Source organism: Pogoniulus pusillus, chromosome 2, assembly GCF_015220805.1.
Source record: "Pogoniulus pusillus isolate bPogPus1 chromosome 2, bPogPus1.pri, whole genome shotgun sequence".
NCBI classification, from domain to species: domain Eukaryota; kingdom Metazoa; phylum Chordata; class Aves; order Piciformes; family Lybiidae; genus Pogoniulus; species Pogoniulus pusillus.
The window spans coordinates 3,687,444-3,831,622 of record NC_087265.1 but is presented as its reverse complement, the minus strand read 5'-3'; the positions used below and the strand labels follow the sequence as shown (position 1 = coordinate 3,831,622).

General features: G+C 42.9%; 1 long non-coding RNA gene across 1 annotated transcript; it reads left to right on the top strand.

Annotated features, from left to right (window-relative positions):
• The first annotated feature begins 28,214 nt into the window (after positions 1-28,214).
• LOC135187517 (uncharacterized) lies at positions 28,215-141,847 on the top strand. Its single transcript, XR_010307356.1, has 4 exons — positions 28,215-28,373; positions 64,949-65,065; positions 96,924-97,010; positions 141,545-141,847. It is a non-coding gene; the product is annotated as an uncharacterized LOC135187517 (long non-coding RNA).
• Positions 141,848-144,179: the final 2,332 nt, after the last annotated feature.

The window sequence follows — 144,179 nt, the reverse complement described above, 5'->3', positions numbered from 1 at the left end:
CCTGTGTGTTTTTAGGTTTTAACTGTTGCTGTTTTATGGGCAGCATCCATAAAGGTGAAAATTGGTTGAAAACTGGGACAAGAGGAATCTCTGGGGTCGGAGGGTGCCTGGAGATAGGGCAGGTCAGAGGATGCACATGAGGACTAAAGGAGAGGCTCTAACACCAGGCTTAAATGCTTGATCTATAGCACATCCATGCAGCATTTGATTAAACCAGGCCTGAATTGCCATTTGAATTAATCCCATTACCAGCTTGTCTGTCCAGAGAAGTTATTTCAGTACCAATATCCATTATAGTCTTCTGGAAACTCAGGAGCATCTGTCACCTGTCAGGCATTTGGGGCTGCTGTCATAGATCAGATGTAAAAAGGCACACAAAGTCTTCAGGCAGGTAGGCACTGTGTGTATCAGACAGAAACCACTGACCCTGCTGAACCTGGCAGCTGGATGGTAGAAATAAGGGTAGGCTGCAGGGTGAGACATGGGAAATCTCAGTTACTTTTCCACTGGAAGACATCAAATTCAGCCTGGATGAAGGAGGAAGTTGTTCAGCATGAGAGTGGTGAGAGCCTGGAATGGGTTGCCCAGGGAGGTGGTTGAGACTCCATCCCTGGAGGTGATTAAGGCCAGGCTGGATGAGGCTGTGGCAAACCTGCTCTAGGGTAGGGTGTCCCTGCTCATGGCAGGGGAGTTGGAAGTAGCTGATCCTTGTGGTCCCTTCCAACTCTGCCTGATTCTATGAAATATTCTCTCTCCAGAAATCAAGCACCATCTATGATGTGTCTCCTTACAGCCTGATTCATTTGTGTCCTGCACCCATTATGCGTTGTTTGCCGCTCTGACATCTATTTGTAATACTCTCAAATGCTGTGTTCTGCTGGCACTGCACAGATGTTCTGAATCCCATTGGACAAGGCTCGTTGCAAACACAGTAATGGGGAAAAAAAAAGCCATCCCTCCTTCAAAGCTCTGTCACCTTGACATTTATTCCTCTTACATGGATCATCATGTAGCAGTTTATCAGAGTCTGTAGAGAGAGAGACGCTTCTGTCTGCATCACAGAAAGAAGCATTTCAGTTTGAGGTAGCAATGCTGTATACTATCTTATACAGACCAAGTGGATTTTATACAAGGAACATAAAACCTGTTAAAATGGAATATACAAATATATATTAAGGCATCCCATAAGTTTCTGTATATGATTTTGTGAGCTAAGCTCTAGTGGATAGCTGGGGAGGGGCCTGGAGCACAGCCCTATGAGGAGAGGCTGGGGGAGCTGGGGGTGTGCAGCCTGCAGAAGAGGAGGCTCAGGGCGAAGCTCATTGCTCTCTGCAAGTATCTGAAGGGAGGTTGTAGCCATGTGAGGTTGGTCTCTTCTGCCAGGCAAGCAGCAACAGAACGAGGGGACACAGTCTTAAGTTGTGGCAGGGGAAGTCTAGGCTGGATGTTAGGAGGGAATTCTTGCCAGAGAGAGTGATTGGCATTGGAATGAGATGCCCAAGGAGGTGGTGGAGTTGCAGTCCCTGGAAGTGTTTAAAGGGAGAGTGGAAGAGGCACTTAGTGCTATGGTTTAGCCAATTAGAAGGTATTAGGTGATAGATGGACTCAATGATCTCTAAGGTCTTTTCCAACCTGGTTGACTCTGTGCAAGGGTATTAGAAAAATAGGAAGGAATTATTCCATGTCTTCTTTGCTTTTTCACTTCAACTTCCTTCTAGAAAGGCAAGTTGGTTAATAGCAGAGGTCTGTAGCACTGAAGTACTTCTAAGTGAGCAGAGGGAAAATAATCAAAGGGCGAGGGCTGTCTTCTTCAGTTTGCATGATAAGGCTGCAGCCTGGCCCTGGGACTGGACCAAGGTAAACTGAAATAAGGATTAACTTGCAATAGCAAAGGCAAATTTACAGAAACCACATGAGGAGTTCCTGAGCACAGCCCCGATAACAAAAATATTATCAAGGTTGTTTACAAGGAAGTCAGTCAGTTTATTAGTTAGAGTGCTTCATTATGTAGGAAAGATGCCAGTGATAGTCTCCTAGTCAAAATAAACAGGCATAAAGTGTTCCACATCCACAGTTTGGAAAGAGCAGTTGCTTTGCTATTTATTTAATAATTGACCATAAATGGAGTCAAAGTGCAAAGGGAAAAAAAAAAATAAGAGAGAGAGGGAGGGAGAGGAAAAAAAAAAAGGCAGGGAAGAAGGAGAAAAAAAAAAAAGCAGCACACTAAGGGCTTTTTGAAAGATTGATAAATAATGTGGAATCTCAATTAGGCTTTAGAAGGAATGCAGATATTAAAAATTTGGTCAAGAATCTAATTAGCTGGAGGTAATTAAACAGTCTCACACGGGGTCATTAATCTTTTCCGCAGACCTTTGATGTTTTGCACACTGTCTTCTAGTCATTAATAAAATTCATAACACTCCTCTTTGTGGTGTTTTATCATCGTGGGTTTTTTTTTCCCCCCTCTCTGTAAGAGCACAGAGCAAGTGTCATTGTATCACAAGGGCCTTACTTTGGTTAATTTCTTTCTTTCTGCTTGTTAGACTTAACTCTTTCCTGCGCCAAACCGCGCCAGAAGTTTTAAGACAGGTTTTAAATCCTCTCCCCCCACCTCAACCCTGGCTTTAAAGTATCCCCAGTGGGTTTCAAAAATCTATTCATTAAGAAATAAGCCAAATGTTTCTGACTGAACTCTTTCTTGAGCAAAACGATGCCAGTTGAGGTCAGAGGTTTTAAGACTGGTTTTAAATCCATCCATAAACTATCCCTGGTAAGTATCAGAACCCATTCGTCAAGGAATAAACCAAATCTTTCCTGGCACTTGTAGTGAAATAAACTTTTTCTTTCTGTTGGGTGCTTTTTTTTTGTTGGTGTTCATATCTAGTTCATATGTCCAGCACTTAATTTTGCATCTTAGTTGATATGTAGCCCATTTCTTACATACAGTTTATGTATATATAGTTTCTTAAATCTATATACCTATATATATATATAAACCAATTTGATTTCATATATAGTTTACAATTCATTTCATATGTAGTTTACTACAGGAAAAGAAATAGTGGTTTAGTTTGCTTTCTTCCTTTGTCTTGAAGGTATCTTCCAACCTGGTTGATTCTATGATTCTTTAAAAAAATATATTAAAAAAATATATATTAAAAATATATATACATAAAAAAAAATCATTTCACTAATTCTATAAATTTCATTTTACTAATATAGTTTTTCAGGGAAAAAAAAATGGAGTTTAATTTGCTTTCTTTCTTTACCTTGGGTTTCTCTTGGTATATGTATATATATAAATATAGATAGATAGATTTTAATGTATATAAATATATATATATACATTTCATTTCACTAATGTAGTTTTTCAGGGAAAAAAAGGAGTTTAGTTTGCTTTCTTTCTTAACCTTGAGTTTCTCTTGAGATATATATTATTTTTTATCTATCTATCTATCTATCTATCTATCTATCTATCTATCTATCTATTTATCTATCTAATTAATTCATTAATGCTATAAATTTCATTTCACTAATACAGGTTTTCAGGAAAAAAAATGGAGTTTAGTTTGCTTTCTGTCTTTACTTTGAGTTTCTCTTGATATATAAATATATTAATATATATAAAATTCAATTCATTAATGCTATGAATTTCATTTCACTAAGAGTTTTTCAGGGGGAAAAATGGAGTTTAGTTTGTTTCTGTCTTTACTTTGAGTTTCTCTTGATATATAAATATATTAATATATATAAAATTCAATTCATTAATGCTATGAATTTCATTTCACTAACAGTTTTTCAGGAAAAAAATGGAGTTTAGTTTGCTTTCTGTCTTTACTTTGAGTTTCTTTTGATATATAAATATATTAATATATATAAAATTCAATTCATTAATGCTATGAATTTCATTTCACTAACAGTTTTTCAGGAAAAAAATGGAGTTTAGTTTGCTTTCTGTCTTTACTTTGAGTTTTTCTTGAGATATATATATTAATATATATAAATTTCATTTCATTAATGCTATGAATTTCATTTCATTAACATAGTTTTTCAGAAAAAAATAGAGTTTAGTTTACTTTCTTTCTTTACCTTGGGTTTCTCTTGATATATATATATATGTATAAATATATATAGGTTTTAATATATATGAATATATACTTATAAATTTCATTTCACTAATATAGTTTTTCAGGGGGAAAAATGGAGTTTAGTTTGCTTGCTTTCTTTACCTTGGGATTCTCTCAATATATGTGTTGTGTATATATATAAAAATATATATAGTTTTTAATATATATAAATATATATATAAAAATCTTTTCACTAATATAATTTTTCAGTGGGGAAAAAAAGTTTAGTTTGCTTGCTTTCTTTACCTTGGGATTCTTATTATATATCAATATATATAGTTTTTAATATATATAAATATAGCATTAATGAAATGAAATTTCTATATATGAATTCATTTCACTAATATAGTTTTTCAGGGGAACAAAAAGGAGGTTAGTTTGCTTTCTTTCTTTACCTTGAGTTTCTCTTGATATATGTATATATATATAAATATATATAGCTTTTAATATCTATAAATATATAAATAAATTTCATTTCACTAATATAGTTTTTCAGGGGGAAAGAAAAGTAGTTTAGTTTGTTTGCTTTTTTACCTTGGGATTCTTTATATATATATATATATATATATATATATATATATATATGTAGTTTTTAATATTTATATGCATTTAATTTCATTAATGCTATAAACTTCATTTCACTAATATAGTTTTTCAGGGAAAAAAGAAAGTAGTTTAGTTTTCTTTCTTTCCTTACCTTGGGTTTCTTATGATATATATAGTAAACTATATATAGTTTACTATATAGATTAGTTTTTATTCATATATAAATTTTCATTTCACTAATATTATAAATTTCATTTCACTAACAATACAAATTACATTTCACCAATGCTATACATTTCAGTATATATAGTTGATTTCAGTAAAAAAAGGAGTTTACTTTCTTTACCTTGGGTTTCTTATGATGTATATGTTTGTATATGGGTTAGATATGTAATTTTTTTAGATATAAATTTTCATTTCATCAATATAATAAATTTCTTTTCACCACTATCATAAATTTCATTTCACCACTATCACAAATTCCACTTCACCACTATCACAAGTTCCACTTCACCACTATCATAAATTCCACTTCACCAATATCATAAATTCCACTTCACCAATATCATAAATTCCATTTCACTATATATAGTTTATTTCAGGAAAATAAAGTTTTTTAGATGCCTGATTTCTTTACCTTGGGTTTCTCTTGATATATATATATATATGTATAGTTTCTATACATAGTTCTTTTTTATCTATATAAATTTTTATTTCACTAATGCTATAAATTTCATTTCACTAATATTGCCTATTTCAGGAAAAATGGGTTTTAGTTTTCTAGCTTTCTTTAGTTTGGGTTTCTCTTGATATATATGTTATAGATATATACATTTTCATTTCACTAATATTACATGTTTAATTTAACTAATAATACAAACTTCATTTCAATATATGTAGTTTATTTCAGGGAAAAATAAGGTTTTCAGTTTGCTTTCTTTACCTTGGCTTTCTGTCTCTCTCTCTCTCTATATATAGTTTTTAATATCTAGGTGTTTATATATACACATTTTCATTTCACTGTGATATAAATTTCATTTCACTAATATAGTATTTTTCAGGAAAATAATAGGTTTTTAGTTTGCTGTCTCCACTTTGGGTTTCTCTTTTTATATATATATATATATATATATATATATATATATATTTAATATATATAAATTTTCATTTCACTACTAACATAAATTTCATTAATACCATAAATTTCATTCCAGTAATGAATTCCATTTCACTAATGCTGTAAATTCCATTTCACTAAAATTCTAAATTCCATTTAACTAATATAGTTTATTTCAGGAAAACAAAAGAGGTTTATAGTTTACTGTCTTTCTTTATCTTGGGGTTCTATTGATATATATATATATAGCCTGTGTCTGTGTATATATATAGAGAGAGTATATATATATATATATATATATATATATATATATATATATATAGGGTGTGTATATATATATATATAGCATGTATATATATATAAATTTATTTATTTAATACATATAAATTTTCATTCCACTAATACCATAAATTTCATTCCAGTAGTCAATTCCATTTCACTAATGCTATAAAGTCCATTTCACTAGTGCTGCAAGTTCTATTTCACTAGTGCTATAAATTCCATTTCAGTAAAGCTGTAAATTCCATTTCACTAATATATGGTGTATCTGAGGAAAAAAAAAGAGGTTTTTAGTTTGTTGTCTTTCTTTACCCTGGGTTTCTATTTATATATATGTATATATATATAGTGTGTGTATATATATATATATATTTAATATATATAAATTTTCATTCCACTAACAACATAGATTTTCTTCCACTAATACCATATATTTCATTCCAGTAATCATTTCCATTTCACTAATGCTACAACATTAGTGTTATATTATATATATTATTATAGTTAATTTCATTTCACTAGTGCTGCAAGTTCCATTTCACTTGTGCTATAAATTCCTTTTCACTAATATAGTTTATTTCAGGGAAAAAAGAGTTTTTTAGTTTGCTTTCTTTCTTTACCTTGGGTTTCCTTTGATATATATATGTGTGTGTTTATATATAGTTTATAATATATACACTTAATATATATAAAAATATTCATCTCACTAATACCATAAATTTCATTCTAGTAATCAATTCAATTTCACTAATGCTGTAAGTTCTGTTTCACTAGTGCTGCAAGTTCCATTTCACCAGTGATATAAATTCCATTTCACTAATATAACTTATTTCAGGGGAAAAAAGAGGTTTTTAGTTTGCTTTCCTTCTTTACCTTGGGTTTCTCTCTCTATATATATCTATATATATGTATAGTTTGTCTACATATCTTTTATATATATAATTTTTCATTTAATTAATATTATAAAATTGATTTCACAAATATCATAAATTTCATTTCACATATTGTGATTTTCATTTCACTCACAATGTGATTTTCATTTCACTCATATTGTGAATTTCATTTCACTCATATTGTGATTTTCATTTCACTCATTGTGAATTTCATTTCACTCATTGTGAATTTCATTTCACTCATATTGTGATTTTATTTCACTCATATTGTGATTTTCATTTCACTCATGAATTTCATTTCACTAATATTGTGAATTTCATTTCACTCATAATGTGATTTTCATTTCACTCATATTGTGAATTTCATTTCACTCATATTGTGATTTTCATTTCACACATTGTGAATTTCATTTCACTAATATTGTGATTTTCATTTCACTCATGAATTTCATTTCACTAATATTGTGAATTTCATTTCACTCATTTTGAATTTCATTTCACTCATATTGTGATTTTCATTACATTCATACTCTAAATTTCATTTCACTCATATTGTGATTTTCATTTCACACATTGTGAATTTCATTTCACACACTGTGATTTTCATTTCACTCATATTGTGATTTTCATTTCACTCATATTGTGAATTTCATTTCACTCATTGTGAATTTCATTTCACTCATATTGTGATTTTCATTTCACTCATGTTGTGATTTTCATTTCACTCATGTTGTGATTTTCATTTCACACATTGTGAATTTCATTTCACTTATATTGTGGTTTTCATTTCACTCATAATGTGATTTCATTTCACTCGTGAATTTCATTTCACTCATATTGTGATTTTCATTTCACTCATATTGTGAATTTCATTTCACTCATATTGTGATTTTCATTTCACTCATTGTGAATTTCATTTCACTAACATAGCTTATTTCAGTGGAAAAATAATAATAAATAGGTTTTTATGTTGCTTTCTTCCTTTGCTTTGGGTTCCTCTTGCTGGCAAGTCCCTTGGAGGCACAACCTGTAGCATGTGGCTAATTTTAGTGGTGTAACCAGGGAGCTCTTGAGGACAGGGCTGTGATAGAAGTGAGGAATAATTATGGAACAAGGGAAAAAAAGAAGAACTAAGTAAAATGGAAATATGTTGAACGTGACTGATTTTATGTACGACCTCAAAAAAGGAAGCAGTACAGTACTTCAATAATGCATTATCCTGACATATTTCAAAGGCAAACTCTGTTCAAGAATAGCTGAATTTAAAAGGCAAGAAAGCTACAAAGGGAGGCCTTTGGAAGATGTAAAGATCTGATTTCTATTACAAATATTAATATACATACATACACAGTGTGTGTGTGTGTTGTATATTTATGGATGTTTGTATGACAAGGCTTGCTTTTATGAGCTGTTAGGTGGAGTTGTATGGGTAAATATAAACAGAGAGATGTATAAATGGTTTGTTAATGAAATGTTTCTGTGCCTCCGATGACATTTAGGAGCAATACATTTCTGAAACAGGCATATTCGTTGTTTCAGAGAAGTATTTGGAGATTTCAGAGCTTGGCCTGAAGTATTTCAGGTTTTGGCTTGTCTGTGGCATGAATGTGTTGAGTTGTTGTGAGACACAGAAACTGAGATTTTGGACGTTGGAAGCCCTCAGGTAGAAAAGCGCAATGCAAAGCTCTGTTGCATGATCTTCTGTGAGATGCACCCAGATACAGAATCAGAGAATGGTTTAGGTTGGAAGAGACTTTGAAGATCATCCAGTTCTAACCCCTCCCACTAGAACAGCCTCATCCAACCTGGCCTTGAACACCTCCAGAGAGGGAACATCCACAATCTCCCTGGATACCCTGTTCCAGTGTCTCACCATGCTCACTGTAAAGAACTTCTTCCTAATGTCTAGTTTAAATCTCCCCTCTGCCAGTTTTAAGCCATTACTCCTCATCATAGAATCATACAGTCAACCAGGTTGGAAGAGACCTCCAAGATAATCCAGGCCAAACTAGCACCCAGCCTTATCCAATCAACTAGAGCCTTCCCTTTCTTTACGAGTGAGGAAATGGCTTCAAGCTAGAACGAAGGAGATTTGGATTGGATGTTAGGAACAAGTTCTGCTCCATGAGAGTGGTGGAACACTGGAACAGGTTGCCCAGGGAGGTGGTTGAGCCTCCATCCCTGGAGATATTGAAGATGAGGCAGCCTCATCTAGTAGAGGATGTCTGTGCTGAATGCAGGGTGGGGACTGGACCAGATGACCTTTGGAAGTCCTTTCCGGCCCATTCTGTGAATTATAAAATGCAAAATGTGCTTTAAATGCTGTTATAAATGGCAAGGAAGGAAAATGTTGGTAGGGATCGTTTTTGTGTTTATAGGATTGATTCACAGAGCTGAATCACAGCACATTTGTGCCTAAGAAGCTGTATCATCTTAGCTGCTCTTTCGGGGGGAATCACACTTGATGCCATTTCAGGAATAAATTACTGTGAGGCAGGAATGAAGATACTTAAGAGTATATATTTATGTTAGGAGGGAGTTCTTGACAGAGAGAGTGATTGGCATTGGAATGGGCTGCCCAGGGAGGTGGTGGAGTCGCTGTCCCTGGAGGTGTTGAAGAAGAGCCTGGCTGAGGCATTTAGTGCCATGGTCCGGATGGTTGGACAGGGCTGGGTGATAGGTTGGACTGGATGAGCTTGGAGGTCTCTTCCAACCTGCCTGATTCTATATTCTGAACCTGTGGAGTGTCCTGTTCATCCTGTACATTCTGCCCTTGCATATATGTCCAATAAGTCTCTGTCACTGCTTTTTTTTCTTTCAGTATCTTCTGTGAAATTCATATCCAAAAAGCAACATGAGGCTATAGATAGCAGGGGGGAAAAATAATGAAATAAATAGAATCATAGAATGTCAGGGGCTGGAAGGGACCTCAAAAGATTGTCTGGTCCAGCCTCCCCCCACCCCCCCCACCCCCCCACCCCCCCCGCCAGTGCAGGATCACCTAGAGCAGATCACATAGGGACACATACAATCAACCAGGCTGGAAGAGACCTCCAAGCTCATCCAGTCCAACCTAGCACCCAGCCCTGTCCAGTCATCTAGACCATGGCACTAAGTGCCTCATCCAGGCTTTGCTTGAAGACCTCCAGGGACGGTGACTCCACCACCTCCCTGGGCAGCCCATTCCAATGCCAATCACTCTCTCTGCCAACAACTTCCTCCTAACATCCAGCCTAGACCTCCCCTGGCACAACTTGAGACTGGTTTCCCCTTCTTGAATATTTCCAGAGAGGGAAACTCCACAACCTCCCTGGGCAGCCTGTTCCAGTGCTCTGTCACCCTCACACTGAAAAAATTCCTCCTCAGCTTCACATGGAAAACCTCCTAAGCCTCAACTTCCACCCATTGCCCCTTGTCCTGTCACTGGGCATCACTGAGAAGAGGCTGGCTCCATAGGTGCATAGTTACATGTCTTTGGGTAATAAACCCTACAGTTTCTTTCTCAGTTGAATTTTAAATCTAAAACCTAATGTGTTGCTTTCTCAGGGGGAGGAAGCCACAGCAATTATTTTATTCCCTTTTTACACAGCAAAACTCTTTCCCTCTAAAAACAGGAAGCCAACTGCATGTTATTTTGCAGGGAGATCCACTTAAAAGTGAGTGGGAGAGGGGTGGCAAAGATTGTTCTCTTTTGTGTTTATCCATATTTTATAAACAAGCTCTGTGTATTTTTTTTCCCCTTCCAAAAAAGAGTAAGAAAGGGAAATTTTAGACTTTCAAATTCAGATGGAAAATTATTTCTTACCTACTTAAGGCCATTATTATGGCTGGAAAATTGATCGCAGGATGAAATGATGGAATCTGAGCAGCTGCTGAGAAGAAAGTCCTGCTAAAACTGTCCTTTATTTTACCTTTCCCCCCCCCTTACTGCTCCTGCATTTTCAGTGACTAATTAACTTTTCAATAAGGACTTAATCTTCGGTGATTCGACCTAGCTTCCTTTTCCAACGTGACCCATCTAAGCATAGAATAGAATCATAGAATCAGTCAGGGTTGGAAGAGACCACAAGGATCATCTAGTTATAAGCCCCCTGCCAGATCAGGCTGGCCAGAGCCTCATCCAGCCTGGCCTCAAAGACCTCCAGGAATGGGACGTCAACCACCTACCTGGGCAGCCCATTCCAGGCTCTCACCACTCTCACGGTGAAGAACTTCCTCCTCACATCCAGTCTGAGTCCACTTATCTCCAGCTTTGCTCCATTGCCCATAGAATCAATCAGGTTATAGGAGACCTCCAACCTAGCACCCAGCCCTAGCCAGTCAACCAGACCATGGCACTAAGTGTCCCATCCAGGCTATTCTTGAATGCCTCCAGGTACAGTGACTCCATCACCTCCCTGGGCAGCCCATTCCATGCCAATCACTCTCTCTGACAACAACTTCCTTCTAACATCCAGCCTAGACCTCCCCTGGCACAGCTTGAGACTCTGTCCCCTTGTTTTGTTGCTGGTTGCCTGGCAGAAGAGCCCAACCCCACCTGGCTACAGCCTCCCTTCTGGAAGTTGTAGGCAGCAATAAAGTCTGCCCTGAGCCTCCTCTTCCAATCCAAGCTATGGAAAAGGAACTTTAATGCAGAATTCAAACTATGGAAAGGAAGTTCCACCAGGGAAACAAAGGACAGAAGTGTGATGTCCCAATTACTTCCAAAATGAAGCATAAAAAACCCAAATCACCCCAAAAAGGACTAAAGAAAACCCCACAGACATTCCCTTACAGCTGTGTTAACATCAGAAATAACACCAAAGCAGCCTAAATAGCTTTCAAAAGGGTTATGTTTAATGATGATTTTTAAGCAAATTGCAGATGCCACCTTGTGCCCTTTTTTCAAAGTGATGCTAATGAGATCCATAGGTGATTTAGGCTACTTAATAATAATGAGGATTGATAGAAGGAAGGAACAATTTGATAATTGTCTGAGCAGGAAGAACTAGCCCTCCCTGGTGGTTTGAAAACAGAGCTGAGATTTGAGAAAACTGTAGAGAGAGCTCTTATTTAATCTGAGCCTTTCTGTAATGATGTGAAAAAGGTAAGTGTTTTTGATTGTAGTGATGTCTATATTTCAAGAGACAAGATGTTGATGCTGACAGGAGAAAAAGGCAGGAAAGATGAATGCCTGCTTTCTGGAGACATCTCTCTTTTTTTTTTGGCTTAATATCTAACACCATGTATGTCTGTGTGCATTTCTCTCTGTTTTTCCCACTAGTAAAATAGAATGCTAATTAGATTTTGATTACAGCCAGTTTTAAAGTGTGGGAAGCACACATTCAGCTCTTGCAAACTAATGCAAGAGCTGGACATGAGCCTTTGAATCTGATGTGCTATCAGGGCTGATCAGCTGGGAAGAAGTCACCTGCATGGCACTTAAAAATGTTGTCCTCTCCTCTCCTCTCCTCTCCTCTCCTCTCCTCTCCTCTCCTCTCCTCTCCTCTCCTCTCCTCTCCTCTCCTCTCCTCTCCTCTCCTCTCCTCTCCTCTCCTCTCCTCTCCTCTCCTCTCCTCTCCTCTCCTCTCCTCTCCTCTCCTCTCCTCTCCTCTCCGAATTCCCTAGGATCTTCCTGGTGGCTAAGAATGAATCTAAGTGAAGTACTTCTTTTTATCTGCACAAGACAACTGTCATTTTTTTCACACTTTTATAGCCTAAAAGTTCCAAGTTAAAGATAAAATTCTTTGCCACAAGTAATTTGAATTCTGCATTAAAGTTCCCTTTCCACAGTTTGAATTCTTCTCGAAGGTTCTCTTTCCATAGTTTGGATTCTGCACTAAAGTTCCCTTTGCATAGTTTGGATTCTGTACTGAAGTTCCCTTTCCATAGTTTGAATTCTGCATGGAAGTTCCCTTTGCATAGTTTGGATTCTGCACTAAAGTTCCCTTTGCATACTTTGGATTCTTGGTTAAAGTTCCCTTTGCATAGTTTTAATTCTGCACTGAAGTTCCCTTTCCATAGTTTGGATTTTGCATTAAAGCTCCCTTTGCATAGTTTTGATCCTGTATTAAAGCTCCCTTTCTGTAGTTTGGATCCTGTACTAAAGTTATGTTTCCATAGATTGAGTTCTGTACTGAAGTTCCCTTTGCATAGTTTGGAGTCTGCATTAAAGTTGCCTTTGCATAGATTGGATTCTGCATTAAAGTTCCTCTTGCATAGTTTAGATTCAGTGTTAAATTTCCCTTTCCATAGGTAAAGATCTAGAAAGATCAGTGTTAAAATAAAACATGCAACTTAGAAGTGGTGGACTTCAACTTAGTTTCAGTGACTTAAAATTCAGTACAGAGGTGAATATGCTGCAGGTTACCTTCCTCACTCACCTCTTTGCAGTCTGCCCTGGTGGGGATTTAGTGAAGACAGAGAACCCTGCACAAGTGATAGAATCACACAATCAACCAGGTTGGAAGAGACTTCCAAACTCATCCAATCCAACCTATCACCCAGCCCTGTCCAGTCAACTAGACCATGGCACTAAGTGCCTCATCCAGGCTTTATTTAAATGCATTTTAGCTGTGGTGATTCAACTTTAAACTAGTTTTGGGGTGGGAAAAGAAAAAGAAATAATGCTTGAAATGTGTTTTAGCTGTCATGATTCAACTTCAAACTAGTTTTGGGGTGGAATAGAAAAGAAGTAGTAATGCTTAAAATGCATTTTATCTGTCGTGATTCAGCTTCAAACTAGTTTTGGGGTGGAATAGCAAAGAAGTAGTAAGGCTTAAAATTACCTTTAAATTAGTTTTGGGGTGGGAAAAGAAAAAGAAGCAATGCTAGAAGTGCATTTTAGTTGTGGTGGTTCAACTTTAAACTAGTTTTGAGGTGGAATAAAAAAGAAGTAGTAATGCTTAAAATGCATTTTAGCTGTTGTGATTCATCTTTAAACTAGTTTTGGGGTGGAAGTCAAAAAGGAGTAATGCTTCAAATGCATTTTAGCTGTCATGATTCAACTTTAAACTAGTTTTGGGGTGGGAAAAGAAAAAGAAGTAATGCTTAAAATGCATTTTAACTGTCATGATTCAACTTTAAACTAGTTTTGGGGTAGAAAGGAAAAGAAGTAGTAAGGCTTAAAACGCATTTTAGCTGTGGTGATTCAACTTTAAATTAGTTTTGGGGTGGGAAAAGAAAAAGAAGCAATGCTAAAAATGCATTTTAGCTGTGGTAGTTCAACTTTAAACTAGTTTTGGGGTGGGGAAAAAAGGAAGAAGTGATCTTGAGAGAGGTGCTTTTGGGTTTATGACTGTGAAATCTGTCAGTTTAGGAAGCAGTCGGACATGCTGGGATCATTTCTATACATGGACTCTTGTGAGACATCCCTTAAATCTAGGGAGAAATGTTGAAAAAGAGACTAGTTAAGAAACTTTTCATGTAGGCATGAGATCTTTATAGATGTGGTCGATTTTGTGATGCTGGCATCAAGCTGCCAGAAAATTTGTGCTGTGGCTGAAAAACAAAATGAAAGAGAACCACCAAATGAATGAAATAAAAGGAATCATAGAGGCATAGAATTGTTTTGGTTAGTGGAGACCTTTAGGGGCAAGTCCAGCCATCGAGTCCCATGTAGCTGTGAATTTTAAAGACATTTGTTGTCTAATAATGCTCTGTTTTAGATCTGGATGAGATCTCAGAGTTAAAAATGAAGCAGTTACTCCTTGAGAGTTAAAAACTTCCAGTCACAACTTTCTCACATGAAGCCTATAAATATCTATTAAGATGTCCATTAGGTAGATATTTCCTTACTCTCATTTTAAACCTTCCCTGGGCTGAGTCCTGGGAAGTTTGATGTATTCCTGCGTGGAAGCTTTGGTCTGAAAATTGAGAAGACAAAGGTGTAAATCTTCTGAGGTTCAATGCCACCTTGCTGCTTCCCAGTTAACCGTTAAGGTCATGCCACAAACAGCTGGGCAGAGAGGGAACGCTGGGTCCTGGAGCCATTATATCATTTCCTCTCCTGTTTCCTCCCAGCTCCTTCTGCCAGAAATTGCCCACTAATGACCTATTTGCACAGGGCAAGGGGAGAAAGCAGAGCAAAGCTTGGGTTGGATGCCGAATTTCCTCTGTGAATGTAGTTATAAAAAGTGGACTAAAGAGGGCAGGAGATACTCTATTTAAAAGAGGAAGAAATGCAAGCAACTGGGTAGTAAAAGTCTATGGGGAAACAATAATATATATTTCAGGGTATAATAAAGTGATTTACTTTCAATAAAATCTGTAAAACTGCTTTAGTTACTTTGACACCTTGATTAACTGGAGTTTCAAAGATATTTGTGTGTGTGTGTGAACCTTCTTCTTACCCACAGTGCCAAATGCTTTATTGCATCTGCTGTTGAATATGTATGTTTTAAAAGCATTTGCTCCACTGTAGTTTTACTGGGTGTCAGGGCCAAAATAGATTAATATTAGACCTCAGCCAGAAAGCATTTCTGTGGCAGCTACATGAAATGTAGCACTCTTCACTGCTGACAGGCTTCCTGACTTATTTCTTGGGATGTTTCGTCCCAAGGCTGTGGGCTACAGGGGAGATTTACGTCCTCTAAAATCACTGATTGCCATTATAAAACCCACCCCTGATTGCCATTACAAAATCCACCCCTGAAAGGTTGGAAGCCATTGAGGGAGTTTCAGATCTGAATAAAAAAGATTAGAGGAGTCAGAAGGTGTTGTATGTGCACAGTTGTAGGAGTCCTCCCCATGGGCTGTATGTTGGAGAATGCTGAATTCTATTTCATAGAATCTTAGCATCACAGACTGCTTTCTGACCTTTAAAAGTTCATTAAGTCCAACTCCCCTGCAGTCAGCAGGAGCATCCTTATCTAGTTCAGGTTGCTTAAAAGCCCCGAACAACCTGACCTGCAATCATGATAGAGATGAGACATCTACCATCTGTACTCAACACTGGTCAGGCCACACCTTGAGTGCTGTGTCCAATTCTGGGCTCCTCAATTCAAGAGAACTGTTGAAGTATAGGAATGTGTCCAGAGAAGGGTAACAAAGCTGGTGAGGGGCCTGGAGCACAGCCCTGAGAGGAGAGGCTGAGGGAGCTGGAGGTGTGCAGCCTGCAGAAGAGGAGGCTCAGGGCAGAGCTCATTGCTGTCTGCAGCTACCTGAAAGGAGGCTGTAGCCAGGTGGGGTTGGTCTCTTCTGCCAGGCAAGCAGCAACAGAAGAAGGGGACAGAGTCTGAAGTTGTGCCAGGGCAGGTCTAGGCTGGATGTTAGGAGGAAGTTGTTGTCAGAGAGAGTGATTGGCATTGGAATGGGCTGCCCAGAGAGGTGGTGGAGTTGCCATCCCTGGAGATGTTTAAGAAAAGCCTGGCTGGGGCACTTAGTGCCATGGTCTGGTTGATTGTCTAGAACTGGGTACTAATTTGGACTGAATGAACTTGGAGGTCTCTTCCAACCTGGCTGATTCTATGATTCTATACCAGTTTTCTGGGCAAATTAGTCTCAATGTAAAACCTTTCTTCTCTACAGTCTAAATCTCCCTTTTGTTGTTTAAACCATCACTCCTGTACTGTCTGTTAAAAAAATCTGGCCCCAGTCTTTTTATAGGTTCCCTTTAAGTACTGAATTGCCACAGGAATGGATGTTGGGAGGAAGTTCTTCACAGAGAGAGTGATTGGCATTGGAATGGGCTGCCCAGGGAGGTGCTGGAGTCGCCTTCCCTGGAGGTGTTCAATAAAAAACTGAATAAGGCACTTAGTGTCATGGTCTAGTTGACTGGCTAGGGCTGGGTGCTAGGTTGGACTGGATGAGTTTGGAGGTCTCTTCCAATCTGGATGATTCTGTGATTACCTTGGGAAAACTGTGGAGTTACATGTCACAGAATCACAAAAACATGAAGCTTGGCAAAGGCTCTCAGGATCACTAAGTGCAACCTAGAACCTTAAACCACAGCCCTAAGCACCACATCCAAACCACTCTTAAACACACCCAGGGTTGACGACTCCACCACCTCCCTGGGCAGCTCATTCTGGCACCTGACTACTTCCTCCATGAAAAATTTTGTCTTAATATCCAATCTAAATCTCCCCAGTTTCATCTTAGTCATGTGTTAAATGTTCTTATCAAACTGCCAAAGTTGATCCTCATTTGAATTTCACCTGCTCTACGACGCTCTTGCTAATATACCACTACGTATCGCTGAGAGGAAAGAGACACCAAAACTCTGCAGACAGCTCTGCCTAAAAGGAGCATTAATAACTTCCAGGGCTTTTTAATTTTGTTCTTTCCAAGGTTGATGCTGATTTTTGTTTTCTCCCCAAGATGTCAGAATGCTAAAATGAAAAGGATGCAAAATTATTCCACTTTGAGATGTAAATGATGGTGCCAGCAAGATGGCTGAGATGTGTAATGGAAGAATCTGGTCTCTTAGACTAAAAGCAGATTCATAAAACATAAATCATGAAAGATATAAGGTGTCTATGGCCAATCCTGGGTTTGCTAAAGTCACTGTAAATGTGATGAACATCTTCTGGCATGATAACTTCTGCCCTTTAAAAGGTGTGAATTTCCAGCTACAGACAATTCACAGCAACATTGAGATGCTTGTGCTTTGAGTTAAGCACCAGTCTGGAAGCAAGCACCACGTTCACTTCTGAAAGTGCTGGGTTACTTGGACTGGAGATCATGATGATCTTCTTTCTTCTCCCTTTGTTGTAATACTTGGACTGGAGAGCATGATGATCTTTCTTCTCCTTTTGCTGGGTTACTTGGACTGGAGATCATGATGATCTTTCTTCTTTTGCTGGATTACTTGGACTGGAGATCATGATGATCTTCATTCTTCTCCCTTTGTTGTAACACTTGGACTGGAGATCATGATGGTCTTCTTTCTTCTCTTTTTGCTGGATTAGTTGGACTGGAAAGCATGATGATCTTCTTTCTTCTCTTTTTGCTGTATTACTTGGACTGGATACTGTGATGATCTTCTTTCTTCTCCCTTTTCCCGCTGCAATGACTGAGGCTCTAACACATCTGTTGAGGAGCTCAGGTGTTAAAATTGAGCTGGGGATCAGTAGGGTATTTAGACTGTAGGTGGAGGCATATATTTATAGCTATGACCTGGTTTAGCATTCCTTTACACCACTGTTCTGTTAGATTTCAGGGCTTTTGGAAGCTGTCTGTGAAGGCTTCTGTAATGCTGTCCTGTCCTCTCTATCTGTGACAAGCATGCCTCCCAAATCTCTGTAGCATAAGGCAATGTGTCACAGTATCACCAAGGTTGGAAGAGACCTCACAGATCATCAAGTCCAACCCTTTACCACAGAGCTCAAGGCCAGACCATGGCACCAAGTGCCACGTCCAATCCTGCCTTGAACAGCTCCAGGGACGGCGACTCCACCACCTCCCTGGGCAGCCCATTCCAGTGTCCAATGACTCTCTCAGTAAAGAACTTTCTCCTCACCTCCAGCCTAAATCTCCCCTGGTGCAGCCTGAGGCTGTGTCCTCTTGTTCTGGTGCTGGCCACCTGAGAGAAGAGAGCAACCTCCTCCTGGCCACAACCACCCCTCAGGTAGCTGTAGACAGCAATAAGGTCTCCCCTGAGCCTCCTCTTCTCCAGGCTAACCAATCCCAGCTCCCTCAGCCTCTCCAACGTGTCACATTTCTGTGTCACATCCTGGGTCTTGTGCTCTGTGTCACCGTAGAGGAACATCTCTTTTGCTGGTTTGTTTTGTGTGCCTAATGTTATAGAATCATAGAATGGATTGGGTTGGAAGGGACCTCAAAGCTCACCTAGTTCCAGCTCCCCGCCTTAGGCAGGGATAGCTCCCACTAGAGCAGTGTCCTGCAGTCCTGGACACCCCAAAGTCACAGTATCACAGTATCACAGTATCATCAGGGTTGGAAGAGACCTCACAGATCATCAAGTCCAACCCTTTACCGCAGAGCTCAAGGCCAGACCATGGCACCAAGTGCCACGTCCCTCTCCCTCGGAGGTTTGCATGGGAGAGGAGAGGCGCAGAGGGCACCCTGCAGGCATGAGGCGGCAGCAAAGGGTCCTTCTGGCACGGGGGTGCCCCCGCAGATGCCTGCGCTGGGCCTTGGCTGTGCTCTTCATGCCTAGCACTGGCAGCTCGGCTCTTTGGCTAGGAAAGGGATAAATATTGGGGTGCTTCCCTCCTTGGGGTGCCTGCCTTAGAGCTCTCCCCAGCCTGGGTAGCTCCTGCAGAGAGCCCCTGGCGCTGCGAAGGACAGACTCCTGAGGGACAGGACCCTCAGGACGGCTCTCCGCCATCAGCACCCTTTGTGCAAGGTGAGTAGGCCTGAGGAGCCTCGGATGGCTGCTGAAACAGAGAGAGCTGACAAGCACCTGGGCTGCCCTGTCCCTCACCAGCCCTGGCTTACCTGTGAGTAAGCTTTCTGCTCAGCCTGGTTGGCCCTGGGAAAGCTGTGCTGATTAGCTTCTGAAATGGCCGCGTTTAGCTGTGCTGTCCTGCTGAGGTCTTCTCCATCAAACTGAGTCTGCTGAGTCAGCTCAGTTAATTTCTCTGTATAGGGTTGGGGGCAGGGGTTAGAGGAAAAGAAAGTAACTCTATTTTTATACGTGTTCCTGACTAGGCCACTTTAATTCCCTGCCTCCACAACAAACAGGTCGCTCAAGGGCTTGTCCAGCCTGGCCTTGAACACCTCCAGGGAGGTTGTGGAGGACAGAAGCACCCAATGTGATCAAAGATCACATTGGGTGCTTCTGTCCTCCACAACCTCCCTGGGCAACCTGTGCCAGTGTCTCACCACCCTCAACCTGTGCCAATGTCTCACCACTCTCAACCTGTGCCAATGTCTCACCACCCTCAACCTCTGCCAGTGTCTCACCACCCTCAACCTCTGCCAGTGTCTCACCACCCTCAACCTCTGCCAGTGTCTCACCACCCTCACTTCAAGGAACCCTTTCCCAATATCCACTTTCAATCTCCCCTCCTCCAGTTTAAACCCATTCCTCCTCCTCCTATCGTGACAAGACCTTTTAAATAATCCCTTCCCAGTCCTGCTCTAGCCCACTTCTAGGCCACTCTAAGCTCTCCTCTAAGCCTTCTCTTCTCCAGGGTGAAGAGCCCCAGCTCTTGTAGCCTGTCCTCATGGCAGAGTTTCTTAAACTAAAGCATCAAGGATGCAAAGTCAGATACTTCCAAGCTAATGCAGTTAAAGCAGCCTTTGCATCTCCTGCTTCTGCATTATATCACAAGATGCAACCACACAGCCTTGTAACATCTTCTCTTCCATCAGTGCACAGGATGGGAGCTCGTCAGCCAATCTGTTATCCTTATAGCTTGGCATATATCTGAGTGCATTGTGCATTGCCTGCTCTTCAAACCTGGCTCTGAAGATGTCATTGCTAATTTGTTTGATCTGCTGCTCAGTAGAGTGTGTCTGTAAAATATCTGAGTGCTTTAGAAATGTTAGTTAATTGTCACAACTCCCTTGTGGGGCCAGTGATTTCTCTGCTAATAGATTGGGAGCTATGGCATAGGAACGTTATCAAAGCCTGGCTCCCAGGTAAAGTGCAGATCATAGCACTGCAGTTGCTGAGTTTGGAGTGTGCTTCCATTGATCTGCAGCTGGGAAGGAGGGATAGGGTCAAGGGGCTGGGGCCAAGCTCTTTTGAGTGGTCAGCAGCAATAAGCCAAGGAGCAACAGCTACAAACTGGAACAGAGAAGGTTTGAGCTCAACCTGAAGAGAAATTTCTTTGTAATGAGGCTGACAGAGCCCTGGAACAGACTGCCCAGAGAGGCTGTGGAGTCTCCTTCTCTGGAGACTTTCCAAACCCACCTGTTTATTTGTGATATAATCCCACAAGGGCTGGACTTGATGATCTTTTGAGGTCCCTTCCAAGCCCTAACCTTTTGATGTTTTGTTATTGTAAATGAAATTATTTCATGCCAGAAAACATTTATGGATCCTAATTACAACATTTCTTATTGTTGGCAGCTCACAGTGTCTGATGATCAAATGACCCCCAGGACCCTGCTCAGAAAGTGTGAGGAAAAAACTGGTGAGTAGGCAAAGGTTGTGCATGGAACATGTGAAATGGTAACCATAAGATTACAGAAAGAATTTATACTTGCAAGGATAAACTCAAAAGAATGAACACTTCTTATCATTGGGTGATCAAATGGCTCCCAGGACCCTGCTCAAAAAGTGAGAGGTAAAAATAGTGAATAGGCAAGGGTTGTGCATGTAAGATGTGAAATGATAACCATAACAATACAGAAAGGATTTATACTTGAAAGGATGAAGTGGATCATGCAGGTCTGTCTTCCTTAGGTACATCTGGCTATACAAAGCCAGCAAACATGACTCCAGACTTAGCTTCTTTCATTATTTTTACTGAAATGTGGTTCATTTTCTTTCCTGTCAGTCCAATGCCACGAAAACCCACCAGGCATCAAGGCTGATCTGTTGAATACTTTATGGTTTGTTTTGGTCTTGAAATTAACATTAGAGACACATGTAAATGAATTGTGTGTAAGAATTTATGCATCTGTATCTGTATCTGTCTGCTATGATTTGTTTTATTATTTTGGGGAATCATAGAAAGGTTCAGGTTGGAAGGGATCTCCCTCTATGGAGACTTTCAAGGCCTGTCTGGGTATGTTCCTCTGTGATCTGTGTTAGATACTGTTGTCCTGCTCTGGCAGGGGGGTTGGACTCAATGATCTCCTTGGGTCTCTTCCAACCCCTAACATCCTGTGAGCCTGTGTGTGACCTCAAAGCTGATCCAGTTCCAATCCTTCGCCATAGGCAGGGACACCTCCCACTAGAACAGGTCGCTCAAGGCCTCGTCTAACCCAGTCTAGTTTTAACTTCTTCCTGTGTCTCTGAAACTAAAAGAAGCAAAAATTCATTACTGAATTAGAGGATTTTACTTTGGTAGGGGAGTTGGACTGGATGATCTCTTGGAGGTCCCTTCCAACCTCTAAAGTTCAGTGATTCTTGAGGTCTGAACACTTGATTTTTCAGCGCCGACATTCTTTCAGCAGCGCACAGCTCAGAGAAAGGCAGAGACAGGCAGAAAGAGAAATGAGATGGGCTCTTATTGCTGCAGTTCTTCTTGAGTTCAAGCTCATTGTAATTGAGTGTTAATTTTTCCTAAATTAGAAATGATTAAAGAAACTGTGGCCGGGGTTGTAATGTGAGATGATCCGAAAAGGAGGGTTCGCTTTGGAACCGCCGCTGAATGAATTGCAGTCTTAACAAAGTAAATGGCTTGTAAATATATCTAGTAATTGTGTATTAATGGGAGCTGTTGTGCTCACACACTGCACATGCCTCTTGGGGGCTGCCAGATTTGACTGTCAGTCAGAGATTTGATTATAAGAATCAGCAGTTTGGTTGTCTCGTTTGGATTTTAACTTTGGGGGTTTTGTTTTTACTCAAAAGGTCTGGAACGAATGGTAAAAAGCCCTCATGGTTCAGAGCAAAAGCCAGAAGAGAGTCAGGTCAAGAATCTATGTGTTTTATTTCTCTAGGCAAAGTATTTTAGAATAGCTCATTTCAAGGAGTTTTTGTTCTCTCTGGGAAGCACCCAGCAATGGCCATTTTCAGAGAGAGGTCCTGGTTACCACAGAATCATAGAATGGGTTTAGGTTGGAAGGGACCTCAAAGACCATCCAGTTCCAACCCCCTGTCATAGGCAGGGACACCTCCCACTAGAACAGGTTGCTCAAGGCCTCATCCAACCTGGCCTTTAACACCTTCAGGAAGGTTGTGGAGCACAGAATCACCCAATGTGATCAAAGATCACATTCTGTGCTCCACAACCTCCCTGAGCAACCTGTGCCTGTGTCTCACCACCCTCATTGCAAAGAACCCTTTCCTAACAGCCAGTTTAAATCTCCCCCCTGCCATTTTAAACCCATCACCCCTTGTCCTGTCCTTGCAAGACCTTGTCCTTAGCCCCTCCCCAGCCCTCACGTAGCCCCCTTCAGATACTGGAAGGCCACTCCAAAGTCTCCTTGAAGCCTTCTTCAGGCTGCAGAGTCACAACTCTCTCAGCCTGTCCTCAGAGCAGAGCTGCTGCAGCCCTCTGAGCATCTTGGTGGCCTCCCCTGGACTGGCTCCAAGAGTTCCATGTCCTCCTTGTGCTAGGGGCTCCATAACTGCCCCCAGGACTGCAGGTGAGGTCTGAGGAGAGCAGAGCCAAGGGGCAGAATCCCCTCCCTTGCCCTGCTGCCCACACTGCTCTTGCTGCAGCCCAGGACAGGGTTGCTGTCTGGGCTGCACTCACACTGCAGGCTCCTGTTGAGCTTTTCATCATTTTCTGACCTGGTGCTGTTACACCTTTAGATTTTTGTGATATGGCTTTGTAAGGCTTCCTCATTTTGAAGAAGAAATTGCTAAATAGATTTTAAGTTAAAGCAGACAAATACCTAGACAGCCTACAACTTAACAGGGTAAAGATCAAATTCTACCCTTGCTTAAATTCAGCCTTCTCGTTAACATTACTAGGGCTGCATGTGTAACTGATAGCAAAATTTGGTTAGTAAGCCTTAGAGGGCTTCAGCTTAAAAAAAGAGAGATTTTTACTTCCAAGCCAGGAGAAAAAACAGCTGAAACTGATAAAATGCAATTTATATCACCATAACTACAGTGCCTAGTAGTAAGATGTTAGGCTTTTTTTTTTTCCTCTTCAAGTGGGTAAAGATTGTTCCCAGACTGAAGCCTTCATCATGAGCCAACTTTTAACTGCAAGCTGATGAGTAAAGCCTTGCAGATCTTTTGGGTTGGGTTTTGATGCTGTGAATGTTAGTGGACAGTCACACGGTGGAAAAGCCACTGCAACGAGTAGGGACTTTGTCAGTGTGGAGTCTTTGCAGTATCAGGAAACAGTATCCCCATTCCTGGAGACATTCAAGGTCAGGCTTGGTGAGGTTCTAAGCAACCTACTCTAGTTGCAAATGTCACATAATCATAGGAGCATTCCAGCTGGAAAAGACCTCCAGGATCACTAAGTCAATTCCGTATCCCTACTCTACAAGGTGTACCCTAAACCATGTCCCCAAGCACCGCATCCAAACAGCCTTTAAAAACATCCAAGATGGGCAACTCCACCACCTCCCTGGGCAGCTCATTCCAGTGCCTGACCACTTTCCTATTGCTAGGAAATATTCCTACTGCCCAGTGTAAACCTACTCAGTGGCAGCTTGAGGCCATCCCCTCTTGTTCTGTCACTAATTACCTGTGAGAAGAGACCAGCAGCAGCCTCTCCACAACCTCCTTTTGGGTAGCTGTAGACAGCAATGAGGTCTCACCTGAGCCTCCTCCTTTTCATACCAATCAGCCCCAGCTCCATCAGTCACTCCTCATAAGATTAATTCCCTAGGCCTTTCTCCAGCTTCCTTGCCCTCCTCTGCATTGGCTCCAGCACCTCCACATCCCTCTTGTAATGAGTTGCCCAAAACTCAGTGTGGCCTCACCAGAGCAGAATCCCTTCTTACTGCAGGAGGTCTGGGCTAGATGAACTCTAACTGTACCTTCCAATCAAAACCTTTGATGATTCTATGATTGTCTCTCTCTTGGAGCTTAACTTTCCTCCTAAATATATCTTGGGGCATTAGGATCTTCTTTGCAGAAAGGTGTCATGCCTTCCATGGTACCTCCATAAATCTCATTTTTACCTAAGACTGCAGTCTTAGGTATATACTCAGCACTGGTCAGGCCACACCTTGAGTGCTGTGTCCAGTTCTGGGCTCCTCAAGTCAAGAGAGCAGTTGAAGTACAGGAATGTGTCCAGAAGAGGGCGACAAAGCTGGGGAGGGGCCTGGAGCACAGCCCTGTGAGGAGAGGCTGAGGGAGCTGGAGGTGTGCAGCCTGCAGAAGAGGAGGCTCAGGGCAGAGCTCATTGCTGTCTGCAACTACCTGAAGGGAGGCTGTAGCCAGGTGGGGTTGGTTCTCTTCTCCCAGGCAACCAGCAACAGAACAAGGGGACACAGTCTCAAGTCATGCCAGGGGAGGTCTAGGGTGGATGTTAGGAGGAAGTTGTTGGCAGAGAGAGTGATTGGCATTGGAATGGGCTGCCCAGAGAGGTGGTGGAGTCGCCGTCCCTGGAGGTGTTGAAGCTAAGCCCAGATGAGGCACTTAGTGCCACGGTCTGGTTGACTGGCCAGGGCTGGGTGCTAGGTTGGCCTGGCTGAGCTTGGAGGTCTCTTCCGACCTGGTTGATTCTACTCTGTTCTGTTCGATTCTGGTTTATTCTGTTTCTATTCTATCCCTATTCTACTCTGATGTTCCTGATGAAAACCTCAACATCTCCAGGCTTTGAAGAAATGTTGGAGTTGGCCTTTGTTCTTCCACTGCTACCATGAATAAATGCATGTGTGCCAGTTTCACATTAGTTATTCTCAAGGAAGAACAGTGATGTAGAAGATGACAGTTGTGGTCAGAAACATTTCCATTCACAGCTGGGGAGGCCACTTTTTATTCTGTTTCTCCAAGATGTGGGATATCAGAAGTAGTGTATGAACATGGAATAGGAAAAAAAAACCAGAAAGTAATAAAACCCTGCAGTCCAAAAATACACATTTATTGCAGAGAGTGAGGCTCACAAAACCTGTGAAGTTTTGCCATTGCCCAGATTTCTGCACTGACAAACCCAATGGTCCTGCTCTTTTCAGCACTGCTTCTGCTGGTTGGCTGTGCCTAGAGGAAATATTGCAGTCATGAGCTATAAAAAACCAGCCAGAATTTCCTTTGTAGTATAACACACATGGAGCTCAGGGTGCTCTAAGCTACACTTTCACATCAAGGAGCTGTGTTGATCTGAAGCTTCTAATTATTGTTCCTCTGGTAGCAGTTTATAGAATCACAGAATAGACTGGGTTGGAAGGCACCTCCAAAGGTCATCTAGTCTAATCCCCTCTGCATTCAGCAGGAACATCCTCAACTAGATCAGGTTGCTCAGAGCCCTGTTTGGCTTCACCTTGAATATATCCCAGCATAGATCCTCAATCCCCTCTCTGAGCAACCTCTTCCAGTATTCCACTACCCTCATGGTGCAGAACTTATTCCTAACATCCAGTCTAAATCTGCCTGTTCTCTAGTTTGAAGCCATTGCCACTTGTCCTGTCACTACAGACCTTTGTCAACAGTCTCTCTCCACTCTTCTTGTAGTCCCCTTCAGGTTCTGAAAGCTGCCCTTAGGTCTTCCTGTAGCTTTCTCTTCTCCAGGCTGAATAAACCCTAGGTCAATCAGCCTGTTTGCACAGCAGAGGTGTTTCAGCCCCCTGACCACTTTTGTGGCCCTCCTCTGGGCTCTCCCCATGAGGTCCTTCCTGTGGAAGAGATGTATCATAGAGTCATAGAACTGTAGACTAGTTTTCATGGGAAGAGACCCTTAGGATCATGAAGTTCAACTGCTAACCCAGCACTGCTGGGTCTCCACAACCTACATCTCTCTGAGGTGAGGACTCCATCACTACTTTGGGCAGCCTGTTCCAGGGCTTGACATCCATTTTGAGGTAGAAATTGTTTCTCATGTCCAACTTAAACTTTCTCTGGCACAGCTTGAGGCTTTTTACTCTTTTTCCTATTTCTTCTTATTTGAGAGAAGAGACCAACTCCTACCTGGCTCCCATCTCCCTTCAGAGAGTTGTAGGGAGCAAGAAGGTCTCCTCCCAGCCTCTGCTTCTCAACACTAAACAATTATCTGAGCTGCTCCTTATAAGACCTGTTGTCCTGGCCCTTCACCAGCTTTGTTGCTGTTCTTTAGACACCTCAATTTACTCCTTGTAGTGAGTAGCCCAGAACTGAACCTAGTATCCCTCACATGCCCAACTATCACAGCCAGCAGAGACAATAAATTCCCTATATGACACTAAGTATGGACTGTGGCCCTGGGAAAGGACTTCAAGTGTCCCCCACTGGCCCCTAGAAGTTGAGAATTTGAGGCTTAAGTGCAGAACCTGATAGGATGTGGATTCCTTTTAGTACCTACCTGCAGAGGTGCTGGAACTTGCATTCACACACCTGGCAATAGACATTCAGAGTTATCAATGCTACACAACCTGCTGCTTTCAGGAGTCACAACATCTCAATTAAAACAAAGAAAATGCCTCTGATTGTTTTTGGTTCTCTGAGCAATGGAAAACAGGTACTTTGGCAAAGCAGGATAACTCAAGAGGTGATGAATAAATAATGCCAGGGGATGAATAATTTAAGTGTAGTGTCAGATGCTTTGAACAATCTTTATCCTTGAAACAATAAAACCTGACCACGTGCAGCATGAACCTGTGCCATTCAAACAGGCTGCAGGGTTAAAAGATCTCATTTTGGGGAGCTGGACTGTGAGACTTCAGCAGATGGGGTTCAACAAGGCCAAGTGCAAGGTCTTATAATAGGATCACAGACTCACAGGATGTCAGGGGTTGGAAGGGACCCAATGAGATCATTGAGTCCAACCCCCCTGCCAGAGCAGGACCATACAATCTAGCTCAGGTCACACAGGAACACAGCCAGACAGGCATGGAAAGGCTCCAGAGAAGGAGACTCCACAACCTCTCTGGGCAGCCTGTGCCAGTGTTCCGGGACTCTCACAGTCAAGAAGTTCCCCCTTATGTTGAGGTGGAATCTCCTGTGCTGTAGCTTCCATCCATTGCTCCTTGTCCTGTCCCAGGGAGCAGAGCCTGTCCCCCCCTGCCCCTGACTCCCAGCCCTCAGATATTTATAAACATTGATTAAATCCCCTCTCAGTCTTCTCTTCTCCAGACTAAATATGCTGGGAGAAGAGACCAACCCCACCGGGTTGCAGCATCCTTTCAGGTAGTTGCAGGTTTGCCCTGAGCCTCCTCAGGTACTTCTTGAAGCAAGGGGTCCAGAACTGGCCACAATATTCCAAATGAGGCCTTACCAGGGCAGAGTAGGAGAGAACTTCTTTCTACCTACTACCCACACCCCTTCTAAGAGCCCCAGACTGCCATTTGGTTTCTTGGCCAATGATTTGAGCCAGCTGCTTCAGCACTCACAGGTGTAGCCCATTAGGATGCTTAATTGATCCCTAACCCAGCCCTCAACAACCAAGGCAAAGTCCTTTGTTCAGACTTGCTTTGGGTGTCCTGGCGACAGCCTCGAGCAGTTCAGAGAGAGACAAAGAATATAAGTTAGAAAAAGTTTTCCTCCTGAAGAGTGGCATGGAAGTGTTCCATGAGACAGAGGAGCCTTTAGCTGCCTTTCTGGTTTTTTTCTTTCCTTACTATAGCTCATTAACATCATTCCTTCAGGTGTTTTCACTAATTGAAAAGTCAGGCTCAGGCAGCCCTTCTGCAGAGCTCTCTTCTCTGGCTGTGTGGTGTCCTTGCCGAGCTCCAGACCTGCCCACCGTGACTCAACAAATGGCTTTTCTCTGCAGGGAGAGTGACAAAGCAGCTGTTTTGGTGTCCTTGGTAAGTCCTATGGCTTTGGAGACCTGTGGGGAAGTTAAGCTTGCTTGGTCTTAAAGGAAAAGCGAGGTTCGACTGGGAGGGGAAAAGGATTGAGCTCATGAATTTCATTAGATCGTTTGTTTCTTGAGAGCTGTGTTTTGCTGGGAGAAGTTTTGTGCCTGTTGCTGTGTGTTGTTTTGGTTGTTTGCTTTGTTAATATAAATGAAAGCCCTTTTGAAAATGATATTGTTTCTCAGTTGGTCACCACATAGGTGAATGTTCTAGAAGGAGGTGTCTCTATCTATGGCGGGGGGGGGGGGGGGGGTGGGGGTTGGAACTAGATGATATTTGGGGTCGCGTCCATCCTATTCTATGATTATAAGTGACCCCTACCTCATCTCCACACACAGCTACCTGAAGGGAGACTGCAGCCAGGTGGGGTGAAAGTTTCACCCCACTTTGACCACTGACAAATGTTGAACCTTCTAGTAGTAGCTGAGATCCACTTGTCAGTGTATTTAGTGACCTTGCCATGATGCCTATGGAGCTGTGATGTTTTTAATACTCTGCATGTTGGAAACTGAACATCCCAAAAAGAACACCAACTGTATGACTCATAAAAATAAAGAAGTAGAAGTCACAGGGAATAGGTTAGGAGTGGGAAATGCCTTGAGTTGTTTTTTTTCCCCTTGACTTGTATTTCCTTCTTGTTTCTCTGGCTTGTACTAGAGAAAAGATCTGGATTATGTGACTGGGCCACCAAAATTGACTGGAACCAGCCATATGCCCCTGTTCATTTATATATACAACTACCAAAAGACAAATGAAAAGTCAGTTTAATTCCACTGCATTATTATTTTCTTCTTCATATTGGCATAACAATTAAAAATGATAGGAAAAGTCAGATTCTAACTTGGGAAACATAAAAATAGATCTAGTAAGCATATGATATCATGGAGCTAAGGAAAAAATAGCTAATATATCTTCAGAGGTGCGTGGAAATATCCCTAAAACTGGCACTGGTGAGTTTATGACTGGTGAATTGTAATGCTAGTGGGGAAGGCAATCTGCTCCTGTCTCTCTAGACCCTTCTCTTTTGCATATTGGTAGTTATTGTGATTAGATTGTAGCAGGGAATGGCAATCAGAAGGTGTGCTGTTAGCAAAGCCAGTTGCTGTGGGAGAATGTAGTTGCAAGTGGAAGCCTGATCTCTGTGTTCTGTGGGGTGGGTAATTGAGTAATTGTAAGATTTGAAATCATCCTTCCTGTTCTTCAGCATAAGGTTTGTTTCATACCTCTTTCCCATTAGTGGTAAAGCCAAAGTACGTTCTAAGCAGGCAATAATATGAATGAACTAACTGTGGAAGTGGTGAGTAGGGCAAAAAGAGAAATCAGGATAGGGTTTTTTATCTTTCTTTTCATGTTAAAAATAAGAATCTACTCCAGAACATATCCCCACCCTCAAAAGATGCATGTAAGAAGCATCTCCCTTCAGGTAGTAGCTGTCTACAACTACCTGGAGGGAGGTTGTAGCCAGGTGGTGGTGGTTCTCTTCTCCCAGGCAACCAGCAACAGAACAAGGAGACACAGTCTCAAGCTGTGCTGGGGGAGGTCTAGGCTGGATGTTAGGAGGAAGTTGTTGGCAGAGAGAGTGATTGGCATTGGAATGGGCTGCCCAGGGAGGTGGTGGAGGCACCGTCCCTGGTGGTGTTGAGGAAAAGCCTGGATGAGGCACTTAGTGCCACGGTCTGGTTGGTTGGATAGGACTGGGTGCTAGGTTGGACTGGCTGAGCTTGGAGGTCTCTTCCAACCTGCTTGATTCTATGATTCTATAGATGAGGCATTTAGTGCCATGATCTAGTTGACTGGATAAGGCTGGGTGATAGGTTGAGCTGGCTGAGCTTAGAGAATTCTTCCAGCCTGGTTGATTCTGTGGTTCTGTGTTTTTCAGTCTGAATCCAGTTTGGAGTACTAGCTGTTAGGTGTCAGCTTCTTGGCTACAGTGCACTGATCTCAGTTTCTAGTTTGGTTGGCTGAGTTGTTTGTGTTTCGAGTGGGATTTTTTTCCCCATGGGAGGTGTTTGCTGATTGTACTTAGTTGAAGCTGCAGTGGTGAACCTTTTGTTATTTAAATTCTGGACCATTCTCAGGAGTTAAGACTCTGCTGTGTCTCCTGATGGCTTGTGAGGAGCTAACAGTAGAAATCCATATGCAATGCTTCAGCAGTTGTTCTGTGCTTTCTTACTGCCGTGTCTATGTGCATCACAAAATCCCAGCATGGAGGGGATTGGAAGGAATCAGCTTGTGCAACCTCACTCTGCTCAAAGAAAGATGACTATGTTCAAGTGGCTTTGGGATCTCTGCTATGGAGTTCTTCAAAGAGAGTGATTGGTATTGGGATGGGCTGCCCAGGGAGGTGATAGAGTCACTGTCAGTCACGAATGTGTGGGGCTGATTTGCTCTTTACTGTGACTTTGTAATCAAAATGTCATGTGTAAGGGAGTCAGACAGCTCCAAGTGCTTTAGATAAACACCTTCATCACCCAAACTCCTAGTCTCATTAAAAAACCATCAGGTTCCTGTGCTGCAATTAATTTTCCCCCAAACCTGTTAATTATGCTACACCTTAATTCTCTATCAGACTGTTTCTTGATTTAGCCATTACATGATTTCATCCCAGATATAGGTCAGGCTGACACATGCACTCTACTTTTGCTTTAACAGAGGTGTGTGGGGTTAATTATTTCATTTTAACACATGATGTTTCTTCTGTGTTATGTCCATGTCCTAGTTCTAGCAGCTACTTTATGGAATTGTTTACTTCTCTGGGAGGTTGTGGATGAATTCTCCCTGGGAAGAGGGGAGGGTGTTCAAGGCCAGGCTGGATGAGACCTTGAGCAGCTGAGTCTAGTTGAGAGGTTGGAGTAGATGAGCTCTGAGGTCCCTTTCAACCTAAGCTATTTTGCAGTTGTTATTTTTATCTTTATCACATAATACTTTGCAAGATATATAATAAATACCATTCTATGATTCTGCCTAGTGGGAGATGTCTCTGCCTATGTCAGGAACTAGGTGATCTTTGAGGTCTCTTCCAACCTAAACCATTCTACAATGCTATAAAACAATCCAACTACATAAGTTCAGCAGTTGCTGCATTTGCCACTTCAGCACAGATTTTTGTTTCTCATTGTTGCTGACTTCTGCCTACCTTTTTCTACTTAGAGATGCATATGAGAGCCTTAATTGAATAACTTTATAAGCATGCAATATTGCTATAAGGTAAGTCTTGTGAAATTGTGGCTATGCTGGACTACTTTCCTTCTACATGCTGGTATTATTCTTCCTACTTCATCTTCTGGGGTTGGATTAGATGATCTCAGGAGGTGCTTTCCAATCTGCAGCATTCTGTGATTGTGGTGAGGTAGGATGTATGTTACAGCATAGATATATATATGAGCAAATCAAACTCCATCACTGTTCCTCAAGTGTTTTGATTAGATTTGGCATATAACTATCCTTTGGTTATATGATTTAAGTTGAAAGGGACCTCAATGATCATCCAGTCCCAACCTCCCTGCCATAGGGAGGGACACCTCCCACTAGAACAGGTCACTCAAGGCCTCATCCAACCTGGTCTTGAGCACCTCCAGGGAGGTTGTGGAGCACAGAATCACCCAATGAGATCTTTGATCACATTGGGTGATTCTGTGCTCCACAACCTCCCTGGGCAACCTGTGCCAGTGTCTCAGCACCCTCGCTGCAAAGAACTTCTTCCTAACATCCAGTTTCAATCTCCCCTCTGCCACTTTAAACCCATTCCTCCTCATCCTGTCATTACAAGACCTTGTCAATACTCCCTCCCCAGACCTCCTGTAGCCCCCTTTAGATACTGGAAGGCCACTCCAAGGTCTCCTGGAAGCCTTCTCTTCTTCAGGCTGCAGACCCCTAACTCTCATAGCCTGTCCTCATAGCAGAGCTGCTGCATCCCTCTAGCATCTTTGTGGCCTCCTCTGGACTGGCTCCTTGTGCTGGGGACTCCACAACTGTACACAGCCTTTTTCAGGTCAAAATTACTGACTTCTCTTCTTTAGAGAATCCTACTCAAGGCTAATGCCCAATTTCCTTAGAACACAGCCCACTTGTCCGTGTGACCTGCTCTTCAATTAGTCTGTGTTAATGACATCATTTTAATTCGTGGTGTGATGATTTTGTTTTGGCTTTCATCAAAATTTGCAGAGAAAAAGGAACTCTTTTTTTTTTTTTATACACTTCCATAAAACCTTCTACTAAAAATCTCCAGTTGTAATTATGAAGTGGATGAAACCACAGAAGATTGAGTAAAGTTTTGTGTGCCTCAGGGCTCTGTTCCATCACCGAAGATCCAAGGGTTCTTTGACATATAAGTTTGTGTTATCTTAGATCAGAGTTGTTGGTTGAGATCTAACCAAGTGATTCATAACAAAGTCATCAGGGCTATAACAATGATTTGCTCTCCTCGGTTTGTGAGAGGCTACATGCCAAAATTAAATGAGGCAGAGAAAGTCCCATGTAAAGAACTTCAAGAAGGGCACAAAATGAAAGAACTAAGGGGCAGGTTTTCTTCTGTGACTGCTCTTTCTGGGATGGAGTTTCTCTTCTTTTCTCTCAGGGAAAGTAAGTAGTTACCACATTATGTTAGAATCAGCCAGGTTGGAAGAGATCTCCAAGGTCATCCAGGCCAACCTATCACTCAGCCCTGTCCAATCAACTAGACCATGGCACTAAGTGCCCCATCCAGGCTTTTCTTCAACACCTCCAGGGATGGCAACTCCACCACCTCCCTGGGCAGCCCATTCCAATGCCAATCTCTCTGTGAAGGATGTCCTGAGAAACTTCCAATGCTTCGTCTTCCACCCAGTGCCCCTTGTCCTGACATTGGGCATCCCCCAGCAGAGCCTGGCTCCAGCCTCCTGGCACTCACCTTTACATATTTATAAACATTGATGAGGTCTCTTCTCAGTCTCCTCTTCTCCAAGCAGCACATCTCCAGCTCCTCAGTCTCTTCTCTTAAGAGAGATGTTCCATTCCTTCTGTCATCATTGTAGCTCTGCACTGGACTCTCTCAAGAAGTTCCATGTCCCTATATTACAAGGTCTTGTAATGACAGGATGAGGAGTAAAGGGTTTAAATGGGCCGAAGGGAGACTTAAACTGGACGTTAGGAGAAAGGTCTTTGCAGTGAGGGTGGTGAGACACTGGCACAGGTTGCCCAGGGAGGTTGTGGCTGCTCCTTCCTTGGAGGTGTTCAAGGCCAGGTTGGATGAGGCCTTGAGCAACATGTTCTAGTGGGAGGTGTCCCTGCCTATGTTGGGGGTTGAAACTGATGAGCTTCGAGGTCCCTTCTGACCTAAACTATTCTATGTATATCTGAGCTGGAGGATGATGGAACAGAGCAGAGGGCAGGGAGCATGCTCTGTCCCTGTTAGGGGTGGTTGAGCTTTCTGGTCTCTCTTTACTGTGCACTGTGACTGCAATAGTTCAGCTCCATCTTCATCTCCTTATTTCTCCCTGGGACCTGCCTAGGCTTACTTTTGCAAGGTGACAACCTAGCAAGGATGGACTGACTTTGCCAACTGCTGGCACAGCCACTCTGGGTACATCCTACGAGCACCCTCTTATACCTCATTGCAACCAGCCCAAGCTTCCACTGCCACTCCTAATCCCCTGCCCAAACTCAACCTCTGATATTTTAAATATTAAAACAACCCAGAGAGGTAAATCATCTTAACAACACAAGGAGAATTAACCAGGCAACTTCCCTGGGTAATAATGGAAAGTTTTGTAGCTAATTCCCTGCCCATACTGTGCAGAAAATGAATCCCATAAAACACAAATAACTTCTCCCTGAGCACCTGTACCTTCCCCCTCATATTTAAAATTTATTTACATTTCATTTAAATAAATTCAGAAAGTGCAGCACCAGCTCCTGTGTGCTTGTGGAAACAAGAGAGATGTGGAGGTGCTGGAGCCAGTGCAGAAGAGGGCAACGAAGCTGGGGAAGGGCCCAGAGAATAAATCTTAGGAGGAGTGACTGAAGGAGCTGTGGATGGGTAGTGTGAAACAGAGGAGGCTGAGGGCAGACCTCACTGCTATCTACAACTACCTGAAGGGACATTGTGGAGAGGCTGCTGCTGGGCTCTTCTCACAGGTAGTTGGAGACAAAACAAGAGGGAATGGCCTCAAGCTGACACTGGGGAGGTTTAGACTGGACATTAGGTAAAGGTTTTTCAGGGAGAGAGTGGTGAGGGACTGGAATGAGCTGCCCAGGGAGGTGGTGGAGTCACCCACCCTGACTGTATTTAAGGGTGGTTTGGATGGGGTGCTTAGGGCTATGGTTTAAGGTGAATCTTGTAGAGTAGGGTTCTAGGTTGGACTTGATGACCAGAGAACTGGAGCATCTCTCCTACAAAGGCTGGGTGATTTTGGGTTGTTCAGCTCAGTGAAGAGAAGGCTGTAGGAAGACCTTATAGCTGCATTTCAATACTTGGAGAAGACCTACAAGAAAGCTGGGAAGGGACTCTTTAGAAGGGCTTGTAGTGATAGTACGGAGGGCAATAGTTTTAAACTAGAGCAAGGCAGGTTTAAGTTGGACATTAGGAGGAAGCTCTTTAATTTGAGGGCAGTGAAATACTGAACAGGTTGTCCAGGAAGGTGGTGGAGGCACCATTCATGGACACATTCAAGATCAGGCTCCATGGGGCCCTGAGTAACCTGATTTAGTTGAAGATGTCCCTGCTTACTGCAGGAGTGTTGGACAAGATGGTCTTTGAGGGTCCCTTCCAACTAAATGCATTCTAAGATCTCCTCTCAGTCTTCTCTGTTCCAGATTAAATAGCCCCAGGCCTCTCAGCTTCTCCTCACCAGACACATGTCCCAGTCCCTTCATCTCTTCCACCCTGGTTGGTTCTATGATCATGCTTCTAACCCTCCACTGGATTCTGTTTAGCACATCCCTATCCATCCTCATACAAGAAGTTGTACCTAGCATTTATTGTGGCTCAAGATAGGAAGAACCATTGCTGTTTCCCATACTTTTCCTCTTTAGACCCATTTTGAAAGAAACCTTAAAAGAATCTCTTGGGCAGCATCAGTGATGTAGAACTAGAGCTACTAAGCCTTTTATCCAGCATGTACCCAGATACCACACCCAACCTGTGTGTAAAGTGTGTGTATGGAGTGCACCTTCAGAACAATGCAATCAGCTGCTGAGGTTTGTGTTTATGAGCACACCAGCAGGGATAAAATGGCTGATGGAATTATAGATCAGAGGTTAATTCTGCCCAGGTAAACTAGGTTTATATTCTTTGATTTGACCCTTCTTTTATGTTCCTTCCACTGCTCTGGTCCAGAAGCAACCCAGTAGAATTCAATTCACTGCTGCTTTACCCTTCAGTTAAAGCAAACCTACAGTGAGCACACAAAGGCTCATCCCTATCCATCCTCATACAAGAAGTTGTACCTAGCATTTATTGTGTCTCAAGAGAGGAAGAACCATTGCTGTTTACTATCCTTTTCTTCTCTAGACCTATTCTGAAAGAAACCCAAGCTTAAGGGAATCTCTTAGGCAGCATCAGTGATGTAGGCCCAGAGCTACCAAGCCTTCTATCCAGCATGTACCCAGATACCACTCCCAACCTGTGTATGGAGTACACCTTCAGAACAATGCAATCAGCTGCTGAGGTTTGTGTTTATGAGCACACCAGCAGGGATAAAATGGCTGATGGAATTATAGATCAGAGGTTAATTCTGCCCAGGTAAACTAGGTTTATATTCTTTGATTTGACCCTTCTTTTGAGTTCCTTCCACTGCTCTGGTCCGGAAGCAACCCAGTAGAATTCAATTCACTGCTGCTTTACCCTTCAGTTAAAGCAAACCTACAGTGAGCACACAAAGGCCACTGTGATGGTATCTTCTTTGATCTTCAGCTTGCTCAATCTACTTCCTACTGTGCTGGCTCACAATTTCATTTTAATAGTTAAGTAGTTTGGACATCATTAAAAGAACTGTGTCTGGAGGCAGTGATATGGCACTGATCAGTTTGTCAAGTAATTCCATTAAAAAAAAAAAAAGGAAAAAGAAGTTCACAGCTCTGTCCTGATATGATGGAGAGAAAAATGTCTCATTAAAAAACAACTTTTGTGAAATACTTTCACCCATCTCAACTTAAAAAAAAAAAGGGGGGAAGAGGATAATTTCTGGAGACTAGCTCTTTCCAGTCTAATAGATCATCTTCTTTTCATCTCCACTACTTCCTGCCTCTCTTTCTTCCTAGCAATTATTAATAATTTTGTTACTTGGCTTAATTTTCATTAAGTGGGTTCAAATATATTTTTGGAAGCTCTACAAATGAAGGAGCAGGTTTAGAATTCAGGCTAAATGCCTGCTCAATGTGAAAGTAGGGTCAAATATAAGCCTACCAGCACTAGGTGGGATTAAAAACTCTTCCAAACTGGCTAGAGTACAACATGTCCCTGGAGGTGTTGAAGCAAAGCCTGGATGAGGCACTCAGTGCTATGGTTGACTGGATAGGGCTGGGTGCTAGGTTGGACTGGATGAGCTTGGAGGTCTCTTCCAGTCCAATCTTAACATCAAAAAGTTAGTTCAAGAGAGACGTTGAGATACTGGAATGTGTCCAGAGAAGTGCAGCAAAGCTGGTGAGATGTCTGGAACACAGTCCTATGAGAAGAGGCTGAGGGAGCTGGGGGTGTTTAGCCTGGAGAAGAGGAGAATCAGGGGTGACCTCATTGCTGTCTACAACTACCTGAAGGGAGGCTGTAGCCATGTGGGGTTGGCAGGGGGTGGTGGAACTAGATGATACTTGTGGTTCTTTCAGTCCCTGACTGATTCTATGACTGGTTCTATGATTCTTCCACCAAAGGGGGACAAGGGGACACAGTCTCAAGTTATGGCAGGGGAGGTCTGGGCTGGATGTTAGGAGGAAGTTGTTGTCAGAGAGAGTGATTGGCATTGGAATGGGATGCCCAGGGAGGTGATGGAGTCACCATCCCTGGAGGTGTTCAAGGCAAGCCTGGCTGGGGCACTTAGTGCCATGGTCTGGTTGATTGGCCAGGGCTGGGTGCTAGGTTGAGCTGGATGAGTTTGGAGGTCTCTTCCAACTTGCTTGATTCTATGATTCTATGAAAGGAAGTTGTAGTGAGGTGGGTGCCAGTCTCTTCTCCTTAGTAACTAGAGATAAGGAAATGGATTCAAGTTGTGCAAAGGGAGGTTTTAATTGGATATTAGGAACAGTTTCTTCCCTGTAAGAGTGGTCAGGAATTGGAACAGGCTGCCTAGGGAAGTGGTGGTTGTCACCATCCCTGGAGGTGTTTAAAAGAACCCTGTAGACATGTTTTAGTGGCTGTGGTGGTGCTGGGTTGGAGGTGACACTTGATTACCTTGAGAGGTAATCTCCAAGATTAAAGTTGTCATTTTTATCAGCTGGAGATCATTCAGGCAGGGGTGCTTTGCTCTGCTGCTAACGAAGGAAACACTTAGGCATAGAGGCTTAGTTTTCAGGATGGTCTCAGGGGCTTAGTTTTCAGGATGGCTGTAGGGGCTTAGCTTTCAGGATGGTCATTTTAGCTGGGCTGAGCTTACCATGCCATGGCAGGCAAAACTTTCATCTGCACCTTTGGTATTAATAGTCTGATTCTTATCATCTGATGCCTACAACCAGGCAAGGAAAGGTGTCTGCTGCCTAAGGTTCTCTGAAGGCAGACTGCTACCCGTGTTGCTTCCAGGAGTGTGGTTCAATTAACATGGCATTAACAAGACTGTCATTTCAAGCTCTCTGTCCACAGTCTCTGATGTAGCTGCTTGCTTCATCAGAGGGAAAAGAAAAGATTTGAAAGTTGGGAGTAGAAGCAATTTATGTCCAGCAAAAGCCATAAGGAAGATCTGTTAGATGTAAAAACGACGACAGAATACTATCAAAAGTGCTTGTCTGCAGCATGGGTTTTGCTGTTTGACTTTTTGGGGAGGTTATTTGTGTTTACTTTTATTTTTTCTTTCCTCTTTAATTCCTTTTAAAAATGATAGTAGTAGTAGGTGTACAGCTTCATCATTTCAGATTGCTAAGCCTGAGCAGGTAATGTTCCACCTGTAAGGGCAGGGTAGGAAATAATTGTCAGTGCATATATTCATGCAAATCCTCCATTTCTCACCCTGAGGAGGAAAGAAAAACAAAACAAAGAAGGAGGTGGGGGGGGAAAGCAGCAAGCAAGACAACCCCATAGAGAATACCTCCAGCTCTGGTATCTCTTAAAATAACAGATGAAAAAAGGAATTTGAAAGCAAAACGAAGAGATAAAGAAGCATCAGCCTCTCAAACCCCCTAGGTATTATACCTTCCAGTGTGCACCATCTGACTGACACACTTCTCCATATGCTGAGGAGGAGAAAGAACTATTCCCAGCTAACCCACAATTATGCCTTCATTATTTCTTTTTAATCTCCTCAGAGTTCCCATAGGGCCTCATATTTGGTTAGATGAATGTCCCTGCAAACAGACCAACTCAGAAAGCTCTGCCAGTCTCGAAGCAAACTTTCATGTCATGTTCAGTGCAAATTTGGGCTTAAGCTATTTTTATCTTCCCCTTACTCTCCTTTTCGTTCCATCATTAAATAAATTGTTTCCAGGGCTGCTTTCTGACTGTCTCTTGTGGAGCTGAAAGATCTGCAAGCGTGGAATAGGAATAACAGATAGTACAGCAGCAAGGATTTCAGATTCCTTTGCTTTTAGAGATATTGCTGTTCAGTTTTGGGTTGGGTGATTTGTTTGTTTTGATTTGCTTGTTTGTTTGGGGTTTTTTTGTTTGGTTGGTTTTGGGTATTTTATTTAGAGTTTTTTGGTTCTGTTTTTCATTTGTTTTGGTTTTTTTTGGTTGGTTTTGTGTGCTTTGAGATTTTTTTTTGTTTGGAGTTCTTTGATTTTTGTTGATTTGGGGCTGTTTGATTTTTTTGTTTGTTGGTTTGGGGCTCTGATATTTTTTTCTTTGGTGGCTTGGGGGTCTCTTTGCTGGGTCTTGGCTTGGGGGTCTCTTTGCTGGGTCTTGGCTTGGGGGTCTCTTTGCTGGGTCTTGGCTTGGGGGTCTCTTTGCTGGGTCTTGGCTTGGGGGTCTCTTTGCTGGGTCTTGGCTTGGGGGTCTCTTTGCTGGGTCTTGGCTTGGGGGTCTCTTTGCTGGGTCTTGGCTTGGGGGTCTCTTTGCTGGGTCTTGGCTTGGGGGTCTCTTTGCTGGGTCTTGGCTTGGGGGTCTCTTTGCTGGGTCTTGGCTTGGGGGTCTCTTTGCTGGGTCTTGGCTTGGGGGTCTCTTTGCTGGGTCTTGGCTTGGGGGTCTCTTTGCTGGGTCTTGGCTTGGGGGTCTCTTTGCTGGGTCTTGGCTTGGGGGTCTCTTTGCTGGGTCTTGGCTTGGGGGTCTCTTTGCTGGGTCTTGGCTTGGTTTGGGAGTTTTGATTTTTATTTTTGTTCAGAGTTGTGGGGTTTTGTTGTTTTTTCTTTTGTTTACTTATGTTTTGGGGGAGTTGATTTTTTTGTTGTTGTTTGGGGAGGTTGATTTTATTTTTAAATGTTGGGGATGTTTTTTTGGAGGGTGTTGATTTTTATTGGTTTTGTTTAAAGGTTTTGTTTTTGTTTTTTTTTTGGGGGGGGGTGTGTTTGGTTGTTGTTGTTTTTTTCTTTGGGGATTTTTTTTGGTGTGTTTTTCTGTTTTTGTTTTTCTGATGACCAGCAGGATTGAAGTGTTCCTGTAACCAAAAAGTATCTCCAGCTTTCACTGGAAGAAACAGCAGGACCTACTAGTCACACACTTCCTACATTTCACACACTATTCCCTGCAGATCTAACTGAGATAAAATGATATAAACAGAGATCCTTTTTTTTTTCTGCCCACCTATTCTGTGCATGAAGTTATTTAGCTTGGGGGCCCAAAGTACAAGCAGCATGGCATTAATATGGTTAAATTGCCACAATTATGTTGCACTCCTACATTACCTTTTGATGTGACATTTTCTGCAGATTGTTCTGTGCAGAATTATTTTGCTATGCTTACATTGGCAATGGCATCTTTGTGACAAGACAGTTTGAGCTGTAGAGAATGGCTTATAATAAACTTTATGGAAGAATCATAAATAAGAGATTAAAATCTTACATATTGTAATAGGTTTGGGTTGGGGATTTTTTTCCCCATATCATTTTTCTGTACCACCTGTCCTAGTTGCTTGTGCTTGAGTGTTATCTTTTTCACTTCAGAGCTTGACTTGGTAGTAATGCTAAAAGATGATTGAAGGATGTGGTTGGCTGTCATGTCACTACATGATCTTTGCTTTTATGTATTCAAGATGGGGGTTTTCAGGCACTGAAGCATAGAATCAGTCAGGGTTGGAAGGGACCACAATGATTATCTAGTTCCAACCCCCCTGCCATGGGCAGGGACACACTTTACCCTTCCTCACTCAAACCATTCTATTGTTGTGCTAGTTTGAGCCTAGCTGGGATATTTTGATGAGAGGAATTAGATGATAGACTGTGAAAAGGAAACAATGGTGACGTCTACTTCACTCATAGGCTTAGAATCATAGGATCAGTCAGGGTTGGAAGGGACCACAAGGATCATCTAGTTCCAACCCCCCTGCCATGGGCAGGGACACCCTACCCTAGATCAGGCTGTCCACAGCCTCATCCAGCCTGGCCATCATCCTCCCTGGGCAACCCATTCCAGGCTCTCACCACTCTCATGCTCAACAACTTCCTCCTCACGTCCAGTCTGAAGTCTGGTCTGACTGGTAAAGCACTTAAATCTTCCACTGACTTAAACAGATTTTTTTTTGTTACTTTTTTTTTTTCCTATTAGTATTTTTTCTTTAAGTCAATCACTTTCTGCATCTCCAGACCTCAGCTTCTGTCAAGTTTCTAGCAAAAAAAAACCAAAAACTGGAAATGTGTTTTCTCTTGTAGAGCCCAGGAAAATTAATTGATAACTTACTTTTAAACTAATGAAACCAAAGATAACACCTCTGTAGTTACAGACCCATACTGAATTTGAAGGAATCTGTTTGAATTGATCTGCTCCAGAAAGTCCAACTGACAGCTCTGAGGATGATGAGGGGACTGAAGCACTGCCTGATGAGGAGAGGCTGAGGGACCTGGGGCTGCTTAGTCTGGAGAAGAGAAGACTGAGAGGGAATTTCATGTTTATAAATATCTGAGGGCTGGGGGTCAGGAGCCAGGGGACAGGCTCTGCTCACTTGTTCCCTGGGATAGGACAAGAAGCAATAAATGGAAGCTGCAGCACAGGAGGTTCCAGCTCAACACAAGGGGGAACTTCTTGACTGTAAGGGTCCCAGAGCCCTGTCACAGGCTGCCCAGAGAGGTTGTGGAGTCTCCTTCTCTGGAGCCTTTCGTGGTCTGTCTGGATATGTTCCTGTGTGCCCTGAGCTAGATTGTATGGTCCTGCTCTGGCAGGGGAGGTTGGACTCGATGATCCCTTTGAACCCCTTCCAACCACTAACATCCTGTTAGTGATCTGATTGCTTAAAGCACAAATCTCTATAGGTTTTCACCAGGTCCAACAGAGTTATCTTCTTACTCTCCATTATGTTTAATGTAAGAATAAAACCCATTGGACTTAGATCCCCAAAGGATAGATTACATCAAGACATGGCAAAGCCAAAACACACTGAAATGAGTTCAGTATTGACTGGAATTAACTGTGTGTGATGAAGAAGAGGGGAGGGGACAGGAGCAGCAATTACAGTCTCTTGCAAAGACCACATTTCTACATTTCCAGAAACTCAAAGAAGAAATAAAACCCACGTTTGTGGTTGCATTGCTAACTGGAAGCAGGAGAGTGTTGCTACTCTGGAGCAGGGTCAGACAGAGCTTTTTGCTGTGGCTTGTGGATGAAGGCTGCAAAAGAGACACTTAATGGACTGAGAAAGAGGGTGTTGAAAATAGATCCCTGAATGATAATTGGAAAAATAAGTTGCCAGTCCCAATAACTTTTCTTAAACCCACATCTTAGAGAGCATTTGTGTTATTTCTGGAATATTATGAAGTCCATCAAAGTGCAATCAGCTTTCAATGCAATGAAATAAAAATCAGGTTTGCAATTATGGTCTGGTTAAAGCCTTCAAAAAGGGGGGAAAGTTCCTCCATGAGACAGAATTTATAATGGCTTTTGTAATGGAAGTAGTCTGTAGCTATTGGTAATCTTTGTATTTCATTAAGAGTGGTTGTCTTAAGGTGTTTTACTGCATTGTCCCTTAGTAAAACATTTATTATTATTTCATATGTGGTTTTCAAGTCAGTTTTAAGTGTTTAAAGGACATTTTGTTCCCTTAGATACATACAGGAAGAATTAAAGGCAAGTCAATAAAATCAAGACGTGTTTATTAGACCATAAAACTATTTCAAACACAATGTGGTCTGCTGCTAATGAAGAAGGTATTGTTGGATGTAAGAAACTCTTAGAATAGAATGAATCATAGAATGGTTTAGGTTGGAAAGGACCTCAATGATCATCTAGTTCCAATCCCTTGCCATTGGTAGGGACACCTCCCACTAGAACAGGTTGCTTAGGGCCTCATCCAACCTGGTCTTGAACACCTCCAGGGATCTTTGATCACATTCTGTACTTCTGCCCTCCACATCCTCCCTGGCCAACCTGTGCCAGTGTCTCACCACCCTCACTGTGAAGAACTTCCTAACATCCACTTTCAATCTCCCCTCTACCAGTTTAAACCCTCGTCACTGTATAGAACTTCCTGACATCCACTTTCAATCTCCCTTCTACCAGTTTAAACCCTCCTTACTGTATAGAGCTTTCTAACATCCACTTTCAATCTCCCCTCTGCAAGTTTAAAACCATTACACCTCATCCTGTCATTACAAACCCTTTGCAATGCCTTAATTATTGCTCTCAGACCTGGCCAAGCCATGTAACCAAAGTACAGAGCAATCTGTCCTTGCCTGGAGATGCACAGCAAACACATGGCTCAGTCACAAATTAGCACAGAGAGAGCCTGACAATTGTGCCTCTCACCAAACAACAAACTATATGCCCAGTTATGTTCCACTTCCTCCAGGCTGGAGCTGTTTTGTGCATGGTTCAAACTCCAGCATCCTTGAGAACAATTTCTGTAAGGCTTTCCTAAAACAAAACCATTCTCTCTGAGCTGCTCTTTTCTCATCTTATCTCTCTCTCTACTCTACAGACTTAGAAAGCTGGAGTCTGTGTGACTCCTGTCACTTGTGCAGTGAGTGGGGACCCTCTGGGTGCGTGGTCAGCATGCCTTTCAATAATCAGCCTTTGGACAACTGAAACTTAAGAAGGGAAAGGCAGGATGTGCCCAGGGGCTGTGTATAAACTTATCTCATTCTTGGAAGAACTAAAGTTGTTGTTTCTGTTTCCTATTCCTACAGACGCTCTTAGCAGAGGTCATTGTCAGCCAGTTGCTGCTCTCTAAAGATGAAGAGGCCTTAACTTAGGCAGCAAGGAAGGATTAGCATAATCAGATCAAATTCAGAGTTACTGCACTTTATAATGGGAAATCCTCATGCTGTTAGCTCTTTCCTATCTTTTTCCTATTGCAGGACATGGAGTCTTAAAGCGCAGTCATGAGGCAGGGCCTCTCAAGTTTATTTCTCCTAGTGTCTGGGAAGTCCTTTGGGTCTGTCTGCAGGCTGGGCTTGTGTGTTATTTGCCTTTTTTGGCATAGATACAATTACCAAGTGAGGTTTGCTGTGGCACTCTTTTTGTTGAAGAAAACAAAAGGCAGAACCATAGAATCAAGCAGGTTGGAAGAGACCTCCAAGCTCATCCAGTCCAACCCAGCACCCAGCCCTAGCCAAGCAACCAAACCACGGCACTAAGTGCCTCATCCAGGCTTTTCTTGAACACCTGCAGTGGAACACACACCACCTCCCTGGGCAGCCCATTCCAATGCCAATCACTCTCTCTGGCAAGAGCTTCCTGCTAACATCCAGCCTAGACCTCCCCTGGTGCAACTTGAGGCTGTGTCCCCTCGTTTTGTTGCTGGTTGCCTGGCAGAAGAGACCAACCCCGCCTTGCTACAACCTCCCTTCAGGTAGTCGTAGACAGCAGGGAGGTCACCCCTAAGCCTCCTCTTTTCCAGGAGAAGGCAGCTTCATCCTCAATAATTTGCTGCCCACAGGATCTTTGAACCTTTGGCTCCTTCTGCCACCTGCTGCTGCTTTCCTGAGCTGATGTGCTGATGGAGCTCTGGCATTGTCCGCAGGCTGACATAGCAGCAACTAGAGGTTGTTTGGAATAGCCATGAAAGAGTTGGTGTGGCTGGGCAGGAAGGAAGGGTAGCATTTTATACTTGTAAACTCTTATTAGGAGGCCATTTAAAATCTGTGTCAGTGATACCATAGAGACCTTGCTTGATGCTGCCTTTGGTTCCTTTTGTAGATGGAGCTCTAAATACTGACATTGTCATTGTTGCTGGGATAAAGTTGGGCATCACCACTGCCAGTGGCTTTTTTTGAGTGCCAGAGATGTTTGTGAAGCAGAGCATGGACATGCAACATGCTCTGTGTCTTCAGCATGCATAACTTCTGACACTTTCTTTTTTGGGTTGTGATGTTAATCCAGCAATAACTTCTCTTGCAAGTTCATTCCTACCCCTAGGCTCAGTCTCTTAAGGACATACTGTGAACTGATGCTTAATTAACCACCTGCCTCCCCAGTAAGAGCTCACTCCAGTGCAGTCCTAAAGGGCCTCCTGGTAAAGGAAAATCCAGTTTTACTACAAGGATTCACTTTATATTGCTTCAGCCTGCTTTGTGTCATGGTGGGCAGAGTGAGGAGGTGATCTCAGTGACCGTTATAGGGTACACATCTTGAACAATGCAGACATGGGGGATGAAGGTTAAGGACATCAAAGGAGGTAACTGAGGCTTGCCATGAGAGTGAAATCAAATCACCTCATTTTCCAAGTTTTCTGGGATTTTGGTTAAGAAGCTTTTATTAGGGGTCTTCAAGCCTGGAGAAGAGAAGGCTTCAAGGAGACCTTGTGGTAACCTTCCAGTATCTGAGGGGGGCCTACAGGAGGGCTGGAGAGAGACTACTGACAAGGTCTTGTAATGACAGGATGAGGAGGAATGGGTTTAAACTGGCAGAGGGGAGATTCAAACTGGATATTAGGAAGAAGTTCTTTGCAGTGAGGGTGGTGAGACACTGACATGACCACTGGATGATCTTGGAAGTCTCTTCCAACCTGGTTGATTCTATGAAGTCTCTACTGGAAGTTATACTGTGAGGTTGACATTGTGTGCTCGGACCCAGTGACAAGTTGGGTGCCTGCATCTTAGGCAGAACCTTGTGCAGTTTGAGGTTTTGGGGCATGGCTATCACTCAGCAGAAGCAAGTGAAGGCATACGAATAATGCCCCCAGATAATGATGCTAGTTTTTCAGCCTAAATACCTTGGAATCTACAAAGACAGTTCCTAGACAAAGGGGACACCAGCAAAATTCACTGCGATGGATTTCTCCGTTCATAATGACAGGAACATCTCTCTCAATATTACTTAGCTAATGAAGGAATAGATCTGCTGTGAAGTTCCTAGGAGGCTCATTTTCTTGAGTACAGTAGTAAAAGTTAGCTGATGAATGACCTAAACTGCTTAATGCTTCTACTTATAACTTCTGAGCAGCAAGGCGTATCTAGGAGAGTACTGAAGGAGTTATCCTCAGGAGGCCTCAGTGTCCTTGTAGGTTGTCAGAGTCAATGAGCCAGGTTTATTTCAAATGGCTCCTTAAATGAACATTTATTTTGTGCCAGTAACACGTTTTTGATTAACAGCTCCTTTTGACTAATTTGCTTCCCAAAACAGCCCAATAAAGGACTCGTTTAAAACATAATTAAAAGCATGTTATTGCTAGTAGTTAATACTGATTAAAACAGGCATTAAGACAATTATCGTTGAAGGAAAGTAAGCACCCTGTAGTTAGTATAGAATCCCTTCTCACAGGTTTTTATGCTTTGCATACAGCAGTGGGCTGCCTGCCAAATATGCACAAGTCCTAATTTGGTACATAATTGTATCAAAATTTGATTGCAATTAATTTTTTAATGGGGGAGCCATCTGATGATGTTTGTGTTAGGTGTTTGGTTTTTTGGGGCTTTGGTTGGTTTTTTTGTGGGGTTTAGTGTTTTCTTTCGTGTGGTTTTTGGTTGGTTTTTAATCTATATTTAATTTTACTTTTAGAGTGCAAGCTCAGCTTCCACAAATTCAACTCAGCATCCCTGAGTTCCTCTGCCTTCTACTGATACTTTGAAGAGTGTGATTTGATGTTTTGCATCTATTTTTCTTCTCCCTCTGAGACTTTATGGTGTAGATAGGTTGCTGATTAGTTTAATGTTTTTAGATTCATAGAATGGTTTAGGTTGGAAGGGGCCTCAAAGATTATCCTGTTCCAAATGCCCTGCTATAAACAGGGACATCTCCCATTAGAACAGGTTGCTCAAGATCTCATCCAATCTGTCCTTGAATGCCTCCAGGGAGGTTGTGGAGCACAGATGAACAGAATGTGATTTTTGATCACATTGGGTGATTTTATGATTCACAACCTCCCTGGGCAACCTGTGCCAGTGTCTCACCAACCTCACTGCAACATCCAGTTTAAATCTCCAGTCTAACCTAGCATCCATGCCTATCCAATCAACCAGACCTTGGTACTACGTGCCTCATCCAGGCTTTGCTTCAACACCTCCCTGGGCAGCCCATTCCAATGCCAATCACTCTCCTCCTAACATCCAGCCTAGACCTCCCTTGGCACTACTTGAGACTCTGTCCCCTTCTTCCATTGCTGCTTGCCTGGGAGGAGAGCCCAATCCCACCTGGCTACAACCTCCCTTCAGGTAGTTGTAGACAGCAATGAGATCTACCCTGAGCCTCCTCTTCTTAGGTGAAGATGAGCAATAAATATTTACATATAAAATGCACATAGAAATAGTGGAATTCTTGATAAATTAATGGGATCTTTTTCCTGAGCATCAAATGATATTATTTAATTAGCTAAGAAATGAACATTTAAGTATAAAATGCACATCGAAGTAATGAAATTACTGTTAAGATCATAGAATATTTTTCAGCAGAGTCACATGTCTTTAAGTAAATATTTAGGTATCAAATACACATAGGAGTAATGAAAGCACTATTGAGATCATAGAGTATTTTTCAGCAGAGTCACATCTTATATCTTTAAGTAAATACTAAAGTATCAAATGCACATAGAAGTAATGCAAGTACTATTGAGATAATAGAATATTTTTAATCAGTCAGATCTGTCTTTTATAAGAAAATGATATTTAAGTGGGAAAAAAACACATAGAGAAACTGAAATTACTGTTAAAAATAATGGAATATTTTTCATCAGTGATATCATATATCTTTAATAAATAAATATTTAAGTATCAAATGCACATAGAAGTAATGAGAGTACTATTGAGATCATAGAATATTTTTCAGCAATCACATCTTATATCTTTAATAAATAAATATTCAAATAAAAATGCACATAAAAGTAATGGAATTAGTATTAAAATAATAGAATTTTTTAAATCAGTCAGATCTGTCTTTAAGTAGATAATATTTAAGTGTGTGGGGGGAAACACATAGAAATAATGAAATGGCTGTTAAAAGTAATAGAATATTTTTTATCAGTTACAGCTTATATCTGTATTTACTAAACATTTAAGTTAAAAAATCCACATAGAAGCCATTAAATTATTGTTAATATTTTTGACTATTTAAAAATGCTATATTAGTTTATTATTAAAGAGAGATTGAAGTGGGGAAAAAAAAAGCACAGAGAAATAATGAAATGACTATTAAAAATAATGAAATATTTTTCATCAGAGTCAAATGTTATCTCTTTAATAAACATTTAAGTAAAAAAAAGTGCATAAAAACAATGAAATTATTATTAAAATAATAGAATTATTTAATTGGTCAGATGTTAATTATCTACTTATTCAAGACCGATTTAAGTGGAAAAAAACACAGAGAAACAATGAAATGAGTATTAAAAATAATAGAATATTTTTCATCAGAGTCAAATTCTATCTCTTTAATAAACATTTATGTAAAAAATGTGCTTAGAAACAATGAAATTATTATTAAAATAATATTTAATCCATAGAATATTAATCATTCACTTATTAAAGACAGGTCCAAGTGGAAAACCACAAAGAAATAATGAAATTGCTATTAAAAATAACAGAATATTTATCATTGGAGTCAAATATTAACTATTTAAATAGTTAATAACTAATTATTAGCTAATAGTTAATAACTAATAGTTATTTTAAGTTCAAGGATTCTCATTGTGGCCCAGTAGCTTCTTCACAATTGCTATAAACACAACAATTATGTGAGCACTTCAAATCTTTACATTTAAACTTCTCTTCATCACTTTAAATCTTTATATTTCAGCTTCTCTTTAGCAGATGCTTTTCTGCTTTGAACATCTGACTGCATCCTCAGCTGCAGTCTAGATTACACCACTGCAGTTCATGGCAGAGAAAAATGCATACCCACTGTAATCCCTTTTGATTTAACCAATCTGTAAGGACAGATGAAGATTTCTAAGGTTATTTTTAACAGACACTTCCTGTGCAGTTTAAAACTCAGGACTTGTTTTCAGAATTGCTTTCAGCTCTTCCTGCTTTACCTCAATGTAGTATTAATATTAGAGAGTGACCAGAGTTGTTATGCAGCCTCTTAAATTGGATAGAGGAAATATTGTTCTTATTTCCAAATGTGTATTATCATATGTTGAGGCTTTAGAGTTTTCTATATAAGAGGTCACTATGAAAAATCTACTAAGAGCTGTTTGGCACATAGCTTTACACCTTTGGCTGTACATAAGTGTGAGTTCAGCCTTCACATTTACTCTGGGTTGATGAGGGAGAGCTGTCAAGAATCTGATGTGTTCTCAGGGGCCAAGGCTTTGAGTTGAAGGTAAATGCTGTCTAGTGTGTGGGGAGCTGAGTGAGATGGATATGTAACTGGAGCTTTGAAGTCTGCTGGGCTTCCAGGGCAAGCAAGGAATTAGTGCCATTGGAGCATGCGGTAACGAGGCTCTGAAAGCAGCTTTCCAACCTGAAGTGGTTGTGGTGGTTCCAGTATCTTCTAGATGCCAGTTTTCATAGTAACATCAGCTGAAAAAAAGGAAAAAGGAAAATAATTATTCCTTTTTTCCTTCAGATCTTAGCACTGCCAGAGACAAACAGCAAGCTGAGTTGAGCAAGCAACAGGATTGACAGCTACAGAGGCAGGTATAGAGGATACAAAGTTGAGCATGAGCCAGCAGTGTGCCCAAGTGGCCAAGAAGGCCACTGACATCCTGGCCTGGGTCAGGAGCAATGTGGCCAGCAGGACTAGGGAGGTTACTCTGCCCCTGTACTATGTCCAGTACTGGGCCCCTCAATTTAAGAAAGATGTTGAGGTGCTGGAAGGTGTCCAGAGAAGGGCATCAAGGCTGAGGAAGGGGCTAAAGCACAGCCCTGGAAGGAGAGGCTGAGGAAGCTGGGGTTGTTCAGCCTGGAGAAGAGGAGGCTCAGGGCAGACCTTTTATTGCTCTCCACAACTATCTGAAGGGAGGCTGTAGCCAGGTGGGATTGGTGTCTTCTTTTAGGCAATCACAGAATCAAAGAATGAACCAGCTTGGAAAAGACCTCTAGGATCACTGAGTCCAACCTATTACCTAAACTAAACCGTTGCACTAAGTGCCTCATCCACCCTTCTTTTAAACACCTCCAGGGATGATGACTCCACCACGTCCCGAGGCAGCCCATTCCAACAGGCAGTCACTGTTTCTGTGAAGAATTTCTTCCTAATGTCCAGCCTAAACCTCCCCATGTGCAGTTTGAGATTATTTCCTCTTGTTCTGTCACTGGGTGCCTGGGAGAAGAGACCAACTCTGACCTGGCAGGTTCAGGATGGATGTTAGGAAGAAGTTCTTCCCAGAATGGCAGATTATTCACAGTTTGGCACTGGAATGGGCTGCCTGGGGAGATGGTGGAGTCTCCATCTCTGGAGGTGTTGAAAAAGAGACTGGATGTGGCACTTGGTGCTATGGTTTAGTTGATTAGATGGTGTTGGGTTGCAGGTTGGACTTGATGATCTTGAAGGTCTTTTCCAACCTGATTAATTCTGTGATCCCAATCTTGTGCTAGTGGCTTTGGGGAAATATCTGGAGATGGTGTGGGGGTGCTTTTCCCTGTCCTGAGCTCTATCAAGGAGGAAGATATGAATCTTCCGAGCTTGTGGGCTGAGGCTGAAAACAGACCATGTGTGGTTGTTATGTTTGGAATGGAACATAAGAATTTTTCCAGTGCTGGTAGACTATACCTAGAAATAGATGTGATAAGTACCTTCCTTGGCCAGTGCTCCCAAAGCTTCTGAGGTGTAATGCTGTATTGAGGTGTGTGACACTTGTAACATCTAAATGAGTGCAGCTTCACCCTTAACCCAACCCACATATACCTAAATTCATCCCTGAGATCAACTGACCCTGCTTGCACTGTAGAACCTGGCTGCTGTCCTTGAGTCAAGGTTAAGCCTGTGGTCTAGGTGGAAAGGCAGACCACTTGGTCTAATGAAGAGGCAAAAATAACAACTGCACTGTTCCATATAACTCTCTTGTTTTCATTATTCCCACCCCCCCCTCCTCCCAGTTAGTCTTCTGAAAATATCAGATGTGCCTGTAATCCTCTTGGGGGAAACTAACATCTCTCTCAGTTTATCTGTTTTAATTAAACTGTTAGTTAATTCTTGATTCTTGAGTGTAAAGAAAAGGGGAAGAAATCATCTGGAATTATTCAGTTGCTATAGTTTAATGGATTTTTTTTTCTTTTAACAATTACAGAATGAAAAGCAAGGGAAATAAATAATACAGTGGTTAAAACTAATAGTGCAACAAAGGTAAAGAGATATCCCTGTAGACTAGAAGAAGTATTAAAACATACAAACAAACCCTAACAAACCTACAATCAAAGACTCTCCAGCTTTCTTCTTTTCCCACTAGATGGTCTGGCTATTAATAACACATTTGCAAGATGATCTGAGGAGTATGAGGCAGTAAGGGAGTGGTGGTGGTGGGGAAATTCCAAGGTTTGGATACTGTAGAAAACCAACGATGGAATTTAGGTGTAGCTGTGGACTTGAGGAGAAATTTGGAGTTTTGATAATGAATTAAAAAAGATGGAATGTGGTCAGTAGGACTAAGGAGGTTATTCTGCCCCTGGACTCAGCACTGCTCAGGCCACACCTTGAGTGCTGTGTCCAGTTCTGGGCTTCTCAATTCAAGAGAGGTGTTGAAGTACTGCAATGTGTCCACAGGAGGGCGACAAAGCTGGTGAGGGGCCTGGAGCACAGCCCTGTGAGGAGAGGCTGAGGGAGCTGGGGGTGTGCAGCCTGCAGCAGAGGAGGCTCAGGGCAGAGCTCATTGCTCTCTGCAACTACCTGAAGGGAGGCTGTAGCGAGGTGGGGTTGGTCTCTTCTGCCAGGCAACCAGCAAGAGAACAAGGGGACAGAGTCTCAAGTCATGCCAGGGGAGGTCTAGGCTGGATGTTAGGAGGAAGTTCTTCCTAGAGAGAGTGATTGGCATTGAATGGGCTGCCCAGGGAAGTGGTGGAGTTGCTGTCCCTGGAGGTGTTTAAAAAAGTCTTAGTGCCATGGTCTAGTTGGTTGGCTAGGATTGGGCTGGATGATCTTAGAAGTCTCTTCCAACCTGCTTGATTCTATGATTCTACATGGCTGGAGCCAATCTCTTTAATGATCAGCAGCAATAGGCCAAGGAGCAACAGCTACAAACTGGAATAGAGGAGGTTTCAGCTCAATATGAGGAGAAAATTCTTTCTAGTGAGGGTGACAGAACCCTAGAAGAGGCTGCCCGGAGAGGTTATGAAGTCTCCTTCTCTAGAGACTTTCCATACACACCTGGATGCATTCCTATGTGAACTACCCTAGGAGATCCTGCCTGGGCAGGGAGGTTGGACTGGATAATCATTGGAGGTCCCTTCTGACCTCTAATATTCTGTGATTCTGTGAATTGAGCAGGACTGTCAGGGGTGGTGGGACACAAGTGGAATTGGAGGAGCCTTCCATTCATGCCATGCCACCCGCAGACAGCAGACTGCAAGGATTGTTGTAGGGATGAGGGAGAATCGAGCAAAATTTCCTGCAGCTGACTTGAGTCAGACAAAACAAAGCTCACAAGCAAGGACAGGGACAGAAAGCTGTGCAGAAAGCTTTCTACTTCAGCCTTGCCTTCCCTCCTCACTTTGAGCTTTCTCTATTTGAAAGTGAAATTTCTAATTTTATTCAAATAAAGCCTGCCTTTCTTGTGTTTAAAAGACTTGAGGTCTTCAGGGATCTCACTGGAGGTGATGGCTTCAGCAGATCCACTTCAAAGCGTTGGCGGATTCAGTGTCCTATCATAGCATACACTAATTAGCGAAGAGCTGAGGGCCAAATTCCTCTGGGATATAACCCAACAGACACAATGGTATTATACTGGAATTAGTCTGCTAAACCAAAAGTGTAAACCTGCACATGCAGAAGTCCATGGCGAGTTTCCAGCCTGTTCCAGTAAATATAGAACGGGGACTTCAATAAAGAGATTGGAAAGATCTTGTCAATATTCTAGGCTTGCAAATAAAAAGATATGGAGCTCTTTAAGATTAGAAGGAGGAAAAAATATTTACTTCAAGTCAGTGTAATAAAGTCATAGTGGGATAACTCATAACAAGGCATTCTCTTGTTTGTTCAATGTAAAAGAAAATAGGATGTAGGTATATAAGGTATTTATATATAATGTATCTATAATATATATATATATAAACATATAAAAAAGGGAAATTCTCATTTCTATTCTGAAAGGGAAGGGGAAAAAATCATAGAATAAACCAGGTTGGAAGAGACTTCCAAGATCATCCAGGCCAACCTAGCACCCAGTCCTATGCAATCAACCAGACCATGGCATTAAGTGCCCCAGCCAGGCTTTTTTGAACACCTCCAGGGACAGAGACTCCACCACCTCCACGGGCAGCCCATTCCAATGCCAATCACTCTCTCTTGCAAAAACTTCCTCCTAACATCCAGCCTAGATCTCCCCCGCTACAACTTGAGACTGTGTCCCCTTGTTCTGTTGCTGCTTGCCTGGCAGAAGAGCCCAACCCCACCTGGCTACAGCCTCCTTTCAGGTAGTTGCAGAGAGCAATGAGGTCTGCCCTGAGCCTCCTCTTCTGCAGGCTGCACACCCCCAGCTCCCTCAGCCTCTCCTCACAGGGCTGTGCTCCAGGCCCCTCCCCAGCCTTGCTGCCCTTCTCTGGACACCTTCCAGTACCTCAACATCTCTCTTGAATTGAGGAGCCCAGAACAGGATACAACACTCAAGGTGTGGCTTGGCCAGTGTTGAGTACAGAGGCAGAGTAATAAAAGGACTATGTGAGAGAAAAGCTGGAAAATGTGGTACACAGAATAAACTCCCCATTCACCACTGAATGTGCACTACTATTGCTGATGTCAGATGCATTTAGCATTTGCCAGTCTGCAATGAAGGCAAATAGAGGCACTTCATCTTAAAACTTCTGAATTAAAAATAGAAGGCTCTAAAAGTGTGTTTTGACACCCTTGCTTCCACACCCACTCAGAAGGCAATTGCATATCAGAATGCTTGAGGAGATGTCCTTGCTGTTGCAAGCCTTCTTCTCCATTCTGTGCAGGCTAATAAGGTTGTGGCTTTGTTGATATGTTTTAAGAGGAGGGTGTGTTTGGAAGGAGAAATTGGATGCTGAGCTTTTGTTGTGATAGCTCTAAGACTCTGTATTTTGGCTTAGAGTTCTAAGACTCTATTTGGATGAGAGGGGGGAAAAAAAGGGGGGGGGGAGAGAAACCAGCAGAAATGATTCAGGTGTCAAACAAAAATCTCTTCCAAGAATAAGATTTATTTCACTCTGTAACCCCTTGCCAGAAGTTTGTGTTTTGGGGAAATGAAAATTTCTGTCTTGGTGGTATCAGCAAAGCAAAACCAGCTGAGCACATTCAAACAATGGACTGAGAATGTCTCTGCTAATTTCGGGTTTTCTGGCTTTTGTCACTGTGTGTCACCACCGTAACGATTACTTAAACACAGAGGTGAACTGCAAAGAGTAAAGGAAACTTGAGCTGGGAACTGCTTGTCTGACACAGAAGTTCCTGCTAGGCTGTGCAAAGACTCTGTGTGGCTGCATGTTTTAACTTAGAATCATAGAATCAGCCACGTTGGAAGAGACCTGCAATATCATCCAGTCCAACTTATCACTCAGCCCTAGCCAGTCAACTAGACCATGGCACTAAGTGCCTCATCTATAGGATCATACAATCATACAGGTTGGAAGAGACCTCCAAGCTCATCCAGTCCATCCTAGCACCCAGCCCTATCGAGTCAACTAGACCATGGCACTAAGTGCCTCATCCAGGCTTTTCTTGGACACCTAAGACTTGTAGGCTGGGTTAGGCATGAGGCCTGCTTCAGTAGTCATGAAATAGCCATGTAAAGCACCTATTTTTACCTTTCTGTCCACAAAAAGTACATCCATCCTCAGAACCAGCCTTGAGTTTTGTTCGGTGTTATCTGTTTGAGCAAGCTTTACAATGTTATAAAAGAGAATCCCCAGTAATGAGAACAAAAAGACATTGGTAACAGTAGGCAATATGATTTTATGTCCCTGCCATTCATGCACTCTGGGGCTCTGTTGTATTTTTTTCCCCTCTGGAACAAACTAAAGAGGCTTTGGCAATGCAGGATCTTATAACATCAAACTGCGCTAAAGGCAGATTTCCCCAAAGTGCTTGCACAGCACAGAAAGTTTAAGTGCTGGCACTGAGACAGGTTTGTGTGGTACAGAAGAATTCTTATATTTGAATGTTTCTATCTTGCAAGCCTTTATATGTCAAACTTTAAGTGGAATTGACTGTTTATCCCAGTTGATTTTGACTAGTGATGCCTTCCAGGTTGGAGGGCGCTCCCTTCACTCTGTTTCCCATCAGCACTCCTTGACTACCGGCATGTGGTGCCAATTTGTTCCTTCTGTACAGAGAAGAAAAGAAGTTTGGATTTAATTTTAAGCCTTGACACAAGGTTTAATTTGCTAAAAAGGGGAGCTGTGCCATTGTAAATCTTGGAGGAGACACCAAGGTTGTGAAAATTGTCAGGCCAATCTGTTTTGAGCACCATTGCAGGCGTGCTATTAAAAGAACAATATTCCTTTTTCACAGCTTGTTCAGCTGCATCAAACCTCACAGGTTGGTCTGCTGTTGGCCATTTGTTGTAGCCTTTATTGCTTTCTGATCAGGTTTTCATGAGGAGAGGGAAATGTATGAGATGAAAGTGATTTATCAGTACATTAGCAGACAAAAAAAGGTACTGTTCCTGGTGAGTAAATCTGAAAACACAGCAGCGTATGGCTTTGTCAGAGATTCACATAGAGAGTAAAATGGTTGTCTCCAACCTCTATGAATTGGTGGTTCTGTGTTTCCCATTAAAATGTCCTTAGATTTACAGAAGTAAGAACATTTTGAGTCTAGTAGCACTCTGTTGAGGAGGACACTGGTTGAGCATGAGGTTGGCATGTGAAGGAACTCAAGAATTTGTCTTTCCTGGTGTTGAGTCAGACCACACTTAACTACAAAGACTGCTCAGCCCTGTGGACAGATTCTGCTCTCAACTAGGATGGTGTAAATGGTCCCTATTCTCTTCTCACTTGCTGCCTGTGATAGGGCATGGAGCAATGGATGGAAGCTGCAGCACAGGAGGTTCCACCTCAACACAAGGGGAAACTTCTTGACTGGAAGGGTCACTGGCACGGGCATAGGCTCCCCATAGAGGTTGTGGAGTCTCTTTCTCTGGAGCCTTTCAAGGCCTGTCTGGCTGTGTTTCTGTGTGCCCTGAGCTAGACTGTATGGTCCTGTTCTGGCAGGGGGGTTGGACTGGATGATCTCTTTGTGTCCCTTCCAACCCCTGACATCCTGTGAGCCTGTGATCCTATTTCTTCACAGTTTTACATTGCAGAAGAGGAGAAACTCTGCTGCTTTGCTGAGAGCAGTCACACCTTGAGTGCTGTGTCCAGTCCTGGGCTTCTCAATTCAAGAGAGATGTTGAGGTGCTGGAACATGTCCAGAGAAGGGCAGCAAGGCTGGGGAGGAGCCTGGAGCACAGCCCTGTGAGGAGAGGCTGAGGGAGCTGGGGGTGTGCAGCCTGCAGCAGAGGAGGCTCAGGGCAGAGCTCATTGCTGTCTACAACTACCTGAAGGGAGGTTGTAGCCAGGTGGGGTTGGTCTCTTCTGCCAGGCAAGCAGCAAGAGAACAAGGGGATAGAGTCTCAAGCTGTGCCAGGGGAGGTCTAGGCTGGATGTTGTTAGGAAGTTGTTTTCAGAGAGAGTGATTGGCATTGGAAAGGGCTGCGCAGGGAGGTGGTGGAGTCACCATCCCTGGAGGTGTTCAAAAAAGCCTGGCTGGGGCTCTTAGTGCCATGGTGTGGTTGATTGTCTAGGGCTGGGTGCTAGGTTGGGCTGAATGAACTTGGAGGTCTCTTCCAACCTGGCTAATTCTATGAAAACTCCACTGCTTTGCCAAGTGACTTTAACACAGGACTCCACTTCTCTGCTGAGTGTGCATCTGGTCACCGACTTGGGTCAAAGTTTCAGCCTCTGTCTTAATGCTTTGTAAATGTTTTCTGAACCACAATGATATTACAGAGAAAGGCAGTGTGATTTGATTTGGTAAATATTGATTTAAACTAATCTGGTTTAAAAAAAAAAAGGGGGGGGGAGGGAAAAAAATCCAACTTTTTTTTTTGGTAGTTGGTTAAAACTGAGAAATGTAAAAGCACAGCAGAAAAGCTATAACACAGAAACGAATACTAAACCTTTACAGTGCTGTGCTTCAGTCCTTTTTTTTTTATCTCCTCCCTTTTTTTTCTCTTCCTAATTCTGCTTTAAGAAATGAATGTCTGACCTAATAGTTCATTTCTGCTCATCTGTCACGTAAGTCCTTTTTATTTCTTGGATTAAGTGCTGCAGACCTAATAAATCAACGCTGCTCTTTTGGCCCCCTTCCAGCTCCTGTTGTCAATCTGGGCAACGTGCAATGTGTAGTGTTTTAAATTCTGCAGACCTGCAACTTTTGGTTAACTTAAACCTCTTTCTTTTTTTTCTTCCCTTTTTGCTACAACTGGCTTAACTTTTAGGATGGTTTCCAGTTTTCCATATACCTTGGGTGGGGATGATTTTAATATCTCAAACAATTGTTTAATTACAGTGTAAAAAAATGCTGCCATGCTTTCCTCCCCCCCCTCCCCTTAAAATATAAGGGTTATGTTATCTTGCACTTTCTACTACTTATTCTTGTCATAAAGAAACTTAAGCCTCTTTTAGAGGCAAGAAAAAGCACCCAATGAACCCTAACCCCTCTTTTCCTAGCTTACATTTACCTCTCTTTCTAAGCTGCTCAAAGTTCTGTGTTATTAACATGTGTTTTCTTTTTTCTTCCTCTGCTATGGTTGCCTGGGTGGCTAGATGTACATATCCTGAAATGTTGGGGTTTTTTTTTTTTGTTTCAGTATTAATTAAATTGAACTGTGATGCAGTGTTAGAAAGAAGGGAGAAATTAGAGATGTGCCCCCAACTGCAGCACATAGCAAAAACTCTTTGTTTTCTTTTGGGGGAATGAAACTGGTTCGAAATTACCGATGGCTTTGTTAAACACAAGGGCTGCTAAAGCTTTGCCAAAACAAAAGGGATTGTGAATCTGCTCTGGATTTGGGGTAGATCATAGAATCAACCAGGTTGGAAGAGACCTCCAAGCTCAGCCAGTCCAACCTATCACAGTATCATCAGGGTTGGAAGAGACCTCACAGATCATCAAGTCCAACCCTTTACCACAGAGCTCAAGGCTAGACCTAGCACCCAGCCCTGTCCAATCAACCAGACCATGGCACTAAGTGCCTCATCCAGTCTGTTCTTGAACACCTCCAGGGACAGCGACTCCACCACCTCCCTGGGCAGCCCATTCCAATGCCAATCACTCTCTCTGGCAGCAACTTCCTCCTAACATTGAGCCTAGAGCTCCCCTGGCACAACTTGAGACTCTGTCCCCTTATTCTGTTTCTGGGTGCCTGGCAGAAGAGACTAAGCTCCACCTGGCTAAAGCATCTGCCCTTCAGATAGATAGATTCATAGAATCGTTAGGGTTGGAAGGGACCACAAGGATCATCTAGTTCCAACCCCCCTGCCATGCCCAGGGACACCTCAAAGATCAGGCTGTCCAGAGCATCTTTCAGCCTGGCCTTAAGCACCTCCCTGGGCAACCCCTTCCAGCATCTCATCACCCTCATGCTGAAGAACTTCTTCCTATTATCCAGTCTGAATCTACCTCCCTGGGCAACCCCTTCCAGCATCTCATCACCCTCATGCTGAAGAACTTCTTCCTATTATCCAGTCTGAATCTACCCATTTCTAGTTTTGCTCTGTTCCCCCCAGTCCTGTCACCCAAAAAAGTCCATCCTGGCTTTTCTCAGACTGGATAGTCAGGGTAGAAGCCAAGGATGTATCCTTCTATACACTTCTTGTCCCTGCAATTCAAATATCATCACTTCTACCCTTAAATACAAGTAGTTTGGCTCTTCTCAGATCTGGAGTTATGCTCTGTGTTGTCCAGCATATCCCTTTATCAATATTTATGGAGAGGAGGTGTTGGTTTCTTTGCAGGAAGCCCTCTAGCCAGCTTATCTGTGCATAGCTCCTTACTTATCAGCTGCCTCCACCATCTTTTTTTTTTCTCCTGGTATTTATGGCAAGATACCTGCTACTCCTGAAGGTGAAGGGAGAGTGCAGTTAGCTGGGCTTGTACAGCCTCTCTGATTCCTCTGTGCTTCAATCCTCAGCAGAAAGAGCTATTGAACCCTGTGGTTGCTCAGATTTGCCATATATTCTTGATGTCTAACATACACTTGGTGTAGTTATCTGGACTGCTTCTAAATGACCTTTTTAATCTGTGATTAAAACAATGTAGCACTTGTAAAACGTAACCTGAGTTCATGAAATTCTGCTACACTGCAGTGAAGGAAGATGCTGCAGAGGAGCGGATTAGCCTGTGATTCATCACTCCCAGTTCTAGAGCTGAGGTTACTACAATGTGCTTTAGGGAGTGATAGATTTGGTAAGGTTGGGAGAGACCTTTAAGATTGTCAATCCAATCATTAACTCAGCCCTGTCAAGCTGCCACCAAACCATGTCCATCAGCACCACATCAATACATCTTTTAAATACCTCTAGAGATAGTGACTCTGCCACTTCTCCTGGGTAGCCTGTTCCAGGGTTTTGCAACCATATCAGGGAAGAGACTTTGCTTAATAAGTAACCTAAACCTCTCCAGGCACAACTTGAGATCATTTCCTTTTGCTGACCCCCACCTTTCTCCAACCTTTCAGGGAGTGGTAGAGAGCGAGGAGGTCTCCCTTAAGCTGCTTTTCTCTAGACTAAATAACCTGAGTTGCTCCTCAAAAGATGTGTTCTCCAGAGTCTTCACCAGCTTCATTGTCTTTCTCCTAACATGCTCCATAACCTCAACAGCTTTTGGTTATTTTAGTGAGCATTGTAGAATCATGGAATTGTAACGGCTGGAAGGGACCATCAAGGATCATTGAGTTCCATGTGCAGGGACATCTCACAGTAGATCAGGTTGCTGAGAGCCACATCCAACCTCCAGGGATTATGTTTTTTATCATAAAGGTTTTACTTTTGATGGTAGCAACATAGGTATGGGTGCATGAAATGTTCTATCCATATGTCTATCTGATCTAGAAAGCAAGCTTATATTTGAGCAAATCCTATTCAGGTTCCTGCTGAAAATAGCCTGATGACCCAACAGCAGCCCTCCCTCAATGCCAGGCACAAAGATTTGAGTCAGTTGCCAAAGTCTGGCTGAAGCTCCGGGAATGCTCACTTCTCACCATCCATTGGCAGAGGCCAATGGGATGAGATTTAACAAGGCCAAGTATAGGGTTCTGCACTTTGGCCACAACAACCCCAAGCAGTGCTACAGGCTGGGGACAGAGTGGCTGAGAGCAGCCAGGCAGAGAGGGACCTGGGGCTGCTGGTAGATAGTAGGCTGAAGATGACCCAGCAGTGTGCCAAGATGGCCAAGAGAGCCAGTGGCATCCTGGCCTGCATCAGGAATAGTGTGGCCAGCAGGACAAGGGAGGTTCTTCTGCCCCTGTGCTCAGCACTGCTCAGGCCACACCTTCAATGCTGTGTCCAGTTCTGGGTTCCTCCATTCAAGGGAGATGTTGAGGTGCTGGAAGGTGTCCAGAAGAGGGTGACAAAGCTGGTGAAGGGCCTGGAGCACAGCCCTGTGAGGAGAGGCTGAGGGAGCCTCAGGGCAGACCTCATTGCTATCTACAACTACCTGAAGGAGGTTGTAGCCAGGTAGGTGTTGGTCTCTTCTGCCAGGCAAGCAGCAACAGAAGAAGGGGACAGAGTCTCAAGTTGTGCCAGAGGAAGTATAGGCTGGATGTTAGGAGGAAGTTGTTGTCAGAGAGAGTGATTGGCATTGGAATGGGCTGCCCAGGGAGGTGGTGGAGTCGCTGTCCCTGGAGGTGTTCAAGAAAAGCCTGGATGGGGCACTTAATGCCATGGTGTGGTTAATTGGCTAGGACTGGGTTCTAGGTTGGCGTGGATGATCTTGGAGGTCTCTTCCAACCTGGTTGATTCTATGATTCTACCAACAGCAGCAGATGCTGCTAGAGAGGCAAAGCTTCTCCTGAAAGGAGACCTCTCCAAGACTGCTTCTTCCTATCTCTTTTTTTCCATTTAGGGGAAGGTGAGAGCTCTCTTAGGAACCAGAAGTATAGGCAAAGTCTTGTGATGAAACAACATTGTTTACCTGAGACAAACAAAGAGAGAGAGAAAACCTCTTCCGTGGGATTACTGGGAATGCCTTGGGCATCCTCTGTCAGTCCCTACAGAGAAATGACATTTGCAGGCAGGCAGTGTTTGCACCATTAGTCAAGCCCATTCTGAAGCCTGTCTGATTTGGAGAGATGACCATTTATAGAAGACTCATTGTCCACTGACCGCGGTCGCAGTTATCTGGGCGAAGCGATAGGTCAGACGGATGTCATCTGCTCTTGTTCTTTGCTGAAAAGCATCCTACCCTGTTCAAAATGGTGGGTGTGCATTTCAACACCATGGAAAAAAAATTGCTTCTTTCCTAAGCTGGAGCATCAATTTTTGGCTTCACAGAAATCTTCAATAATATCCCTAAGAGTTTGTAATGGGAGCCAAGAGTTATTTTCTGGTTATTAATCTTTCTTCCCTATCCCAAAACATCCCCAAACTTTTGTTTAGCTCTCCAATCTCTCCAGCCTGCTGATTGCACTGTGCTGGGGCTGAGAATGTTTCAGTTTATGTAAGCAGTCTCTCTGTTTAAACTCCCATGACAGATCTTTTTGCTTTGTTTACAGCCAAATAACAATGCAAACATGTCATGCTATGGCCCCAGCCGCGGTGTGCGGCCGTTGAAAAGGGCACTCACCAAATTGATTCCTTGGTCTTAGCCTCTTTAAAACTTATTAAAAGCATTTCATTGTGCTGCTGTGGCTGTTAGTGAGGGAAAATAAGCCTCCCTTATTTACATAAGGCTGAGAGCTAGTCGCTGTGCCTTCTCAGTCCTTAGTTGTTTGGTTAATCAGAAAGCTGTGCTGTTGCAGCGGGTTTTGGAGCCTGCAGCTCAGGCAGGAAAAAAACCCACACATGGCATAGTGGTGAAATGTTTCACTGCAAGCCCAGATGCTTAAACTAAAATCATATCTTTTAAATCTGTTTACAGCCTTGAGATATTGAAATGGTTTGGATGGATTCGATTAGAAACTCTTTCGTAGCTGTTGCAGTATTGGGTAACTCAGACGTCAGTGTGAGGCAGCTTTCTGGGCATAATTAATGCTAAATGACAATTTGCAAGGGAATTCATCCAGTCTCTTCTTGGTTTTCCATCTGGTCCTTATCATGCAAAGATGGCCAGTCAGCAGTATTCAAGCTGTTTTCATACAGTCCTCCCCAGCCTCTCTCTGCACAGAAGACTCCTGCTATGTATCCTTAATAAAGTTTCCTAACTTCCCTAGCAACTTCCTTTTGCTCTTCTGGGAAAATAAACCACCTTGTAGTTGGCATAGTATGATATGTTTTAGTCTTCTCCCTCACGTGGACCTGGATCACCTCGTAAGGACTCTTTCAACTCAATGCATTCTATGATTCTATTTTAACACACTTTTTTTGGGGGGCATAGGTTATTGATGCAACCTGGGCTCTGGCTCTATTTTTGCCTACAAACAGCACCCTACATCTGAAAATCCTACTGATAAATTTCTCAGCCTTCGTCTTGAAACTCATTGAGTAATTTCCTTCCACTTCTTTGCCTGCAGTGTGGAGTACTGATGTAGGAATGGTGCTCCTCTTCTGCTTAACTATTCATAGAATCATAGAATCAACCAGGTTGGAAGAGACCTCCAAGTTCATCCAGTCCAACCTATCCCCCAGCCCTATCCAATCAACTAGACCATGGCACTAAGTAACTCATCGCATCTTGTCTCGAACTACTCCAGGGACAGTGACTCCACCACTTCCCTGGGCAGCCCATTCCAATGGCAAATCATTCTCTCTGGGAAGAACTTTTTCCTAATATCCAGCCTATCCCTCCCCCAACACAACATTTCTTCCTTCAGCATCATCTTCTCCTTAATGAACGCTCTGTTTATGGCAGATTTCTGCCTTATTAGAGGGATTGACAATCACAGTGTTGCAAAAACATTTGCCATTCACTGCTTGCTCCTTTTACAGAAATATAGAGGGTAGAGAGCTAGCAGATGTTTAAAGTTCTCTAGAGATAGCTTTTTCTTGCCTTTTTCTCCCCTGTATGCACCCCAGGATCCCATTGGCCTTCTTGGCTACAAGGGCACATTGCTGTCTCATGGAAGTTATCCACCAGCACTCCCAGGTCCTTCTGCACATGGCTGCTCTCCAACAGATCACCTCCCAGCCTGTACTGGAGCAGTGTGTTATTCCTCCCTAGATGAGGTTATTGAACTTCATTTGGTTTCTCTGTGCCCAGCTCTCCAGTCTTAATAAACATTTATTTGTGAGAGGAGAATGTGCAGCAGAACTATCAATGAAGGAGAAATCCCATTCTCATGCCTGAGAAAACTTCAGGCAATTTCTCGAGAGGAAAAGTTCTTTGGGAAGAAAACAGAAGCTGTGAATCATGCCATGAGGTATTAAAGAATTTACAGGGCACACTAAGAACTTTCCTATCAATGCATTTCCTTAAAGATATTCAACAAAGGAACTATTTCCCTTCCCCACTTTCAAATTTCAGCTTTCTCTTCTTTCTGCTTTTTGGCAAGAAAACTACTTGAAAAGAAAAAAGCAAACAACCAAACCCAACTCACAGAGCTATAGCTTTGAGTGTAAAATCCCTGGATTTCTTGCTTTTTATTTTCCTGCTTCTCAGTTGGTTTAGAGAGAATTTTAAAGCATATATGCCCCAAATAGTGAATATTAAAAGAAAGAGATTATAAAAAGCAATTGTATTAAAGTTCTGGGTACTTGCAACCTGTGACTTTTGGAAGAGCTACAGCAGAACTGCAACTGTGAACCTAAAATTTTAATCTCCCACACTGCTCTAGAGTAAAACAACTTTCTTGAACCTTGGATTTGCTATCAGTACTTTGCTGATTCATCAATACAAATGCGTCTCCAAGAGTGATGATTGAAGAGAGAAATTCAGACTCTCAGGCTCCTGTTGGAGAAACTTTTCCTCTATTTAATGTCTCCTGAATTCCAGTTAATATTCATTGAGCCTTGCATGGTTAGAAGTGTGAAGGAATTAAGGAAAATGCTTTAGGATTTCATCTGCTTCCTTGGAAAAAATCCTCATCAAGTGACACTGGGATTGAGTTGCTGGGAGCAGGCTGATTATGGGAATTCTCCAATTCAAGTTTTGGGTTTATTCCTGTCCTTAATCAAGGCTCTCTGCTGTAGCTTAAACAGTCTGAGAGCTTGTGGTGGTTTGCTTGTGGTGGTTTGCTTGTGGTGGTTTGCTTGTGGTGGTTTGCTTGTGGTGGTTTGCTTGTGGTGGTTTGCTTGTGGTGGTTTGCTTGTGGTGGTTTGCTTGTGGTGGTTTGCTTGTGGTGGTTTGCTTGTGGTGGTTTGCTTGTGGTGGTTTGCTTGTGGTGGTTTGCTTGTGGTGGTTTGCTTGTGGTGGTTTGCTTGTGGTGGTTTGCTTGTGGTGGTTTGCTTGTGGTGGTTTGCTTGTGGTGGTTTGCTTGTGGTGGTTTGCTTGTGGTGGTTTGCTTGTGGTGGTTTGCTTGTGGTGGTTTGCTTGTGGTGGTTTGCTTGTGGTGGTTTGCTTGTGGTGGTTTGCTTGTGGTGGTTTGCTTGTGGTATTTCTATTTCTTTTAATAATAACAAGAATTTACTTTATACATTTCTAGGGGCCTGGCTCATAGAGGTCAAAATGGATCATTCTAAGGTCATTTTTATCTTGAAATGTTGGAGGGGAACAGAGCATTACACAAGAGCAGCCTCAACCTTCAGAATGATCAACAGCAGTAAGTCTGACTTCTAATTAATTTTTTTGGATGGTTTTGTTTTCTATCCTTTCTTTTCAGTCTCTCTTTAGCTTTGAATTTCCCAGTGAATTGATCCAGTGAATTGATCCCAGTGAATTGATCCAGTGAGATCTTTGAAACAAACCTACCTGCGCATTAACATCCTCTGTAAACAAATATCTCTGCCAGGATCACATCTTTTTGTTCATTAGGCACACAAAATCTTGCACCAATAAACCAGGTTTTGAAATGGCACAGAAAATTTGTGCTTTCCTGTGGAGATCAAGCACATTTTCCATACTTCATGATTTGACTAATATGACTAATGGAGAGGATAAATTGAAACCCCTAACTTATAGGCAAAGCTGTATTTTAACCTCCCTGGCTTCTCATCTGCTGTAATAGATGGGACTTCTCTATCCTCTCAATTGTGTGCTGCAAAACCTGTTAGTGTCATAGAAGATTACGGGGGGTGGGGTCTGTGGAGAAATTTAGGCTATATTTTACATACATGAAATTGCTGAAAGTTGCACCACATGGCTCAAATAATTGCTGCAGGGGAGTTGGGAGCCACCTAACTCAAGGTAAGCTACCTTTAGACCCTTAAAGGATAAGAAAAGAGGGCATGAAAAGGTGCAAAAGAAAAACTCATTTACTCAAATGTTTAAATATATTATTCTATCTATTTCTATATATAATCTATACAATATATTTAAATACATAATTATATATATCTATAAAATACATATATCTTTTACGTATATATCTATATAAATGTATAATATATATGTACTTTATATATAGCAACAGGTTTTTGGAAAGGCAGGGAGGAAGAATGTTCTGGATGAGGCCACAAACATGATCCAAGGGCTGGAGCACCTCTGTTATGAGGTTAGGCTGAGGGAGCTGGAGCCATTCAGCCTAGAGAAGAGAAGCTGCCAGCAGGACCTTAGAGCTGCCTTCCAATAGCTGAAGGGATTCTACAGGAAGGCTGCAGAGGGACTTTTCATAGGGCTGTCTAGAGACAGAACAAGGGGGACTACATCCATTGAGCTTCCTATGATGTTGAAACTGAATAGGTAGAGGCAGGGAGACACCAGATGAGTCAAGCATGATTTCTTCATGGTAAATCCATGCTAACTACTGCTGATAAACTCTTCCAAGTACAGTCAGTTTGTATTTTTTCCCCCCACTTACATCAGTGGTATTTCTGGTGGGGGTTTCCTTTGTGCTTTGGCCTGAGGCTTGTCAAATACCTTTTCTATTTTATGATGCTGTTTAAAATATAGTAGAGATGGTCCAAGCTAATTGTGTTGATAAGATTATGAATTGGGACCTAGGTGGGAACATCTGGCATAATCCCAGATGAATTCTATTTAAATTATCAAATGCAGGACTGTTCTTATTTTCTATTCCCACAAATCATTTCAACACATCAGCTTCTGATAGTTCTTATTTCCTTTTAGTGTGTTTGGCAATTTTTCTCCCTCTGTGTCTCTTTCAGTAGTGGTTTTTTTTTTTTTGATTGTGACTACATTTTATAATACTGATAAACTTTAAAGGCTGTGTCAGCTTCAAGAGTTCTGTACATGCCCTGTGCAGCTTCCTTGTATTAAATGGGACCACTGGACTCTTTTTACACTAATGCTTATGGTATCCTGCCCATTTGTCGTTAGCACTGCAGACAAAGTTCATGTGCTCCAATTAAACCCAACACAGTTCCAGTATCTAAATGCCTTTATATCTCCAAGTCTTCAACTCTTGTGAAGCTGCTCTGCCTGCCACTGCTGCATCTCCCACCACAGAACTTTGCCAATTCCCTCTGGCCAAAAAACTCACTCTTGGAGTGATAAAATATATTGGGCATGTATTTTTTCCCTTCCCTTCCATAGGCAAAGTTTAACAAGACCAAAGCCTGTTGTACAAATAAAAAGAGCTAAAGAACTGAAAGAACTTGCAGCAAAAGCAGTTTCAGGCTTCTTTAATTATCCACGGATGCCAAAAGGCACAACAAGGAGGAGATTCATATCAAAAAATGTGACAGATCATTGTTTTTTCGTATTCTATAGCGAGCCTGTCAGTAAAAGAAACTTAATATAGACTCTCTCATCACTCTCTGCCATCTCATTTAACTTTGCAAGTGATCAAGCAGTGCACCCTAGGAAAATTTGTCTTCTTGAACTCCATCATTTTCTGACATGGAGAAATGTGTTGTGCTGGGAAAGGGAATGAGGAGAAGCAATACCAGCACTTGTGGAGGATTCTCCTCATACAGGCTGCAAATAAGTCTTTCATTAAATGCTACAGTGGAAGTGCAGGAGCAGCAGCATGGTGCTGTTGGATGTTTGACTCTTGAGGGGTTTGCAAGATGATTTATGCCTACCTTGTTGGATCATAGGATTTTTATGCTTGGAAAAAACCTTTAACATCATCATCAAGTCTTTCACTTGAGGGTGCCAGTGAATGAGAAGCTCAATATGAGTTGTCAGTGTGTTCTGGCAGCCCAGAGAACAACCAGAGCCTGGGCAGCAGGGTGAGGGAAGTGATCCTCCCCTTCTGCTCTGCACTGGTGAGGCCCCACCTGGAGCACCACATCCAGTTCCACAGCCCCTGGTACAAGAGGGCTATGCATGTGCTGGAAGGTGTCCACAGAAGGGTCACTAGGATGCTCAGAGGGCTGGAGCTGCTCTCTCTACTATGAGGTGAGCCTGAGGGAGTTGGGGCTGTTCAGTCTGGAGAGGAGAAGGCTTTGAGGTGACCTTATTATGGCCTTTCAGTATGTCGAGTGGGCTACAAGAAAGCTGGGGAGGGACTTTCCAGGCTGCCAGGTAGTGATAGGATTAAGGGGAATGGAATAAAGGTAGAAATGGGTAGATACAGACTGGGTGTTAGAAGTCCTTCAACATGAGGGCAGTGAGAGCCTGGAGCAGGTTGCCCAGAGAAGTGGTGGAAGTCTCATGCCTGGAGGTGAGACTGGAGGAGCATCCCAACCCGTGAAGGTTGTTCTGAGGGCTGGCTGAAAGCTCTTGGAAGCACAGGGATGATATGGGAAATGCACTCTTCCTTCAAACGCCTCTCTCCAGCCCTCTTAAATAAATGATGTGTTCATGATCTTTTAACATCAGTAACAATTTGTTAGTCATATTACACTGTAGAAGAGAGAGGCTGGGAAGCCATCTGAACCATTTTAAAACTGAAATTAGCCACCATAAAGTGCAGAATAAAATTATAAAGACTTTCTTGTAATACAAAATTCATAGAGACAAAACCCCTCTAATTTCCTGATGGATATATGATATTAATGTAACGGATACCTCAGTGTAGTTAAATTGCATTAAATGGTTATTAATGCTTGAATAAACTTCAAGGAAGTGGGTACTGGTTGAAATGGGATAATATTTTGTTCTGCTAAATTATATGTTAATTGGTATTTCCTCTCTTCTAAAAGGACCTAAAGGGCTTAATAAAATATGGGGTAGAAACATTATTATTTTTTTTTTCCTTTTCTTTCCCTTCTTGAGATGTTAAGTCTAGAGTTGAGCTGGAAACATTTCAAATCCTTCCCAGAAAACTCTTCAGAGCTGCTGATGACATGGCTTACAGGACTGCCCAAAGTAAATAATTATGGCTTTTAGGCATTTAGGAGCATGCAAGGCAATGTGCAAGAGAGGGCAAGGAAAGTTGCAAGTGAATTGTTTGCTGCTTTATTTGCACAGTTGGAATGAAACTCAGAATCATGGAATGGTTTGGGTTGGAAGGGACCTCGAAGATCATCTAGTTCCAACCCTCTGCCATAGGCAGGGACACCTCCCACATAGAATCATAGAATGGTTTGGGTTGGAAGGGACCTCAAAGGTCATCCAGTTCCACCCCCCTGCCATAAGCAGGGACACTTCCCACTAGAACAGGTTGGTTAAGGCTTCATCTAAACTAGCTTTGAATACCTCCAGGGAGGGAGCATCTTTGATTTCTGGGCTAAAAAAGGAAGGAAATTAAAAAATGACCTCAACATCCATTTCTGCCTGATTCAGAGAGGTATCAGCAAATCAGGAGAGGATTGTGTGAGAGCCTCATTTAATAGTTCTTATTCAGCTGGTTGAACTTCCCTGGAGTGATTTGTTTTTTGTTCCTTCTTTGTAGAACTGCTTATTTAGTATCTGAAGGGGACCTACATAAAAGCTGGGGAGGGACTTTTTAGGTTACCAGGTAGTGACAGGACAAGGCAAGAATGGAGCAAAATTGGAGGTGGGGAGATTCAAACTGGATAAAAGGAGGAGGTTCTTCAGCATGAGAGTGGTGAGAGTCTGGAATGGGTTTCCCAGAGAAGTGGGGAAAGCCTCATCCCTGGAGGTGTTTAAGGCCAGGCTGGGTGAGGCTGTGGGCAGCCTGATGTAGGGTAGGATGTCCCTGCCCATGGCAAAGGAACTGGAATTAGATGATTCTTGTGGTCCCTTCCAACCCTCACTGATTCTATAACTCAGAGCTGTCAGAACTGACCACATTTGTAAGCGAAACACTGAAACACAATATTTCTACATCCAAATATCATGTATGGTTACTCTTTCATTTGAAGACAGAAAAGGGAAAGCTCTCTCTAGGTACAGATATTCTTACATTGATGGATTTATTGGTTATTATGGCCAAGCTTTCATTCACTTGAACATTTAGTAATACCATGCTTAATAAGTACTGAAAATTAGATGTTTCCACCTTTTCTTCTAAAAGAACTTAGCTGATTAATGAAGAATGCCTGCAGATAATTAACTGCATCACAGAAAGGAAGGAAAATTATTTCCTTGAGCACAGAAGTTAGTGAGGATGCTTCAGCCTCATGCTGTACAAAAGCCATTAAGGCTTTCATTGCACTGTTGTTGGGTTTATCAAGGTTCATGTGCAAGGTTGTTTTCTCTACTCCACCTTACCCCTCCCCGTGTTAAAAACTGACCCCATCCTACAGGTCTCTCATAAATTACTGATATTCCAGGTGAAACATGAAATTGCAGCCCCTAAATATCCTACACTGAGATATTCTTTTCATGTAGCTTAAAGCAAATTGCAGAGAAAGGGTGAGGTTAGCCAAAGTTTTTGAGCTCTGTGATTTGTCTTAGAAGGAAAAAACCCCAAACAACAAAAATATGGCAGGGGAATCAGATACTTTTGATGCAATATAAATATTTTCATATCTAGAAAGAGTGGGCAAGTTCCCATTTCCTGATTGCCACAGGAATCATACAGGAGGGAGAGTTTTTGTTTTCAGCCAAGTGTGATCTCTTTGGTAGATTTAATTCAAGGTGTGGCTGCAGCTTCTCCTCTCATTGTGCCAGCTTCTCATCATAGAATCATAGATTACAGATTTTACATAGATTACTGATTTTTCCAGGTGAAACATGAAATTGCAGCCCTTAAAAATCCTACACTGAGATATTCTTCTCGTGTAGCTTAAAGCAAATTGCAGAGAAAGGGAGAGGTTAGCCAAAGTTTTTGAGCTCTGTGATTTGTCTTAGAAGGAAAAAACCCAAAACAAAACAACAAAAGCATGGTAGGGGAATCAGATACTTTCGGTGCAGTGTCCATGTTCCTGTTTCCTGATTGCCAAAGGAATCATACAGGAGAGAGAGTTTTTGTTCTCATCCAAATGCGATCTCTTTGGTAGGTTTAATTCAAGGTCTGGCTGCAGCTTTTCCTCTCGTTGTGCCAAGTCTTTTCTTAGCTTCTCATCAGAGAATGGTTTAGGTTGGAAGGGAACTCAAAGCTCATCCAATTCCAACCCCCTACAATAGTCAGAGACACCTCCCACTAGAACAGGTAGCTCAAGTCCTCATCCAGCCTGGTTTAGAACACCTCCAGGGAGGTTGTAGATCACAGAATCACAGAATATGATCAAAGATGTGATAAAAAATTACATTCTGTGATTCTATTCTCTACAACCTCCCTGGGAGTGTCTCACCACCCTCACTAGAAAGAACTTCTTCCTAACATCCAGTTTGAATCTCCCCTCTGCCACTTTAAACCCATTCCTCCTCATCCTGTCATTACAAGATCTTGCCAGTAGTCCCTCCCCAGCCCTCCTGTAGGCCCCCTTCAGATCCTGGAAAGCCACTATAAGGTTCCCTTGGAGCCTTCTCCAGGCTGCAGAGCCCCAACTCTCATAGCCTGTCCTAATAGCAGAGCTGCTGCAGCCCTCTGAGCGTCTGTTGCCTCCTCTGGACTTGTTTCAACATTTCCATGTTCTTGTGTTGGGGGCTTCAAAATTGCAGACAGTATTCCAGGTGGGGCCTGATGACAACATTGCTTTCTGCTTATTCTCTAAGAGACTCACATCTTCAGAAAACCTTTTATGCATCTGAGCTTTGAGTACATCCTTGCCCTACCTACTGCTGTGGGTCTGGGTGTAAAGCAGATATTGAGTTTCAACTATCTGGGTAGATAAATGACTTAGGATCATAGAATCAATCAGATTGGAAGAGATCTCCAAGCTCATCCAGTCCAACCAGCCACTTTCCTCACCCAGTATTGCTTAGCCTAGGATTAGTAACCCATCTTGAACTTGTAACTGTAATTATGTTTATATTAATTAGGTCCTCGAGGACCAATGGTGCATCTCTAGGAAATATTACCACCTGTCTGTGTATGGATGATGTCATAGAATCAATCAGTTTTGAAGAGATCTCTAAGCTCGTCCAGTCCAACTTATCACTCAGCCCTGTCCAGTCAACCAGACCATGGCACTAAGTGCCTCATCCAGGCTTTGCTTGAACACCTCCAGGGATGGTGACTCCACCTCCTTGGGCAGCCCATTCCAATGCCAATCACTCTCTCTGTGAAGAGCTTCCTCCTAACATCCAGCCTAGACCTCCCTTGACTCTGAAGGCTGTTAGCTGAAAAAAAGCTGCTTGCCAGAAGGCTTTAGGCATTTGCAAAATGCATGTAATGCTGGAAACAATGCAGATAAGCATAACTGATTGCAAACAAAAGCCATTTTATAAAAGCCAGGTGCTGCAGAGCCCTGGTAGTGAACTTTGTGTTGGCTTCTCAGGGGGAATTTCAATAGGTTATGCTTTAATGCAACATGACTGGTGTAGGATGTCTGATGATGGATGGACCAAGGCTTTGACTGAAGGAACAGCTTGGAAATACAGCATTACTGTGATTTTTTTACTTGACATCCCACTCATCCTCAGCTGATGCCAGAAGATGTGGCACTTAAGGACATGGTTTTATGATGGACTTGGTGATATTAGGTGTAGCAATGTTCTGTACTCTGTGCCTAAGTTTCTAAGAGAAGTAGAATCATAGAATGGTTTAGGTTGGAAGGGACCTCAAAGATCATCTAGTTCCAGCTGCCTATTATAGGCAGAGACACCTCCCACTAGATTTTCTTATGGCTTTTTTTCCATCCTTATGGTGCTAAGAGAGTCTTAAGCTCCCAGTCAGTTCATAGCACACAGCACACAGCTCACAGACATGCTGGAGTTTGTTAGGCAGAGCAGGGTGTTGTGAAACTTTCAGTGCAGGGTGAGTTGCCAGCTTAAGCCCTGAAGGGACTCATTTCTCGAGATTACAAGAGGGATGTGGAGATGCTGGAGTGTGTCCAGAGAAAGGCCAGGAGGATGCTCAGAGGGCTGCAGCAGCTCTGCTGTGAGCACAGACTGAAAGAGTTGTGGCTGTTTGGTCTCAAGAAGAGGAGGCTCCCAGGTGACCTTCTTGTGGCCTTCCAGGATCTGAAGAGGGCCTACAAAAGAGCTGGGGAGGGACTTCTTAGGCTGTCAGGTAGTGATAAGACTAGGGAGAAAGGAGCAAAGCTGGAGGTGGGGAGATTTAGACTGGATGTGAGGAGGAAGTTGTTCATCATGAGAGTGGTGAGAGCCTGGAATGGGTTACCCAGGGAGGTGATGTGAGGCCTCATCCCTGGAGGTGTTAACGGTGAGGCTAGATGAGGCAGCGGGCAGCCTGCTCTAGGGTAGGGTGCCCTTACCCATGGCAGGGGGGTTGGAACTAGATGATCCTTGTGGTCCCTTCCAACCCTCACTCATACTGTGACTCTGAGTTGAAGCTTCACCCATTGTTTTTGGCTGGGGCATTGTCATCAGTGCAGCAAGCTGAGGGTAAGGGGCACCTTGTGCTTGACGCATTGCTGAGCGTCTTCACTTATGCTTGGGAAAAAAGGGGAAAATAAAATCAAGGCAAGGGCATCTTGCCCTTACTAGTGAAGAAAGTGGCATGTCATTGGCAGCTGGAACCATAAATTTGTGGTGTCCATCTATGTGCTGCTTTCTGAAATGTAGCCTGTGTGCATCCAGCAGCAGCAGCTGATAAATCTCCTTTGCAAGGCTTGTGAAGGGGTTTTCCTTCTGAGCAGAGCTTCACAGTTTGGTTCCAGAGGAAGCAAATACCTTCACTGTCTTTTGTGGTCCTCATTGTGGCACCCTCTGGAAAGATGTGTTTGACAAGGGACTGAACTCTGCTGTTCCTACTCACGCAGGATAAAAGAAAGGAATCATTTCCTTCACAGCAGGGATTCAGAGGGAAAAAAATCTGTGACCTGACTGATTTGGGAGGTCAGGCTACATTACCCAAAGGCTCACAAAGTGTATTAAAACCTAGCAATTGCCAGCACAGAGCTACTGTGCATCCATCACAGTATTAGGAGGTGATGTGCTGGAGAGCAGCCAGGAAGAAAGGGACCTGGGGGCACTGGTAGATCGTAGATGAACATGAGCCAGCAGTGTGCCCAGGTGGGTAGGAGAGCCAATGGCATCTTGGCCTGGCTCAGGAACAGTGTGGCCAGTAGGACAAGGAGGTTATTCTCTCCCTTGTACTCAGCACTGGCCAAGACACACATCAAGTGCTGTGTCCAGTTTCGGGCTCCTCCATTCAAGAGACATGTTGAAGTACTGGAATGTGCCCAGAGAAGGGCAGCAAGGTTGGTGAGGGGCTTGGAGCACAGCCCTGTGAGGAGAGACTGAGGGAGCTGGGGGTGTGCAGCCTAGAGAAGAGGAGGCTCAGGGCAGAGCTCATTGCTGTCTACAGCTCCCTGAAGGGAGGCTGTAGCCAGGTGGGATTGGTCTCTTCTGCCAGGCAACCAGCAAGAGAACAAGGGGACACAGTCTCAAGTTGTGCCAGAAGAGGTCTAGTCTGGATGTTAGGAGGAAGCTGTTGTCAGAGTGAGTGATTAGCATTGGAATGGGCTGCCCAGGGAGGTGGTGGAGTCACCGTCCCTGGAGATGTTCAAGCATAGACTGGATTAAACACTTACTGTCATGATCTGGTTGATTGTCTAGGGCTGGGTGCTAGGTTGGAGTGGATGATCTTGGAGGTCTTTTCCAACCTGCTTGATTCTATGACAGCATCCATACACAGACAGGTGGTAATATTTCCTAGAGATGCATCTAATGCATCTGTAATTAATATAAATGTAATTGCCGTTACAAGTTCAAGATGAGATAGCTTGGCCTTGGAGGTCTCTCCCAACTTGGTTGCTTCTATGATTCTATATCCCATGCTTATGTGGGGTATTGCTGAGTGACTTTAGAAACAACCTGCTGGTTTTGGGGTGCTAGCACCATTTTCTCCAGAGCAAAGGGAGCTCAGAGCCAAGCACTGCTCTGCCAGTCAGTGATGATTTACTGGATGATCTCTTTGAGCTCTCAGCCTTTTCCTTCCCAAGCTCCTATACCCTGGACAAGAATGGAAACACTTTGTGAGCTTCATCTTAGCAGGAACTCCCTCACCCCAAAACAAGATCTTTATCCAAAGATTTTAATTAATTGCAAAAGTTAAAAATAAATGGTGCTGGAGCACCATTGATAATCCTCCTAGGCTGGCTTTCATTCATGTTAATGTGTAATGCAGCCACAGTAAGATTTAATTTTAACCATAATTATAAAAGTTTGAAATTAAATCTTACTGGGGAATGTGTTCTCCATTAATATGGACAAAAACTGATCTGGGAGGATTATTATGGGGGACACAAGAAAGATTTAATTTTTAACTTTTATAATTAATTCACAAATGTGATAAAGGATTTTGTTTCAGAGGAAGGGGAGGGGGGGGGAGGAGGGAAGTGCTCTCCAGACCACTAAGACATCCCAGCAGTCTTTCAGAGCCATCTTAATTACACCCACAAAGAAGTATTTGTTAGAGAACAGTGGTCAGGAGCTCAAACTGCTTCTTTGATCCAGACATAAATGTGTAGGAGCTTTGGAACTTTGGCTGTATCAAGCACTGTGGTTCAGGGTGAAGAAAGCAGCTTAGAGGGCTACATCTGTATGGATAAATATATGTGTGCATATGTGGAGACATAGGTGGGTTTAGCTCTAAAATGGCATAGAGAGATGTACTTAGAGATGACTTCCTAAAGATGTATCTATAGAATCTATCTAGAAACAAAAAAAGATGATAAATAGATGATATAATGTATATAAGAATAAATATGTGTATAATATTATGGAACATGTAGGTATCATATATAAACATAAATATATCTATAAATACATATCTATAATGATGGGTTTATAGATTGTATCTAGGAATAAAAGCAAAGATGACATACAAATAAATTATCAAATATATGAAATAGATGTATAATAAAGAATTATATAATATCTAAAACAGATAACTACAAAAATATATTAAAAATATGTAGTGAATTATATATAAATGTATTAATGTATAAATATATAAATACATGTCTATAATGATACATTTATAGATCGTACCTAGAAATAAAAGTAAAGATGATATATAACTATCAAATATATTAAATAGATATATAATATAGAATTATATAACATCTAAAATAGATAATTATATAAATTATATTTAAAATATAATTATATATAAATGTATAAACATATAAATATAGATCTATAAAGATGTATTTCTAGATTATATCTAGGAATAAAAACAAAGATAATATATAAATATCAAATATATTAAATAGATAATAATATAGAATTATATAACATAAAAAATAGATAACTATATTAATATATTAAAATATGTAATTATATATAAATATATGAATGTATAAATATATAAATGTAGATCTATAGAGATGTATTTCTAGATTGTATCTAGGAATAAAAACAAAGATGATATATAAATATCAAATATATTAAATAGATGAGAATAATATAGAATTATAACAGCTAAAATAGATAACTATATAAATATATTAAAATACATATTTAATAATATCTGAGTGCATAAATACATAAATATAGATCTATAAAGATGTATTTCTAGATTGTATCTAGGAATAAAAACCAAGATGATATATAATTAAATTATCAAATGTATTAAAAAGATGTGTAATAGAAAATTATATAATATCTGAAATAGATAACTATCTAAATGTCTATAAAATAGATATAATGAATTATATCTAAATATCTGATTATATAAATATCTAAATATAGATCTGTAAAGAGGTATTTCTAGATTGTATCTATGAATAAAAACAAAAACGATCTATAAATAAATTATCAAATATATAAAATAGATGTATAATATAGAATTATATATCTGACATAACTATATAAATGTATAGAAAATACATACAATGAGTTATATCTAAATATCTGAATGTATAACTATATAATGAATTATATCTAAATATCTGAGTGTATAAATATATAAATATAGCTCTATAAAGAGGTATTCCTAGATTGTATCTGGAAATAAAACAAATATATATAAATTATATAATATATGTAACTACATAATTATTATATATAATGTAATATGATAATAGAGAGATATATTATAATATATATGTAAGATAATATTATGGAACATGTAGGTATTATATATACATATATAGATATACATTCATACACATATATAAATATACATATACAATTATATGATGTTTTAAAATCTATAAATATATATAAATATATATTGATAGATAGATACTTATATATTATTTATATATCTATATGCAATTCTATGGAATCATGAAGTCAATCAGGTTGGAAGTGACTTCCAAGCTTATCCAGTCCAACTCGTCACTTTCCTCACCCAGTATTGCTTGGCCTAGGATTAGTAACCCATCTTGAACTTGTAACTGTAATTATGTTTATATTAATTAGGTCCTCAAGGACTAATGGTGCATCTCTAGGAAATATTACCACCTGTCTGTGTATGGATGATGTCTTAGAATCATAGAATCAAGCATGTTGGAAGAATCCTCCAATCTTATCCAGTCTGATTATCACCCAGCCCTGTCCAATCAACTAGACCATGGCACTAAGTGCCCCAGCCAGGCTTTGCTTCAACACCTCCAGAGATGACGACTCCACCACCTCCCTGGGCAGCCCATTCCAATGCAAATCACTCTCTCTGCCAACAACTTCCTCCTAACATCCAGCCTAGACCTTCCCTGCCACAAACTGAGACTGTGTCCCCTTGTTCTACTGGTGGTTGCCTGGCAGAAGAGACCAAACCCACCTGGCTACAGCCTCCCTTCAGGTAGTTGTGGACCGCAGTGAGCTCTGCCCTGAGCCTTTTCTTCTCTAGGCTGCACACCCCCAGTTCCTTCAGCCTCTCTTCATAGGGCTGTGCTCCAGGCCCCTCACCAGCTTTGTGGAGGCAAAAACACAAATTTGTGTGTATTTATACATATGTGTGTGTACAAATACACAGAAATTATATGTGCACATGTGTCTTCACGCACAAAACCTCTAACAAAAAAGCACATGCTCCACAAACTTCTGCTACTTTACACATATACATCCACATGGATGCACACAAACTCTTCACTCTATTTAAAATAAATGAATAAAAAGGAAAATCCTTCAATAAGACAAAAGGAACAGCAAGAGAAATCCTTTCTTTTGGTAGGTGCAATTGTATTTGGCTGCAGTGAATTTCAGGGTGTTTGTCATGCTGCACAGCAAAGGCATCAAGTAAATTCACTGAGTGTTTTCTATCTAGGCTCAGGCTCAGCTGAAGATGTATGAACAAGATGAAAAAGAATCAAGGATTTCACAGGTAGATGTTTAGGAGCCAGCTTCACTTTTGAATTGCAAATCTCTGAAATGCTCTGCCTTGGTGATTTCATGTTCACTGTGGTTTACTAAATTCCACATCAAAGTGAATTTTCTACTTTAGAGGATCTTTTTGAGTCCAGCTTTTGGCCACCTACACTTTCTCTTTGCTCTTCTCTCGTGTTTTGTTTGCGGTTTGGGTTGTTCTATGATAGTTTTTGGTTGGTTCTTTATTTGTGCATTTCATTTGCTTCTTTGTTTTGTAGTTTTCTTGGGTTTTGTTTGTTTTATCTTTGTCTTCAGAGTGTGGTTTGGTTTTTTTGTCTTTCAGAGTTTGTCTTTTCATTGTCTTCAGAGTATTTTTTTCCATTCAGAGTTTGCTTTTTGGTTGTTCTCAGAGTGAGGGTTTTTTCCATTCAGAGTTTGCTTTTTGGTTGTTCTCAGAGTGAGGGTTTTTTCCATTCAGAGTTTGCTTTTTGGTTGTTCTCAGAGTGAGGGTTTTTTCCATTCAGAGTTTGCTTTTTGGTTGTTCTCAGAGTGAGGGTTTTTTCCATTCAGAGTTTGCTTTTTGGTTGTTCTCAGAGTGAGGGTTTTTTCCATTCAGAGTTTGCTTTTTGGTTGTTCTCAGAGTGAGGGTTTTTTCCATTCAGAGTTTGCTTTTTCGCTGTCTTCAAAGTGTTTTTTTTTTCCTTCAGAGTTTGGTTTTTTTTTCATTGTCTTCAGAGTATTTTTTTCCATTCAGTTAATTTTTTTCATTGTCTTCAGAGTTTGTATTTTTCATTGTCTTCAGAGTGTTTTTTCCTCATTCAGACTTTGTTTTTACACTGTCTTCAGAGTGTGGTTTTTTTCATTCAGTTTATTTCATTGTCTGCTGAGTGTTTTTTCTGTTCCATTCAGAGTTTGGTTTTGCATTATCTTCAGAGTGTTTCTTTTATTCCATTCTTAGGTGTTTTTTTTCCCATTGTCTTCAGAGTTTTTTTTTCCCATTGTCTTCAGAGTTTGTTTTTTTCATTGTCTTCAGAGTGTTTTTCCCATTCAGATTTTAGTTTTCATTGTCTTCAGAGTATTTTTGTTCATTCAGAGTTTGTATTTTTCCTTGTCTTTGAAGTGCTTCTTTCTTTTCCATTCTTAGTTTGTTTCTTTATATGGTATTCAGAGTATTTTCTTCCATTTAGAGCTTGTTTTTTTCATTGTCTTCTGAGTGTCTTTTTCATTCAGAGTTGTTTTTTCGTTGTCTTCAGAGTGGTTTTTCTGTTCCATTCAGAGTTTGGTTTTGCATTGTCTTAAGAGTGTTTCTATTTTTTTCCCCATTCTTAGTTTGGTGTTGTTTTTTTGTTGCTGTTGTCTTCAGAGTTTGGTTTTGTACTGTCTTCAGAGTGTTTCTTCTTTTCCAGTCTGTTTTTTTATGTTGTCTTCAGAGTATTTTCTTCCATTCAGACTTTGTTTTTGCACTGTCTTCAGAGTGGTTTTTTTTTTCATTCAGACTTTTTTTTTTCATTGCCTTCAGAGTCTTTCTCTTATTCCATGCTTAGTTTTTTTTTTATTGTCTTCAGAGTGTATTTTCATTTAGAGTTTGGTTTTCATTGTCTTCAGAATGGAATTTTTTCCCATTCTTATTTTGTTTTCTTCATTGTCTTCAGAGTGTTTTTTTCTGTTCCATTCAGACTTTGGTTTTGCATTGTCTTCAGAGTTTTTTTTTTCATTTAGAGTTTGGTTTTCATTGTCTTCAGAGTGTTTTTTTTTTTTTTTTTTCACTTAGAGGTGATATTTCACTGTCTTCAGTGTCAATTTTTATCCATTCATAGTTTGTTTTTTTCATTGACTTCAGAGTGTTTTTCCCTGTTCCTTTCAGAGGTTGTTTTTCCATTGTCTTCAAAGGGTTCATTTTTTCCATTCAGAGATTGGGTTTCATTTTCTTCAGGGTGTTTTTTTTTCCATGCAGAGTTTGGTTTTCATTGTCTTCAGATTATTTTTGTTCATTCAGAGTTTATTTTTGCATTGTCTTCAGAGTGTTTCTTTTTTTCCATTCCTAGATTGTTTTTTTTAATGTTGTCTTCTGAGTATTTTCTTCCATTCAGAGTTTGTTTTTTCATTGTCTTCAGAGCATTTTTTTTTCCATTTGGTGTTTTTTTCATTGTCTTCAGACTGGTTTTCCTTTTTCATCCAGTTTTTCTCTTTGCACTTGTTAAGGAGGGGTTTGAATCTGGATTTGGGGTGAAATGCATTAAGGCTGATGTAAAAGTTATTAAATAATTAATATATACAGAGAAAGTTTCCCCAAACTTAATTACAAGTAAGCCACACAAATTCTATGATGCAGATGGTAAAACTGTTTTTGCAGAATGTCTCTATACACTCAAATGATTTAGGAGAAATCTTTGGAGATGTTTAGAACTAGAGAGACTGGCAGCACAAACTGCTGCTGTAAGGTCAGGCATAAACTTTTACCAACTTGAGCCACTTTGGCCACAACAACCCCAAGCAACACTACAGGCTGTGGGCAGAGTGGCTGAGAGCAGCCAGGCAGAGAGGGACCTGGGGGTGCTGGTAGAAAGTAGCTGAAGATGAGGCAGCAGTGTGCCCAGGTGGGCAGCAGAGCCAATGGCATCCTGGGCTGGCTCAGGAGCAGTGTGGCCAGCAGGATGAGGGAGGTTATTCTGCCCCTGGACTCAGCACTGGTCAGGCCACACCTTGAGTGCTGTGTCCAGTTCTGGGCTCCTCCATTCAGGAGAGATGTTGCAGTATTGGAAGGTGTCCACAGGAGGGTGACAAAGCTGTGAGGGGCCTGGAGCAGAGCCCTGTGAGGAGAGGCTGAGGGAGCTGGGGGTGTGCAGCCTGCAGCAGAGGAGGCTCAGGGCAGAGCTCATTGCTGTCTGCAGCTACCTGAAGGGAGGCTGTAGCCAGGTTGGGTTGGTGTCCCAATTGAGCAGTCCCTCCAAGAAGGCCCATGGGCATGAGAGGGGTCTTCTGTGGCTCAGGAAGTCGTCGGGTGATCAGCTGCCACCTGGGCCCAGCAGGGTGCCAGGTTTGCGGGCCGGAGCAGCCTGATTGCGTGCTGTGACCAGCAAGGAGGCAGCCCTCGGGCTGGCATGGCCACTGGAGCAGCAGGCAGCCAGGAACGTGTGGTTCGACTGTGCGCCAGATGGGTGCCAGGTGTGGGGCCACACAGGGGCTCGCAAAGCAAGCAGGCAGCGAACAGGCAGGGAGAGGTGAGCAGGGAGCCTCTTGTTTACCTGGACTGTGCCAGTTATCAGGTGTGGGCTGAGATTAACGGTCCTTTGGCCATGGTATCATCCAATTAACATTTGGCAAGCAGCCAAAATGTGTCAAATTAGGACGGGCCCAGAGGCCTGGCTCCCCAAACGTGGGACGAGCACAGGCCTGGCGCCCGGCAGGCCATAAACCAGGCACCTGGGCTGACACAGCCTGGGCCCGGGGCAGGCCGGACTTGATGGCGCCTGGTCTGTTGTGCCCCTTCTGTGTCCCTTTGTGTCCCTTGGATGTGTTTACCTCTGGTATAGCAGATGGATAAACAGGTATAAACCTAACTTAGGCCTATGGGCCCTCCACTACAGCTCTGTCTTCAGAGTGGGTTTTCTGTTCCATTCAGAGGTTGGTTTTGCGTTGGCTTCAGAGTGGTTTTTCTGTTCCCTGTTCTCACACCTTGAGTACTGTGTCCAGTTCTGGGCTCCTCAATTCAAGGATGTTGAGGTGCTGGAGCATGTCCAGAGAAGGGCAACAAAGCTGGTGAGGGGCCTGGAGCACAAATCCTATGAGGAGAGGTTGAGGGAGCTGGGCCTGTTTAGCCTGGAGAAGAGGAGGCTCAGGGGTGATCTTATTACTGTCTACAACTACCTGAAGGGAGGCTGTAGCCAGGTGGGGGGTGGCCTCTTCTCCCAGGCAACCAGCAATAGAGCAAGGGGACACAGTCTCAAGTTGTGCCAGGGTAGGTATAGGCTGGATGTTAGGAAGAAGTTCTTCACAGAGAGAGTGATTGGCATTGGAATGGGCTGCCCAGGGAGGTGGTGGAGGCACCGTCCCTGGGGGTCTTCAAGAACAGCCTGGATGAGGCACTTAGTGCCATGGTCTGGTTGATTGGATAGGGCTGGGTGCTAGGTTGGACTGGATGATCTTGGAGGTCTCTTCCAACCTGGTTGATTCTATGATTCTATGATTCCATTCAGAGGCTGGTTTTGCGTTGTCTTCAGAGTGGGTTTTTTCCATTCTTTGTTTTTTTCATTGTCTTCAGAATGTGTGGGGGTTTTTTTCCATTCAGAGTTTGTTTTTTGTTGACTTCAGAGTATTTTTGTTCATTCAGAGTTTGTCATTTTTGTCGTCTTCAGAGTGTTTTTTTCCCATTCAGAGTTTGTTTTTGCATTGTCTTCAGAGTGTTTCTTTTTTTCCATTCTTAGGGTTTTTTTTTATGTTGTCTTCAGAGTATTTTCTTCCGTTCAGACTTTGTTTTTTTCATTGTCTTCAGAGTGGTTTTTCTGTTCCTTTTTTATTTTTTTTTCATTGTCTTCAAAGAGGTTTTTTCCGATTCAGAGTTTCATTTTCATTGTCTTCAGAGTAATGTTTTTTTCATTGTCTTCAAAATTACTTTTCTGTTTCATTCAGAAGTTGTTTTTTTCATTGTCTTCAGAGTGTTCCTTTTTTTTCCATTCGGAGTTTGGTCTTCATTGTCTTCAGGGTGTTTTTTTTTTTTTCTATTCACAGTTTGGTTTTTTTCATTGTCTTCAGAGTTGTTTTTTTTGTTGTTGTTGTCTTCAGAGTGGTTTTTATTTTCCATTCTTAGGGTTTTTTTTGTTGTCTTCAGAGTGGTTTTTTTTTCTGTTCCATTCAGAGTTTCTTTTTGCATTGTCTTCAGAGTGATTTTTCTGTTCCTTCAGAGGTTGGTTTTGCTTTGTCTTCAGAGTGTTTTTTCTTTTCCATCCTTAGTTTGTTCTTTTCATTGCCTTCAGAGTGGGTTTTTTTTTTTCCCATTCTTTCTTTTTTTCATTGTCTTCTGAGTGGTTTTTTTTCCATTCAGAGTTTGTTTTTTGTTGACTTCAGATTATTTTTGTTCATTCAGAGTTTGCATTTTTCATTGTCTTCAGAGTGGTTTTTTTTTCCCATTCAGAGTTTAGTTTTCATTGTCTTCAGAATGATTTTTCTCTTCCTTTCAGAGGTTGTTTTTGTGCTGCCTTCAGAATGTTCCTTTTTTTTTCCATTTAGAGTTTGGTTTTCACTGTGTTCAGAGTTGTTTTTTTATACATTCAGATTTTCTTTTCATTGTCTTCAGAGTGGTTTTTCTGTTCCATTCAGAGTTTCTTTTTTTATTGTCCTCAGAGTGTTTCTTTTTTTTTTTTTTTCTATTCACAGTTTGGGGTTTTTTTGTTGTCTTTAGAGTGGTTTTTATTTTCCATTCTCAGTTTGGTTTTTTGTTGTCTTCAGAATGTTTTTTTCCCATTCAGAGTTTGCATTTTTCATTGTCTTCAGAATGATTTTTCTGTTCCTTTCAGTGGTTGTTTTTACATTGTCTTCAGAATGTTCCTTTTTTTTTTCCATTTAGAGTTTGGATTTCATTGTCTTCAGAGTTGTTTTTTTCCATTCAGATTTTCTTTTTATTGTCTTCAGAGTGGTTTTTCTGTTCCATTCAGAGTTTGCTTTTTTTATTGTCTTCAGAGTTTGTTTTTTTGATGTCTTTAGAGTGTTTTTTATTTTCCATTCTTAGCTTGGTTTTTTTTTTTGTTGTCTTCAGAGTGTTTTTTTTCTATTCCATTCAGAGTTTCTCTTTTGCGTTGTCTTCAGAGTGTTTTGTTTTTTTTTTCATTCAGAGTCTAGTTTTATATTGTCTTCAGAGTTGAAATCTCAACATTCAACCTGAATGCTCAAGAATCTTCTTCCCTTCTCATGTCAAAGAATAGGAGTGCTGAGCTTTGGCAAGGATGCACAGAGCTCAGAGCCAGGTTTAAGTCCTTATCCTGACAATTCCTCATCAGTTATGGTCATCTTTATTTTTTTTTTCATACAAGGTGGTAGATTTTTTTTAAGAAAATCCATATTTATTGTAGTATGAAGAATAAAAGGTCTTGATCATTATTAGTAGTGTTAGTTTAGGGAGGTTGTAGCCAGGTGGGGTTGGTCTCTTCTGTCAGGCAACCAGTAACAGAAGAAGGGGACAGAGTCTCAAGTTGTGGCAGGGGAGGTCTAGGCTGGATGTTAGGAGGAAGTTGTTGGCAGAGAGAGTGATTGGCATTGGAATGGGCTGCTCAGGGAGGTGGTGGAGTCACCGTCCCTGGAGGTGTTGAAACACAGCCTGGATGAGGCACTGAGTGCCATGGTCTGGTTGATTGTCTAGGGCTGAGTGCTAAGTTGGAGTGGATGATCTTGGAGGTCTCTTCCAACATAGCTGGTTCTATGATTCTATGGTTTTCATCTTTACATTTTCAGAAAATATATCTCAATTTATAATATCTCCCTTAATTTAAATAATTGTAAGAGTAAAATCTGAACAAGTCCATCTTCCATTCCTTAATTCAGTGAAATGTTTAACATGGTTTGTTGCTCCCGTTTGCTTTGCTCCCGTTTGCTTTGCTCCCGTTTGCTTTGCTCCCGTTTGCTTTGCTCCCGTTTGCTTTGCTCCCGTTTGCTTTGCTTTATATTGTAGATTTTTATGAGCATTTGCTTCAATTTTTGATTCTCCTTTCCAGAAGCAGTCAGGTTTGGATTGCACTAGAAAACATATTATGATGATTTTTTTGTTAGTTATACAAGGCAGATTCTTCCTGCATTAGCACAAATAACCCCTCCTTATTGTGTACTTCCATTAGTAAGGTTACAAAGTGGCCCTAAGTAATTAAGCAGTAAGGAGACGAAGAGCATTTTCAGACAGCAATGATCTTTGAATCGATTCTGTAGTGTGCTGAGTCTCAGCTTGACCGTGGGGTGTGCTGTGGCACACAGAGCAGGTTGTTTTGAACTTTCACTTAGCTGCTTCCAAGACTGCTGTGTTCTAGGAAAAAGAGAGGAGGTGATGCAGCTTCTGTCCCTGGAGAACACTCTGTGTTGATCATCTGGCTGCAGAGTGTGCAGATGCCGTCTGTTAATTCTGCCTTAGGAAGAGAATCACAAAGAATCCCAGAACAGGCAGGGTGGCAAGGGATTTCTAGAGATTATCTAGTCCAGTCACCTTGTTAAAGCAGGGTCACCCACAGCAGGCTGCCTGTAGTGGGGAGTTGGAACTAGATGATCTTTGAGGTCCCTTTCAACCTAAATCATTCTGTGATTCTATGTCCAGGCAGGTTTGGAACCTCTCCAGAGAAGGAAACTCTATATCCTAGGGCTATGAAGATGATAAAGGGGCAGGAGCACTGCCCTGTGAGAGGCTGAGGGACCTGGGGCTGTTTGGTCTGCTGAAGAAAAGTCTTAGAGGGGGTCTAATCAATGTTTATAAATATCTGAGGGATAGAGGTCAAGAGGGAGGGGACAAACTCTTCTCAGTTGTGCCCTGTGATAGGACAAGGTAATGGGTATGAACTACAGCACAGGAAGTTCCACCTCAATCTGAGGAAGAACTTCTTGACTCTTTATTTGTTTACTTCTTTATTGTATAGGTCACAGACCACTGGAACAGGCTATCCAGATATGTTGTGAAGTCTCCTCTGGAGGCTTTCAATACTAGTCTGGATGTGTTCCTGTGCCACCTGAGCTAGATTGTATGGTCCTGCTCTGGGAGAGTGGTTGGACTTGATGAGGTGGTGGACTTGCTGTCTGTGGAGGTGCTCAAGAAAAGCCTGGATGAGGCACTCAGTGCCATAGTCTAGTTCATTGGCTAGGGCTGGGTGTTAGGTTGGATTGGATGATCTTGGAGGTCTCTCTCAACCTGGTTGATCTGTTGATTCTATGATCTCTGAAGGTCCCCTCCAACTCCTAACACCCTCTGATCCTGTAATATCTTCTCTGGGCAGCTTGGTCTAGTCCTCCATCACTTTCAAAGTAAAGCATTTTCTCATGTTGAGATGGAACCTTTTAAGTTCCAATTGCCTGTTGTCTTAAGGGCTGCATGATTTCACCTGTCCAGTTACAAACATCTCCCAATATTGGTAGTTATTCTCAGTGGGCTGGGGTGGGACTGAGCTCCTAACCTCATAGTGCATCTAAATCTTCAGCCTCACTATATATATATATATATATATATTAAGAAAAGAGAAATTAAAAACAACAGAAAGCAACAATAAATTAGTAAAGGATATTTTATTACATGGTCTCCTCTTCTGTCTCCTTGGCTTGGAGCCAAAGTACACTATGAAGTTAACAGTTGGAAATGATCTCCACTAGTTCAAGTCTGTTGTTTCTTTGGTTTGGCTTCAAATTCATCTGTGTTTTTTTTTTTTTTTGTTTGTTTGTTTGTTTTTTGGGGGGGGTTGTTTTACTTTTTAAGAGAAAAAAATATTCTATACTTTTCTTTATGAACCCAAATTTTAACTCGAGGTGTGGCTCCTTGCCAGCGCCTTACATGACATCAGAATGATGTTAGTGTGATTATGCAGCACACACTGGAAGTATAACACATTGCCCTGCTGATATATTAAACATTGACATGGAAGCTGAATATATAAGTGGCAATGACAAAAGCAAACATGATTTAATATCTTCCTTGCCACCCTCCGTGTTCAAGTTGCTCAGGGTCAGGTTCTCTCTGCAGTCTCATTTTTTCCAACAGGGTATCCTAATATTCAGTAAGCATTTATGGGAAACTACAAGAGCCTCTCTGTTGGCTATGTTTTGTACATAGAATCAGAGAATCAAGCAGGTTGGAAGAGACCTCCAAGCTCATCCAGTCCAACCTAGGACCCAGTCCTATGCAATCAACCAGGCCATGGCCCTGAGTGCCCCATCCAGGCTTTGCTTCAACACCTCCAGGGACAGAGAGTCCACCACCTCCACGGGCAGCCCATTCCAATGCCAATCACTCTCTCTGCCAACAACTTCCTCCTAACATCCAGCCTAGACCTCCCCTGGTACAACTGCAGACTGTGTCCCCTTCTTCTGTTGCTGTTTGCCTGGCAGCAGAGCCCAACCCCACCTGGCTACAGCCTCCCTTCAGGGAGCTGCAGACAGCAATGAGCTCTGCCCTGAGCCTCCTCTTCTGCAGGCTGCACACCCCCAGCTCCCTCAACCTCTCCTCACAGGGCTGTGCTCCAGGCCCCTCACCAGCCTTAGTGCCCTTCTCTGGACACATTCCAGTACCTCAACATCTTTCCTGAGTTGAGGAGTCCAGAACTGGACACAGCACTCAAGGTGTGGCCTGACCAGTGCCGAGTACAACAGACAAGGGATTTCTAACATGATATCTCTCATACAAAGAAAAGCCTTCAAAATAGCTAGCCCCCCTCCTGTCTCTTTCTTTAATCAAACTGATTAAATATTAGGTCATTTTCCTGATAACATTAGGGGCTAGATAAAATATATCACACTCTACAAAAGGCCGCAACTAATCAGTGCATGAGTTGAGTTGTTTCTAAGTTGTTTGTGTTTGATTTGTTCTGAGAATTCCATATTGTATTTATAAACTCACAGAGGACCCTTCGGGTACAAGCCGTCCTTTACATTTGTGCATATCCAGCCCAACGTTCCCTTTCCCATAGTGTCTCCTTGGCTTTGATTTCTCCTCATGTCCAGCTCAGAAATGTACTTTGTCAAACACAGTCAGGCGATATCATCCCCTTGAGGAATGCTGAGTGTTCCTGTTCCCATGAAATTCTTCCCCTTTCTGCAATTGTGCTGAAGTGAAGATATCTTCCCAGCTGTTCCTCACTCCTTCTGTAGTCCTCAGCACCAAGTTGGATGTTTCTGCTTTTGGCACTGATTGTCTGCAGTCATCTCTTTCCTTTTCAGGAATACCCATCCAGAATACATCAATATCCACTGTTACTTTTTTGCCTATTTTTTTTTCCATAGAAATCAAGCAGGTTGGAAAAGACCTCCAAGATCATCCACTCCAACCTAGCACCCAGCCCTAGACAATCAACCAGACCATGACAGTAAGTGTCTAATCCAGTCTATGCTTGAACATCTCCAGGGACGGCACCTCCACCACACCCTGGGCAGCCCATTCCAATGCCAATCACTCTCTTTGCCAACAACTTCCTCCTAACATCCAGCCTAGACCTCCGCTGGCACAGCTTGAGGCTGTGTCCCCTTTTTCTGTTGCTGCTTGCCTAGCAGAAAAGCCCAACCCCATCTGGCTACAACCTCCCTTCAGGTAGTTGTAAACAGCAGTGAGCTCTGCGCTGAGCTTACTCTTCTGCAGGCTGCACACCCCCAACTCCCTCAGCCTCTCTTCACATGGCTGTGCTGCAGGCCCCTCCCCAGCTTTGTTACTCTTCTCTGAACCCCTTCAACATCTCTCTTGAATTGAGGAGCCCAGAACTGTTGGCAGAGAGAGTGATTTGCATTAGAATGGGCTGCCCAGGGAGGTGGTGGAGTCAGTGTCCCTGGAGGTGTTCAAGAAAAGCCTAGGTGGGGCACTTAGTGCCATGGTCTGGTTGATTGGACAGGGCTGGGTGCCACGTTGGACTGGGTGAGCTTGGAGGTCTCTTCCAACCTGCTTGATGCTCTGATTCTATAGAGAAGTTGCTCTCTGTTTTGCAGGCTGTAGGGGTTGAAGCCCAGGGTGATGAAATGATTTGTCCAAAGTCACAATGAGAGGTCCTAGCAGAAGCAGAAAGAAACCTCAGTGCTTATCTCCATCTAGACCCAGGTTGATTTTAAGAGCTCTTCAAACTATAATAGTTCTGTGACAGCTTGATTTTGCCTAAGAAGTCAGCCTTCTTGGCATGGTTTGCTGTGGGAACCCCTGGCTAGCTTGGAAATGGATTCTAGTGGGACACCTTTAAATGCTCTTTTTCTGCCTTTCCATGAAGTTTTATTAGGGCACCTCACGAAATTCTGGGATGTATCTGGTAGCAGACTAAACTGTGATTAACCAATGGAATTCTGCATTTCCATTAAGGCTGAAGCCCAGTGTCCCTGAGATTTATATCCCTGAATCTCTCAATTGATTTATAACCTGGTAATCCTTTTATCCCCATTTATATGCAGCATAACTTGACATAAGTGCTCGAATGTCTCCATTAATCGAGTTCAAGAGTGTTGGACTGAGAAACTGGTAGAAAAAAAACTTTTAGGCTGTACTGTAAATGCACTTTGTGTCAAAGGAAGCCAGGAGGTAATACATCTTGGAGTTGCTTCATCTTTAGGTTCACTTTTGAGCAAAATGGAGAAGGATTTAAAAGAAAAAATTAAATCCCAGACCAATTCTTGAACTCCATTTGAGTGTCTGTTGTGATTCAGGAGCAGTGTGCCCAGCAGGACAAAGAAGGTTATTCTTCCCTTGTACTCAACACTGCTCAGTCCACACCTTGAGTGCTGTGTCCAGGGCTCCTCAATTCAAGAGAGACGTTGAAGTACTGCAACTTGTCCACAGGAGGGCGACAAAGCTGGTGAGCGGCCTGGAGCACAGCCCTGTGAGGAGAGGCTGAGGGAGCTGGGGATATGCAGCCTGCAGAAGAGGAGGCTCAGGGTAGAGCTCACTGCTGTCTGCAGCTCCCTGAAGGGAGGCTGTAGCCAGGTGGGGTTGGGCTCTTCTGCCAGGCAAGCAGCAACAGAAGAAGGGGACAGAGTCTCAAGTTGTGCCAGGGGAGGTCTAGGCTGGATGTTAGGAGGAAGTTCTTGCCAGAGAGAGTGATTGGCATTGGAATGGGCTGCCCAGGGTGTGGTGGAGTTGCGTCCCTAAAGGTGTTCAAGCAAAGCCTGGATGAGGCACTTAGTGCCATGGTCTGGTTGATTGGACAGGGCTGGGTGCTAGGTTGGAGTGGATGAGCTCGGAGGTTTCTTCCAACCTGCTTGATTCTGTGATTCTATGTTAAAATGTCTTGTTTTGCATACTGACCCCAGTGGATTGCAACACAGGACTACTAGAGGAGTCCACATGGACTGGATGATCTTGGAGATCTCTTCCAGCCTACTCGAGTCTATGAGTCTATGATTCTATACCTTGGTTCTTGTATGATCAGTCTGGATTCCAAACTCAGCATAGGGATTCTGTAGGGCTGCTCAAATCGTATTGAGATTAATAGGAGCTTGGATTTGGGAAAGGACAGTTCAGTCTTGACATGTTTTAGATGTGTGAATGTATCTGCTGCTGCTAAGAATCACAAAAGGTTAGGGGCTTGAGCAGGTCTTGAAAGCTCATGCAGTCCAACCCCCCTGCCAGAGCAGGATCACCTAGAGCAGATGACACAGGAATGTGTCCAGGTGGGTTTTGAATTTCTCCAGAAAGGGAGACTCCACAACCCCCCTGGGCAGCCTGCTCCAGTGCTCTGTCACCCTCACAGGGAAAAAAAAATCCTCCTCATGTTTAAATGAAACTTCCTATGCCTTCCACCCAGTGCCCCTCATGCTGTCATTGGGCATCACTGAGCAGAGCCTGGCTCCAGCCTCCTGACACTCATCCTTTACGTATTGATAACCATTGATGAGGTCACCTCTCAGTCTCCTCTTCTCCAAGCAGCACAGCCCAAGCTCCTCAGGCTTTACTCATAACAGAGATGTTCCATTCCCTTCAGCATCTTTGTGGCTCTGTGCTGGACTCTCCCAAGCAGTTCTGTGTCCCTCTTGAACTGAGAGGCCTATAACTTGACATATTACTCCAGGTGTGTCCTCAACAGGGCAGAGCAGAGGGGCAGAACTTCTCTCAATCTACTAGCCACAGCCCTTCTAATACACTCCAGAATGGCATTGCCCCTCCTGGCCACCAGAGCACATTACTGGCTCATGGGCAGCCTCCCATCAACCGGGACCCCCAGATCCTTTTCCCTTTTGCTGCCTTCCAACAGGTCAGTCCCCAACCTATCCTGCTCCCTGGGGTTGTCCTTTCCCAGGTGCCAGACTCTACACTTGCCCTTGAATTTCATTCAATTTCTTCCTGCCCACCCCTCGAGCCTGTCCCAGTCTGACTGAATGGCAGCACAGCCTCCTGGTGTGGCAGCCACTCCACTCAGTTTGCTGTCCTCAGCAAAGTTGCTGACAGTGCCCTCTGTGCCCTCAGCCACGTCACTGACAAATATATTTAACCAGGAAGATTTTCTCTCCTCATCTCAAATCATGCAATATTAACACTCCCTGTGTTGGAGGGCATGCAAGCGTAGAGTCCCAGCACTGTTAACTTTAATGATGTGAGGGCATATTTAAGAGCAACTACAGCTTTGCATTGTTGTTCCTCCTTCTGGGTGGAATTATAAAAGATGTTTTCATCTACTTCTGAAGAGAATCTGTGTAGTGTCTCTGAAGCAATGGCTCACCGGTGGCAGCCCCTGCGCTAACCTTTAGCGGCCACATCTTCAGAGGATGAGGGGGAGTCCCCCGTTACACTTAAATCAAAGATGTGGCAGAGCAAATGGAGGAGCTATTAAAATGTATTTATTATTCATTATTAGTAAATTGCCTGCATGTGGAGTACTACAGAGCAGCAAAGTTACAATTTTGTTGACTCATTAAAAGTCTACGGGGCCCTGTCCTGCGAAACCCAAATTTGTATTTATAGCATTAATTTTAAAGCTCTCTTTAAGCAAATTACATCTGTGTATTACATGAAAAAGATGCAGAATGAAGGTAAATCTTAGAGAAGGCTGGGAATTTGCTGCTTGAATACACTCCTGTCTATCTTGAGACTTAATGTGCTGTAGGGAGGGAACCTGATTTAACCCAGAAATTTACAGGTGAGACTGTGGAAGATAATGTGTGCCACTACTGAAGATGTGTTAATAAATTCTAATTCTGGATGCTGCTTGCATTCCAATTGCCTCTTTAGTAAATACTTTACCCGTTCAAGTCTGCCAGAAAATCAGATGAAATGAAACCAATTTAATTCCTTAATTTGTATGATGTTATGCAATACTACATCACGCCACAGCAACAAGAAATCGATATTGCCAGAATCACATCTCCTGTTTCTCAGCACTTTGTTAATATGCTGGCACCTTTAGGGAGAGGGTGATGACTTTCCATCTTTTGGATGTGTAATGCCTTCTTTTGTTGTGGGAGGAGAGAAGGAGTAAATAACAAAAGGAGGACCATCATTCCTTCTCTCCTGTGTTATGACAGTGAAGCTGTACTGCTATAATAATTACAAGAACTTAATGCATGAAGAGCTCATTTTCAAGATTGATTCTATTTAGTGATAGAATTTCACAACTTTGCATTCCAAACCTGCCTAAAGTTCACCTGAGATGATGAAGTTGTTTAAAATATAGGTTGGACAGTGACTGGCTTTAGAGCAGGCCTGAGAGAGGGACTTGAGGGTGCTGGTGAATGGGAAGCTCAATATGAGTTGTCAGTGTGCCCTGGCAGCCCAGATAACAACCAGAGCCTGGGCAGCAGGGTGAGAGAAGTAATCCTCCCCTTCTGCTCTGCACTGGTGAGACCTCACCTGGAGTATTGCATCCAGTTCTGGAGACCTTGGTACAAGAGGGCTATGGATGTGCTGGAAGGTGTCCACAGGAGGGCCACGATGATGCTCAGAGGGCTGGAGCCGCTCTCTCTACTACGAGGAGAGCCTGAGGGAGTTGGGGCCATTCAGTCTGAAGAAGAGAAAGCTTTGAGGTGACCTTATTGTGGCCTTTCAGTACCTTGAGTGGGCTACAAGAAAATTGGGGAGGGACTTTTTAGGCTGTCAGGTAGTGATAGGAATGGGGGTAATGGAACCAAGTGAGAAATGGGTAGATTTAGCCTGGATATTCGGAAGAAATGCTTCAACACGAGGGTGGTGAGAGCCTGGAGCAGGTTGCCCAGGTATGTGGTGGAAGCCTCATCCCTGGAGGTGTTTAAGGCCAGGCTGGATGAGGCTGTGTCCAGCCTGATGTGGTGTGAAGTGTCTCTGCCCATGGTAGGGGATTGGAACTAGATGAACCTTGTGGTCCCTTCCAACCCTGACTGATTCTATGATTATATGTACTTAATAGTACATGTAATAGCATCAGGGTGTCTAGTTAGCAAATACATAAATGAAACCAACTGACTGCATGAGACACTTAGTGCCATGGCCTGGTTGATTGGCTAGGGCTGGGTGCTAGGTTGGACTAGATGAGCTTGGAGATCTCTTCCAACCTGGTTTATTGTGTTATCCTATGATGGTGTTGCTGTCTCTGGAGGTGTTCAAACAAAAACTGCATGAGGCACTTAGTGCCATGGTCTGGTTTATTGGCTAGGGCTCCGTGCTAAGTTGGATTGGATGATCTTGGAGGTCTCTCTCAACCTGATTGATCTGTTGATTCTATGATCTCTGGAGGTCCCCTCCAATCCCTAGCACCGTGTGATCCTGTAATATCTTCTCTGGGCAGCTTGGTCTAGTCCTCCATCACTGTCAAAGTAAAGAATTTTCTCACACTGACATGGAACCTTTTAAGTTCCAATTGTCTCTTGTCTTGAGTTAAGGGCTGCATGATTTCACCTGTCCACATAAAAAGATCTCCCAATATTGGTAGTTGTTCTTCCTAGAGAGAGTGATTGACATTGGAATGGGTTACTCAGTCAGATGGTGGAGCCACTGTCCCTGGAGGTGTTCAGAAAAAGCCTGCATGAGGCACTTAGTGCCATGGTCTGATTGATTGGATAGGGTTGGGTGCTAGGTTGGACTGGATGAACTTGGAGGTCTCTTCCAACCTGCTTGATTCTATGATTCTAAGTGTCTACTTCAACTACTGATAATTTGGTTTTCTAGTTTATAAAAGAAGCCAAAGTCAAAACAAAAAAAAAAAAGGGGGAAAGAAAAAAAAGTAGGATACATCTTTAGCATTTTGGCTGTGTGCTGGATGAAATAATTGACTGCCTGATGAAAAAGTGCTTTGTCATATTTTGTAATAAAAGAATGTTTTTGTGCATAACTTGACCTGTCCCAGTGAGTTATGCTGCTCATTGTTTCACAGCAACAATTTCCAGGGGGATTTTTAATGGCTCTCTTACCTCTTAGCGCCTTGCACGACGTTAAGCTGTTGGAAGCAATTTGTTAAGGGGAAATATTCAGGTATAAAACCCCAGATCATCTCTATCCCTTTGGAATCAAAAGTGGCTTTGCCAAAATATTTGAACATGCCAAATTGCTTCTTAAGAGATGTTTGCCATGATAAAACGACAGAAAAGTCCCTTTCCATTATAATTATAACTGACTGCTGGTGCTAAGGTTCCCCCCCCTCCTCATTTAAAGGTATTCTCAAATCTGACAGCTCTTCCACGTTGAATTATGCATTTCTGGCTCTTAAATAGTTCTGCTGGCACGAGACAGCTGAGATGAAGTTGTCTTTCTGAAATAATTGCTCCATGGAGCATCCATTATACCTTCAGAAAGGAGGAAAAAAAAAAGAAAACCCTGTATTACTTGACTTCTACAAATTATAGACTAGCCTATAATGGGTATTTTTGACAGCTATTAGCTGAAAAAAGAAATCTGAGCAGTAAAATGAGTATTGATATCACTCTGCCGTGTCTTGCATGTTAATCCCAACCTTTTCTCTACTCTTTTTTTCCCCTATAGCATGATGTAATCATTAATTACAATACTACTGATGTAATTGTGCTCATCCCAACCCTCCCCCTCCCAGTGCTTCAATAGCAATGTGGGATTTATTTATTTATTGGGTTCTCCAGTAAGGCTCACTTCATCTTTTCTGTCTGTAGAGAAAGAAAAATAGATAAATCAATCAATCAATTGGATTCAAAGCACATCCTGTGCTTGTGTTTTGCCATCACCACCATGCAGTGATAGAATCATAGAATCAAGCAGGTTGGAAGAGACATCCAAGATCATCCAGGCCAACCTAGCACCCAGCCCTGGCCAGTCAATCAGACCATGGCACCAAGCGTCTCATCCAGTCCCTCCTGAACATCTCCAGGGATGGCGACTCCACATTTCCATGGGCAGCCCATTCCAATGCCAATCACTCTCTCTGTGAAGAACTTCTTCCCAACATCCAGCCCAGGTCTCCCCTGGCACAGCTCGAGACCGTGTCCACTCATGCCATTGCTGGTTCTGATGGGTAGATCTGTGACTTGAAGGAGTTAGGTTGTCTCAACTAGCTGAAAGATGGTAGAGAGGTGAGTGTTGGAATGTTCAGCCAAATAGCAAGTGATAGAAGTAGAGGAAATGGCCTCAGGGCCATAGAATCAGAGAATGGTCTGGGTTTGAAAGGACCTCCAAAGGTCCTCCAGTCCAACCCCCTCTGCAGTCAGCAGCAACATCCTCTGTTAGATTAGGTTGCCCGGAGCCCTGTCGAGCCTCACTTGGAATATCTACAACTATTTGAAGGTAGGCTGCAGCCAGATGGGGGTTGGTCTCTTCTGCCAGGAAAGCAGCAAAAGAATAAGGGGACAGAGTCTCAAGTTGTGCCAGGGTAGGTCTAGGCTGGATGTTAGGAGGAAATTGTTGGCAGACAGAGTGATTGGCATTGGAATGGGCTGCCCAGGGAGGTGGTGGAGTGGCTGTCCCTGGAGGTGTTCAAGAAAAGCCTGCATGAGGCACTTAGTGCCATGGTCTGGTTGATTGGCTAGGTCTGGGTGCTAGGTTGGCCTGAGTGATCTTGGAGGTCTCTTCCAACCTGCTTGATGCTATGATTTTATGATCTTTAGGGATGGGGCCCCAACTACCTCCTTGAGCAACCTATTTCAGTGTTCTACCACTCTCGTGGTCAACAACCTGATCCTACCATCAAAAACTTGTTCTTAGCTTCAAGGTCCTTGAGATTCCTCCTACAGGCCTTGGGAAAACTCTTGCATGCTCATATCAGAGGCTTAATTCAATGCTCATAATCAACATTCTCAACCTGGAAGTCTTTGTTCATGAACTTGTGTTTCCCAGGTGATCTTTTTTCTCTCAACCATTATCTAAGTGCTGACCAGGGAGTAGTTAGATCAGGTTGTCCAGAGCCCTGTCAAGCCTCACATTGAATACCTCCAGGGATGAGGCCCCAACTGTCACTTTGGACAACCTGTTCCAGTGTTCCATGGTAGAGATCTTGTGCCAAGGGAAGTTTAGGTTGGATGTTAGGAATAATTTCTTCACTGAAAGGATTATCAGGCATTGGAATGGAGCATGGTGCCATTCAAGAATTGTGTAGATGTAGTGCTTAAAGATGTGCTTTAGTCCAAGGATTTGTCTCTTGGTTGGACTCGATGATGTTAGAGATCTTTTCCAATCCAGGCAGTTCTGTCATTCTATGACTTTCAGAATTCGTGATGCTCTGACCCTTCCTGTGTGATATTGTGATGTAGTTCTTAATGAAGCACAACTAATGCCAGAACACTTCCCAAGTAGATCAAGAAGAACATGTTCTTCACTATGAGGGTGGTGAGAGCCTGGAACGGGTTGCCTAGGGAGGTGCTGGACACCCCATCCCTGGAGATGTTTAAGGTCAGGCTGGATGAGGCTCAGGCAGCCTGACCTAGTGTGAGGTGTCCCTGCCCATGGTAGAGGGTTTGGAACTAGATGATCCTTGTGGTCTCTTCCAAACCTGACTGATTCTATGGTTCTAAGAGGTGGCACAGCAACATATTCTGATATCTGAACCTTCTTTTGTTGGAAGCCTGTAGCAGGCAACTGAGCTTATGGCTGTTTGTCACTGTCTGGTGTATTTATGCTTACAGATACTGCTTTAGGGAGCTCAGCATTCATCAGTTTGCACCGTGCAAATGCATGGCAATTCAAAAAGTGTTCAAAGAGGAATTCCTGGAGCTGGGAGAGGGGAGAAAAGTGAAAAGCATGCTGAACATATTCAGTAAACTCAGTTATTCTGTTTATTAAGTACATATATTGTCTGTCTTTTATTTCATAGGCTTCAATGTCCATGAGTGTCCGTGAGAGCTGATGCCTGCTTGTGAAACTCTCTGTCTCCACATGAAGAAGAGTGATTCTTCCAAAGGCAAGTACACTGCTTTTAAATGCGTATTCATGTTGTGAATTGAGTGGGGAGGGAAGGGTGGTTGTGGACAGAGCGCGTTTCATGCCTTTTGGAAGTATTGTTGAGCTCTGGAACTATAACAGCAGGCTTGTAATATGGAAAATAGGTGAACTGACTTTGATGATTACAGTTGAAAGCATTCATTTAGAATGAGGTTAAGCATAATAACAAGGAAGGATGCAAAGTTTTCTGCCCTGTGAACATTGCACACATTGCTGGGATGAGGAGCAGCAGGGCTGTGGCCGATCCACGTTTACTTTCCTTTGGTTTTGGCTGGTCCACAAAACCTTTCTTCTGTGTTTTTGGTACTCATGTGAGAAGATGTGTCTGGGAGGCTCTGATGTGTGTTGATCTAGGCAGAAAGTAGAAAACAGAAGGTATGTCTGGGAGGATTATTTCTGCCCTAGGACTGTTTTGGTGGAGGCTGGATGCTTCTACCAAGTGTTGCTCTGTGCTGAACCCCTTCCTATGCTGCCTTCAGCCTCCTGGGGAAAGGTATCACAACCTGCAAGTGAAGATCAGCTTGGAGTAAAGGGTGAGATGAGATTAAGTTGCTGTATTCAGTTGTTCAGTTTTGGCAGTGTGCTGAGAAGATTTTACTTACCCAAAAAACACCCAGTATCTAGGCCAATCATCTGAGAGAATCAGATACTGCTTTGGGGAGCTCAGCATTCATCAGTTTGAACCATGCAAATGCATGGCAATTCAAAAAGTGTTCAAAGAGGAATTCCTGGAGGGAATGGATTGGAAGGGACTTGAAAATTTTCTAGTTCTAACCTCCCTTTTCAAGAGGTTTGCCAAGCTGACAAAAGAGGTGAGGACATGTAGCCTTACTTCTAGCGATGCACAGGACAGCTGAACAGCAGTGAAAGATGCACTCATGGTAGAACCCGCAGCTGCCTTCGGTGTCTTTTGACCTCTTGTCACCATCTTGGTGACAAAATGGTCTAATTGTTTGGGTAGGGCTGGGTGATAGGTTGGAGTGGATGAGCTTGGAGGTCTCTTCCAGCCTGATTGATTCAATGGTTCCATGATCTTCAGTGTAAAAATCACCTTGTGAAGAGCAGTGAGGAAAAAGTGGTCCAGATTGCCTTTTCACTGTAAATACCTCCCTTTCAACAAAACAATCTACACTCCAAGGATTTTGAAATAAGGTCAACACTGTAATGAGAAAGATGAACAAAAGAAGGGGACAGAGTCTCAAGTTGTGCCAGGGGAGGTCTGGGCTGAATGGTAGGAGGAAGTTGTTGGCGGAGAGAGTGATTGGCATTGGAATGGGTTGCCCAGGGAGGTGGTGGAGTCACCATCCCTGTAGCTGTTGAAGCAAAGCCTGAATGAGGCACTTAGTGCCATGGTCTGGTTATTTGGATAGGGCTGAGTGATAAGTTGGACTGGATGAGCTTGGAGGTCTCTTCCAACCTGGCTGATTGTATGAAGAAGTGTAAAAGTTGTCATTGTTGACAGAGCAAACTCCAGGAATGCCTCTCTAATCTCACAAAAGAATTTAATGGCACAGTAATCAGTGGAATACAAACTATGTGTGGAAGCACTGCAATTATTACATAATCCATCATGAGGACCCTCTAGAGATGGTATTACCAGAGATTATAGGCTACTTCTCAAAGCCATTAAGGATCTATTAGTTGCCAAACTGGTCTAACCATAATTTTCAGTAATGTCCTCTCTGGAGCATTAGTTTCTTATCAAATGATGTCTGTAGTAGGGAGAACTCAGGCTTTCAAGCCACGACTGTTGAAAGAAAAAGTAGCTTTCACATCTTGGCTATTTTGTGGTTAATGCCCTGATTATATTCTCCAATGCAATTATTGGAGGTATTAATATATCTACTGAGATTTCTGTTTTTCCTTTGGTTGGTTGGTTGCTGGTTTGTTGTGTGAGAAGAGAAGGCTCAGGGCAGACCTCATTGCTGTCTACAACTACCTGAAAGGAGTTTGTAGCCAGATGGGGTTGATCTCTTCTTCCAGGCAAGCAGCAACAGAAGAAGGGGACAGAGTCTCAAGTTGTGCCAGGGGAGGTCTCAGCTGGATGTTAGGAGGAAGTTGTCAGAGAGAGTGATTGGCATTGGAATGGGCTGCCCAGGGAGGTGGTGGAGTGACTGTCCCTGGAGATGCTGAAAAAGAGACTGAATGTGCTACTTGGTGCTATGGTTTAGGTGATTAGATGGTATTGGATAGTAGGTTGTGCTTGATGATCTTGAAGGTCTTTTCCAACCTGATTAATTTTGTAATTCTGTGATCCCAGTCTTGTGCTAATGGCTTTGGGGAAATGGCAGGTTGCTTCAAGTGTGAACAAAAGAATAGCAAATCCTTAGTGTGGGGTTTTGAATCCACTTGCAAAGGAATAAATGGCCACACAAGGTGAGAGTCAGTGAAGAGCCAGACCCAGGAGCTTTTATAAGCAACAGAATGTTGATTTTGGGGACCACATCCAAGGTCTTTGATCTGTGTGAGCTGAATTGGTTGCCTAAGGAGGTGGTGCAGGCCCCATCCTTGGAAATGAAGAATCACAGAAACATGCAGGTTAGCAAAGCCCCTCAGGATCACCAACTGCAACCTAGAACCCTACTCTACAAGATTCACCTTAAACCATAGCCCTACACACCACATCCAAACCACCCTTAAACACAGACAGGGTGGGTGACTCCACCATCTCCTTGGGCAACTCATTCAAGTTCTTGACTGCTCCCTGCATGAAAAACTTTTTCCTAATGACCAATCTAAACCTCCCCAGCCTCAACTTGAGGCCATTCCCCCTTGTTTTGTCTCCAGCTACCTGTGAGAAGAGCCCAGCAGCAGCTTCTCCACAATGTACTACCAATGTACTGCCTTCAGGTAGCTATAGAGAGCCATGAGGTCTCCCCTCAGCCTCCTCTGTTTCCAACTACCCATCCCCAGCTCCCTCAGTCATTTCCCATAGGATTTATTCTCTAGGCCCTTTCCCAGCTTCACTGCCCAACTCTAGACCTACTCCAGTATCGCCACATCTCTGTTGTATTGCAGTGCCCAAAACTTAGCCCAGTACTTGAGGTGTGACCTCACTAAAGCTGAGTCCAAGTGGGACTTTACTCTTTATGAGTAAAATCAAGGGATTTTACTCTTTATGAGTAAAACCAAGGCTGCCCTAGACCAAGTGGGCTGTCAAGTGTTTTAATCACAGGATAACAGGATGTACTCTGTGTGTGTGTGCCTCAGATTTTAAGCCAGCAGCTCTGGAATAGCATGTGGGATGGTAGCTTGTCACCATTTTACTGCCAAAAAAAAAATCATAATGAAATGAAATATCAAGAAGTGTCTGATTAAGGCAGAGAAAAGTTACTGCATTATTAAAGTTGGGGGGGGGAGGATCAATTTTTTTTTCTTTCTTATGCTTTGTCAAATTGATAAAATATCATCTTTCTCCTCAGCTCGAGTTACATACTGTGTAGCTCAGAGATAATCCCTATGGTCTTGGCATATGTTACTTAATTGTCTCAGAAGGAAATACCATAAATACCATGCTGTCATCTCCCATGGGCATTTGCTCATCTGTCACAGTGGGAGCTCCAGACTGGGTGAGGTGCTCTAAGACATTTCTTAAACTATGTAAATCACAGCCATTTCTCCTTCCCACTTCCCAAATGGTCAATTATGTATAAACATGTGTTAATAAAAATTTGCTTCTTTTGCCTCCAAGGTGTACACCCAGAAAGCTCTGGGAGTGTGATAAACTGGCAACACCATCACTGTGGGCCTCAACCTATGACATAAATTACTCAGTTTAAAATGCCCACATGGGTATGGCAGTCTGTGGGTTTTTGGGTCCAGAGTAGGAGCAAAACAAAACTATCAATAAAAGCCACTGAAGAAACAGTTTCTGCATTTCTCTGCTCCTCTTTAAAGGAAGCTGTTTTGTGTCTACCTACCCAGAGAAAAGCAATTAGGAGATTGTGCTCAAAGTGTGCTAAAGGCTGTTTAACACATTTGCTGCTTAATGACCTCTGTACAGGTTCAGTTGGTACAAGAGATAGAAAGCAGCCAAAGCTGAAGCGATAGAGGTGGACAAGACATAGAAAACAGCCGAAGCTGAAGGGATAGAGGTGGTAAACAGCTCCAACAAATACTGATACAAATGGAGGGTGGAAAGGTAGCTGAAATGGTGCCCTGTGCTTAGTTGTGTTGGTGAATAGCCAAGGGGTCTCATTGATTGCAAGGAAAGCTGCAAGGACACTGAGGTGCTGGGGCAACAAAGTGGGTGAAGACCCTAGAGAACCAGCCTTATGAGGAGCAGCTGAAGGAACTGGGATTGTTTGACCTGGAGAAGGGGAGGCTGAGGGGAAACCTCATTGCTCTCTGCAGTTGCCTGAAAGGAGGTTGTGGTGTGGAGAGTGTTGGTCTCTTCTCCCTAGTATCAGGTGGTAGAAAAAGAGGAAACGGACTCAATTGTTCCAGGAGAGGTTAGGATCTGCCATGGTCTGGTTGATTGGCTAGGGCTGGGTGCTATTTTGGACTGGATGAGCTTGGAGGTCTCTTCCAACCTGCTTGATTCTCTGATTCTATGAATATCTGAATTCAGGCTTCCCTGTTGGGAGTTACTCTTTTACCTGAGCCCTTGAAAAACTTTCATGATGCAAATACTATTTTTCTTCCCAGAGTGCTTTCATTTGTAAGGAGGGAATTTGAAGCAAAATGATTTAGTTTTTATTTCCCCATTCATGTTTCATAGCTTTAACAAACACAAATACACTATTTTGTATGGCGTGGTGAGAATCCTGTGTGTTAAAGATCTTTGTGTTTGCTATTACCAGTAGCAAAAAGGACAACATAGCTGGAATTGTTGTTATTTTTGATTCTGTGACTACTTGGCTAATATTTACAGGTCAGATAATGTGAATTATGATAAATTTGTACCATTTCCTTCTCCCCTTAAGGGCTTAAAAATAATGTGTAGCTGACTAAGAGGCTTTTGAATTTAGGAGCATTCCACAAAACCAGCTTTTGGCAGCTTTTTATCACCCACAAAGTCATTGGCATGTAAAAAAAACCCAAAACATGTGTAGTTTTGTGAAGCAGGCAGAGAAATTCGATGGGCAGGGCTATTACATGACTGGGACAAGTGGGTTGTGCTCTGGGTTTTTTCAACCAAATAAAACCGTAGAGGCGCCTTTCACGTCGCTGTAGCTAAAGGCCATCGTAAACCTCTCTTTTCATGGTGGTGTATAACGTTGCTGAGCCATTAAACTCTGCACTACCTTTAAAAGTAGCATGTGGTGGAGAACTCAGCTTGGAAAGGGGAAATGTGTCTGTGTCTTTTCAAATTAGGGCAAAATATTTGTCAGTAAGAAAGATCAAGCAGCTAATACTTAGGTTGTTCAATTTTAAGACCCTTGTGTCTTAATGTTCTGTATGTGCTTAAACCTCTCTCTCATTTTGGTTTCCCAAAACGTCCATTTGTCTTCCTGGTCCAAAATCTAGTTTTGTGGCAAGACATTAACTTGATAGTCAGATTTATTATGTCCTAGTCACACAGAGACAGGAGCACATGGACAATTTTATGTACTCAGAATAATACCAGGGAGCTGGAAAAGTCAAGTGCATCCTTACTGCTTGTGTAGGACCAGAGAAACAGCTACCCAGCACCTTGTAGTAGAAACAGCTGCCCAGGGAGGTGGTGGAGGCACTGTGCCTAGAGGTCTTCAAGAAAAGACCGGATGAGGCACTTGGTGCCATGGCCTAGTTGACTGGATAGGGCTGGAGGATGGGTTGGACTGGATGATCTTGGAGGTCTCTTCCAACCTGGTTGATTTTATGATTCTAAGATCTACACCATTACAACTGCTTTTGAAATTATAGTAGTAATGAACAGCTTTAATTGTTTTGTTTTGCTTTGCTGAAGTGTTTGCAGAGGGGAGATGTGCATGCTTGAGTTATACAATGCTATCTTCCAAACATCCATCTGAATGCTGAAGTTTTTAGTCCTTCCTCTGAATGTGGAAGTATTTAGTCCTTTCTCTACCCTTCATTTTATAGGATGCGCCAGAAAATCTTGTCCTATAAGCTAGATGATATAAACCCTTAAAACGCTGTTCATGTTGTAGTGCAAATAATACCTTTTTCTGTGTAGTAGATGAGGTGTTACACTTTTTATCAGAGAAGCAAAGGTCTTGAGAGTTTTATTGTGCAACAGTGATGTAAAATGATTAAATAAGGTCATTGGAACACAACTTTCCCCCTGTGTGTTTCGCATGGACTGGATAGAATCACAGAATGGTTTAGATTGGAAGGGACCTCAAAGCTCATTCACTTCCAACCCTCTGCCATTGGTAGGGACACCTCCCACTAGAACAGGTCACTCAAGACCTCATCCATCCCAGCCTTGAACACCTCCAGGGATGTTGTGAAGCACAGAATATGATCAAAGATTGCATTCTGTGATCTAAAACCTCCCTGGGCAAGCTGTGCCAGCATCTCACCACCCTCACTGCAAAGAATTTCTTCCTGACATCCAGTTTAAATCTTCCCTCTTCCAGTTTAATCCCATTCCTCCTTGTCCTATCATTACAAGCACTTGTCAGTAGTCCCTCCCCAGCCTTCCTGTAGTCTCCCTTCAGATACTGGAAGGCCAGTGCATGGTCTCCTCAAAGCCTTCTGTTCTCCAGGTTGCAGAGCCCAACTCTCATAGCCTGCCAGCCTGTCTTCATAGAGAGCTGCAGCTCTCCTTGAGGATCTTGAAGGTTCTGTGAGTCTATGTTGGAAATCAAGTATTGCATATATATATATATATGGATACCTTCTCTGATGAGGAACTTCTTTTCAACCTTTAAGCACCATCACTCATTTCCTTGCATCTTACAGAATTAAAGCACCTAAAAGATGACATAATAAAATGACTGACAAGAAGCAGGGTAGTATGTGGTAGGAAGCAGTCCATCTGCACCGGTTATCTGATTATGGGGATATTCATTCCCTGATCACGGATGCAAATTGCATCAGCTGCTCTGTGACCTTCAAAGTCTAATTATTCTTAGTTAATATTAGGCACCTGAGTTTTCAAAAGAAAACATTGCCTGTGTGTACTTGTGATTGATGACATGACGTGTCAGTGTATCACCACTGCTAATTTAAGTCCAGTTAAGGTGGTTGATGAACCATATGTAAACATGAATCAAAGGGATGCTTTATTATTGTAGCCCACGCTGCTAACAGAGGGAAAAAATGTTCTTTTTCTACATGATTATGGTATAATTAAAAATTTTGGTAGCATAAGGCTAGCATCTTACTAGAAATATACAATCAGAAGATGAATAACAGGAGGGCAATAATTTAGAATTAATCATATGCTAACACTGTTAATTATAATTATTAATTAACAGAGATAATAAATTGTGACACATGTAAACGGGAGGCCTGTAATTTACCTCTTCTGATTTATTCCATGTGCTGTGAACTACCTCACTCCTCCATGTGATCCACAGTTCCTGCCTGGTGTGTCAGTAGGTGTTTACCAATGTGTGGTTGATGTTTGCAGTTGCTCTCACTGAGAATGCTTTGTCTTATGTTTAAAAGCTGAGGGAACGTGGGAGCTGCTCTTTGCCTCAAGGAAGACTTCTGAGCTGGGGCAAGGCTGTGGCCAGCAGGACAAGGGAGCTTATTCTTCCACTGTACTCAGCACTGGTCAAGCCACAATTAGAGTACTGTGTCCAGTTCTGGGCTCCTCAATTAAAGAGAGATGTTGAGATACTGGATGGTGCCCAGAGAAGGGCAGTGGAGATGGTGAGGGGCCTGGAGTACAGCCCTGTGAGGAGAGGCTGAGGGAGCTGGGGGTGTGCAGCCTGCAGAAGAGGAGGCTCAGGGCAGACCTCATTGCTGTCCACAGCTACCTGAAGGGAGGCTGTAGCCAGGTGGGGTTGGTCTCTTCTGCCAGGCAAGCAGCAACAAAACAAGGGGACAGAGTCTCAAGTTGTGCCAGGGGAGGTCTAGGCTGGATGTTAGGAGGAAGTTGTTGGCAGAGAGAGTGACTGGCATTGGAATGGGCTGCCCAGGGAGGTGGTGTTGAAGAAAAGCCTGGATGGGGCATTTAGTGCCATGGTCTGGTTGATTGGACAGGGTTGGGTGCTAGGTTGGACTGGATGAGTTTGGAGGTCTCTTCCAAGAGGACACAGCCTCAAGCTACACCGGGGGAAATTTAGGCTTGAGGTGAGGAGAAAGTTCTTCACTGAGAGAGTCATTGGACACTGGAATGGGCTGCCCGGGGAGGTGGTGGAGTCGCTGTCCCTGGAGCTGTTCAAGGCAAGATTGGACGTGGCACTTGGTGCCATGATCTAGTCTTGAGCTCTGTGGTAACAAGTTGGACTTGATGATCTATGAGGTCTCTTCCAACCTTGGTGATACTGTGATTCTCTGATTCTATGTTTAGAAGGTGCAATAAGTACAATGAGAATAACCAGAGATGTCTGTTCTTTGTATCGGTTTGTAGTGGGCAGTGGTTTTGTGATTACCTTCTATTTAAGGCATTCTGGTAGCAATGCCTATGTAGAAAAGTGAAAAGGAGGGAGCAGCTTTCCATTAGCAGTCTTGCAGTGCAGGGCAGCAGAGTTACTGACATCAGTTATGCTTTTGTGTAGAATCTTGGAATCAGTCAGGGTTGGAAGGGACCACAAGGATCATATAGTCCCAACACCCTGCCGTAGGTCTGGACATCTCACACTAGATCAGGCTGTCTAGAGCCTCATCCAGCCTGGTCTGGTAACCCCTTCCAGGATCTCACTATCCTCATGCTGGAGAACTTCTCTCTAACATCCAGTCTGAATCTATCCATTTCCAGCTTTGTTCCATTCCCCCCAGTCCTATCACTACCTGACCACCTATAAGTCCCTCACTCTTGTAGGCCTCCTTTCAGATACTGAAAGGCCACAGTAATGTCACCTTGGAGCCTTCTCCTCTCCCAACTCAACAGCCCCAACTCCTTCAGTCTCTCATCATAGGAGAAGTGCTTCAGCCCTCTGATCATCTTTGTGGCCCTTCTCTGGACACCTTCCAGCACATCCGTATCCCTCTTGTAATAGGAACTCCAGAACTGGATGCAGTACTCTAGGTGGGGAGATGTTGAGGGACAGGCTGGATGAGGACTTGAGCAGCCTGGTCTAGAGGAAGTTGTCCCTGTCAATGGCAAGGAGGTTGGACCTAGGTGATTTTCAGTGTTCTTTCTAACACACACCATCCTGTGATTCTACGAATCACAGAATGTCAGGGGCTGGAAGGGACTTGAGAAACTCATCCAGTCCAACCTCCCTGCCACCTGTACCAGATAATCATAGAATGATTTGGCTTGAAATCACAGAATCATTTTAGCTGGAGGTGACCCTTAAGATCACCAATTACAACCCTTAATAGTATTAAAGAATGTATGGGGGAAAATAATGAAGGTTAGGTGACAAAGTAGAGAATATCTTGTAGGAGAAAATACAGGGGATGTATAAGGTGAATTTGATTGACATCTGGCTGAATATGAGTCAAAAGTTTTTCTGGGTGACCAAAAGACCAACAGCATTCCATCCTCTATTAGGAATAATGTGACAGGTATGTCTGGAGAAGTGATTGTCCCTCTGTACTCATCACTGTTGAGGCCACACCTGGAGTTGTGTGCTCTGTACCGGTTGTGGAGCAAGTGAAGAATGTGAGAACAACTCATGTGAGGAGTCTCAGAGGGACTTGGAGTTATCAAACACTAGAACTGGCTTCCCAGGGAGGTGATAGAACCTTCCTCTGTGAAGGTGTTCAGAAGACAGCGAGATGTGGTGCTGACGTGCACTAGGCTGGGTAGAGTTGGAAAATGATTGGATCTGATGATCTCAGATGTCTTTGCCAACCAAAACAATTCTGCAAGTCTATGAATATTGGAGTAGCAGTGTGCTGTTAAGCAAACAGTGCTAATAAAACTAACTGGAGTGGCTATCACATGTCAAGCTACATGCAGACACTGTAAATACCAACATAGAATCACAGAATGGTTTAGGTTGGAAAGGACCTCAAAGATCAGCCAGTTCCAACCAACCACCATAGGCAGGGGCACCTCCTACATAGAGTGGTTTGGGTTGGAAAGGACCTCAAAGATTATGTCTGGTCACAGCCAGTCTCTGCTAAGGTGAGTTTGGTGCATATCTGAAATGGTGAGACTTTGAAAGTAGAAAGATGCAGAAGGAGGACATAGAGACACGTGCTGGAAGCTCAGTCTTTCTTTATTATGAAGTGTGTGAGCTGAGGCTGAAGTAGGCTGCCTAAATAGGTTGCATCCATAAAAGCCTTTTTAGGGGACCAAAAGAAGCAAAGCCTCCTTTATAAACTTTTAAACCCCTCAACTTGGCTCAGAGGCTGGATGAGTTCAATTTTATGCTTTTTAAAACTCAACTTTAGTGATTATTTCAAAACCTGAACTCGTGTAGCTGAAGCATTTAGTTTAGTAGTGCGTGGTTCGGGGCTGTAGGACTTTGCCATGGGGAGTTAATGTTAGCTGTGGGAAAGGAAGAGAGCTGGGGAGCAGTGAGGAGCACAGAGCTCACATGGCAGTGAGCATTACAGCTGCATCAAAAGCTCCACTTCTCATTTCTGCCTACATTTCTGTTGTTAAGGCTGAATCTTCAATTAGCAAGCATTATGCAGTACTGTCAGGATGGAGAAGGTTAAAAAATACATATCAGAAGTAATATATATATATATTATTTAAGTACTTCTCTATTTCTTGTCTTTGGGATAGGGTAGGTCTGTTTGCAGATGCAAAATCAGAATTTAACACTTAATGGTAGCTGTTGATATTAGGAAAGTGTACAGGATGCTTGAGGGGCAGGGAAAGGAGGTGAAATCTCTTAGACTAGATGAAGCACTTAGTGCCATGGTCTAGTTGATTGGATAGGGCTGAGTGCTAGGTTGGACTGGATCATCTTTGAGGTCTCTTCCAACCTGGTTGATTCTGTGATTCTATTCTATTAAATGCCCTTTGTGGATCTCTATCTGTGTGGTAAAGGATGAAGACAGTAGAAAAAAGAAACAATCCTTCCAAAAAAACAACCCATATTAGAGGATTAGAAGGTTAAAAGAATACATACTAGAAGTGTGTATATATATATATATATATAAAATATTTAAGTACTTCTCTATTTCTTGCCTTTGGGATAGGATAGGTCTGTTTGCAACCTTACAAATCAGAATTTAGCTCTTAATGGTAGCTGTTGACCTTAGGAAGGTGCAGAAGATGCTTGAGGGGTAGGGGAAGAGATGAAATGCCCTTTCTGGATCTCTATCTGTGTGGTAAAGTATGAAGAAAGTGGAAAAAACAAGGAAACCCCCCAAAAAAACCAACCCATACTAGATAGAATCATAGAATCAACCAGGTTGGAAAAAAAGACCAAGATCATCCAAGCCAACCTATCACCCAGCCCTATCCAGTCAACTGGACTGTGGCACTAAGTGTCTCATCTAGGCTTTGCTTGAACATCTCCAGGGATGGCAACTCCAAGACCTCCCTGGGCAGCCCATTCCAATGGCAAATGATGAGAAGGTTAAAAGAATACAGTATCACAGTATCACAGTATCACCACCAAGGTTGGAAGAGACCTCACAGATCATCAAGTCCAACCCTTTACCACAGAGCTCAAGGCTAGACCATGGCACCAAGTGCCACATCCAACCTTGCCTTGAACTGCCCCAGGGACGACGACTCTACCACCTCCCCAGGCAGCCCATTCCAGTGCCCAATGACTCTCTCAGGGAAGAACTTTCTCCTCACCTCGAGCCGAAATTTCCCCTGGCGCAGCCTGAGGCTGTGTCCTCTTGTTCTGGAGCTGGCCACCTGAGAGAAGAGAGCAACCTCCTCCTGGCCACAACCACCCTTCAGGTAGTTGTAGACAGCAATAAGGTCTGCCCTGAGCCTCCTCTTCTCCAGGCTAAACAACCCCAGCTCCCTAAGCCTCTCCTCGTAGGGCTTGTGCTCGAGGCCTCTCACCAGCCTCGTCGCCCTTCTCTGGACACGCTCAAGCATCTCAATGTCCTTCCTAAACTGGGGGGCCCAGAACTGAACGCAGTACTCGAGGTGTGGTCTGACCAGTGCAGAGTACAGGGGCAGAATGACCTCCCTGCTCCTGCTGACCACACCACTCCTGATGCAGGCCAGGATGCCACTGGCTCTCTTGGCCACCTGGGCACACTACTGGCTCATGTTCAGGCGGGTATCAATCAGTACCCCCAGATCCCTCTCTGTCTGGCTGCTCTCCAGCCACTCCGACCCCAGCCTGTATCTCTGCATGGGGTTGTTGTGGCCAAAGTGCAGCACCCTGCACTTTGAGCTATTGAACCCCATCCCATTGGCCTCTGCCCATCTGTCCAGGCGTTCAAGGTCCCGCTGCAGAGCCCTTCTGCCCTCCAGCTCAGTCACATCTGCCCCCAGCTTAGTGTCATCTGCAAACTTGCTGATGACTGACTCGATGCCCTCATCCAGATCATCTATGAAGATGTTAAAGAGGATGGGGCCCAGCACTGATCCCTGAGGGACACCACTAGTGACAGCTGCCAGCTGGATGTGGCACCATTCACCACCACTCTCTGGGTCCGGCCCTCCAGCCAGTTCCTAACCCAGCACAGAGTGTTACCATCCAAGCCGCAGGCTGACAGCTTAGCCAGCAGTTTGCTGTGGGGGACAGTGTCAAAGGCCTTGCTGAAGTCCAGATAGACCACATCCACAGGCCTCCCCACATCCACCAAGCGGGTCACCTGATCATAGAAGGAGATCAGGTTAGAAAGGCAGGATCTGCCCTTCCTAAACCCATGCTGGCTGGACCTGAGATCCTTGCCATCCCTCAGGTGCGCAGTTATTGGCCCCAAGAGAACCTGCTCCATCAGTTTCCCTGGCACTGAGGTCAGGCTGACGGGTCTGTAGTTCCCAGGTTCCTCCATCCAACCCTTTTTGTGGATGGGGACCACGTTGGCCATTTTCCAGTCTCCTGGGACCTCTCCGGTGAGCCAGGACTGCTGGAAAATACATATTAGAAGTAAAAAAAAAAAACAAAAAACATAATTTTTCCTACTCCTGTATTTCTTGTCAGGATTAGGAAGGTGTACAGGATGCTAAAAAGGTAGGGAAAGAGATTGAATCTGCTTTGCAGATCTCTGCCTGCAGAGTAAATATTGTTTCTTGTAGGGCTTTGCCCAGCAAGTACTTCAGTTCTAAACAGCTTCACAATTACACTGGGAAAGAAACCAGCTTGCCTATGCCAAGCTCCCTATATGTTTGTTTGTTTGTGTGTATATATATATGAATATATATTTTTTTCCAGGTAAAGCCCTAAAAAATGGTATAGAAGTGCTTAATACATTCAAAGAACACTAAAAATGCACTCCATTTTCACAGGAGCTCTCATTATTAGAGGATGAGTTAGCCTATCTGAATTAGAAATACATTTGTGAAGGGATTTGGGTAGACATGTCTATATGGATTAAACAGAGCTGCACTCTTTGCTTTTGTGATCCCCCCCCAACACACACACACACACACACACACTCCTTCCCTCCTCTCCTCAATCATAATGAGAGGTGATTGAATTTATTTGGGCAAAATCCAAAGCCGAATCCAGCAGAGGATATTTTCAGAGTTATCCTTTTTAGATACTTGCCATATCAACGAAGATCTGTTTTTAGGGGCAGTTATTTAAGGCTGCCTTATAGGCTAATGAAATACAGTGTGATGGATGTTGTCCCATTTCAGGGACTTTAAGTTACTTGCAGAAATGGAGGGGGGGAAATATATATATGTATAATCTTCAAGCTTTGCTTTGGTACTACTTTTCCAGATCCTACATTTATTTTCAGTAGTAAGATGTAATATGTAATGTATATGTTAATCTTCACCCCCTCAAAAAAGAATATAAAATGGGTTGTGATTTTTTTTTTTCTAACTGAGGATGAGATTTGTGATTTAAGAGAGAGCCTGATAGAAGCAGACAGGGCCCAGTTTAAAGCTGCTTCTCTTGTTACCTCTGGGAAAGGTAAGAGATTTTCAAAGCACCTAAGTGAATCAGGAGCAAAAGTGAAAATCCAGCTGCACAATAGCAGATTGCTGCTTGACAGTCTTGGGTGTTTGGAGAAGTGACATAGCATAGGATTAGCATTTTGTCACCGGCTGCTTTGCAAAGCCAGATACATTTCAGCTCCTCAACCTGAAATCCTGCTTTGTATGCCCTGGAGAGTAGATGATGATGATAATTATTATTATTTTCTTCTTCTCATTTTATTTTTTTCTCTCCTCCTCTTCTTCTCCTTTTCCTCCTCCTCCTCCTCCTCCTCCGCCTCCTCCTCCTCCTCTTCTCCTTTTCCTCCTCCTCCTCCTCTTCTCCTTTCCCTCTTCCTCCTCTTTTCCTCCTCCTCCTTTTCCTCCTCCTTTTCCTTTTCCTCCTCCTCCTCCTCCTCCTCCTCCTCCTTTTCTCCTTTTCCTCCTCCTCCTCTTCTCCTTTTCCTCCTCCTCCTCTTCTCCTTTTCCTCCTCCTCCTCTTCTCCTTTTCCTCCTCCTCCTCTTCTTCTTTTCCTCCTCCTCTTCTTCTTCTTTTCCTCCTCCTCCTCTTCTTCTTTTCCTCCTCCTCTTCTCCTCCTCCTCTTCTCCTCCTCCTCTTCTCCTCCTCCTCTCTCCTCCTCCTCTCCTCCTCCTCCTCTCCTCCTCCTCCTCTCCTCCTCCTCCTCTTCTCCTCCTCCTCCTCCTCCTCCTCCTCCTCCTCCTCCTCCTCCTCCTCCTCCTCCTCCTCCTCCTCCTCCTCTTCTTCTCCTTTTCCTCCTCCTCCTCCTCTTCTCCTTTTCCTCCTCCTCCTCCTCCTCTTCTCCTTTTCCTCCTCCTCCTCCTCCTCTTCTCCTTTTCTTCCTCCTCCTCCTCCTCTTCTCCTTTTCCTCCTCCTCCTCCTCCTCTTCCTCCTCCTCTTCTTCTCCTTTTCCTCCTCCTCCTCCTCTTCTCCTTTTCCTCCTCCTCCTCCTCTTCTCCTTTTCCTCCTCCTCCTCCTCCTCCTCCTCCTCCTCTTCTCCTTTTCCTCCTCTTCTTGCCGTGGTCTTTTCCCCTTCTTCTTTATTATTATTAAGTATGTATATAATTACATACTATATCACATATATTAATATGTATTTCATACATTATAATACGATATCTACATCATAAATATGTGTATTAGGTACACTATATAATAATAGCAATAATTGTATATCATTCTATATGAAAAATATTGAATATACAGATAATTGATATATTAGATAATATATTAATAGTAATAAATAATAATAGAGAATAGATTGATAGATACTATTAATAATAATATATGATAAATAATGTAAGTAATGTGAATTATAAAAATAACAAATAATAGTGTGAATGATGTAAATATAAACAATGTAAATAATAATAATAATATTTTTTACACCACAGTACATTTAGGAAGATATCATGCCCTGGGTGTGTCATTTGTTAGGTCACATCTACATTAGTTACAGGATGAGCAGCAACCATTTGTGAGCTAGATCTATATTTATAGACATCACTGTGCAGAAAACCCTACCACATAATGAGGTGTTGTAAGTGGCATCCTTAAAGAAAACCATTCTGTGAATTTAATTTGATAAATTAAGATATTGTTGGCGGTTGATCCAATGATCCTATGATTCTACACTTTATTTTTCATTTAATTTTTTTGGCTTAGGTGCTTAGCTTATAGTGAAATAAAGCCTGAGTGCTTCTGTTTAAGTTTCTCTGTACTTCATTTTTCAGCCTGCATTTCCAAAGTGCATTGGAGCTGTTTTATGTTTTAAACCAGGGCCTGTTTTTGGAATTGAGTGAGTGCAGTTGTTTCAAAGATCCTTTTGGCTCATTTGTATTGCAGTGGTTTGACAATTGTCCTATCTCTTCTACTCAACTGACAATGCTACCTATTGGGCAAAAGCAGCAAAATGTAATGCATCAAAAAAACCCAAACCCTAAAACTGTAATGACTGAGAACTTTGTAGAGCATAAAGTAAATACAGATGGCAATGTAAAAGCTTAATTTACACCTGAAGAGGGCAAAAAAGAAACCCTTGAGGACAAGGAGAAATATTATGTCAGTTCTGGGTCTTTGGTTCAACGGCATATTCATAAAGAGAACACACTGCTCAAATGAGGTTTAAGGATCTGACTTGAAAGGTCATGAAATTCAGATTTACATCTAAAATTCATCCCATTGTTCTTCACTGCAGCCTCGCTCTTGTAACAGGGAGGGATGTTGCTTGCAGTGCTGCATCTTGGGGAGCTCTGGAGAATAAACCACTAAGTGGAATTCCTTTGGAGAAATCATTTTATCCAAGTGTTACAGCTCTTAAGGATAGGGCTAACTGCAGGCTGCCTTTCTATGAGCTTCTGAAATGTCTTTTTCTTTCTTTCTTTAGTTAGGAATTTGTGCAAGATAAATTTCCGTATTTATAAGTGTGGGTTCCATAGTTTTGCTCCTCAATTTAATTAAGAAAGGCACAATAAAATGTTGGTTCTTCTTCACAGTCTGCATGAGCTATACTGGGAGAATACCAGCAGTGTGCTCAGGTGGCCAAGAAAGCAAATGGCATCCTGGCCTGGATCAGGAACAATGTGGTCAGTAGGACAAGGGAGGTTATTCTGCCCCTGGACTCAGCACTGCTCAGGCCACACTTTGAGTGCTGTGTCCAGTTCTGGGCTCCTCCATTCAAGAGAGATGTTGAGGTGCTGGAAGGTGTCCAGAGGAGGGCAACAAAGCTGGTGAGGGGCCTGGAACACAGCCCAGTGAGGAGAGGCTGAGGGAGCTGGGGGTGTGCAGCCTGCAGAAGAGGAGGCTCAGAGGAGACTTCATTGCTGTCTGCAGCTCCCTGAAGGGAGGCTGTTAGCCAGGTGGGGTTGGTCTCTTCTGTCAGGCAACCAGCAAGAAAACAAGGGGACACAGTCTCAAGCTCCACCAGGGCAGGTTTAAGCTGGTTGTTAGGAAGTAGTTCTTGGCAGAGAGAGTGACTGGCATTTGAATGGGCTGCCCATGGAGGTGGTGGAGTTGCTGTCCCTGGAGGTGTTTAAAAGGAGACTGGATGAGGCACTTGGTGCCATGGTTTAGTTAATTAGAAGGTATTAGGAGTCGATGACCTTAGAGGTCTTTTCCAAGCTGGTTAATTCTGTGATTCTTTGCATGCAAGGCAGAGTGAAACTCATGTGGAAAGAGAGAAGAGTCTCTCTTCTCATGTTGGGGAGCTACAAGGAACTACACAGCTTTGAGAAAGCTGATGCACACCTCAGGAGCGCCAAGAATGTCGCTGTTAAAGCTCATGCTTGCCTTTTTCTCAGGCAGGAGCAGTGAGGGAAAAAGCTCCATCCTCCATGTCCTCCATATGTCCGTCTGAGATTTTGGTGCAATTTTGAATCCCAGTATGAAAACTTTCCAGGTTTATTCCTGCATCAAGTTTTGATTTCAGCATCTTGGCATTTGCACTTCAAAACCATTTTGCTGGAGAAATCTTTACGCACTTAACACAGAAAGAATGAAAACTGTGATGCAAAGACTGTTTCATTTAATACCTCTTTTTTTCATCCTTCTTCTTCTTCCTTTTTTTTTTTTTTTTTTTTGTTTTTTTTTGAACATGCAAGAAACTTCATTTGCCAAAATTCAGCCCACAGTGTTCAAGAAACTGTCTGCATTTTTTAACTATTTTTATCTGTCACTGGAAAAGCTGCAGTGAGTGATGCAAGTGCAGAGTCTGCTGTGGAAAAGGATAGAGAGGAGGGGCTGGGAAGCAGTGCAAGTAAAATCTGAATTGCAGAAATAAAATAATGACTAACAAAAGAGGGAATCTTTCTCTGGACAGCAGTACTTGAGAGAAAAACAGCTTTTAGGTTTTCTGTTTCTGCAGCATCTAAGAGAGTCAGATTTCTGTTCAGTCCTTAGCACAAGTTGTTAGATAGCTGCCTGGTATTCAGGCTTAGTTCCTTTCTTCATTAGATAGTATTTAGAATCCTGGTTTTGATGTCATTTCTCATAGTTATAGTTAATATTTTGTATGAAATGATACACAGAATCACAGTATGTCAGGGGTTGGAAGGGACCCAAAGAGATCATCCAGTCCAACCCCCCTGCCAGAGCAGGACCATCTGTGATTCTGTCATCCACAACCTCCCTGGGCAACCTGTGCCAGTGTCTCACCACCCTCACTGCAAAGAACTTCTTCCTAACAGCCAGTTTCAATCTCTCTTCTTCCAGTTTAGACCCATTACTCCTCATCCTATCATTACCAGACCTTGTCAATAGTCCCTCCCCAGCCCTCCTGTAGCCCCCTTCAGATACTAGAAGCCTACTACGAGGTCTCCTCAAAGCCTTCTCTTCTCCAGGCTGCAGAGCCCCAACTTTCATAGCCTGTCCTCATAGCAGAGCTGCTGCAGTCTTCTAATCATCCTTGTGGCCTCCTCTGGGCTGGCGCTAACAGTTCCATGTCCTTCTTGTGTTGGGGGCTCCAGAACTGCACACAGGACTCCAGGTGGGGTCTGAGGAGAGCAGAGCAAAGAGACAGGATCTCCTCCCTTGCCCTGCTGTCCACACTGCTCTTGCTGCAGCCCATCTAGTAGATGTCTTATAAAAAAGCTGGAAAATAATTCCAGCTGGATATTTAGGGATGAATGTTGTGCCACTGAACTGTGAGTATTAGTTCTTCACCATGTGACAATTCTTATCCTGGATTCCAACTCTTCTTCCGTGCATTTTAATCAAGAATGCATTTACCTCCTGTGGTGGTTTGGGTGTTACCTGCCCCCCCACACACTTAAGAAAATCACCCAGACTAGACTCAGCCAAGGTTGAAATTAAAGGATAAAGCTTTATATTGACAGCTTAGCACAATAAACAAGCAGGTATTTATTATTATAGACAGAAACATGCAAGTTAAAAAGTGATACAGTAACACAACAGCCCTCCCAGAAACCAGAGTCCCCATGAGAGGCTTCGAACCACCCTTCCACCTTCTCCCCACCTCTCTACCTTACTCCAGACTTTGCCTTACGTTCAAGGTAAGTTTGGAGGGTTGGCCAGAGGGGTTAGGAAGCAGACTGGTTAATCAGACAGCAAGTGAGTTAGAGAGAGAAGTGCAGCCCAAAAGCCAGAGAGCAAATTCTGTGTTATCTATGTTTGTGTTCTTGTCTGTATGCATCTCAGCAAGCCTATGAGTGCAGCAGGCATCCCCACTGTTTCCTTTTCACAGCCTATCATCTAATTCCTCTCACCAAAATATCCCAGCTAGGCTCAAACTAGCACACCTCCTCTCAGTCTAAATCCAATATTCATTTAATGATAGATACTGGCTGCAAGATGCAGGGGTGGGTTTTTTGTTGGGTTTTTTTGGGTTGTTTTTGTTTTCAATAGTGCATTGATTTCCTTCCTCTAGCTGTAGCAGACTGTGACCAGCGCATTCCTGGTTGCATATACTTCTCAGATCAAAATATTGAGTGTTAGACTGCCTTAGTTAGCACACTTAGAAATGCTCGATAAAATACTGGTAATCACCATTCTGTCTTCATTTCACCACATCTTTAATTTGCAATGGATTAGTGAAATGACTTCATTACAGATATTTAGAGTAAATTAGTAAATTCCTTTGTGCTGATTGGGTCCACACTGATTTGTGCTGATTGCCTCTGCAGTGCGTGCATGGTCTCTTCTCCGCAATTACTAATGATAGGACAAGAGAAAGTGGCCTCAAGTTGTGTCAGGTGAGGTTTAGGCTGGATATTGGGAGGAGGTTCTTTACTGAGCAGGTGGTCAGGCACTGGAATGAGCTGCCCAGGGAGGTGGTGGAGTCGCCATCCCTGGAGGTGTTTAAAAGGAGAGGGAATGTGGCACTTGAGGCTGTGGTCTAGTGATGAAGGATGCTGGGAAGAAGGTTGGACTGGATGATGCTGGTAGTCCTTTCCAACCATAGGGGTTGTTTAGCCTGGAGAAGAGGAGGCTCATTGCTGTCAAGAACTACCTGAAAGGAAGCTGCAGACAGGTGGGAGTTGATCTCCCAGGAAATGAGCAATAGAACAAGGGGACACAGTCTCAAGCTGTACCAGGGGAGGTCTAGGCTGGATGTTAGGAGGAAGTTGTTGGCAGAGAGAGTGATTGGCATTGGAATGGGCTGCCCAGGGAGGTGGTGGAGTCACCATCCCTGGAGGTGTTGAAGCCAAGCCTGGCTGGGGCACTTAGTGCCATGGTCTGGTTGATTGGCTAAGGCTGGGTGCTAGGTTGGATTGGATGATCTTGGAGGTCTCTTCAAACCTGCCTGATTCTATGATAGTGATTAGATGTTGTGCTGAGAGTTTTTAGATTAGTCAAGGACTCATCTATGTGAATCTAATGGTTGGACTCAGTGATCTTGAAGGTCTTTTCCAATCTAAGAAATTCTGTGAGTCTGTGATTCTGCAATTCTGTGCTTGGAGGTTGACCTGAAAAAGTATAACTGTACCTGCACCTGGGGTTGTCTTCCTATTGTAATTGTGAGGGCTTACTTCATTGGGTTATGTGTGCAATATGTTGCAACTGAGCTCAAAGAGGTCTGTTTTTCACTCTGCACAATTTAGTCATGCATCAATACGTTTTTAATTAAAAGTGTGTGGCAGGTACAATGGTAGAGTGCTCCTAAAGCAGTCTGTTTCTTCCCAGACAGGTAATCAAAATCTGTCTCAGTCAGCCAGTGCATGTATGATTTTTTATTAAGATATATGATTAAGCATCTAAAACTTTATGCTAAGTTGTCAGGTTTGGGTTGTAAACCCTGTACACTGAATATTTCTAGTTTATAATAGCAAAGTGAGGAGTTCCTCTTGACAGCAGAAAAAAGTGTTTCATGAACAACTCGATGAGCTCATTTTGTAGCAGCAATCAACAGCAGAAGAGCAGCATATCATGATTTAAATGCTCAGACCACTTGCTTGGCTCCACATCAGAGATGGAGCTAAGGCAGGTAGCTCCAGTAAGGGTCTCAGGGTACCTATTCCCAAGGTCACTGGTGCCATTTTTCCATCTTAATGCCATCAAAGGAACTTCACTCCATCCTTGGGAACATTCCAGGTCAGGTTGGATGGAGATCTGAGCAACATGTTCTAGTTGCAGGTGTCCCTACTCACTGCAGGGATGTTGGACCTTTAAAGGTCCATTCCAACACAAACTGCTCTGTGATTCTCTGAAGAAGGGGGGCCTGGAGCATAGCCCTGTAGAGAGAGGCTGAGGGAGCTGGGTTGTTCAGCCTGGAGATGAGGAGGTTCAGAGGTGACCTGAAAAGAGGTTGTAGCCAGGTGGGGTTCATCTCTTCTCCCAGGCACCCATGGGCAGAACAAGAGGACACAGCCTCAAAATGCACCAGGGCAGGTTTAGACTCAATGTTAGGAAGAACTTCTTGACAGAAAGACTGATTGGCCTTGGAATGGGCTGCTCAGGGAGGTGGTGGAGTTGCTGTCCCTGGAGGTATTGAAGCAAAGCCTGGATGGGGCACTTAGTGCCATGGTCTGGTTGATTGGCTAGGGCTGGGTGCTAGGTTGACCTGCATGATCTTGGAGGTCTCTTCCAGGATGCCATTAGCTGTCCTGGGCATACTGCTGGCTCATATTTAGCCACTATCTCCCATTACCCCCAAGTCCCTCTCTGCCTGGCTGCTCTCAGCCACTCTGTCCCCAGCCTGTAATATTTTGTTTTCCATTATTAGTACATGTACATTTTGTGCATTTCTTTGTGAGTGGCTGTGCAAGAATTCTTCCTCAAAACTGTTGATGGTAGAGGGAAGAGATGGAAAGGTCTATTCTGATGATGTGATGAATACTAATTTGATGAAGGGCAAACAAGATCTACTCTTGGGAGACAACTTTCCTTGTGGCTTTCTGGAATGGGGATAGATTTTTCTGTAGCAATCTCTAAACATGAAAGGACACACCCCCAAGAGATCCAGGAAACCTCCTAATTAAATGAATTAGAATATAGGGGCCATAAAATTACATTTCTGTTCTGCCATGCTGGACTCCACAACCCTGGGGACATTGTCTAGCCAGAGATCAGAAGTATAAATGAACTCTGACTCTGATAACTTTGAGACCTAACAGAGAAAGAATGGTGGAAAGTTTCCCAGAGAGGCCCCAGAGATAATAGTCAGAATTATGTAATGTAAGTATATAGGACAAAAGCTACACTGATTTTCTCCTTTGGGATGACAGCTCCCATTCTGAATGTGACTTCAAGAAAAACCTTGCTCTTTGGGGACATAAAGATAATGACTGCTGGCTGGATCTGGACCCTTCCATGAACCAGGATTTGCTTCTAGCAGAAGGCAGAAGCACATCAGAGCTACTTGGTAGAGACTGCTAAGCCCCTTAGTTCTCATGAGCTAAGGGATTTAGAATAGTGAATCCTCTGAATTGCCACATTAATGTTTTTTCCCATTCAGACCCCATCCTTCTATTTCTGTTTGTGAGACAGAGAGGCTGTTGCTTTGCCTTCTCTTGGCTGCTCCACAGTGTTAGTGCTTGGATGTTGGGGCAGATGTTGTCATAGGAGAAAGACCGAGGGAGCTGGGGCTCTCTAGCTTGCTCTAGACCCTGGGGACTCTTACTGGGGCTCTTTAGCTTGCTCTAGTCTCTGGGGACTCTTGCTGGGGCTCTTCAGCTTGCCTAGTCTCTGGGTTCCAGTCTCAGAGGAGACTGAGAAGTAATCTCATCAATGTTTATTAATATACAAAGGTGAGTGGCAGGAGGCTGGAGCCAGGCTCTGCTGGGTGATGCTCAATGACAGGACAAAAGGCAGTGAGTGGAAGTTGAGGCAGAGGAAGTTTAATTTAAAAATGATGAGGAATTTTTCCCCTGTGAGGGTGAGAAAACTTTGGAACAGGCTGCCTGGGGGGGTTGTGAAGTCTCCCTCTCTGCAGATATTCAAACCCCACCTGAACACGCTCCTGTGTGATCATAGAGGTGGTCCTGCTCTGGCAGGGTGGTTGGACCAGATGAGCTTTGGAGGTCCCTTCCAGCCTCTGACATTCTGTGATTCAGTGATTTGTTATCAAACCACAGTAGTTCACAAACAGCAAGGTAAATGGTTTCTTTAAATCATCCTAAAAAGGCTTTCCCTGTGAAAACATGAGAGATTTTTCAAACAATTACATTTAAATAGCAATGTAAGTTAAAAATATTGTCTGCAATGTAAAGAGAATTAAGTATTCTGTTTTTAAAGGAAGGCTGAAGAGGGACTGTTTAGCTGGGCACGTAGCGATAGTATGATGGGCAATGGTTTTAAACTAGTTTAGTTTCAAACTGAAGGGAGGCTGTAGCCAGTTGGGGTTGATCTCTTCTCCCAGGCAACCAGCAAGAGGAGAAGGGGACCCAGTCTCAAGTTGTGGCAGGGGAGGTCTAGGCTGAATGTTAGGAGGAAGTTCTCGCAGAGTGATTGGCATTGGAATGGGCTGCCCAGGGAGGTGGTAGAGTTGCCATCCCTGGAGGTGTTGAAGCAAAGCCTGGATGAGGCACTTAGTGCTGTGGTCTGGCTGATTGTCTAGGGCTGGGTGCTAGGTTGGACTGGATGAGCTTGGAGTTCTCTTCCAACCTGGCTGATTCTATGATTCTAGTGCAGTTAGTCTGGTTTTAAAGTGGTGCAGGGCAAAGAAGGAGAAAGTTCTTCACAATGAAGGTGGTGTGTTAATGGAACAGGTTGCTCCGAGATGCCGTGGAAGCTTCATCCCTGGTCAGGCTTGACTGGGTACTGAGCGACCTGATCTAGTTGGAAATGTCTCTGGTCATTTTAGCAGAGCTGGACAAGATGACCTTCAGACATACAACCCTATGCATTCTATGAGTCTTTAGTATCCCCAAAGTGTTAAATCTAAAGCAGGTTTTTGTGACCAAAAAAAACCCAAACCAATAATTTAGACTTCATTTGCCAAATTTCAAGGTCAATTTTACCACTGGATTGTGGTCATAAACTGGAGGTGCTGAGTGTGCAGAAAGTCAAAGACAGCCAGAATGTTGTCTTCATTTTGAATACTGTACACAAAGCCTAAAAAAAAAAAACCACCCAAACAACCAAAACAGAACAAATCACACAAAAAAAAAACTGAATAAAAGAAAAAAGAACAGGAAAAAAAAGGGTAAAAAAAAGAAAAGAAAAAGAAAGAGGGGAAGAAGAAACAGAAAATGAAGAAGAAAAAGAAGAAAAAATAAAAAAAAAAGAGAAACAGAGAGAAAGAATAAGAAAAAGAAGAAACAGAAGAAGAAAAATAAAGAAAAAAAAAGAAATAAAGAAGAAAAAGAAAGATAAGAAAAAAAGGGAAAAAAGTAAAGATAAATAAGAAGTAAGAGAAGAATAAAACTGAAAAAAGTAAAGAGAAAGAGAAAGAAGAATAAGAAGGAGGATAAAGGAAAAGATAAAGAAAAACAAAAAAAAGGAAAAAAAAAAAAACCAAAAGAAAGAAAAAGAAGAAAAATAATGAAAAGAGGAAAAAGAAACAAGAAAAAGGAAAAGAGAAGAAAAAGGGGAAAGGAAAAAGAGAAAGAAAAAGGAAAAGAAGAGAAAAATAAAGGAAAAAAATAAAGAAGAAAGAAGGAAAAGAAAGAAAAGAAAGAAAAAGGAAGAGAAAAATAAAGGAAAAAAATAAAGAAGAAAGAAGGAAAAGAAAGAAAAGAAAGAAAAAGAGAAAGAAAAAGAAAGAAGAAGAATAAAAAGATAGAAAAAGAAGAAAAATAAAGAAAAAAAAGGAAAAGGAGAAACAGAAGAAGAAACATAAAAAGAAGAAAAATAAAGAGAAAAAGAAAAATAGAAAGAATGGAGAAAAGGGAAAAGAAGAACAAAGAGAAAAAGAAGAAGAAACAGAAAAAGAAAGCAAGCAAAAACAGCATTCCCCCAAAGCTATTTCTCGACCATGCTGAACGTTTGCTTTGCTGTAGTGGAGAGTGGTCACTTATCCTTGATTGTCTTCAGAATTATTTGAGGACTTAACTGGAGTTCAAAATGTGACCTGAAACCAATGCCTCCAAGGAAGATGGAATTGCTTGGCTGCCACAGCTGCACCAGTGCAAGTCAAGAAAATCAGTTGCTTTCCTTAATCTTCTTTCCTATGGAAACTTTGCTAATGAGATCAATTCCAGAGACAGTTGCCTTGATCCACAATAGTAAAAGTCCTTTCGTCTGCAGCTAAATAAAGCTGGATAACCTAAAGCTATGTTAAGAATTTATAGCCTAATGTAAGGTGAAGAGACAACCTGGCTTTACTGAGGCAGGACCGATACTTAAGTGTGTCATCTTCTGTTTGACTCTATAAAATGGCCTATAACTGTTCTTTTAGCATAGCATCCTTGCTTTCTGTCTGCTGCAGATTGGAAGCTGGCTTCTTCATCGGTGTGACATGCAACTCAGAAGGAATCTTGGCTGATTTTGTAACTTGGGGATAGGTAGGAGGCAAGCAAGCAAGCAGTGGAAATATTCAGTTAGTTCAATGTTTAGGAGCTTAGCTGCAATATGAGGTCTTTGAGTATATTGAGTGTTAATTGTCCACAGGACCACAGGATGTTAGGGGTTGGAAGTGACCTCGAGATCAAGTCCAACCTGCCTGCCAGAGCAGGACCACCTCAAGGCCACAACTCAAATACTGTGTTGAGTTTTGGGCAGTTCATTACAAGAGGGATGTGGAGACACTGGAGTGTCCCAGGTTGAGAACTATAGAGTTAGAAATCCTCTGGGGACTAGAGGATTGTTAGTCAATGCCATAACTCTGCTGTCTCTTTACAAACTCACTGCAAGGCCAGCTCATTCTCCTTTCCTCCTCCTCTTGCTCTGTGTCAGGCAGGAGCTGTTTCTATTGGGACAAACATCACAGTATCACAGTATCACCAAGGTTGGAAGAGACCTCATAGATCATCAAGTCCAACCCTTTACCACAGTGCCCAAGGCTAGACCATGGCACCAAGTGCCACATCCAACCTTGCCTTGAACTGCCCCAGGGACGACGACTCCACCACCTCCCCGGGCAGCCCATTCCAGTGTCCAATGACTCTCTCAGGGAAGAACTTTCTCCTCACCTCAAGCCTAAATCTCCCCTGGCGCAGCCTGAGGCTGTGTCCTCTTGTTCTGGCGCTGGCCACCTGAGAGAAGAGAGCAACCTCCTCCTGGCCACAACCACCCTTCAGGTAGTTGTAGACAGCAATAAGGTCTGCCCTGAGCCTCCTCTTCTCCAGGCTGACCAATCCCAGCTCCCTCAGCCTCTCCTCGTAGGGCTGTGCTCAAGGCCTCTCACCAGCCTCGTTGCCCTTCTCTGGACACGCTCGAGCATCTCAGTGTCCTTCCTAAACTGGGGGGCCCAGAACTGAACGCAGTACTCGAGGTGTGGTCTGACCAGTGCAGAGTACAGGGGCAGAATGACCTCCCTGCTCCTGCTGACCACACCATTCCTGATGCAGGCCAGGATACCACTGGCTCTCTTGGCCACCTGGGCACACTGCTGGCTCATGTTCAGGCGGGTATCAATCAGTACCCCCAGATCCCTCTCTGTCTGGCTGCTCTCCAGCCACTCTGACCCCAGCCTGTATCTCTGCATGGGGTTGTTGTGGCCAAAGTGCAGCACCCTGCACTTCGAGCTATTGAATGCCATCCCATTGGCCTCTGCCCATCTGTCCAGGCAGTCAAGGTCCCGCTGCAGAGCCCTTCTGCCCTCCAACTCAGTCATATCTGCCCCCAGCTTAGTGTCATCTGCAAACTTGCTGATGACTGACTCGATGCCCTCATCCAGATCATCTATGAAGATGTTAAAGAGGATGGGGCCCAGCACTGATCCCTGAGGGACACCACTAGTGACTGGCCGCCAGCTGGATGTGGCACCATTCACCACCACTCTCTGGGTCCGGCCCTCCAGCCAGTTCCTAACCCAGCACAGAGTGTTGCCATCCAAGCCGCGGGCTGACAGCTTAGCCAGCAGTTTGCTGTGGGGGACAGTGTCAAAGGCCTTGCTGAAGTCCAGATAGACCACATCCACAGGCCTCCCCACATCCACCAAGCAGTCACCTGATCATAGAAGGAGATCAGGTTAGAAAGGCAGGATCTGCCCTTCCTAAACCCATGCTGGCTGGATCTGAGCTCTTTGCCATCCCTCAGGTGCCCAGTTATTGGCCCCAAGAGAACCTGCTCCATCAGTTTCCCTGGCACTGAGGTCAGGCTGACAGGTCTGTAGTTCCCAGGTTCCTCCATCCGACCCTTTTTGTGGATGGGGACCACGTTGGCCATTTTCCAGTCTCCTGGGACCTCTCCGGTGAGCCAGGACTGCTGGAAAATGATGGAGAGTGGCTTGGCCAGCTCAGCTGCCAGCTCTCTCAGCACCCTGGGATGGATCCCATCTGGTCCCATGGACTTGTGGGTGTCCAGATGGCTCAGCAGGTCCTGAACTAATTCTTCATGAATTTCCAGGGGAACACACCGCTCCCCGACCCCATCCCCCAGTACAAGAGGCCACTTGCCTCCTCCTCCTCTCTCCTTACTGTTGAAAACTGAGGTGAAGAAGGCATTCAGGACCTCTACCTTTGCTTCATCATCAGTTATAGTGTTCCCCTCCTGGTCCAGTAAGGAGTGGAGGCTCTTCTTGCCCTTCCTTTTAGCATTGATAAATTTATAAAAGTGTTTTTTGTTAACTTTCATGGAAGTGGCCAGCCTAAGTTCTAGCTGAGCCTTAGCCTCTCTAATTTTTCTCCTACATAGTCTGGCTACCTCCTTAAACACATCAGGAGAAGCCTTCCCCTCCTTCCAGAGGCAATACACCTTCATGTAAGCATTAGGCCTGTTTTGCGGTCTCCAGAGGCTTGTGTTTAGCCCTCTTGGGTAGCAGAGACATTGGGAGGGGAGGATTGGAGCACCGGGGATAATAAATTTAGTTTTGGGCTGGAGGAAAATTCAAAGGGGTCACCATGGATGCTCTATCTGCTTTTGTCATTTCTTTGCATAGAATCAGTCAGGGTTGGAAGGGAGCACAAGCATCATCTAATTCAAACTCCCCTGCTATGGGCAGGGACACCTCACACTAGATCAGGCTGTCTAGAGCCTCATCCAGACTGGCCTTAAATATCTCCAGGGATAGGCCATCAACCACCTCCCTAGGCAACCTGCTTTTCTGGATTAGCTAGCTCAGAAGTGGGCAAACAACTTGACTGCCTCTTAGTGAACCCCTCAGGGTTTTCAGTACCATCCTGTGATCCTAAACTGGAAAAATAATGCAAATTCTGAGTCATCTTCTTCTTCCCTACTTCTATCTGATAACACTTCAAAAAATGTTGGCATTTATTTACTCTGCATTTCTGCAATTCCAAGTTTAACAAAAGAGGGGGAGGAAAAGTGATTTTTATGTTTGTTTGTTTGGGTTTTTTTTGTAGCTCATTAGTGAATTTTACCTTATTAGGAAACCTTTTCAAATGCCTGAATTGTTATTCTGAAGAATGAAGTGTTCCATTCATAGACAGAACACATGCAGGTTAGGGCACGAGTGGAATAAACAGCACATAGGTTTCTGTCTTGCTTGGGAGGTGCACATCTGGAGAAGACACTTCAGACACTGTGGACATTCTGTCTTTGATCTCTCTTCTAAGGAGGCTTGGCAGGGTAAGGCTGAGAGTAACCTGATCTAGCATGAGGTGTCCCTGCCCTTGGCAGGGAAGTTGGAGCTAGATGATCCTTGAGGTCCTTCCCAGCCCTGATTTTATGATAAGATTGAGAGTTTTTATGATCATAAGAAATATTTAGGTTGGACTAGATGATCTCTAGAGATCCCTTCTGACCTCCAGTGCCTTGTGATTCTGCGATGCTCTTTGATTTAATGAATTAAGAAACAAAGTCAGAACCTTTTTCTTTTAGATGTTTTGTGTTGCTTTATTTTCCCAGCAGAAATTGTTTGGTTCAGTTCAGTCACAGAACTGGGAAACTGCAATTACTGCAAGCCAACAGTGCCAACAGTTTTGAGGTGTTTCAGGATGGTGAAAACAAAAAATCCAAACAGGAAACATTTATTTGTTTTGGAGCTGGTCAGACAACAGAAGTAAAGTAGTCACAGTTTTCATTCCCAGTGTTTGCTAAATGGCAATGCATTAGGTGAACAAGCTAAGGCAAGCAAAACCTTGTGCAAGAATTTGAGCTCCCTTGTGCTGATGGTTTTAAACTAAAAGTGGGTTAGAGCAGGCTAGATAGAAGGAAGACATTTCTTATCAGGAGGGTGATGGAAAACACTGGCCCAGGTTGTTTCATCTCTGGAGCCATTCCAGGTCAGGTAGTATGGAGAAGAGGAGGCTCAGGGGGACCTCATGGCTGGCTACAACTACCTGAAGGGAGGCTGTAGCCAGGTGGGGTTGGGCTCTGCTGCCAGGCAACCAGCAACAGAAGAGGGGGACACAGTCTCAAGCTGTGCCAGGGGAGATCTACGTTGGATGTTAGGAGGACGTTGTTGTCAGAGAGAGTGATTGGCATTGGAATGGGCTGCCCAGGGAGGTGGTGGAGTTGCTGTCCCTGGAGGTGTTGAAGCAAAGCCTGAATGAGGCACTTAGTGCCATGGTCTGGTTGACTGGCTAGGGATGGGGGATAGGTTGGACTGGATGATCTTGGAGGTCTCTTCCAACCTGCTTGATTCTATGACTCTATGCTCTAAGTGCATGTTGCTTCTTGCTGCAGAGGGAAGCTGGACTGGATGACCTTTAAAGGTATCTTCCAACCCAAACCATTCTATGCTTCTTGACCACCTTGAATTGTCAGAGCTGTCTTAGAACCTGTGCAGCAGTAAAGATGCAAATTCACTGAACATCAGTTTAAAATGCTTCTAATCTTAAGTACAGCAGGGATCAACTATGCTCATGTTCATGGCCAGCCTGATCTAGGGTAGGGTGCCCCTGCCCATGGCAGGGGAGTTGGAACTAGATGATCCTTGTGGTCCTTTCCAACCCTGACTGATTCTGTGATTCTGTGGCTTAGATTAAGCCCTAGTTGATTTAGTCAGGGCTGGTGAATCTCTGTACCACGCTGAATCCATCACCACTGTGTTAGCATAGGTTTCTCAAGGAAGATGCCTGCCAGCCAAAACTTCTTCTCTGTTCTTTCACATCATTTGGTTTTGGCTATGACTTTACAGCAGCTCAGTGTTTTCATCTTTTGTTGGATTTTTTTTCCAATTAAAGTAGAAAATAACATATATATCTATTAAAAAAAAAAAGAAAGAGAGAGCAAAGAATACATTTGTTTTGTTTGAGAAGAGTTAGAGAGAAGAAAATTACTCAGGTAAGGGAAGGACTTGAATTCAGTGGTTAAAATCCATGGTGCTTACATCAGGATCTAGAATTTTGGCAATGCTTTAATCTCTGGCAGCATCTACTGTTAAAATCAACATTTGTTCATGCAGATATTTAGTAACAAAGACTCTGTTGGTCTGACTTGTCCTGAAATTTGCTGCAATAAACAGAGATATTTGTGGAGAAAAGGCAGCAGCTGAGAAGATACTGATACACTTTTGAGCGTGTGGGGTCCGAGATCCTGGGATGGAAACCAGATTTTGCTCTTGTTGAGTTCAAGTGGAGCAACATCAAGGCTCAGTTCTGGTGATTCTATGATTCTCTGGTGCCCTGCAGAAAGGCAGATATCTGGTGGCAGTTCAGTTATTTGGTCACTGCTGAAGGACAGCTATTTGGGGATAATAAAACTTTATTACTCTGAGCTGCAGAAGGCAGCATCGGTCCCCAAATTTGTATGTCCTGGGTGGTCTTATTTCTGAATTTAAACATGCCTGGTAAGAAGCATAGAATCATAGGGAGGCAGTGGAGTCCCCATCCCTGGCAGGGATTAAAAACAGACTGGATGTAGCACTTGGTGCCATGGAATCATAGAATCGACCAGATTGGAAGAGAGCTCCAAGATCATCCAGGCCAACCTAGCACCCAGCCCTATCCAGTCAACTAGACCATGGCACTAAGTGCCTCATCCAGGCTTTTCTTGAACACCTCCAGGGTTAGTTGATTAGATAATGTTGGGGGATAGGTTGGACTTGATGATCCTGAAGGCCTTTTCCTGGTTGATTCTGTGCATTGCCTTTTAAAAACTCTTCTAAAAGACTTGTGAGTGGCCTTTTTATTAGACTAATTAGCTTTTTGATGTTGCTGCTGCTGACCATCACATTTCTCAAATTCTATTGTTCATTCTGCTCAGCCTACATGTACAGGAAGCAGAAGAGCATTTTTCTTTCATGGGTGGTTGGTTGTTGTCTGTTGGTTTCACCTATGTGTTTGCTAACTAAATGCTCTGACGCTGTACCTATTAAAAATACAGAATAATAGAATCGGTCAGAGTTGGAAGGCACCACAAGGATCAGCCAGTTTCAACTCCCCTGCCATGGCCAGGGACACTTCACACTAGATCAGGCTGTCTAGAGCCTCATCCAGTCTGGCCTTAATCACCTCCAGGGATGAGGCTTCCACCACCTTCCTGGGCAACCCCTTCCAGACTCTCTCACGACCCTCATGCTGAACAACTGCTTCCTAACCTCCAGTCTGAATCTACCCATTTTTGGCTTTGTTTAATTCCCTCCAGTCCTATCACTACCTGACAGCCTAAAAAGTCCCTCCCCAGCTTTCTTGTAGCCCCCTTAAGATACTGAAAGGCCACAATAAGGTCACCTCAGAACCTTCTCTCCAGACTGAACAGCTCCAACTCCCTCAGTCTCTCCTCATAGCAGAGCAGTTCCCAGCCCTATGAGCATCCTCATGGCCCTTCTCTGGACACCTTCCAGCACCTCCATATCTCTCTTGTAACAGTGGCTCCAGAACTGGGTGCAGTACTCCAGGTGGGGTCTCACCAGTGCCGAGCAGACGGGGAGGATCACTTCCCTGGCCCTGCTGCCCACACTTCTCTTGCTGCAACCCAGACTCTGGTTGCTCTCTGGGCTGCCAGAGCACACTGGCAGCTCATGTTGAGCTTCTCATCCACCAGCACCCCCAAGGCCTTCTCCTCAGGGCTGCTTTCAAGCCACTCACTCCTCAGTCTATATTTTAAACAACTTCATCATCTCAGGTGAACTCTAGGCAGGCTTAGAATGCAAAGTTGTGGACCCCATTTCAAGGTCTCACCACCCTCATGCTGAGGAACTTCTTCCTAACATCCAGTCTGAATCTACCCATTTCTAGCTTGGTTCCATTCCCCCCACTCTTATCACTACCTGACAGCCTAAAAAGTCCCTCCTCAGCTTTCAAAACACTTGGAAGTTGAAGAGGGGATGATTGATATTATATGAGTTGGTAAATTGGTTTGTTGCTCATTGGACAGACCTTTAAGTGCAGAGATTCCATTTTGCTGTAAATTTAGACCTATTTTGTCCCTGCCAGCTACGAGCTCACGTATTATTACATGACAGAGCCTTGAGTAAAATGATCCATTTTCCTGCAGCTCAGGCTCTCTGGCCTCAGCAAGTTTATTCAGGCAGTGGAAATCCCTTATTAAATACATTTTTCAAAACTTCCTGCAATAGTGTTTATTTATAGATTACAGGGGGGATAATCAGTGCTTTCCACTCATATTCGCTTAGTTCTTCCTAATGATACCCAGTCACACTCAGTCATGGTCACGCAGACCCTGCTGCGCTCACAGCAAAGCCCATTCCCACTGCATTGGAATTCACACTTCACAGTCAATCATTGAACTCCTTCCCATCAGTCACACTGAATCAATACTCTCTCTTTTCTCCCTAATGCTCACTCTTTTTTTGCCTTTCACATGGACTCCTAAACATCTGCAAACATACTCATTTGCTTGGTGTCTGTCCTCATAGCAAGAACCTGGCTGTCAGCAGTTGTAAGCCCTCCCTTAGGCAGAAATGGAAATGGTTATTGCAGGGCTGGACGGATAGTGCAGAGCCACAGGTACTGCTTAGAGCCTTGCTGCAGGCAACAAGCCGGAGGGGATGCTGTTCTCCTTAGCTTCTTCTCCTGATTTTAGACTGGGGAGCTCAAACCTGAGGGTGTTACCTCATTTACACCCAGTGTGCCACACCGAGCTGCTAGCCTTAGATTGCTCTGATCACCCTGGCCATGCACAACAGTTAGAGTTGATGTTGGGTTTAGGGGTTGGGAGTGTTTGGGGCTTTATTTGCTTTTTGTGTTGTTTTGGTTTTTGCTTTTTTCTTTTTATGGCCTTTTTCTTTTTTCTTTTTTTCTTTTTCTTGTTTTTTCTTTTTGCCTTTTTCCTTGCTTTTTTTTTTCTTTTTCAGCCTTTTTCTTTTTTTGCTTTTTGCTTTTTTTAATTGCTTTTTGTGTTTTTTCTTTGTCCTTTTTTGCCTTTTTCCTTTCTTTTTTTTTCCTTTTTTCCTTTTTTTTCTTTTTGTCCTTTTTTTTGCCTCTTTTTATACCTTTTTGCTTTTTTTTCCTATTGCTTTTTTTCTCTTTTGCCTTTTTTTTTGCACTTTTCCTCTTTATTGTTTTGCTTTCTTTTTTCTTTTTTTTCTTTTTTGGCTTTTTTTTTTCCTTTTTGGCTTTTTTTTTTTTTCCATTGGCTTTTTTTTCCTTTTACCTTTTTTTTTCTTTTTTCCCTTTTTTTCTTTTTTTTCTTTTTTTCCTCCTTTTTGCTTTTTTTTTCTTTTTTCCCTTTTTTTTCCTTTTAGCCTTTTTTTTTGCTTTCTGCCTTTTTTTGCTTTCTGCCTTTTTTTTTTGCTTTTTTTGCCTTTTATTTTTTTGCTTTTTGCTCTTTTTTTTGCCTTTTACCTGTTTTGCCTCCTTCCTGTTGTTTTGCCTCCTTCCTGTTGTTTTGCCTCCTTCCTGTTGTTTTGCCTCCTTCCTGTTGTTTTTATGCTTTCCGTTTTTCTTGTGTGGCCTTTTCTTTTTCTCTTTGTTTTTCAATCTGATTTGATTCTAAACAAAGGTGAAATAATTGTGAAGACAGGCTGTAAGGCTGACTATATTGTTGTGGTCAGCAATCCTGAAAATGAGTCATCTGGTGTGTAGAACAGGGTTTATTTAACAAATAGGATTTTGTAACAGGAACACATGCAGATTTGTCTTCATGGTGTATCTGTTTGAATCTGGCTTAGGAGAGACTAAATCTACCCCACTGTTCCCATACGTGTGGCCCAGTGTCTCTGAACTCAGGCAGCTGTTTCAGGCAAGGCTGAATGGTGGGCAAAAGGGACTGTAGACACATTTGTGCCTTCTTTGGCTTTCAGATGACATCAAGTATCTGCTTTTTTTTTCTGTGAAGGCTTTGATGTTGAAGTGCTAAAGATACCTTAAAGCTGTAAATTTCCCACGGAGCATTACAGCACAGAAGTCACTAGGAAGATTTCCTGGTTTTAAGAGCTGGAGTGTGCAAGAATATTAATGCAGATGTTGTACCCAAATGTGGAATTTACTGATGAGAAGTGTAGTCATATTTGTGTTCCTTGTTTGTTTGGTTTACCTTTATTTATGCCTATATTAAATATTGACAGCTGAAAAAAAGAAGAATTGGGATTTCACCAAAGGACACCATTAGGGATGAGAAGCATAGTCATATTTGTGTTCCTTGTTTGTTTGCTTCTTGTTGTTGTGGGGTTTTTTACCTCTATTTATGTCCACATTAAATATTGACAGCTGAAAATAATAAGAGGAGTTAGGATTTCACCAAAGGACACAATTTTACTCTCCCTGTTACATGTGAATCTACATAAATAGTGAGTAATGGAGGGGGGGAAAAAGGACAAGGGAAAAGCAGCTCTGGTGGGCAAACACTAGATGAACTAAGTCACCCTTGACTTGAAGGGCACTTAAGAGTCCCCACACTGGAGGAGAGATCAGGCCGCCTTACAGCATATTGTGACTTCCAGTGAAAGGGAAAAAAAGGAACTATTGCATTGAATTAATAGCATTGTGTTTGGGGACAAAAGAGCATGCCCCATGAGATGCAAAAAGGATCATAGCTATCATCTTGAGATTGGTCTAGGAGGAGAGAAAGTATATATGATAGACTATTATCCTAATTTCTGTCCTGAAAATCATATGGATATAGACAGTGGAGCATCAGCTGTAACCTCGGAGCCTCAAACCTGAAGCAAAAGGCTGTAGCTGAATTGGGTTTTTATCTTCCTTTTCTCCCCCTTTATTTTGGGCCTTTTCTTATTATTATCTTTAAAAAGAAAAGAGAGAAAAGCAAAACAGTTGGATTCTCTGAGAAGTCACTGTAAACAGAAGCAGAAGGGAGCAGAGAAATGAGTCTGGATGGCTGAGGACTGAAGCGGAGGGGCGCAGTCCTTTGGAGATGTATGGTTTGCAAGGAGTGAGCAGCACCACTGGGGAGCATCAGACCCCCTGAAACATCAGAACAAAGGGGACACAGACAGAAACGTTCACAGGGTGTTTAGTTAACACTTCCAGGGCAAGGTGCAGTTGTAAAGTTAGCAGTGAAGGGCCATGTTTTGTTGTCTGGTCTGATTAGGGCAGCACCAGGGAGTTTTTGTAGAATCACAGGCTAGTTTGGATTGGAAGGGACCTCTAAAGGTCATTTAATTCAAGCCTTCTGCAGGGAGCAGGGACATCTTCAACTAGAGCATGTTGCAGAGTCCAGTCCAACCTGGCCTGGAAAGTTTCCAGGGATGGAGCATCTACCACCTACCTCTCTGGGCAACCTGGGCCAGTGTTTTGCCACCCTGAATGTAACACATTTCTTCCTTCTCTCTGGTTGAAATCTTCCCTCCTTCAGTTTAAACACTCTCTGAATTGACAGCACTTGGTGACAGCTCATGTCCATCTTTGCACCCACCAGCACCCCTAAATCCTTCTCTGCAGTCTCATAACTCCTTTTCACGGACCCTTTTTGCTCTGTTAGTTAAGCAATGCCCATCCATAAGGCAGCAATGACCTCTAAAGGAAGAGCAAGAGCTGACCCACAAGGGAGAACCAGTGAACAACCTCCACAAAGCATTTTCTGTATTGATAAAAACTTTCACCTCCTGAAACGAGGACAGACTGAAAGAGTTGGGGCTCTTCAGTCTGGTGAAGAGGAGGCTCTGAGGTGACCTTAGTGTGGCCTTCAAGTATGTGAAGGGAGAAGGACTTTTCAGGATATGAGGGAGTAACTGGACTAGGGGGAACAGAGCAAAGCTAGAGATGGGTAGGTTCAGGCAGGACATGAGGAGGAAGTCCTACACCATGAGAGTGGTGAGAGCTTGGAATGGGTTGCCCAGGGAGGTGGTTGAGGCCAGGCTGGATGTGGCTCTGGCCAGGCTGCTCTAGGGTAGGGTGTCCCAGTCCATGGCAGGGGGGTTGGAATTGGCTGCTCCTTGTGGTCCCTTCCAACCCTGACTGATTCTCTGAAATACTCTTTTCACCCTCAGGTTTTGTTCTGGGTAGTTGTTTTTTGGTTGTTTTTTTTTTGGTGGTGTTTTTTTGTTGTTGTTTTTTTTTGTGTGTGGTTGTTTGTTGTTGTTGTTGTTGGTTTTTGTTTTGTTTTGTTATTTTTTAGCAACCCAATTCTTAAACAAAGATTTCATGGGTCAATTAGTGAAGTGCACTTGGACTTTTCCTTTTCCACAGCCTGTGTGCTGAGCAGATGTTCCCAGAGAAACAAAGTTCCCCCAAGTATTTCTGAGGTCGGGAGTTTGCATATACAACCTCTCTCTTTTCTTTCCAAAGGGTACCAAATGAACAATGCTTTTCTGGCCAGTATAAATATTTTTCCTGCAATTAACTGCTTAATGGTGCAACACAGATACTTGAAGAGGGTGTACTTATGCCTTAGAGTTTGAGTCATGCCTCTACGGTAGCATCCACCCCCTAGATGCCTTAGCAATCGACTGGATTTTTGTTGAGCAAACATCTAAATATGGGAATCATTCCCCAACCTGTTTATTTTGGATAGTGGTTTGCTCTGGAATAACACAGCCCTAATGACCATCCATTGGCTTTGTTCTACTGCATTGCATTTCATTTCATTTCGAGTCCTTCTTTGATTGTTTCAAAACATTATTTCGGTCGTCCACAGCCTCCAAGTCTCCTTCCAGGAGAAACGCTGTAGAATCGAGTGCATCTCTCCTGCCTTTTAAAATTACCCTTCAGGGCAGTGCACACAGAGTGACCCTGGCTTTTGACAAACCTTTGCTGAACAAAATGTAACAAGCCCTGTGTATTTTGAGCAGCATTCTCTATTCTGACAGAGACAGCTCGGTAGCATTTGATGTCTGCTTGCTGGTCATAGATAATGGTGCATCTTGGGACCATTGTCATCCCTGTCAATAAGATGGCCTGGGGGGACGGGAAACAAAGCTACCTTTTGATTCACCGTTTTTCCTTCCTTCCCAAGACATTTGTAAGCCTGTGGTCAGCCAGGTCACTTTATTTCATCCTGATGTGCCTTGATAATAGCATCATGTCTAACAAAAAAATTTGACAGCCCATCGATGTGTGTTTCTTTGGTGCCTGTGTTGTTTGCTATTGCCTCCTCGATGTCAAACAAGCTTTCAAAGCTACTGATTATGTTTGTTTGGAGTCAATTTGACAAGATTCCTTCTTCTTTGAAGCAATTAAGTTCCCCAGGATGGATCTTGGGATTTGAGCTAATTTTTTTTAGCTACCAGAGCATGTCATAAGCTTTAGACTTTTTCTTGTTGTTTGAAGGTTTATTTTATTTTTGGGGGGGGGGGGGGAAATTGAGCATTTAGAAATACCTGAACCCAAAGGAAACTTTGAAGCTTTAGAAGGAAAGTTAAAAAAAAAGGGAAAGGAAAAATCTTCAGCTTAAAGCTAGAAGTTGGGGGGGGGGGGGGGGAGGCTTGCTTGTGTATAAATCTTATTTCATGGGAAAATGTCAAGTTTGGAAAGTTCAGGTAGTGGATTCTCTGCAGAATTTAACTGCTCTGAGGTTGTCCACTTGCAGAACACATTTTAGCAGCTAATCTTTCAAACCTGTGCTTATGAAGAGGTGGCAAATGAAGTATTATGAGGACAGGCTATGAGAGTTGGGGCTCTTCAGTCTGGAGAAGAGAAGGATTCGAGGAGACCTTATAGTGACCTTCCAATATCTGAAGGGGTCCTACAGGAAGGCTGAGGAGGGACTATTGACAAGGTCTTGTAATGACAGGAGGAGGGTTAATGGGTTTAAACTGGAAGAGGAGACATTTAGACTGGATGGTAGGAGGATGTTCTTTACAGTGAGGGTGGTGAGACACTGGCACAGGTTACCCAGGGAGGTTGTGGAGGACAGAAGCACAGAATGTGATCAAAGATCACATTCTGTGCTTCTGTCCTCCACAACCTCCCTGGAGGTGTTCAAGGCCAGGTTGGATGAGGCCTTGAGCAACCTGCTCTAGTGGGAGGTGTCCCTGCCTCCAGCAGGGTGTTGGAGCTGGATGATCCTTGAGGTCCCTTCCAACCTAGACCATTCTATGGTTCTATTTTGTTCAACAGGCCACAGATAACTCACAGCCTGGCTCACTCGTTGTTTAAATTAGTTTCAGGCTATTTAGCATCTTACAAATGGGAATCAGCAATATTTTCAGTTCTATCAGCTAGCTGAATTGTTAAAAGGTTTTACTGTAGTTCAGTAAAGCATTTCAAGAGCTACACAACCATTATTTCTATGCTTTTTCTTTTGGCAGTCAGAGATAGAAGTGTGCATTCTGCCCCTGTAGCAGCGGGCATGAAGCACACAGACATTTAATTGGCTGAGGGGGTTCCCCCCCCATTCTTTCTTTGGCACACAAAGATGAATTTCTCACAGTTCATGTAATACTAGAAAGGAAAATGGTAATTTCCTTTTACAGGGGGGAAAAAGGACCCCAAACTACCACACTAACCTTGGACTTCTGTTCTGTGTTAGCTTTTAAAAATTATTTGCTACTTTTAAATAACTTTTATTCAAATCCTTTCTCTTTCATCACAACCAAGTGAAAAGAACTTCCCTTTCAAAACAACCACTAGAAAAAAACACAAACACCTATTGTTGTTTTAATATTTGATGACATCTGAGGCCAGGTCGTAGAATCAAGCAGGTTGGGAGAGAGCTCCAAGCTCATCCAGTCCAACCTAGCACCCAGCCCTGGCCAATCAACCAGACCATGGCACTAAGTGCCCTTTCCAGGCTTTGCTTGAACACCTCCAGGGACAGCGACTCCAACATCTCCCTGGGCAGCCCATTCCAATGGTAAATCACTCTCTCTGTGGTCTCTCTAAGGGCCTGTGTATGTCCACGTCCCAGCTTATGAATGGAGGTGGCCAGAAGGCTCTTAGGCTCTAATAGAAGCCATACAGGGATGTTTATCTTCACATTGCCTTTTGTAGCAGGGGAGAAGCTTCAGGAACTTTGTGAGTGGTAGAAATCATTAAGAGTAAACAACCTTTTGTGATCAACTCTCCATTTGTGATTGGAAATCAGTACAGGCTGGAGACAGAGTGGCTGGAGAGCAGCCAGGAAGAGAGTGACCTGGGGGTGCTGGTGGATAGTAGGCTGAAGATGAGCCAGCAGTGTGCCCAGGTGGGCAGGAGAGCCAATGGCATCCTGGGCTGGCTCAGGAACAGTGTGGCCAGCAGGACAAGGGAGGATATTCTGCCCCTGTGCTCAGCACTGCTCAGGCCACACCTTGAGTGCTGTGTCCAGTTCTGGGCTCCTCCTTTCAAGAGAGATGTTGAGGTGCTGGAAGGTGTCCACAGGAGGGCGACAAAGCTGGTGAGAGGCCTGGAGCAGAGCCCTGTGAGGAGAGGCTGAGGGAGCTGGGGGTGTGCAGCCTGCAGGAGAGGAGGCTCAGGGCAGAGCTCATTGCTGTTTACAGCTACCTAAAGGGAGAATGCAGCCAGGTGGGGTTGGTCTCTTTTGACAGGCAACCAGCAACAGAAGAAGGGGACCTGGTCTGAAGTTGTGGCAGGGGAAGTCTAGGCTGGATGTTAGGAGGAAGTTGTTGTCAGAGAGAGTGACTGGCATTGGAATGGGCTGCCCAGGGAGGTGGTGGAGGCACCGTCCCTGGAGGTGTTGAAGCCAAGCCTGGCTGGGGCACTTAGTGCCATGGTCTGGTTGGTTGTCTAGGGCTGGGTGCTAGGTTGGACTGGCTGATCCGGGAGGTCTCTTCTGAGCTGATTGATTCTATGAGTCTATGAATCTAAAAGGGAAGTGAATTTTAGCTGAAATTGCAAAGATGGACTGACCAGCTGTGATTCAGGGAATACCTACATTTGTAGCACCTTCTCATATCCCCTCCTACCAGCACTAATTTGGTGTTTCAGTTTAAAAAGCAACTCACATGTCTACTCACCTTCCAGCAGGACTTTGTCACTGTCCTCTATGTCCCGAGCAGGCAAATTTCCCTGCCACAGCTTTCCTTTAGAGCAAAGCAGGATATAATTATTAATCTCCTTTTTAAAGTAAAGCAGTGTAGTGGGTACATGTAATTGTGAACCAGGCTGATCCCTCTCCTCCTCTCCCTCTCCTCCTCTCCCTCTCCTCCTCTCCCTCTCCTCCTCTCCCTCTCCTCCTCTCCCTCTCCTCCTCTCCCTCTCCTCCTCTCCCTCTCCTCCTCTCCCTCTCCTCCTCTCCCTCTCCTCCTCTCCCTCTCCTCCTCTCCCTCTCCTCCTCTCCCTCTCCTCCTCTCCCTCTCCTCCTCTCCCTCTCCTCCTCTCCCTCTCCTCCTCTCCCTCTCCTCCTCTCCCTCTCCTCCTCTCCCTCTCCTCCTCTCCCTCTCCTCCTCTCCCTCTCCTCCTCTCCCTCTCCTCCTCTCCCTCTCCTCCTCTCCCTCTCCTCCTCTCCCTCTCCTCCTCTCCCTCTCCTCCTCTCCCTCTCCTCCTCTCCCTCTCCTCCTCTCCCTCTCCTCCTCTCCCTCTCCTCCTCTCCCTCTCCTCCTCTCCCTCTCCTCCTCTCCCTCTCCTCCTCTCCCTCTCCTTTGTTCTGAGAATTTGTCTGTTTTCTTTCTTACTAGAATTTGCATTTAGTTTTAATGTTGTGACTGAGATGACAGCCTCTCATTTTCATGCATTATTGCTTTCACCTTGAGTTATTATTTGGCTTGTATTACCTTCAAAACATGTGTTTATAGAGTTATAATGGCTATAGATGAAATTGCAGCTAATAGTTACCTACTGCAAATTTATGCATTTTGCTTCCTCATAACATATCAAATTTGCAAATTTACCAAGGAATTCAGATCCTTTTGCTTCTAGCCAGGAACTTCCCTCTCCCTCTCATACCGAGGGCTGGGAGAATGGGCTGCAGCAAGAGCAGTGTGGGCAGCAGGGCAAGGGAGGGGATTCTGCCCCTTTACTGTGCTTTCCTCAGACCCCACCTGGAGTCCTGTGTGCAGTTCTGGAACCCCAACACAAGAAGGACATGGAACTGTTGGAGCCAGTCCAGGGGAGGCCACAAAGGTGCTCAGAGGGCTGCAGCAACTCTGCTATGAGGACAGGCTGTGAGGGTTGGGACTCTGCAGCCTGGAGAAGAGAAGGCTTTGAGTGAATCTTATAGTGGCCTTCCAGTATCTGAAGGGGGCTACAGGAGGGCTGAGGAGGGACTATTGACAAGGTCTTGTAATAACAGGGTGAGGAGTAATGGGTTTAAAGTGGCAGAGGGGAGATTGAAACTGGATGTTAGGAAAGGGTTCTTTGCAGTGAAGGTGGTGAGACACTGGCACAGGTTGCCCAGGGAGGCTGTGGAGCACAGAATCACTCAATGTGATCTTCAATCGCATTGGGTGATTCTGTGCTCCACAACCTCCCTAGAGGTGTTCAAGGCCAGGTTGGATGTGGCCTTGAGCAACCTGTTCTAGTGGGAGATGTCCCTGCCTGTGGCAGGGGGTTGGAATTGGCTGATCCTTGAGATGTCCTCTAACCCAAATCATTCTGTGATTTCTGTCCACCCAAAGCTGTGTCTGAAGGTCTTCGATAGAGTAGCAAGAGCAGGGAAGTAGTAATAAGCTTGGTCTGTTTTTACTTGGATATTTTCACATGAATTGGTGTTTTTCTAGGATTAATACTGATGCTTTTCTGTTCAGTGCCTTCCTGCCAGGCTATCTATCCTTCTTCAGGCCGGTATTGCCTAGTTATTCTTTCATCTTAAATGATTGGGTTATTACTTTTGTGTCTTTAAACTATTTCATTTTACTGATTTCTCCATCTTAAAAAAGATGATGAATTGTAGCAGCTATTAAGGGCCCAATCCCCAATTCTTAATGTAGTCATTTCCATTAAAGTTCCCTCCCCAACCCCCTTGACATAGATTTATATGGAATCTGATAAATTTCTGCTTGGCAAATTCCAGGAGAAACTACAGAAACCTGAATTAAATTAGGCTGTTAAATAATCAACAGGAGGCAGATCTTGTCAAGCAAGTGCTAGATGAGCATGTTCTGTTCATTGCAAGGCAGGAGCTAATGACTAATTATTAGGCGCCAAAATGGGAAGAGAACAGTGGGATTTCCAGGCACATTGAGGGATTTGAGACTGAACTCCTTTTTTGCTTTAAATCTCACTAGTCCACGTGTTTGGGATGGGTTTTGGGTTGGGTTTTTTTTCCCCACACTTCTATTTTCCTCTGCTGTAGGAAAAATGTAGCAAAATTCATCTGGCCATTAATGACCTAAAGAGTGTAGGCCACAGAATGAACTTGCTCTTGGATGGAGAGCCAAGCTCCAGTGTGTGAACGCAGGCTGTGCGCCTCCTGTGGTGATCTCAGATCGCTTTGGTTCCCCTGAGCATGACCTGGAGATCATCAGCGTCAAAATGAGTTCTACTCATGACTACCAGGCTCTTACTGCAGCATTCCCCTGCCTGAAGGAGGCCTCAAGAAATCCAGGAAGGTTTCCTGTTATCAAGGCCTTGTAGCAATAGGTTGCTCAAAGCTTCATCCAACCTGGCCTTGAACACCTCCAGGGAGGGAGCATCCACAACCTCCCTGGGCAACCTCTGCCAGTGTCTGACCACCCTCACTGCAAAGAACTTCTTCCTAACATCCAGTTTCAATCTCCCCTCTGCCAGTTTCAGCCCATTGCCCCTTGTCCTGTCATTACAAGACCTTGTAGATATGTAGTTAAGTTTAAAATGGATCATACTTGATTAGTTTGAAAGAAATGCTTCAAGTTAGAGCATTTTTTGTTCCTTAACAAAAAAAAAAGAATACAATTATTTGTTTGACCTAAACTGCCAGGCCCAGAGAGTGGTGGTGAATGGTGCCACATCCAGTTGGCAGCTGGCACTGGTGGTGTTCTCCAAGGATCAGTGCTGGGCCCAGTCCAGTTCAATATCTTTATTGGTGATCTGGAGCAGGGGATTGAGTCCAGCATCAGTAAGTTTGCAGATGACACCAAGCTAGGGGCAGGTGTGGATCTGTTGGAGGGTAGGAGAGGGCCTTGCCAGGCTGGATGGGTGGGCAGAGGCCAATGGGATGAGATTGAACAAGGCCAAGTGCAGGGCCCTGCACTGTGGCCACAACAACCCCAAGCAACACTACAGGCTGGAAACAGAGTAGCTGAGAGCATCCAGGCAGAGAGGGAGCTGGAGGTGCTGGTAGAGAGTAGCTGAAGATGAGGCAGCAGTGTGCCCAGGTGGGCAGCAGAGCCAATGGCATCCTGGGCTGGCTCAGGAGCAGTGTGGCCAGCAGGACAAGGGAGGCTCTTCTGCCCCTGTGCTCAGCACTGGTCAGGACACACCTTGAGTGCTGTGTCCAGTTCTGGGACACAGAAGGTACAGCATGTAGGTGGATGTTGAGGTACTGGATTGTAAGTTGGTTGATAGGTTGATTGATAGGTTGGACTGGATGATCTTGGAGGTCTCTTCCAACCTGGTTGATTCTATGATTTACCAGGGAGGTTATGGAAGCCTTCTTCCTGGAGGCACTCAAGGCCAGGCTGAACAAGGCTTTGAGCAACCTGGTGCAGTGGAAGACATCCTGGCCCATGGCAGGGGGGTTGGAACTAGATGACCTTTAAGGCACCCTCTTTACCTTTGTAGCTACTGAACTGAAGAACAAATTCTTTCCTGATCTCTCTGTATAAATGCTTCTTCCATTTCATGTGTTCTTTAACCTTGCCTTAGAAGAACAAAAGCAACAAAGGTAGACTTATCAGCTTGTCAGTTTAACAAAGGACTTAATTTCACCTAAGTTTCTTAGAAGGAGCTAAATTTCCAGAAGAAAGAAAAAGTCCTCTCTAGACCAATAATTGTCTGTGGCAGAAAAAAACGCTTGGCAGTGAAAGTAGGGATTTATCTTTAGTTGGAATGAATTTCCTCTGTCAATTGGCATCTGAAAACAAAACTCAGCCGGGAGAGTTAAGTGACTAAATAGTTCTCAAATGACTGAAACAAATGGAAGCTTTAATGAAAATCTTTTGAATGCCACTCAAAATTCAGTCCTTGGCTTGCTGGCTTAGATTTTGTGATACTGTACATATGCATCTCTAGGTTGTTGCCTTTTTTTTTGTCTTCCAATCCCAGCTGGATTTGAGGTTTTGTTTCCTAAAACCGTATCCCATCTCTATTTTACTTACGTTGATCAGATCCAAATGTTGGCCACGTTTTGGGTGTGTTGAGGAGGATCTTCATCAACTATAAGGAACCAAGGGGAGCTTCCAAATGACAATTTTAACCTGGCCTCTGTTGTTATGAAAGATCTTTGAGTCCTCACACATGGTGCTAAGTCACCAGAGAGAGTAATTTTGAATGTAAGTGGCAACCCTCCCAGGTTTTTATAGGGTATTAATTTTGGGGGTGGTGGTGGAAAAAAAAAGTGTGTACTCTGTGGTTTACTTTGGACTGACAGTGTTTACTCTGCCTGTTTGTAGAAATAAACAGGAAAACCCTTAAACCCTAACAGTTGTATTTGATTCTTGATGCTTCTTGGCAACTAATCACAACAACTCCTTGGTGAGGTCCTGTGTGTGACACGTAAATATTTGACAGAAAGGTAAAATATAGATATCTGAGCCCCTCATGGATTTAATGATCCCAAACAATTTCTTGGACGATAGGCAAACAGCAAAATGTCACTGCTTTGAAAGTGGAGAGGGAGAAAAAAGTTGCCATGAACAAGCTGTTGCTTTCTTAGGCTTGCAGTTATTTTTCCTATAGTAGCTGCTTGCATGCTGTTAATTACTGAAGGGTAGAAGTGCTATAGCTAATAGTGGACAGCTGACCTTTCCTTGCTGGATTTCTTCAGGGTGAAGATTAGCCTCTAAGATTCTCTGTGCTTTCCTCATCTCTCTCTTTGTCCAAGGCTCTGTTATCAGCTCAGGTCTCTCTTTTTGTTCCCCACCAATATCTGTCCCACTTCTCCCTGTGACACTGAACACCTTGAACTTCAGCTCAGGTTTGGATCTGCTCAGCATTCTGTGATGTTGAGAACGTTGCCTAAAATCTCTTTTGGTTCTGAACTGAAGAATTTTGCATCATCCCTAAATATTGTTTTGTTTTATTTTGCCTTACTTTGTTTTACTTAATTTTCCTTTGTTTTACTTAATTTTCCTTTGTTTTACTTAATTTTCCTTTGTTTTACTTAATTTTCCTTTGTTTTACTTAATTTTCCTTTGTTTTACTTAATTTTCCTTTGTTTTACTTAATTTTCCTTTGTTTTACTTAATTTTCCTTTGTTTTACTTAATTTTCCTTTGTTTTACTTCATTTTCCTCTGTTTTACTTCATTTTCCTCTGTTTTACTTCATTTTCCTCTGTTTTACTTCATTTTCCTCTGTTTTACTTCATTTTCCTCTGTTTTACTTCATTTTCCTCTGTTTTACTTCATTTTCCTCTGTTTTACTTCATTTTCCTCTGTTTTACTTCATTTTCCTCTGTTTTACTTCATTTTCCTCTGTTTTACTTCATTTTCCTCTGTTTTACTTCATTTTCCTCTGTTTTACTTCATTTTCCTCTGTTTTACTTCATTTTCCTCTGTTTTACTTCATTTTCCTCTGTTTTACTTCATTTTCCTCTGTTTTACTTCATTTTCCTTTGTTTTACTTCATTTTCCTCTGTTTTACTTCATTTTCCTTTGTTTTACTTCATTTTCCTTTGTTTTACTTCATTTTCCTTTGTTTTACTTCATTTTCCTTTGTTTTACTTCATTTTCCTTTGTTTTACTTCACTTCATTTTCTTTTGTTTTACTTTAGTTTGTTTTACTTTGTTTTACTTTATTTTTAATTGATTTTATTTTGGTTTATTTTGTTTTTATTTACTTTATTTTACTTTACCTTAGTTTAATTTGCTTTATTTTTTATTTTATTTACTTTTATTTTATTTTACTTGAATTTGCTTTATTTTACTTTACTTTGCTTTAATTTGCTTTATTATACTTTATCTTACTTCAATCTGCTTTGTTTTACTTTATTTTGCTTTATTTTACTTTAATTTTCCTTACTTTTATTTTGCTTTAATTTGCTTTATTTTACTTTGTTTTATTTTGCTTTATTTTACTTGAATTTGCTTTATTTTACTTTATTTTGCTTTTTTTAACTTCATTTATTTTATCTTTCTTTAGCTTTATTTTTTATTTTACTTCATTTTACTTCATTTTTCTGTGGTTTGCTTTATCTTTATTTTACTTTATTTTATTTTATCTTTCTTTATTTTTCTTTACTTTTTTTGATTTTTAATTTTTAACTCTGGTCTTAGATACTTTCCTCCATGAGAGTTGTTGCCATGACCTAAATATTTCATCAGTAATGATTGCTAATCTTATGAGTTTGCACATGGAATGCATTTAGAGATTCAAATATTTCAAGACATTTTATTTTTCTAGCTACCTTTATAGCAAAATGTCATATTTTTCCATCTTCACATAATCAGTTGGCAGCTGCCTCTGGGGATCATCTAGTTCAATCCCTCTGCTGCAGCAGGTTCACCTAATAGTCTTCATTTACTTCCTTTACTGTGAGGATGGCGAGACACTGAAACAGGTCACCCAGGAAAGGTGTGGATGTCCCATCCTTGGAAGTGTTCTAAACCATGTTGGATGGTGCTTTGAGCAGCCTGGCCTGGTGGAAGGTGACTCTCCCCATGGCAAGGGGCTCAAACTAGTTGGCCTTTAAGGTTCCTTCCGACCCCAAACATTTTATGATTCCAAGACTCCTTAAAGTTCTTTACCTTAGATGCTACTCTGCATCTTTTCCTTTTTGCCTGACCTTTATCTTTAGATCATCA